At 47.9% G+C, this 137291-nt stretch overlaps 10 protein-coding genes and 2 long non-coding RNA genes across 27 annotated transcripts in view; 4 read left to right on the forward strand and 8 right to left on the reverse strand.

Annotated features, from left to right (window-relative positions):
• Positions 1-1502: 1502 nt before the first annotated feature.
• hivep2b (HIVEP zinc finger 2b) lies at positions 1503-18796 on the reverse strand. 5 transcript variants are annotated; one of them, XR_013653292.1, is made up of 8 exons: positions 14496-15026; positions 8106-11943; positions 7640-7800; positions 5961-6136; positions 5776-5874; positions 4938-5701; positions 2849-3847; positions 1503-2814 (listed from the first exon to the last, which is right to left on the reverse strand). XR_013653292.1 is itself a non-coding variant. In XM_078941234.1 (7 exons), exons 2-7 carry the CDS (start codon positions 11841-11843, stop codon positions 3473-3475), a joined length of 5313 nt encoding a protein of 1770 aa, XP_078797360.1. In that variant the 5' UTR covers positions 11844-11943; positions 18659-18796; the 3' UTR covers positions 1503-3472. The 5 variants fall into 5 exon arrangements, 4 of the variants coding, with proteins under 4 accessions (XP_078797360.1, XP_011488335.1, XP_011488334.1 ...); XM_078941234.1 differs by lacking the exon at positions 14496-15026 and adding an exon at positions 18659-18796 and having other exon boundaries at positions 1503-3847; XM_011490033.4 differs by having other exon boundaries at positions 1503-3847; positions 14891-15026.
• Positions 18672-25393, forward strand: LOC144989145 (uncharacterized). The gene is made up of 3 exons (XR_013653296.1): positions 18672-18774; positions 25081-25218; positions 25310-25393. It is a non-coding gene; the product is annotated as an uncharacterized LOC144989145 (long non-coding RNA).
• fuca2 (alpha-L-fucosidase 2) lies at positions 25277-29969 on the reverse strand. Its single transcript, XM_004082061.4, has 7 exons — positions 29785-29969; positions 28591-28778; positions 28182-28521; positions 27094-27304; positions 26557-26747; positions 25825-25933; positions 25277-25754 (listed from the first exon to the last, which is right to left on the reverse strand). Exons 1-7 carry the CDS (start codon positions 29967-29969, stop codon positions 25617-25619), a joined length of 1362 nt encoding a protein of 453 aa, XP_004082109.1. The 3' UTR covers positions 25277-25616.
• Positions 29970-30301: 332 nt separating this feature from the next.
• LOC101156615 (putative deoxyribonuclease TATDN3) lies at positions 30302-35650 on the forward strand. Of its 2 annotated transcripts, none has more exons than XM_011490031.3 (10): positions 30302-30482; positions 30559-30591; positions 30673-30746; positions 30827-30911; positions 31538-31600; positions 31674-31783; positions 33334-33389; positions 33499-33611; positions 33754-33834; positions 35144-35650. In XM_011490031.3, exons 1-10 carry the CDS (start codon positions 30429-30431, stop codon positions 35285-35287), a joined length of 813 nt encoding a protein of 270 aa, XP_011488333.1. In that variant the 5' UTR covers positions 30302-30428; the 3' UTR covers positions 35288-35650. The 2 variants fall into 2 exon arrangements, with proteins under 2 accessions (XP_011488333.1, XP_004082107.1); XM_004082059.4 differs by having other exon boundaries at positions 33757-33834.
• LOC144989147 (uncharacterized) lies at positions 33276-37457 on the reverse strand. Its single transcript, XR_013653297.1, has 2 exons — positions 37383-37457; positions 33276-34465 (listed from the first exon to the last, which is right to left on the reverse strand). It is a non-coding gene; the product is annotated as an uncharacterized LOC144989147 (long non-coding RNA).
• Positions 37458-37491: 34 nt separating this feature from the next.
• On the forward strand, positions 37492-46067 carry coq8ab (coenzyme Q8A, genome duplicate b). 3 transcript variants are annotated; one of them, XM_078941240.1, is made up of 16 exons: positions 37492-37725; positions 37844-37941; positions 38845-39084; positions 39187-39253; positions 39963-40034; positions 40190-40315; positions 41226-41311; positions 41379-41519; positions 41596-41677; positions 41749-41842; positions 43128-43269; positions 43338-43445; positions 43518-43583; positions 44151-44237; positions 45231-45551; positions 45640-46067. In XM_078941240.1, the coding sequence occupies exons 2-15, from the start codon at positions 37852-37854 to the stop codon at positions 45522-45524; spliced, it is 1695 nt and encodes a 564-aa protein (XP_078797366.1). In that variant the 5' UTR covers positions 37492-37725; positions 37844-37851; the 3' UTR covers positions 45525-45551; positions 45640-46067. The 3 variants fall into 3 exon arrangements, with proteins under 3 accessions (XP_078797366.1, XP_023807430.1, XP_023807429.1); XM_023951662.2 differs by having other exon boundaries at positions 45231-46067; XM_023951661.2 differs by lacking the exons at positions 45231-45551; positions 45640-46067 and adding an exon at positions 44426-45217.
• A 1181-nt stretch (positions 46068-47248) lies between these two features.
• On the reverse strand, positions 47249-51712 carry exd2 (exonuclease 3'-5' domain containing 2). Its single transcript, XM_004085492.5, has 10 exons — positions 51575-51712; positions 50758-50813; positions 50311-50696; positions 49948-50204; positions 49751-49877; positions 49201-49487; positions 49014-49120; positions 48805-48940; positions 48362-48733; positions 47249-48061 (listed from the first exon to the last, which is right to left on the reverse strand). The coding sequence occupies exons 3-10, from the start codon at positions 50677-50679 to the stop codon at positions 47845-47847; spliced, it is 1872 nt and encodes a 623-aa protein (XP_004085540.1). The 5' UTR covers positions 50680-50696; positions 50758-50813; positions 51575-51712; the 3' UTR covers positions 47249-47844.
• Positions 51713-51878: 166 nt separating this feature from the next.
• numb (NUMB endocytic adaptor protein) lies at positions 51879-81963 on the reverse strand. Of its 6 annotated transcripts, XM_023951649.2 has the most exons (12): positions 81689-81827; positions 64378-64418; positions 62347-62483; positions 59690-59764; positions 56702-56734; positions 56247-56321; positions 55869-56009; positions 55544-55748; positions 55167-55463; positions 54724-54867; positions 54039-54182; positions 51879-53520 (listed from the first exon to the last, which is right to left on the reverse strand). In XM_023951649.2, exons 3-12 carry the CDS (start codon positions 62470-62472, stop codon positions 52745-52747), a joined length of 2016 nt encoding a protein of 671 aa, XP_023807417.1. In that variant the 5' UTR covers positions 62473-62483; positions 64378-64418; positions 81689-81827; the 3' UTR covers positions 51879-52744. The 6 variants fall into 6 exon arrangements, with proteins under 6 accessions (XP_023807417.1, XP_023807416.1, XP_023807419.1 ...); XM_023951648.2 differs by lacking the exon at positions 64378-64418 and having other exon boundaries at positions 81689-81913; XM_023951651.2 differs by lacking the exons at positions 64378-64418; positions 81689-81827 and adding an exon at positions 81181-81205.
• Positions 81964-88273: 6310 nt separating this feature from the next.
• galnt16 (UDP-N-acetyl-alpha-D-galactosamine:polypeptide N-acetylgalactosaminyltransferase 16) lies at positions 88274-105175 on the reverse strand. Its single transcript, XM_023951663.2, has 15 exons — positions 104714-105175; positions 101609-101790; positions 100440-100538; positions 100307-100374; positions 99067-99132; positions 97919-98040; positions 96820-96907; positions 96578-96662; positions 96399-96502; positions 94915-95041; positions 93621-93713; positions 92799-92882; positions 91457-91583; positions 91161-91277; positions 88274-88931 (listed from the first exon to the last, which is right to left on the reverse strand). The coding sequence occupies exons 1-15, from the start codon at positions 104915-104917 to the stop codon at positions 88788-88790; spliced, it is 1710 nt and encodes a 569-aa protein (XP_023807431.1). The 5' UTR covers positions 104918-105175; the 3' UTR covers positions 88274-88787.
• Positions 105176-117966: 12791 nt separating this feature from the next.
• On the reverse strand, positions 117967-126268 carry jkamp (jnk1/mapk8 associated membrane protein). Of its 2 annotated transcripts, XM_020713875.1 has the most exons (9): positions 126104-126268; positions 124763-124927; positions 123090-123118; positions 119775-119854; positions 119544-119698; positions 119242-119448; positions 118988-119169; positions 118839-118915; positions 117967-118360 (listed from the first exon to the last, which is right to left on the reverse strand). In XM_020713875.1, exons 1-9 carry the CDS (start codon positions 126214-126216, stop codon positions 118142-118144), a joined length of 1227 nt encoding a protein of 408 aa, XP_020569534.1. In that variant the 5' UTR covers positions 126217-126268; the 3' UTR covers positions 117967-118141. The 2 variants fall into 2 exon arrangements, with proteins under 2 accessions (XP_020569534.1, XP_004082106.1); XM_004082058.5 differs by lacking the exons at positions 123090-123118; positions 124763-124927; positions 126104-126268 and adding an exon at positions 121613-121738.
• LOC101155891 (disheveled-associated activator of morphogenesis 1) overlaps positions 124703-137291 on the forward strand; it is a 12828-nt gene continuing 239 nt past the window's right edge. The window contains exons 1-26 of one of the 3 annotated variants that reach the window (XM_004082057.4): positions 124703-124955; positions 126761-126962; positions 127038-127127; positions 127283-127354; positions 127759-127853; positions 127921-128140; positions 128855-128968; positions 129841-129951; positions 130043-130146; positions 130220-130286; positions 130700-130817; positions 130898-131036; positions 131506-131564; positions 132481-132668; positions 132751-133020; positions 133710-133817; positions 133889-133986; positions 134059-134143; positions 134227-134333; positions 134561-134649; positions 134728-134896; positions 135228-135335; positions 135410-135470; positions 135540-135668; positions 135894-136064; positions 136254-137291. The exon at positions 136254-137291 is cut by the window's right edge and continues 239 nt beyond it. In XM_004082057.4, coding sequence (XP_004082105.1) covers positions 126783-126962; positions 127038-127127; positions 127283-127354; positions 127759-127853; positions 127921-128140; positions 128855-128968; positions 129841-129951; positions 130043-130146; positions 130220-130286; positions 130700-130817; positions 130898-131036; positions 131506-131564; positions 132481-132668; positions 132751-133020; positions 133710-133817; positions 133889-133986; positions 134059-134143; positions 134227-134333; positions 134561-134649; positions 134728-134896; positions 135228-135335; positions 135410-135470; positions 135540-135668; positions 135894-136064; positions 136254-136439 — 3138 coding nt within the window. In that variant the 5' untranslated portion in view covers positions 124703-124955; positions 126761-126782 and the 3' untranslated portion in view covers positions 136440-137291. Of the gene's footprint in view, positions 124956-126574; positions 126643-126728; positions 126963-127037; positions 127128-127282; positions 127355-127758; positions 127854-127920; positions 128141-128854; positions 128969-129840; positions 129952-130042; positions 130147-130219; positions 130287-130699; positions 130818-130897; positions 131037-131505; positions 131565-132480; positions 132669-132750; positions 133021-133709; positions 133818-133888; positions 133987-134058; positions 134144-134226; positions 134334-134560; positions 134650-134727; positions 134897-135227; positions 135336-135409; positions 135471-135539; positions 135669-135893; positions 136065-136253 lie in introns of those variants that run through there. The other 2 variants (XM_078941247.1, XM_078941248.1) reach the window with 2 other exon arrangements.
• Positions 137200-137291, reverse strand: part of LOC105356874 (mitogen-activated protein kinase kinase kinase 7) — a 9937-nt gene continuing 9845 nt past the window's right edge. The window contains exon 13 of the mRNA XM_023951669.2: positions 137200-137291. This exon is cut by the window's right edge and continues 1005 nt beyond it. The gene's annotated coding sequence lies outside the window, so the exon portion shown is untranslated.

Here is a 137291-nt window from a genome sequence, read left to right on the forward strand (position 1 = left end):
TGAACGCACTTTGCATGCATTCACCAATATTAATAGAGTTTACTCGATGATCTTCATTCTTCCTGAACCTGTCCTGAACTGGTGCAAACAAACCACGTGACTTTAAAACTCAATTACGATGACGTTTAGTGATGATGTAATTGTGACGGTAAGCAAGCAAAGCTGCAATCTCTTTGTAGACAAGTCAAAAAGCAAAGGAAAACTCAGTTTGCTCACGTGACGCCATTTCCAGAGTTGCACATCCGTTACCAACTGGTGCGCACCCATTTTTTTAATTCACTGGCCCTTTAGGGGCTCCGTACATTTTGCATATTTAATGTTATAAAAAGGGTTCAGAGAATGTAGGGCCACTGGTTGGCCCTCGCACGTTTTCACAAATCTGTCCCTCTCTGCAAACAATTTGGAGCCCCCCCCCCCCATCTTGGACACTAACTTTTAGGTTTTGAACTCATCAAGACAAATTTAAAAGAAAATGTAAAAACTTTTGGTATTTCATTTTAATGATTCTGTGTTAAACTCAAGATTAACTTTTTAAAATCATGTTTTACAGAATTATTTTTTGGTATGAACCGGTATATTTATTCCTTATTAAAACCTTTGTCCTGTATGAGGCCAGAACAGTCTCATAATTCAGAAATGTGTGCATTTGTGTTCAGCATTAAGGACAGTCTTTGTCCAAATGTTCATGCACTTTAGTTGGAAACACCAATGAAAAATGAAAAATAATCTATTTTTTCATATTTTAGTAAAAAATGTAAGTATTTACTCTTAAAACTAGGTGTTTTGCTGTAGTATTACTTTTTTTTTTTTTTTTTTTTAATAAAACCATTTTCTACTCACCGCAGCAGATCATCTTCCTCCTTCTAACCCTCATCCATGATCCTCCTCTTTCCTGGTGTCTCCAGCGTCAGCATCCCTTCACCATCATCATCATCATCACAAACGTCTCCATCTGCTTCCCTGGATCTCCAGAACATCCATGATCTGATCCTCTGATGGATTCAATCCTGATCCGTCGTGATCCCAAAGAGCTTTCCTTTTCCCTCCCTGCTCATCTTCCTCTCCTTCCACCAACAACCTCCCACCTGACTCCGCTTTGTTCTGTGTCACGTTGGTGATTTGCATATTTGATTAACCCTTGTTCTATCCTAGGCATTTTACCATTGGGAGTGGGGTCATCTAGACCCACTAGACAGTGCTCTGAACCTTTTTTCTTCAATGATTTGTGATCTTCACTGGTGTCCATGGATTACATGACATCTTTCCACCTTTATCCACCTTTGTCATGGTAGGGAGAACACGTCAATGGAAGGGGGGGGTCATCTAAGATAGCACAAGGGTTACATGACAGAACAGAACTCCTATTTATCCATTAACGATAGATTTTGATGCATAAATTCCTGCATCTCTATCACTAAAACCAGGTCATTGTAAGTTCTCCAGAAGACAAAGGAAGAGTGTTAAAGACTCATGAAATAAAACACAAACTGATTTAGGGAGTGTTTTTTTTTCTTAAAACAGTTTAGATTTTAATCTGAAAAAGTAGAGCACCAAACAATAAATTCCTTGTAGCATAAAAGAGGCACTCCGTCCCCCGTCCCCCTCGCCTTTGATGCAGATACCTTAACAACAGTTTGGCTACGCGAGGGTTTGATTCCCTCCAAAGAAATGAACTCTGGGAGGCAAACGGATTCGTCCTCGGTGTGTTTTCACAGCAAACGTCCACAGACACCAGAGGCACAAAGCAGTTTGCTGAACATGGACACGCATGAGGAAGCAAAGAAAACGCCGTCTGTACATTTCAGACGTGTGGGCTAATAAATGCAAGGGCTTCCCTTCACGCCACTGTCTGCAGCGTTTCATGACCACGAGAAGACGCCTTCGTCTGCAGAGGAGAACACCTTTCAACTCTTCAATGTAAACATGAGTGAGGACATTTTTTCTTTTCCATTCCACTCTTAAACCACTTTTTAAACGATCAACACTGTGCTATTCCTTCATTAAACCTTTGCCTTTTACAGCTGCAGACATTTTACCTCTGAGAGATAGAAATAATCCACATAAAAAGTTTTCAGAATTCAAGGCTGCAAAAATAGTTTAAATCATAAAAATACACATATATTTGTAGATATTTACACAGTAATGCATTTGGTGAGTAGTTCCATACTTCTTGAGCCTAAGCACTCTAACAGTTAAATAACTCATGCAGTTACTGTAAGATTACTTGCAGGAAATGTTATGACGAAGCGTGAAGAACCGGCGGATCATCGTAGCCCCTCTGATTTTTGTGCACCGAGTTTCGCGCGATGAAGAACACGTGGAATGTATCACGACCACAGAGAGCGCAGTTTTTCCTCGTCTGACCGAGTCGAACGGATGAAAGTGCATCTTTTACAGTTCATGAAAATGCTTCTGGTCATCTGGCTAAAGCGAGGCAGAAGAAAGCCGTTTCCATCAAAGCCAAAGGAGATCAAAAAGCCGGAGTGGTTGACGGCATAACTGCCTCACTGCTGCATAAGTACAGATATACCATATAAATAGTAGTCAAATGTTTACCAGTATCAATAAGTGCTTACGTTCTAATATATAAATACATCTTACAGTATTCATAATTACATAATTATTCCTCTATGTTTGTGCAAAAGCAAATCCATGCATTTGTAACGGGATAAAAACCACAACATTAAGAAAATGCAACAAAAAATGAGTTTAAGAAAAAGCTGCATTTGTCTCCAGCAGAGCTGACGGAACAATAAAGAAAACGCTTTCCTCTGAGACTCCTCCGAAAGCGCAGCCGTGTCTGCGGAAAGCGGCCTCCGGATGCGCAGCCGTGTTTGCAGAAACCGGCCTCCGGATGCGCAGCCGTGTCTGCTGAAAGCGGGCTGCGGAACCGCAGCCGTGTTTGCGGAAGTGCAGCCGTGTCTGCGTACAGCCAACATTTTCCAGATGAAGGGAAACGAGGCGCAGAAGCAAAGAAACACAAGGCACAGACCCTCGCCGCTTGATCACCAAACAGCACAGAAAGCATCTACTGCAGATTTGGTCGGACTGTTTCATAAACACAGACATGTCTCCTCATAAATAGCCTCGAGTTACCGGACTACTGCATCACACCTTGATATGGTTACACAAACAACAGTCTATTTTCAGAGCACACACAGCAACATACACTGCCTGTATGCATCTAAGAAGAAGTAAATGTTAAAGACATTTTTACAAGTTCCATAAATATCATTTATGTGCAATTGTACGCATACTATGTCAGACAAAGGCAGATTAGCATAATATTGCACCTGCACCCAGAAATGATTCGTCACCTTGCGGTTCTACACCGCTTCACAGTCCTCTGAAGAGCTCGTCGTTCTTCATCCAAACCAGACGGAGTCTTCCTCTGCTGCCTGTGGTGGGACGGAGACGGCCCCCGTAGGGCCGCAGGAGGGCGACACAAACCGAGACCACGCGGCGGCTGGATTTAATGAGGGTCCTCTGTGGTGATCTTCAACGAGGCGATGGCTTTCAAGCAGGTTTGGACGCCCTCCTCCTGCCTGCCGTCCCTGACCCCGAGCTCGGGGGGGCTCTCCCCAACGTCCTCCCCCACTGCCTCGGGCCCGTGGACGGATCCTTCCCGGCTGCTGCAGAGCTGTCCCTCGCTGCTCTGGGGGCTCTGCTCCCGGGAGGGCGTGGCCTCGGTACCGGGGGAGGGCAGCGTCTGGAGCCCCCCCACAGGAACGAGCGGGAGCAAACTGTGGGCCTGTTGCTGGGAGTGGAGAGGGAGGTGGCTGAGGACGTTCTGGTGCTGAGAGGAGGACGCTCCAGAAGGAGTGGAGGCCGCGCTGCTCCTCTGATCCTGGAACAGGAAAAAAAATATAATCAGATATATTTTTCTGTTTTCTAACAAGAACAAGTGATGCATTTCAACTGAATGTGGTTAACCTTTTTTTAAAATTCTTTTTTAGTTTTACGATACAGTGGAATGACTGAAAACGTTAGCACGACCCAAACTGAAACTCTAAAGTACCCAGAAGGTTCTACGGAAGACTTGGTTGGCGGTTCTGTAATTTTGCAGCTCATTTTGCTAGCCAGACGTAAGACGACTCGATCTCTGAGGCTCCGTCTTTCTCTCCTTTTGGGTGCCGTCACCTCATCATAAATCCGGCCTCAGCAGCGTGTCTGCGTCTCGCCCACGAAAACAACATCTGAACTTTAGCAAAGATGGATGTTCATGTTGTTCAGATAAAAGGAAAGCATTAAGCCAATCACCGCTAGCTCCACAGAGAAAGTGGGTGTGTCTGTTAGCCTGGGGGCGGAGCTGGTAGCACAGACTCTTCCTGGGAGGGGCGGTTCTTCACTTTGTGATGTCACAATGTGAGAACCAGCTCTTTTTCATGGAAAGGAGCTCAGAGAGCAGGTTTGTAGAGGAATATTGAAATGCATGAACGGATGAAAAGACCACTGTGGGGTTGTTGTTTTTTGTTTTGGATCATAAAACACTTAAAAGCTGAAAAATGTTGATTTTTAATGGTATAAGCCCTTTAATACAAAACACTGTAGCTACAACTACAAAGCTAGCAAGTGGACCATTCAGAGGTTTTGTGGTCTGTGTAAACCTGGAACAGCATGACAGTTGTAGAACAGTACCTGTACACCTGGGGCGTGGCCTGGTATTAATTGAGTCTAGCTTATCTTTAAGTGTTTCTATTTCAGTGCAAACTTGCACACAAGTGGCTTCTCCACAGTTGCAGCTGCTGAAAATATCTGAGTTCAGTTTGGTTCCAGAGATGCTTCCCACCCACGTCAGAAAATCTGTTGTTCTGGAATTACCCCCCCCCCCCCCCCCCCCCCAAAAAAAAAACAAAAACAAAAACAAACAAACAAACTAACAACTGCTTAGAGATAAAGTTCAACCCGGATAAAGGAATGAATGTTCTGATACGAACCATTTCCACATCCAAGGCTCCTGGTAGTGGACTCATCTCCAGCTTTGTCTGGTGTCTGGTTTTATCCCCGCCCCCTTTGTGCTGGTGAGAGCCTCTGCGTGGGGACACCGCCCTAAGCACCACCCTCTGCCTGCCCCTCACTGAGCATTCCCGCTTTCCGACCAACTCAGTTCCCGGTGAAGTGGAACGTTCCAGTGAGACTGGGGAGGGGTGCTGTATGGATTTGAAACTGGGTGAATTGGGCCTCAGTGGAGATGTATCCCATCTTGGATAGGAACGACCTCGAGCGGGGAGCTCCCGCCTCGGGGATGGAAACCGTAAGCGAGAAGGGGATGGTTCTCTGATTGGAGACTCCCAGCCAGGAGACAGTAGACATGAAGAGTAAGGGTCAAAGAGGGCGTTGGTTTGGTCTGGAGACAGGACTGCTAGGGAGTCTTCATCCATGGATTTGTCTGAGTGGTCAAATGTCGAGACCCGTGGATGGTCAGATGTTCTGCTGGGGGGGGGTTGTGCGGTGTCGGGTCCTGACAGAGAGGCGAGGGAGCAGCCGTGGACGGTAGCTGTAGATGTGACTGACAGAGGAGTAGCTCCACACAGTTGAGGACTCGTGCTTCTTGAGCGCAATTTTGGAGTGGAATCTCCCTCGTAGTCCTCATCCTCATCTTCGTCTTCTTCGATTTCGTCAGCTTCTTCATCCATGATGTCAGAGTCTTCAGCGTCGGAGAACTGGTGTTTGGTGGTAGCTGCCACCTCCGCCTTGGAGTCTGGTTGGATATAATCAACTCTTAAATGACGAACAAGTGTTGAACTACCATTAAATGGAAAGTCGGCCTCTTACCATGTTCCTGGATCTCCGTCTCGTCCATCGTTGCTGACACTCCAAGTTCCAGGCATTTCTTCATGTGAGCCTTTGACTTCATGTGTTTCGTCAGATTTCCTGTGGGGCACAGACAGAAAACTGCGCTCGGACATTTTGGTTTCATCATAAAAGTGCAGGTTTTACTGGGATCCCAGAGAACGCACCTTTGGTCTTGAAAGCAAAGTTACAGACCCTGCAGACGTACGGTCGCACGTCTGTGTGGGTCCGGATATGTTTCTTGAGCATGCTTGGCTTCTTGCAGCGGATGCCGCACTCCTCACAAATGTATTTTCCCCGCCCTCGGCCTCTGACATACACATACTCTTCATTGGACTTGTACCTGAAAGGAAACACGAGATCTAGATGTGACACAGCCTTTGGTGACTGATTACATCTTTAGATTTGCTTTTGTATGGTCACTGAAAAGACATTCAAGTTCCTCCCCTACCTCTACGGCTTCTCCCAACCCTTACATTTAGCCCTCCCAGCAGAGAGATGGAGAAACAGTCACTATGTCAGATTTCCCACCCTAACTACTAAAAACTACTAAAAATTTTAATTGATTTGAGCGTTTTGTGATGATTTTTTATGATCCGCTGTCTTCTGAAGATAAAAACGTTGATGGTTTAGTAAAAAAAAGTACATTTTTTTGGTAAAAATTGTTCCGACGCAATGCATTGTGGTTTATATTTGCCTATCTAGTGAGCATGGATGCACACTGGTTTTTTTGCTGAGACTTCTGGGAAATATAAAGGGCTCTGGATTTTGGAATTGTAGATTTGGACAAACTAGAAAATGGTGAACGCGCTTCGTAGTGAGTAGGGAAAGAATTCAGACACAACCAGTGTCTTCAAATTTGGACGACACAACCACTTGATGACATCATCAATAGTCGCCTGTCATCTATGTTAGTACGAAGCTGAAAATACATCACCGTTCATCTTTCTGGGGGTTTGTTTCAATGCAACTTTGCACTTTTTTTGTGTTCTGCTTCCTGATTGGCTGTTAACCTTGTCAATCAATCTCCTCAATGCTGTGTCTCCTGCACAGAGCTGCACACTCAGTTTGCCAAATCTACATAAATCTTTGATCAGGATCAGATCTTTCTGTTCATTGTATAATCCTGGACTTTGAGTTTAAACAAGAGAGAAAAGTGTGAAAATGTTCGTGTCTGTCTGAGAAAAGTGTAGGAAGTGCGTAGTGGGGAGTTTTGCCGCCCTAAAACATCTCTAATCCTACTGTTCAGATTTCACATTTCGTGGGTTATTTATGGAACGAAGCCTCTGCGATGAACCAGAGAACACCGAACACAGAAAAATGAAATGTGATGGCATCACCTCTTCCTCTGCTTATCTGATTCTAAAGCCAAACAGACTCCTGGTTGTTGAAGTCAGTCGTATCAAAACAGACGTGGAATCTCGTTCGTCCTGGTCTGCAGTTATTTTTTCTCTTCTCATTTTTAGTACTGACCCGACTCTCCAGTGACCTCATTTTTAGAGGAGAGTAATCGTTGTCAAAGACACAGAAAACTCTAGTGCAGGCATACTTTTCATTATTTTCCTCATAGTTATTCTTAGGAGCATTTGGGTTAAAGAGCTATTCTGTTTGTAAAATATTATTGATGAAGAAAGAAAAACTGTCAAAGGATTACAAAGAAGTCTGCTTCTTTGGGAGTAAATAAAGACATGGGCTGGTACTTTAGCATAGACCTGTGTATTTTTAGTTCTAAATGGGGGTGAAAAAGAGCACAGCTGATAAGATCTTAAAATAGCGGCAGCAAAAGCAGTGGCACTTCCAGCGAGCACAAGTGACAAGTGTTCTGATGCCTCCCGTCTTGACTGACCCTCCCTCAAAGATCTTAATCCGTGTTGGCGCTGTCTGGTTTGCGGAGGCCTCCCTGTCTTTCCACTCCTCCTTGGCGGTTTTGGCTCTGCAGCTGATGTCTTTCGCTTTCTTCCCGAAGGTGACGTTGTCCACTTCTTTGGGCTCTGGTTTCCTCTGCAGCTGAATCAGATGAACACAAACAGCGTTAGCACCCTTTCTGAGCGGCCTCCACATCGATGTTGTAACGTGATCCTTCCAGCGTTATGTATCACACATGGAATTACACAGCATGTTTTGTAAACACGCACTATCTCCTGCTGTGCTGAAAAACCCCATTTAGAAGGTTTGCTTTATTCTTCATCTAAACTCTGACAAACGTGGTGGTTGAACGTATCAGATTTGGTAACATTATGCAATGTGATGAGTTCAACAGACAACAAGCACAATGCATGACTCTCCACTGATGGATGGAACCCTTTCCTCACCTGTTCAGCGCTCTGCCTCCATAAGAGGAGGGATGAAACGAGCTTCCCCGTGCCGGGCGGGCACATGGCTGCCATGGTGTAAATGACCTTTTCTCCCTTCTGTCTGGACTGCAGCAGAGCCAGAGCAGCGCTGGTACTTAGCTCCAGAGGATTGGGATTGTGGGAAATCGCGCACCATGTAGCATAAACCGAGGAAAGAGCGGTGTCGGCGTGAGAGCAGCTCGGCTTAGTGAAGTTGAGATAACACCAGCTTACACCTGTCGTGGTGCGAAGACTTGGAAAGTGAGATATGAGCCTAGGATGCTTGGTGTCTGAGGTCAGGATGTCTGGGCTGGAAACCAGCTGTGCTCCCGTCTCCATCTGCACCTTCACTTCGCTGACTGATAGAAAGACATGAGGAGGCGAGGAGGAGGCCTCCGCGCCTTGGTCGACGGCCTCCGTCCCTTTTTGATAAAGGTCGACAAATGCAGTCCTGCATGACTCCCCCTGAGCGGGAGCTGCTGGTGCAGTCTGCATTTTTAAACTCTTCTTCTCACTTAACTGGCATTTTCCCAGCTCCACAGCACTCAGCTCCTCTACAATCTGCCCAAACATTCTCTCTTCCTTGACCCGTTTTTGCTGCTTGACCTCAATGAACATGTCCAGACTGCTGGCAGGTGACAGCATACGTTTGCTTGCGCCTCCACTGGAGGCGTTGGTGGTAGAGATGGTTCTGGAGGTCAGGGACAGAGGGAAGCCCGTTTTGAGCTTAGCTGATGATAAATCAAGGGCTTCAGAATTGAAAGTTTGAACTGCCAGAGGTTTGGGCTGAGACGGTCCATGATGAGGATCAGGACTTCCACAGAACTGTGAACTCCGACTCTGAAGAATTGCAGTAACAGATCTCACGCTGTCATACATATTGTCAACAATCTGAGATACTGAGGTGTACGTGATGCTGCCAAAGGACGGCACATGGGTCTGGATTCGAACGGGAACCAACAAGCTTGGTTGTGGCAGCTGGGGAAACACATTTGTGGTGGAAAACATTGGCAAAGCATGCGGTAGAACAGCTGGGAACAGAGAAGAGGTGGTGCTTAGGTACTGTGGGAGCGCTTGTGGCACCTCTGTGTCCATATTCAAGGACTCTTGTCGGACCAAGTTCACCCTCCTTTTCTCAATGACTTCGCCGACGTCTGTGTGTCTAACTTTGGACGTTGGGGAAAGGCTGCCGTAGTCAAATGAAACACTCCGAACCTCTGGGAAGTCTTTGCGCAAGTTGCATGGCGCTTGCTCAGAGGAAGAGCGTCTCATTTCGTGCTGTTGCCGCTGGCTGAGCACAGACAGGGAGTGCCCACTGCCGGGCACAGCAAGGAGCTCCAGGGGTTTGCCAAATTCATCTTGCCTGGCTGGTGAGGCTGACTTTAAGTTCTCTTCCCTGTCAAAGGAAAAAGTGGAGCTGTAAGACAGATTGCTGTCCTGACTCGGGCTGCGGGAAAGACTGGTGCAGGCAGACTCGAAGCTAGACTCGCCCGAGGAGTGCTCAATTTCTGCTAAGCGAAGCCTTTTCTTCTTTGGAGGGAGCTTTTCTGGAGGGAATTGTGCTAAAGTTTCACTCCTTTGAGGCCACTGAAACTCATCTGTGTGCTTCTCTGGTTCCTTCACCTGCACCTCTGGAGCTTTTTCTGGACTATCAGGCTCGACGGTGACCCGGATTTCTGGTACTTGTATGTTGGACTGTCGAATAAGTTTGGGTCCAAGTTGGACAGACTGCCTTGACCTGCCGTCACCTTCCATCTCGAAAGAGTCGCTTGCCTCCATCAGCTGATACGAAGGGATGCCCTCCGATCTCGGACCGTGATATTTAAAATACTCTGACTGCTCAACGTGAGGCTTGGTTATTGAATTGGTGTGCTGAATCACAGAAATGACGTTCCCTAAGGTTTTTCGCGCTGACATTTCAGGGGTGACAGAAAGGTCCATGTCACACCTCTCCGAATATCCTCTCCCTAGAGCAATAATGCCCATTGCTGCTTGTTTTAAATCATAGTCTTTGGTTGACTCCAACATGTCTTCACACTGCTCTTGATGGCCTTCATATTGGCCCGGCATTTCCTCCTCTTCCCTCTTTTCTTTGCGACGTTTCCGTGTTGCCAGTTCCACCGCATGTCTTTGTTGGGTCATACTGGTCACCACGAGGGAGTAGTTTTCCATTTCCAGCCCCACGGGGGAAACGCTAACCTCCCCCATCTTCCCGTGGTTGTCAGCATCCGTGTGGCCATCGTGTGTCTCAAAAGCAGCCTGCCGCTGAAGTCTCCTCATGCCCCCGGTGCCTGTTCTCTCATCGAACGAGTGGCTGCCTCGGAGCGCTTGTGGCATCGTCAGACCAACCGCTGAAGATGTTGGCATAGAGTTGCTTCTCATGAGCGGTCCCATTTCAGGGTCTAACTGCAGCTCCTTCACCTCGTCTCTTATCAGTGACTTTGTGTTTATTTTGATAGACTCAACAGTCTCCTTTTCTTGGGTGAAAACTCGCGAGACGCCTCTTTCTGAGAGCTTCTCAGTGTACTCGTGACATGACTCGGAACTACAAGCAGCAAAAGTTGAGGTCTGTTTGGGGCTTGGCCGATAACACTTTCCAAACATGATTTCCTGATAGGACTTTGCATTTGCGTTTGGAGGACCTGTCTGGTGTTCAGAGCTCTCAGAGCGAGAGAAGTACCCTGAGTCAGTGCTTCCTTTGCTTGACTGGCTTGGGAGCGACAGGTTGTTCTCAGAGTCGCTGCTTCGTTTTTCAGAAAGTCGAAGTGCAAGCCTTTGTTTGATAGTGCAGGACTGAATTGCACGGCCAGCCTCCGCTGGGATTGGAGGTGCATTGATTTCTTGGGGTTGGGATAAGCCCTCCTGGGGTGACATTGATGTGGCTCCCTTTTTCTGAGCGATGAGATTCAGGACTTTCACTGCTGTGTAATCAGATCCCTCCATTGGCGAGTCCAGAAGCAGCAGTGGGTCACTGAGGGTGTCCTCGTCCGTGTCCGTGCTCTGCTCTGCATCAGAGAATCCCTCTCCTTCCCCTTCGAAAGACCCCTGATCCGTGTTGACACCGTAGGCACCGAGTTCTGAAAGCGACAGTGTTCCAGCTTTGAGGGAGTGAGCGTGGGACTTTCTGTGCTTGTACAGATTACTTTTCGTTTTGAAGGAGAACCCACAGGGGACGCAGGGGTAGGGCCGTTCTCCGGTGTGGGAGCGAATGTGCTTCTTCAGCACGCTGGGTTTGGCACAGGCCCGCCCACAGTAATCGCATACATACTTCCCAGGTTTTTGTGCTTTCTGCTCGGCCCTGGATGTTGCCTCCAAGAGCGAATCCGTTCCCAATGGAGAACTCTGCTGCTGGACTTCGGGGGACTTCCTGTGAGATGCATTTCCTAGAGGCTGTGCTGCAACCTTCTGTCTTCCTGCAGAAAGCAGCTTACTGGACGGTGCTGAATGTACCTCATGATCGTGATGACTGGTGGCCTGGCCTTTGGGGACCTGGTCTTGTAGTTGTACAGATTTCCCTGAGTCAGGCATTTCTTTTGAACCACATGTGACTCCGCTTTGAGCTTCCCCACGCTGGTGGTGCCAGACTTTACCTTCAGAACCGGCCGATGGTCTCCTCTTGGTCTGTTCAGCCTCCGATGTGCATTTGTTCTGAAGAACATTCGTGTCGTGACCCTCTGTGGAGCCTTTCAGCCCTGCAGTAGTTTCAAGTGACTCCATGAATCCAATGTTACTTCCTTTGCGATCGATTTTCAAAGATGAGATCTGTTATATAACTCTGGAGATATTAGCATTGTAGTGAAGTGCAGGGAAGGGTCATCTGAAAGAAATGAGACAGAAAAAAAGAATTAAAACCTGAGAATGAATCCCATAAAACAAAATAGAAGCTCATAAAAATCTGCAATGTGGTTGTAAAAACAAATCAAGAGGCAAAAATGAAACTGCAGCTTAAAAGTTAGAGCTGTTTCCCAAAAGTCCACCTAATAAAACAAGAGAATAAAACTCATAATGAGCCTCAACACAGCAGGAAAGGAAAATACTGAGTCTTATTACTGAGGTACCCCATGCCAGCTCTGGCAGAGACCCCAACGTTCACGAAACCCTTCAGAGGCCCATACCAGTACCAAAAACCGGGTTTAGTCTGTCTGTGTGTGTCTGTAACCGAGACAGAGTTAATGGGAAACAAGAGAAACAGCTTTTACATGAACTTTATGCTGATCTATTCAGTCAGTGCAGAAGATGGAGGGAGAGGTTTGTTTTTGTACTATTTAGTTACAGAGACTTGGTGATTTCATGGTGCAGTCAGGATTGTGTTCAGCTCAGGGAGAACAGATTTCATTCATGACAAAAGAGGCAAAAGTCAACAATTTAAATCATTTTTTTAGGTAGAAACATTGTTTTTTTCTCTCCTGTGAATCAAATCAAAACTATTTTATGTTGAACTCAAAGTCCTTCCATCCCGATTGGGCAGTGATGACTGCGTAAGCTCCTCTCAGGTCTCAGAGTAAACCACTGAAAGGTGCTGCAACGTCTCTCTGGCACAGTTAGAGCTCCAATAAGCCGTTCAGGTTAACATCTGTCTGCAACCAGAATGTATTTTAAAGAGTGACGTATGTTTGCCTAAACATGCGTGCAGCGTGTTAGGCTCTTCATGTAAGTTCAGCTCAGCTTGCTGACACGCCTGCCGTACGATTATCATTGTTTGAGCTCTTTAGCATCCTCTTCTATGGTCTGAGTACATGTGGCTGAGTCCGAATTCCCTCACTCCTCCCTGACAAACCCTTAAGGGGGCGGGACTATCCAATGTCCTGGAATAGAACCCAATTCAGACGCGACCTCATAGAACGAAGACTGTTTATGAATCCACTCTGATGAGGAGAACCTGGAGGATCTGTAAATAACACATTTACAGAACATTTTAAAATAACAAATCGTTCAAACACAACCCATTGGGGTCTGTATTTGCCAATCTAGTGAGCATCAACACAGACTTCGGGGAAATTTGGATTTTTTGGGATAAAAAATTCGGACAGAATGGCGACCGGCCAGACGCAGTGAGGGAATTCTGATAAGCGCCATTAGATCGAGCGTCCTGGCATCCCCAGAACTGAATTCTTTTAGTTTGTCAGAAAGTCTGTTTAACTTGTGGAAATGTGGGTTCTGTTCCCTCGTTGTAGTCCAGACTTTAGCTGTGTAATAAGCAGCCATGTTCTGCCGGGCAGAGTTGTATTTCCTTTGTAGATTTATAACAAACCTGCTCATGGGTTGTTAGCGTGTGAAGTTGTTGCATAGCAGGACACTTTTAGTCGCTTTGCACGTCGACTCTAAACATCTTATTCGACCTTTTAGAACTTTTTAGTTTGGCGCCGCTGTTCCTGCAGGTTTGGGGATTTTAGGAGCGCATTGTTCACTGTTTCATCCCTCCTGGAGAGAGTTGAAGAGTCCGGTTTGTGTTTCACATGTCACCACGTGCACACACATGGACGCTTTTGGTCTGGATCCCGTCCCTCTGGCGTCACGTCGGATGGTGGCGGGCAGGTTTCTGAGGTCGGGTCCCCTCCATCCTCTCAGTGTCAAAGTGGCGTCCTCCGTGAGGTTCTGGAAAAGGATCTGGTTCAGACCCTCCGAGTTTCCTCTAATTGGGTCATCCTCTGCTTCTCTGTTCCTTTGTTAGCACACCTCTCACTGCTCTGGAGGAGGGTGTCCAAGGTGACACCCCCCTTCTTTTCTTTCACAGGCTTCTACATAGATTTTTTTTTTGGGGGGGGGGGGGGCTTCCACGGTGAACTACAGCCAGGGATGATGGATGGCTGCGGGGGGGGGTCCACGCTGAAAACAGGGAGGTTTACAGAGGTAAATGGTTTTCTGAGGGAGGGGGCAGCCACATTCAGGGGCCTGGTAGGGAGCTCCCTCTCAAGGTGACCCTCATTGGTTGGTTTCATCCTCCGCAGAGTGACGGTGGGACGGGTCCCTGAGACACGCGGCACACCTCTGAGGCAGCGGCAGTCCGGTTTGAATCCCGTCGCTCCCGGCAACGCGCGCCAGTATGTGACACAGCGGCAATGACGCGCGCCAACAGGAGGGAGGTGGGTGGCAGTAGGTGGGTTTCGGGATGACTGGGGCATCTGAACCTTCATGGAGCTCATCCCGGAGAAGACAATGAGCCCGCGAGCGCCTGCCGCCGATGCATGACATCATGGGATGCAGTCCGGTTAGCCGTTAACGGGAGCTGGGCAGGAGGTCCATATCACGAGAGGAGGCGGGCGGTGCGCGGAGCTCTGCTGAACAATGAATCAACAGTCCGGCAGCGACACGAAGCCCCACAGCCTCCCCGCAGCTGACATCCACACATCAAATGATCCTCATACAAACCTGACATTGGAGCGGCCCCCCCCGTCCCATTTCCACGGTCACATGGGACATTCCTCATAGCTCCGCTCCTCCGATCTCCTCATGGGCGACAAACCATCCAAAAGCAGAGGAGCAAGTCCATCAGTGTCGCAGCTCCTGTGCGTCTGAAGAGCTATAGATGCCAGCGAGTCACCGGAGAAAATACCCAACCGTGACGCGCGGACCCAGGCACAAAAATAGCAAAGGGGCCCTGGGAGGGATTACACAACAGCCCACGTTTCAGGACGCTTTCTTTCCCCCCTCTGTCTCCCTCTGAAGCAGCGGCTGCCTCGCTCTCCACACAAACCGGGGGGGCCGGCCGCTGTCGTGACCCTCGGAGTCAGACGTCACCGCGCCGCTCAGGCCGTTCCTCTTACCTGGGGACATCTGCGCGCTCCTGCTCTCCATCCAGCCTGACGCGCAGATCAGAACGGAACCGGGAAGGAGCCTAATCACACTCTGCCGCCGCTCTCAATGTACATTTCCTGCAGCATCTCTGCTTAGAAGGGGGGGGGGGGGGGGGGGGTGCTTCTGCTGAGCCAGGTCTGCGCGTCACCGCAGGGTTGGCTTTGTGAATGGAGAGGAGTCGTGATGAGGGTGTCATTAACGGAGAAAAACGGGGGGGAAGCAGAGAAATGATGAGCAGCTGCGCGCGAAAGCGGCGCCCGCCGCTTCCTCTGTCAGACATTCAGAAACCTGTCATTTGTTTCCAGCTGCGGGTTGAGCCGGAAACACCGGGAGACGACAGAAAATCCAGATGTATCTGTCCGGAGCTTTCTGCCCCCAAAACCCCCCAGCGGGTGTTCTGCACGACCACAAACGCATCAGGGCCGCGCAGACAGGGATGCGCGGAGACGACAGCCCTTACATAACATTTACATTATTTACGCGCCAAAGCAGAACCCCAGAAATAAGTCAAACATGCTGATAGATGAGGGAAAACAAAATCTGCTAGCGGGGGGGTCAGAAAAATGGGATAATTCTGATTTAATGACAAGAACTCTACGTTTCCCCAAAGAAGTGTCTTTTTACATTTGTACGATTCAGTTTTTGTGGTTTAAGGTTAAAAACACTGTAGCGGCTGTAAGGCTCATGGGATGTGGGGAGTTTTGGGGTGAAAACCTTGAGTGAGAGGGCTGGAAGCATAAGTGAGGTCCATGCTGTTTGGGCTGTTTGTTTGTGCTTAAACAAACGGGCTTACGTTGAAAAGGAACCTTTGAATATCTGACTGTTTCTTCCATCCTGCGTCGGTCTGGGGTCGTGCTGTGTGTGATGCACGTACAGCTCTTCCATGAAGCCACTATATCAGCAGCTTGGCTTTCACTGAAGCCACTTTAGTGATGACCCAGCGTTACATTACAGATGTTGCTTAATTCAACAATAGACGATAAAGTTCCGCCTCATCATCATCTGATCTGTTATAAAATGTTTCCAGTGTTTTCCTGATGATGAAAAGCTGTTTTAACCAAAACCTTGTGTCATTTTCTAGGACATAGTTTCTGCAGAGCGGCAGGAAATCCTTAGAAATTCACCTCTGAGTTTTGGGCCAGACTGTTGGCACAGAGTAAGCCTTCCCTCTTTTCCCATGATCCCTTTATTAATACTCTCTCCTGCTAGCTTACAGCCCCTCAAAATGGCAGCAACATCAGATCCGTCCAGTTCTGATCCAGATTCCAGCTCAGACCAGGAAAACAAAAACGTCCATGGATCTGTTTGTCTGCAGGTGGATGATCAGAAAGGGGCGGAGCAGGAAGACGTTGGCCCCGCCCAGAATTTTGTCAAACAGCATTTTTTTCCGTCTGCTAATAAAGTGCTCAGAAATGCAGTTTTAGTCTTCATTTTTTTATGTCCTGCATCTTTAGCCACAAGAACAAACAAAAACAACATTTTCATAGGAGTGGGTCTTTAAATATTGAATATCAGGGATAAAAAGCATCAACAGATTTCAGCTAAAATCCATCCAAACGTTGCTGATTTTAAATCAAGTTGGAGGATTGGGATCAGGCCGCAGACAGAGCTGGGGTTGACCCAGCTGCAGTCATGTGTGTCTGACATTTCTCTGCAGAGATCCTTCTCCTGATGCAGCACAACAAAGGCCGGAGGGTTACGTAACCCCCCCCCCCCCCCCCCCCCCAGCTGAACGTCCCCCCAACATCTGACTCTGCTGCAACTTTCCACGTCCAGAGGACCCGCAGCCGGATCCTCCTCTGCGTTCCCCTCACATGTCCCAGAAGGGCGCAGAGTCTCCGCATCCTCGGCCCGCGCTGCTATTTTTAGTCTGAGAAGCCGAAGCTGAAGCTGAAACCGAGCGCGCGCGCGCATGAGCGCGCGCCTGCTCTGCAGCTGAGATCCATTCTGCTGCTGAGCGTCTGAAAGGCGCTAAAATGGCTGATGGTCGATGTGTGCTGAAGGTCAAGCTGCTCTATAAATACAGGCGTCTGCCTCCCAGGATGCTCTCCTCTGCGGCGCGTTTGCATGGGATTGAACATGTGCCCCCCCCCAATGTTGCTTTTGGGGGGGGGGGGGGGGGTAATGAGTGGAAGGAATGAGGCTCTCCTCCCCACTGGCCGGACTACAGGTCACGTCTCTTACAGACATGCAGGCCGGGCGGCCTTGAACGCACCACAAGCTTCCCCGTTTAGCCTGACCCCCCCCCCCCCCCCCCCAATCTGGCTCCCCTGGAAACGGATCATCAGCCCCCCCACCCCCCACCTCTCAGGCTGCCGTGCATGTGTCATTATCAAAGCAGCACCTGAACATAATCTGACGTGATGTGGGTTTCCATGGCGACCCACTTCCTGTCGACAGGAATAATTACGGCTCAAAAAGGCGCAGAAATCAAAGGAGAAGATTGGTTCTGATCCAACAGACAGGAAGTATGGAATCATTTCTGTAGCATCATTCAAAATAGAAGTCAATACCAGAAATGCTTTTTCATTCTCAAAATGAAGCTGCGTTTGTTGACTCAAAATTAGAATAAAATAATCAATCCTCCAAACGCCTTTTTCTTTTTCAACACCGCTTATTCAATCACTTTTAATGATGTCACAGAATGAGCGGGTTGAAGAAGAAGAAGAAAAAGTGTTTGGAGGATTGATTATTTTATTCTAATTTTGAGTCAACAAACGCAGCTTCATTTTGAGAATGAAAAAGCATTTCTGGCATTGACTTCTATTTTGAATGATGCTAAATGCTTCCATAAGGAAGATGGGATCACGCAAACGCACAGGAGGTCAGAGGTCAGAGACAGATTTACAGAAAGTTTCATAATCGGGTCTGATTTTAACTTCATAAATGAGCATTATTCTGCTTTTTTTTAAACCACAATGTATTTCTGAACCTAAGAACATTTGTCTTCTGCAACTTTAACAATAATTTCATTGTTCAATTTCTGTTTGTCTGATTTGGGTTCACAACGGCAAAAAAATGTTTTTAAAATGGAACAAAATAAATAATTTTCTTTTCTAAAATAGCCAAATTTGACGTTTCTCCACTCTACCTCCAAATGCCTTATAAAGACTTTTATTCAATAAATAAAGTCTTTTTTTTGTTTCTATTTTCCAAATCTCCACATATTGAGTGTAAACGTGACTCATTTGAACGTCTGTCGGGTCAAATTTGTGAAGGTTTGATTTTTATTCCTTTGTATTTTGGTTTTCAGCGGGTCACTGGTCATCAGACTGATTCACTATAAACAAAAGCTTTTCAGTTATCAGGGAAATCAAACCTGCAACCCAACAACAGACAGACAGGCTGCCAGCCACTGAATCAGTTTGATGATTTTCTGGAGATCCGTCTATGTTTAGATTTCTCTCATTACTTTTATGTTTATTTATAAAAACGTTATTGGTACAATCGTGTGAACAAAGAGTTTTTTTTCTTACTTTTAATCTATAACATTATTCAGACATTTGTGTTTTAAATTTGGACCAGCTGATCTCTGTTAAGTAATCTCGTTACATTTGAATCTCCGCCCCGGTAACGGCACCGTGAAGCTCGGCAGCTGGTTGCGGTTCGGGTGGATCCGCGGTCATGTGCGTGTCGCTGGCTGGGGAAGCCTGCGGGGGAGACCGGGGCGCAGAACTGCACGGACGTGAGAACCCCCTGTGAACCCCCCTCCCCCCTCCACGTCATGGAACACTTACAGAACGGGAACCTCCCAGCTCGGAGGCGCGCGCGCGCGACCAGAGGAGACCCGGCAGAGAGGATCCGAGCGCGCGCGCAGCGGGCCGTGCGGTTCCGGGTCCAGATCCCCGCACAGGTTCGAAGCCGGTTTCCGTGTGTGGAACCGAACAGCTGCATGACTCAGACGCAGTGACCGATGCAGCCGACAGAGGGCGCCAGACGAGATGGTTCGATTCCATCCGAGAAGCAGATTAATATGGTATCAATTCAGCGCCTAAAGAATTGCGCATCAAAACGGTAAAACCGCGCATCAAAACCCCAAATCTGAGAATCAAAATGCATAAATTGAGAACCAAAACCTATAATTTGCAACCAAAGGCTATAACCCAAAGCACAGTCATATTTCTCAGTTGCCCATTTGTTTTCTCGCCATTCTGAAATCCTGTTTTTGAGTTGCAGTTTTATTTTGAAATTGTCTTTTTGAGTCGTGCTTTTATTTTTTGCGGTTTTGATTCTACAACCTGTCGACACGTAAAAACAGCGACGCGTCAGTCAAGGGGAGGGGAGGCGGGACATCCCCACATCCAGAAGCTCATTGGCTACTGAATAACACAGAGTCTTACGTCAACATACCAGTTTCAAAGGATGAGTCCTTCATGTTTTTCAAATATTTTACTATATTAAATGATCAAACGTGAACTTTATGTAACCGGAGGACGCCAGCTCAGTCAGATGAGGAGCTCCACCAGTAGCTGCTAGTAAAAAAAGAAAGACGATGTATGAAAAACTATCACCATGTGACTGTTAAGATGGCGCTGGGGTGGCTGGTTCGCCGTTTAGCTATGCTCAGTTTATTGTATAATATTTTGTTTTTTACTATTTTCACGAGGACCATCGACTCTCTTCTGGTGTATAATTGCGAGGAGTTGTTAAACATTAGAATAAACTATGACTCATGCATACTTTACAACAGTGTTTTTCAACCTTTTTTGACCCGCGGCACACTTTAACCTTGACAAAAATCCCGCAGCACACCAGCATCCCAAAAAAAAAAAAAAAGCAGAAATTCATGCTCTGTATTGATCGACAGCCACCCCCCCACCCCCCACCGCAATCTCACGTGGATTTTTGTGATAATTGTGGCAGAAAAAGCAGGAAGTTGCGGCTGTTTTTTCTAAGAGATGAAATAAAAGTTAAATTAGAAAATTTAGAAACTGTTTGTTTGTTGTGGTTTCAAGACGTTTCACAAGGTCGACTCATTATGCGCTGTCCCTTTAAGCCAATGCATCATGGGAGATGTAGTGTGAAAACGGCCGAAAAAGGGCAGAAAGACTCGCGTCTCTGAGCTTCATTGTTTTGTTAACTTGTTCCACGGTCTGACACCAGACTCTGTGGAAAGCTACACCGCTAAAGACGAGCTTTAGCTGGTATTTACATTAGAACTGAGCGACTTCTCATTTTAGATTCTGCTGAGCTCATCAGCAGAATTAAGAACAAGGAAGTGAAGACTTTGACCACTTCTGATTGGTCAGACTGATGACATGTGATCAAGCCTTCAAGAATGATTGGCGGAGACAGTTAAAGGGGCGGGACTTTTCCGCAAACTGCTATAGCTGCAGGTAAATCGCGGTACCGTCATTCTTATCAAAATGTCTTTAATACAATCAAATAAACACAAAGAAAAAGTAATTTTAAGATCTTTTATATTCCAAATTACTCAGTGTTTTATCAGGGCCTGTTTGGATGAACAAAGAGCTGATCTTCTGGAGATGGAAAATGTTGTTAGATCAGTTAATGAGGGCAATTTTCCACGGCACACTTGACCATCTCCCACGGCACACTAGTGTGCCGCGCCACACTGGTTGAAAAACACTGCTTTACAACACCAAGCCAACGTCAGACTCATTCTACCTGTCGGCAGATGTGCCAGACTGTTTCCTCCGCGTCAAGGCGCTGATCCCCAAAAAGCGCAAATGCCGTGGAGTACGATCTGGTCAACCTGTGAAACTGAAAGCCTGACTGTCACGTTCAGTGGGCATGTTGTGTCCCTCCTCAATTCCTCTGGATTATCTGGACTGCTATAAGCGGTATCTCTCTCGGCGCACGTCTTTTCCTGTCGGCGTTTGGCTGCAACTCATAGTCGGACAGTTGGAGGTGGTTTGCGTGTTGCACCTAAGCCGCTCCTCCCGGGCCTCAGGTCGAGTCCTCCCTGGTAACCTCCGTTCCCTCAGCGGAGCAGCCTCAGCGACGGGGGTGATTTCAATTAACTGTGCTCTTCTGAATGCAAGGTCTATTGGAAATAAGACTTTTGCTTTGCAAAATTTCTTCAAGTCCGAGGGACTTGATTTGTTGTTTTTGATGGAAACGTGGATCAACGCTGGTGACTCAGCCGTCTTTTTGGAGCTTTTACCCCCTGTACTTTTATCAATGCTCCACGGACCACAGGTCGTGGCGGAGGCCTGGCCACGGTCCTGAAGAACGGTTTTGATCTCAAGATTTTATCACCTGTGTCTTTCTCGTCATTTGAACTGAGCTGCTTTGAGCTACGGCAGGCAGACCCAATATTTTGGGCTGTCGTGTACAGGCCACCTAAGCCCAACATGAACTTTATTGAGGAATTTTCAAACTTCTTGGCCGATATGCTGACTCAATATGACAAACTGTTGGTTGTCTGGGACCTGAATGTGCATGTTTGTTGCCCTTTGGAGCCAATGGTGAAAGACTGCTAGCTAACTCAATGCTAGCGGGGTTTCCAGCTCTTTTCATGACTTTTATGGATTAAACAAAGTCAATTTTTTACGACAGTGTCAGGATCGGTCATGTCAAACCTGGGAATAATTGCCCGTGAATTGTCACTAGGATTTATCAAATATTTTTTTCAAGAAATACATTAATGTATCACCTAAGGTTTCTCAATATTTCCTTAGGGATTACAGAACAACAAAGCAACATATTGCTGTAAGAAGGTGACACCTTTCCTAGTTTGGGATCAAGTTCATCCCTATTTAAAAAAAAAAAAGAAATAATTCAGAAACACATTTTTTATTTATTTTTATGTTTAATCCATAAAAGTCATGAAAAGGGCTGGAAACCCCACTAGCATTGAGCTAGCTAGCATGCTAACACAGGAGAACAATCCAATCCAATCCACTTTAATTATGTAGCACATTTCTCAAACAGGCAGTTTCCAAAGTGCTGTACAGTGAACAAAAACCAGACAAAAGATTGCCAGACAAATTAAAAACAAAGTACACCAGTAAAATGGATAAAAATAAAATAAAAACGAGATATAAATACAGATAAAAACACACAGGACCACGCAACTCAAGATAAAAGCCGCAAATGATAAAAACTTGATTTTAAAACGCCATTTATCCGTTTATCAAATTTAAAATCACTGTCCACGATGACGCCAAGGTTGGTGACTGTGGGCCTCACGGGATGCTGTACGGGCTCCAAGTCAAGATTGGCTTTGGGTCCAAATATCATGACCTCTGTTTTCTCCTCATTAAGTTTTAAAAAGTTCTGGGCCAACCAATCTTTGATGTCCCCCAGACAGTTAAGTAAGGGCGTCAGGGGGCTGCTTCCATTATTTTTAACAATGGGCATGTACAGTTGACAGTCATCTGCATAAAAATGATATGACAAGCCATGTTTCTTAAAAATTTCAGCTAAAGGAAGCAGGTATAAAGAAAAGAGTACAGGGCCTAAAATTGAACCCTGGGGAACTCCAGAAAGTAGTGGAGTAGAGGAAGAAGTGGAGTCCCCCCAGCCTAACTGTAAGGGACCACCCTGACAGGTAAGATTTAAACCAGTTTAGGGCAGTTCGAACAGGGCAGACGAACGGGACCAGAGACTTTCACATTATGATGCATATTAAAAGCAAACATAACAGGACAATGGTCCGATAATACATTGGCACCCACCGAGACATTGTCCACCGGAAAACCATATGATAGCACAAGGTCCAAAGTATGTCCACGTATGTGAGTGGGAGCAGAGACATGCTGTGTTAAATTAAAAGCCTCGACTAAGATTTGAAAGTCTTTCACCATTGGCTCCAAAGGGCAACAAACATGCACATTCAGGTCCCAGACAACCAACAGTTTGTCATATTGAGTCAGCATATCGGCCAAGAAGTTTGAAAATTCCTCAATAAAGTTCATGTTGGGCTTAGGTGGCCTGTACACGACAGCCCAAAATATTGGGTCTGCCTGCCGTAGCTCAAAGCAGCTCAGTTCAAATGACGAGAAAGACACAGGTGATAAAATCTTGAGATCAAAACCGTTCTTCAGGACCGTGGCCAGGCCTCCGCCACGACCTGTGGTCCGTGGAGCATTGATAAAAGTACAGGGGGTAAAAGCTCCAAAAAGACGGCTGAGTCACCAGCGTTGATCCACGTTTCCATCAAAAACAACAAATCAAGTCCCTCGGACTTGAAGAAATTTTGCAAAGCAAAAGTCTTATTTCCAATAGACCTTGCATTCAGAAGAGCACAGTTAATTGAAATCACCCCCGTCGCTGAAGCTGCTCCGCTGAGGGAACGGAGGTTACCAGGGAGGACTCGACCTGAGGCCCGGGAGGAGCGGCTTAGGTGCAACACGCAAACCACCTCCAACTGTCCGACTATGAGTTGCAGCCAAACGCCGACAGGAAAAGACGTGCGCCGAGAGAGATACCGCTTATAGCAGTCCAGATAATCCAGAGGAATTGAGGAGGGACACAACATGCCCACTGAACGTGACAGTCAGGCTTTCAGTTTCACAGGTTGACCAGATCGTACTCCACGGCATTTGCGCTTTTTGGGGATCAGCGCCTTGACGCGGAGGAAACAGTCTGGCACATCTGCCGACAGGTAGAATGAGTCTGACGTTGGCTTGGTGTTGTAAAGCAGTGTTTTTCAACCAGTGTGGCGCGGCACACTAGTGTGCCGTGGGAGATGGTCAAGTGTGCCGTGGAAAATTGCCCTCATTAACTGATCTAACAACATTTTCCATCTCCAGAAGATCAGCTCTTTGTTTATCCAAACAGGCCCTGATAAAACACTGAGTAATTTGGAATATAAAAGATCTTAAAATTACTTTTTCTTTGTGTTTATTTGATTGTATTAAAGACATTTTGATAAGAATGACGGTACCGCGATTTACCTGCAGCTATAGCAGTTTGCGGAAAAGTCCCGCCCCTTTAACTGTCTCCGCCAATCATTCTTGAAGGCTTGATCACATGTCATCAGTCTGACCAATCAGAAGTGGTCAAAGTCTTCACTTCCTTGTTCTTAATTCTGCTGATGAGCTCAGCAGAATCTAAAATGAGAAGTCGCTCAGTTCTAATGTAAATACCAGCTAAAGCTCGTCTTTAGCGGTGTAGCTTTCCACAGAGTCTGGTGTCAGACCGTGGAACAAGTTAACAAAACAATGAAGCTCAGAGACGCGAGTCTTTCTGCCCTTTTTCGGCCGTTTTCACACTACATCTCCCATGATGCATTGGCTTAAAGGGACAGCGCATAATGAGTCGACCTTGTGAAACGTCTTGAAACCACAACAAACAAACAGTTTCTAAATTTTCTAATTTAACTTTTATTTCATCTCTTAGAAAAAACAGCCGCAACTTCCTGCTTTTTCTGCCACAATTATCACAAAAATCCACGTGAGATTGCGGTGGGGGGTGGGGGGGTGGCTGTCGATCAATACAGAGCATGAATTTCTGCTTTTTTTTTTTTTTTGGGATGCTGGTGTGCTGCGGGATTTTTGTCAAGGTTAAAGTGTGCCGCGGGTCAAAAAAGGTTGAAAAACACTGTTGTAAAGTATGCATGAGTCATAGTTTATTCTAATGTTTAACAACTCCTCGCAATTATACACCAGAAGAGAGTCGATGGTCCTCGTGAAAATAGTAAAAAACAAAATATTATACAATAAACTGAGCAGAGCTAAACGGCGAACCAGCCACCCCAGCGCCATCTTAACAGTCACATGGTGATAGTTTTTCATACATCGTCTTTCTTTTTTTACTAGCAGCTACTGGTGGAGCTCCTCATCTGACTGAGCTGGCGTCCTCCGGTTACATAAAGTTCACGTTTGATCATTTAATATAGTAAAATATTTGAAAAACATGAAGGACTCATCCTTTGAAACTGGTATGTTGACGTAAGACTCTGTGTTATTCAGTAGCCAATGAGCTTCTGGATGTGGGGATGTCCCGCCTCCCCTCCCCTTGACTGACGCGTCGCTGTTTTTACGTGTCGACAGGTTGTAGAATCAAAACCGCAAAAAATAAAAGCACGACTCAAAAAGACAATTTCAAAATAAAACTGCAACTCAAAAACAGGATTTCAGAATGGCGAGAAAACAAATGGGCAACTGAGAAATATGACTGTGCTTTGGGTTATAGCCTTTGGTTGCAAATTATAGGTTTTGGTTCTCAATTTATGCATTTTGATTCTCAGATTTGGGGTTTTGATGCGCGGTTTTACCGTTTTGATGCGCAATTCTTTAGGCGCTGAATTGACACCATAGATTAAGACCAAGACACGTGATGTGATTCCATCGTTACAACACGAGAAACAACCCAAACGGATAAACATGTAAGTAACATGTAACCTGGAAGAAGAAGATGATGATAATGACGACAGGATTCATGACTGAGTTTTGAATTTGTCTATTTTCCTTCGACAGACAAGGAAAAAAACGACATAAAGCCAAAGCACATATTATAAAATCATATTTGAATCATTAAAACATAATCATTTTATTCAAAACATACATGTTTCATTTCCTCAAATGTGATGCATTACACTGAAAAATTCCAAAATAAAAAAGGTAATTTATAACTATTATGGACGAGAAAACTAGATTTCTTCAGAGTTTGAAGCAAATTTTTTTTTATTTCGGTAAAAAAATAAAACCGAGCCCCTTTTAGTGTTGGTATTTTAAGCCCTTTGAAAGCCAACTTTCCGATCTGGCGTGATGGCGCGGCCGTCCTTTAGGTGGCGCCGGTCAGCTTGAGGGTCCAGGCCCACTGACAGGGCATCTGGCTGACGGACAGCGAGGGCAGAGCGACCAGCAGGCCGCTGGGCTTCATGGCCTGCCACTGCAGAACCCCGAAACCCAGGAGCTCCACCTGTTCCAGGAGACAAGAACCACACTGACGTGAACCCGAGGAGGAGGAGCTCAGGTGTGCTCCGCCTTACCTTCGTCACGCCCGCCACCGCCACAGGCTCCGTCAGAACCACGGAGCCTTTATCGGGCCACTGCAGTAAAACGGCGAAGACCGTCTTCTCCTGAGGCCGGTAGGTGTACCTGCAAAACAGAACCAGCGCTCGTCAGGATTTATGGCCTAATCTGGGATTACACTGTTTTTCAAAATAAGAGCAGAAAACAACAAACTGGGTTCATTGCTTTGGAAGCAGAAACAAATCAACAAAGAAGGAGAGATACATGAGTATGTTAATTAGGTGGGCGGAGTCATCTACAGTACAAGTGAATACACAATAATTTAATCAATCTAGGATCCAAAATCAATGCATAATTCCTCTTTATTTATTTTAATACTTATTTAATACTTTGTTAATGACAAACGCAGCTGGCTGGCTCAGTAGGAAATCAGCGTTCGATTCCCACCCAGGGGGCGCGATGAGCTTCATTCAGTGAGGGTCTTTGGGTAAGACCCTTCATGCTAATGCTTATGGGCCCGAGTCCGGGTCTCCCTGAACCGGTCCCCAGCCCGGATAAAGCAGGGTCGTGTCAGGAAGGGCATCCGGCGTGAAAATCTCTGCCAAACCGCCTGTGAGAATCAGTGAAAGCTGATTGGCTGTGGCGACCCCCGAAGGGAAATGCTGACAGGACGCTTTCATTAAAAGCATAGAAATGCATAACAACGCCTCATATTTGACTGAAGCAGACTCCACCCACACCGGACTCACCACAAGTGAGGCGTGACGCTGTCGTTCTGTGCTCGCCACGCCGTTGTGTTGTAGATGCCCTCGCCGTTCACCTTCAGCCACTGACCCATCTGCCTCAGGCGCTCCTCGAAGATCGGAGCGATCCTGCCATCGTGCGTGGGCCCGATGTTCATGAGCAGGTTCCCGCCACAGGACACGGTCTCCACCAGAGTCTGCCGCGGGCCACAAACAAATGCCGCTTACAGCCTGAAGCTGCAGAACGCCACTTTTGTTCACGTCTACTTTTCAGCAGTTTTCTTTAGATAAATAGTTTTTTAGTGTGTTTAACAAAAAAAGCAACTGTTGAGACAAAACAGATCTTGTTTTTACAAAGGAAACATTCCAGAAACTGGGATCCGATTGGCCGGTTGTGCTGGTGGTGGTTCCTGCCAGCAGATGGCGCTGAAGGCAGGTGACCGTCTTTCAAGGTGACTGACTTCAAAAGCATGAAAACCACCGCCTGGCGTCCAAATCAAACCTTAAAAACAACCAAAGCAGACAGAAAGGCGGGACCCTCACCCCCACCAGCTGCTCTGTGCTCAGGTAGTCCTTCAGAGCAGCGTTGCGCCGGTAGCCCCAGGACTTTGTGTCGATGGTCATGCAGTTCTCCCACTTGTGCTTCAGCAGGTGTCCGGGCTGGTAGCGGTCGGAGCAGGTGTAGTAGCCGCCGTGGGTGCAGATGGAGCCTTGGCCCCAGCGGTCGTTTGTCACCACCGTGTCTCGTACAGGACTGTCGGGAGTCAGTAGAGAGAGTGAGTGAGTGAGTGAGTGAGTGAGTGAGTGAGTGAGTGAGTGAGTGAGTGAGTGAGTGAGTGAGTGAGTGAGTGAGTGAGTGAGTGAGTGAGTGAGAGAGAGAGAGAGAACTTTATTTGTCCATTTGGGAGGTTCCCGCATGGAAATTGACATCTCCATCACATACAGCACTATTAGAAATAATCAGAAAAGTAAAAACAGTAAAGACAGTTTACATTTCTGCAAAACAGCATTTAAGAAAGTCAATCAAGGCCCTTTCCTTTCTGTCCCACTCCCCCCTCCTAAGTGGTGGTTAAAGAGTTTGATGGCCCGGGGGACAAAGGAGTTCCTCAGTCTATTAGTGCTGCACCTTGGGAGGAGCAGCCTCTTGCTGAAGGTGCTTCTCTGGCTACTGATGGTCGTGTGCAGAGGGTGGGTGGCATTGTCCAGGATACCCGATAGTTTTTTGAGTGTCCTTCTCTCTGCCACAGTAGCCAGAGGGTCCAGCCTTGTGCCAACCACAGAACCAGCCCGCCTGCAACAGTCTGATACACAGAATATCTGTACCCGGTCCCGTCTGACCCTCAAGTCCAGTCGGTTTGTCTGCTGTGATCGGTCCGGTCTGAACTCAGACACGGTTAAGTGAACCGTACCGAGGCCGGCTTACAGAGGTGCTCCAGATCATGCCACTAAAAGCTCAGGGACGTAGCCCCGCCCACCGTGTTAAAAACCAAACAGCTAACATCTCTAAAGACAGACACTGGTGGAAGATCTAAATGGCAGAGTACTGTGGTCTCTGGAGGATGCAGAACATCGTGCTCTGGTTCTGATTGTCTGGTGTGAGTAGACTCTCAGCTGCATCACCTGGACCTCACCTGTCGTTGTAGAGCCACGCCAAGAAGCCCGTGCTGTTCCAGTACTTGGCGGGAGCATCCCCGTCGCCGTCGGACCACAGCACCTCCGGTTTGTACTTCACCACCAGCTCGTAAAGCTCTGGCAGGGATTTGCTGGTGGGGAAGAAGTTGGTGGTGAAGAGGTTGGCGGCGTCCAGCTCAAAGAGCGGGTTGAACCACTCAAACAGAGAGTGGTACAGCCCCAAACGCATGTCGCCCTGAGCACGAACGGCGCTCGCAATCTCATCCACCAGGTCTCGTTTTGGCCCCACGTCCACGGCGTTCCAGTTCCAGGAGACTTTGGAGCCCCAGAGCGTGAAACCTGGGAAAGACAAACAAACCCTGCATGACAGGAACCGTCAGGACGGTCGGCGGCGCCTCCTTGACCTACCTTCATGGTGTTTGGTGGTCAGAACGATGTACTTTGCTCCTGAAGATGCTAAGATGTCCGTCCACTCTTTAGCATTGAAGAACTCGGCGGTAAAGGACGATGCAAAGTCTTGATACTTGAAGTCTGGAGGATAGTTCTTCTGCATGAAGTCCACATACGCCGGCTGCTTCTGTTTCTGCCAGTAGTACCTGCAGAACAAAAGCACCTTAGTTCCTGTGACTGAAGGAGTCACAACGATGCACGAACAAAAATGGTACGGTCCATTTTCGTGATGTCCCTGTGGCCATATGAGCCAGAACTGGAAGACGCACCTGCGCCCCTTTTAAGATGTAGCCCCTCCATGAACCCAGACAGCCCAAGAACTAACAGAACCCGAGTCGACGAGTCAAACCCCCCCCCCGTAGGGGTGACTCAGACTTAAAACAACCAATAATTATGCTTCAGAATAAAGAAGGAAAGTCTGGATACAAAATTCCCTCACCATTGCAGTTACGTCACAAATGAATTCTGACACCAAAGGAAAGTTTTAACCACTGCAAACCTGAATGTTCACCTGATCATAAGACTGAACTGGAAACACAACAATGTGGGCGGAGTCTACCGTCCTCCTGCAGGAAGTTCAGATCTTCCAGAGCTGCAGCATAACTGCCAGTGTGTGAAGGATCATATTCAGATTTAAAGTGGTTATAACCTCCTTTTAGCTAAAGAAGGCTAAATGATGCTGTTTTTATTTAGATTTCAATGGCAAAACTGTTGACTCACAGATAAAAATCATTGAGTCTTTTGGTTTCAAATGTTAGTTATAACAAAAATGTAGATAAAAACTTTAAATTGCCTTCCCTTTGGCTGAACAATATGATGTTTTACAACTATGATGCAATAAGATAGTTTTGCACTTTTTGCTATTTATTTTCAGTCATTCAATTCATCAGCATTATTTAGTTTCACTTCAGCTTTCTGATTTTTAAAAGCTCAATTTCAGTTTTTTTCAGCATATTTCACTGTATTTCCGACATCGTTTTTTGAGTATTTAATTTTGAAAATCTCCATCGTCTGTCCCGAAGCTTTTTAAGGCTCTGACCTGGTTTCTCTATCATGGTTTTCCTCCGGTGGGTCACCAGGTGGATCTTAGTTGGGGCCGAAGCCTCCCCGAACTACGCGAGAGCGGCTCTGCTCAGAACCGGAACCACTCACCAGAACCACTCGCTGCCGAAGCTGGGCACAGAGAAAACCCCCCAGTGGATGAAGATGCCGAACTTCGCCTGGTCGTACCAGCCCGGCAGCGGGCGGGAATCAATGGACTCCCAGGTGGGCTGGTACCTGCTGTAGGTCAACAGCGGCAGCAGCAGCAGCGCGAGGACAGCGGGAAAAGCGCCCATTCCGATGCGAACAGTGCAGAAAGTTCCGGCTTCCCCGTCATATGATGTGGAAGACAAACACCTGCTTCTGTCACATGACAAATAAAGGGGTGTTAAAAAAGTCAAAACAAAAAACTTCCTGAAACGAGACTGCTGAGATTCAACCAATCAAATCGAAGAAAAATTCGACCATTTACTAAACGTCACTAGTTACTATGCCACTGGAAAGTGATTTTGTTGCGCATGCGCAGTTTTCTTCTTCAGACAACGAACATTTGAAAAACGTAAAAAATACCAAAAACAACTTAAATGCATGTAAACTAAACTGATAAATACAAATATTATATTTTCTGTTTGTTTAAGCAACTGTTGACTCAATTTAGACAGTTATGAAACGAAAAGTTGCAGCCAGTAGAGGGCAGCAGAGAGCAGCGAAGCCGCTTGAACGCAGACGGGTCAAAGAAGAAGACAAACGTAAACATGCCGGGCTACGTCGACTGTCACTGTCACATTTCTGCAAGAGATTTCGATGAGGTAGGAGAGAAAATGCGTGATTTAAGTTAATAGTTTGCATTTTGAGAGGCATAAATGTTGTCCGTGTTCGGTTTAGGACATAGAAGAGGTCATCGAGAACGCGAAGAAGGTGAGAAAAGCGCTCAGACAGAGATTTGTTGTCTTGTGTTTGTTTGTGTGAATCTAACACAGCTCGTTCATTTCCGTGCAGGCGGGACTGTTGGCGGTGTTGGCCGTTGCTGAACACGTGGGAGAGTTTGATAAGATTATTGAGCTGTGTCAGAGGTGCAGAGACGTTGACAGGGTTGGGAATAAACGGTGCGCTCCGATAGTCCGCATTAATCCAGGTGTTTCCATCCCTGCAGGTTCCCAGGCTTTATCTTCCCGGCTTTAGGGGTCCATCCTGTTCAGGCAGTTTCTGCACAGCAGCAGAGAGGAGCTTCTATGCAGGTGAGTTCTGCTTTGACAGAGGAGTTCACCCCCAAAACCATCCGCTTCTTTACGGACACAAACCAGCCAAATAATGAAAACGACCACATCTGCTTCAGTTTTAAGCATCTCAGTTATGCGGCACAATATACCGCAGCTTTATGGTTATCGAGCTGTGCAATATGCATATCGCAAAAGTCGGTGAAATTGAGGTAAATGGTTACCTTAGATGTGGTGAAACAAAATTATGGCAGCTTGAAGTATTTAATGAATCAAATAAATGCATTTGATGAATGGGATGGACTTTTATGTTAGATTTTAACATCTTATGTAGACGAGGGTCATATTGTATATAATTTAGGTTATATTGACTCTTATTTAAATTTAACTGTCGCAGTGAAATGGAAATGCTGTTTTTGGTTATTTTGCTATTTTTTCATTCATCGCTAACATTGATCACAGATATTGCAAATGGCAGGTGTCCCTCATATCGTGCAGCCCTAGTGTCAGTCATGAAGCGGTTCTGAAGGGCTGAGGACGTCCATACATGACTGTGTGTTAAATCCACGTACATTTGAACAGAGGAGACCCTGAAACCCTCACAGCAGGCGTGAGTGTTGCTGCAGAAGGACGTCTTTGTTTTGCAGGATCTTGCTGCTGCGCTGCCCGTCATTGAGAACTACAAAGACCAGCTTGTTGCTATAGGAGAGGTGAAGTTTACATCAGAAACCACTGGTTTAAGATCCCAGCTTCTGTTCTGACACTTTAACGTCTCTGATGCAGGTGGGCTTGGATTTCACTCCCAGATTTGTCAGCGGTGAGAGCGATAAGGACGTTCAGAGGAAGGTCCTCGTTCAACAAGCTCAGCTGGCCAAGCGGCTGGATCTCCCTCTGTGAGTCCCAACGGAAAGCAGAAGACGTGTCCTGATGTTTGAGCTGAGGAACGTCTGTGTACCTGCTGAACTCACGGCAGCAGTGTGACAGCAGCACACCTGAGTTCTGCTGCAGCATCACTCTTCAACACGCTCTCACTCTGCCCTCTAGTGGTGGAAACGCACTCCTGAAATCCAGCTGGTTGAACTGCTGCTGTCAATCATTCTTGTAACTTTGCTTCTTCAGAGATTTTTGCTTTTTAAATCATCCCTCCATCTTCTTCCACTTTGCAGTTCACATCTTTTTCAGCCTCATTACACTTTATTTTCTGCTGTCTCAGCGGCTCTCATTTTACATGATGCAGAACAGATTTTCTGATGGTCTATGATGTAGAACGTGGTCATAAATGAGGAATTTCTTGCTCTCCATTTTTTTGGGAATCCTTTTTTTTACTTTACGTTTTTTTTTTTACTGTTTTACACGTTTTCAGCTGCTTTGGATGTAATTTAGCTTTCATCTGTTGCATCATCATATTTAGTTTATCAGGATTCAGCTTCTCTTTTTGACTTTCATGTTTAGCATTTTTTTCTCATTCCTTTTTTTTTTTTTTTACAAATATTTATGTGTTTGTTGGAAAACTTAACTTAAAATTTTTAAGAGTTGGGATCTTTTTTACACCGATAATTTGATTTCAGCTGTTTTACACCTATGCTTAAGGTGGCATAGGAAGATGTTTTCCATTTGAGATCCACCCGTCTGAACCACATGGATGTTAAAGTAATTCAAACGTGTCTGTAGCCAACTCCTCTTATCCTGAATCTCAGATAACGACGTCATCACATCACTTGTCACGTGATTTTTGGTGTGCTCTGTAGCACCCCTGCTGGCCACTGAAGGAATGTTCTGATTCCCATCCAAACATTTAAATAGGAACTTTTTAGAAATTCCCTTTTCATAAAGAGATTTGTTTCCTCTCGATGTTTTACGGTTTAACCAAATATAGTCTGCCTCCCTCCAGATTAGGGTGAAAGGTCAGAGTCTGCTCTGGGATTAGTGAAGGATTCAGGTCCAGTCCTGACTTTTCAGCGGAAAGGAGCTGTGTCTCCTTGAAACACTAGATTCTGGATTTCTGCTCCCTTTCTGAAAAAAACGCTGAAAGGAAAAGAAAGAAAAAGATCTCCTCCAGAATAAAAGCACCTTTTTGACACAGATACTTTGCAGAAATATTTGTGAAAACCAACATTACTATAAACAAATGATTCAGTTTCATTTTTATCTCATTTGTCTTCACTTTTTAAAGTCTTACTGTTGGTTTGAACTGAGTTCAAATTAGTGTGTTTCTAGAAACTCTTATTTTGTGGATGCTTTAGCTCTTCCTGTTGTCCCGGTTCCAGAGTAAAAGTTTCAGTTCATTTAAAGATTCCTGGTTTGTCACCAAAGTTCTTCTCAAACCAAGGAAGCTTCCGGTTCTGCAGAAACCGAGTTGTTTTGGAGAACCGACGTCTCTAAATGTTCATACTTTAACGTTGTTTTTATTGATGCACGTTTTTTCTCTTCTTTTTGTTAAAAGAAATGTTCACTCAAGATCTGCAGGAAGACCCACCATCCAGCTGCTGAAGGAGGAAGGTGTGCGGCCCTGTGGTAGAGTGTCCGCCCTGTGACCGGAGGGTCAGCAGGTCGTTCGCCTTTCATGACATCTGACGTTTAAAACTGCAGTTTCCTGTTCTGCCACTAGGGGTGGAAAAAGCGCTTCTTCACGCTTTCGATGGCAGACCTTCTGTGGCTATGGAGGGCGTGAAGGCCGGATTTTTCTTCTCCATCCCTCCGTCCATCGTACGGAGTGAGCAGGTAGATGTGAGCAGAGGTTCCTCCGGATTCAGTTCTTCAGGAACGTCTTCTGTGAAGTCCCGCTGCTCTGATGTTCGTGAACATTCATGGGATCACGGCACCAAACTTTAATGATTAAGGTTTGTTTTGTTTTTCTACCAAGAAGCAGAAACTGGTGAAACAGCTGCCGCTTGAAAACATCTGCCTGGAAACGGATTCTCCGGCTCTCGGTCCAGAAAAGCAGGTGAGGAAGATTTTTCAATGAAATTCAGTTGGAAAAAAGAAATTCTGCTGATTGGTGTTAAGACAGCTGAAAGAAGACGGGAGGAAGTCTGACCAAAATGATCTCTGGGTTGTTTGTCTTTTTAACTATTGATCAACAAACAAGTAATCGTGTTTATAATCAATCATTTAAAAGAAATCTCATGTGACCCTTGTTCTATCCTAGGCACTTTAATGTTGGGTCATCTAGACCCACTAGACAGAGCTCTGAACCTTTTTTCTTCAATGATTTGTGATCTTCACTGGTGTCCATGGATTACATGAAATCTTTCCACCTTTATCCACCTTTGTCATGGTAGGGAGAACACCTCAATGGAGGGGGGTGGGGGGGTGTCATCTAAGATAGCACAAGGGTTAAATGACTTTAAACTGACTGAAACAAAATTACTGCGGATCTGGATAATAAACCGATTCAGCAACAAAAAAAAAGATTACATTCAAACACGATTTCTGACAACAGGTCAGTGAGGGAAGATCCAGTCTGGCAGGTCCTGATCCAGGTTGGATCCACATCATCCACATGGATCCTAATCTGACTTTAATCCAATTTCAGGTCTGGTCAGGTGTCCTTTCCTCTGATGGTCCTCCTGGTTCTGCAGGTGTGAAAGCTCATCTGAGCACGGTTCTGGATTTGTCCCAAAGAAAAATAAATATAGAAAAATAAAAAATAAATCCAGTAAGATCTACAAATAAATCTAGAATAAATAAATCTGGAAAGAACAAATAAATCTAGTAAGATCTAAAATAAATCTAGAAAGATTATAAAAAAAAAAAGTCCAGAAAAATCAAAAGATAAATCTAGAAAAATAAAAAAACGGATAAATCAAGAAAGATCTAAAATAAATATTAAAGATAAAAAATAAATAAATCTAGAAAGATAAAAAAAAAATTAAATCTAGAAAGATAAAATAAATCTAGAAAAATCAAAAATAAATACAGAAAGATAAAAAAAAAGATATCTAAAAAAACCTACAAATAAATCTAGAAAGATCTAAAATAAATTTAGAAATATCTACAAATAAATCTAGAAAAATCAATCTGTGTTTTCGTGTCAGCTGGTTTGGTAAACGTTTTTCTGTTCGGTTATTTTGTTCTGTGACCTTTTGAAGTCCAGAAGGCGGTTGAAGCTTGGCTTCACAAACGTCGATCGTGTTTGTGTGAATGAAGTTTTTTGCTTGTTTCCAGTGGAGTGAAGGTCAGAGTCTCTGTCGTTTCTCAGCTCGATTCTGTTCCTCTTCTTGGTTTTCATTCCTCGTCTTTTCTCGTTTCAGGTCAGAAACGAGCCCAGAAACATCAGAATCTCTGCCGAGTATGTCAGTCAAGTCAAAGGCGTGTCGCTGCAGAAGGTCATGGAGGTCACTACTCAAAACGCGCTGCGGCTCTTCCCCAAGATGAAGCCCGCCCTCGCACGCTGACCTCCCGTGTTTTTGATCTGTTCTCATTAAAAACACCAGATTGGTGCTGATTGAACTCAAACAGGAAGTGAGTGTTTTCATGTGACGGCTTCTGTAAAGATCAGATGTGAGTCCTGAAGACGATCGTTAGAACACAGGAATCCACATACATGACTGGAGCTGCTCTCACACCGGACACGACTTTGTACGTCTGGCGCCGCTCTTTTGACGTCCCTCAAACGCCTGTCCAAATATGTACTTGACACCCCAGACGCCTGTGGGAGGAGCTACCACCAGATGCTTTGGTGTTATGTTGTTATTTAAAAGTTGTTAGGACCCTGTAAGAATGCTGTAAAAGAATCAATAAACTATTTTTTAATTCTGGCAGAGGAAACATCATTAAGTTCAGATGTCTTCGTTTGGTCTAACGTTCAGATTTTGGAGGTTAAAATGTTTATCAGGGTTGTCAGACCATTTCTTGGGGGTATTCCAGAAGGCCCGTTTAAACTAGCCTGACTTTAAGCCTGAACTCTGGCTGAAATCCGCCTGAACTTGATTACTCTGAGTATTTTGGATCCAACAGACCGGATATGAGTTGGCATAATTACGCTGGACTTGCTAACCCTGGGTTAATGCTCGTGCACAGCAGGTACATAAAGACATTCTCAATGGATCGCCGATTTAAGGAGTCGCCATGGAAACCCGTGGAGAACAAAAGAGAGCGCTATACTTCAGTGAGACGGAGTCTGAGATTTTAATGATGGCGTATGAAGATTATACGTCCATCAAAAAAGTAACACGGCTGCATCATCAAAAGAAAGAGTTTCTGCTTGGAGAAAAATAACGGACAAAGTAAAACGCACGAGTTTCTATCTCATTTCTATTTTCATTGTGATGCATATATATATATATATATATATATATATATATATATATATATATATAAACTTATAACTTATCCAATTTTGCTAACTTAAATGAAATACTTCTATTACATATAAATTTTTTCAACGTAATTTCTTACGTCTAAAAAACTCAATAATTGTTTATACAACTCAAATTTACATATTTATCTAACTAAATGTCATATTACTCCAATTCAATTAATATTTTTTCCATTGTAACCCTTGTGCTATCCTAGGCACTTTACCATTGGGAGGTGGGTCATCTAGACCCACTAGACAGTGCTCTGAACCTTTTTTCTTCAATGATTTGTGATCTTCACTGGTGTCCATGGATTACAGGAAATCTTTCCACCTTTATCCACCTTTGTCATGGTAGGGAGAACACATCAATGGAAGGGGGGGGGGGGGGTCATCTAAGATAGCACAAGGGTTAATTAATTATAATTCTTGAACTCTCATATGTCTAAGTTTGAGCCGGCGGATATGCTCATTTGTATAACAATAAAAAAAAACGAAACAATATGCGCTCAGTGCATTCATTCACTTAGGAATTTTCCAACATTGTCATTACAGTAAAGTGTGGTAGAAGTGCTAACTAAACTCATCTTCCTCTCCCTCCCTCTCACTCATGGTGCAGAAACAATTAAACATAGGACAAAATAACTCAACAAAACACAGTAAAACAGCTAAACAACTAAACACATTTGGTCAAAAAGCCACACTTAAACCCAAATCCGTCCAGACAGGCAAAGGGAATGGTATCCCAGAATCCCTTGCGGTGCCGATCTAACAGCAGCACCAAAGTTACACCTACTTATTTGAATTAATTTGAATAAAAGTAAAATAAATGTCTTAAACTACGTGTTATTTTTAAGATGACTTAACAAAAAAAAAGATTTATCTTAACTGAAGCAAATAATTAAGTTAGATCAAAGTATAAAGTTTCTCTTTCCAACATCCATATGTGGTCTTATCACCCTCTCATGGTGGAAAAAGTATTATCTGAGCTTCTTCATCCACTAAATCATCTTCAAATGGACACGCCATGCTGCTTCACCTCTCTGAAAACAAACTAACCTTCAACTAAACCAGCTCCAGACCAGGTTATGTTCAGAGCATGAGTTGCTATGGCAACTTGACATACCCTGAAACATACCTCCATTTCTGGAACCGAAAGCTGAGGTTATCAACTTCCTTAGCCTCAAACTTACCGTGGGAGCTAGCAGAACCTGCTTCCTGGAACACCCCCCAGCTGCAGCTCCTGCTGTTTACAAACCACATGAACCACCACGTGACTGAGGAAAATGGGCGGGAAGTTCGTGAACGCATCATGCGCCGTTCACGGACCGCCCTGACCGGACACGTCAGCGGTCACGCGCAGACTGCGTGCTGGACTGCTTGACAGACTGGGCTCGTGTCGAACCGAGTTAACGGAGGTCAACCCCGGGAGGACTGGCGGCTGCCCACCCGCCCCCACCAGGTTCTGTTCCGGGTGCGCGCGCATAATGCTCGCTCCCCCGCGCGCTCCGTGAGGACTAGTTGGGTGTAGTTTTGGTGAGTTGGAGTCCCCCGGGGAGGGGGGGGGGGGTAGTTAGTCGGTGATAACAAGGCTTGTGCCGCGCGCGCCATCAAAAGCATGGGAACATTAACGGCTGCCGCTCTCCCCCCGCAGACGCCGCCATGTCCCGCACAGGTCTGGAGCTGCTCAGGCGGACGGCCAGCGGAGTCCGGAGCGCCGGGAGCCCGCATGCAGGCTGCGGGTCCGCGCGGGTGAGCACGTGGCGGAGGTTCTGGAGCTCTTTGTTCCTCCTAAGGGAATCAGTACGCGCGCGCGCCCCGGCTCTCTCTCAGAACCGGCAGGGAATCTGGTTTCTGGAGGTGTTATTGGGTTTGACCCGCTTTACATACCACTGCTAATGATGAAGATCTTCAGACTCTTTACGGTCCTTTGAGCCCCCCCCCCCTATGGGGGCCCACGCTTTTTTGTTTGGGTGCCCTGACCCCAGTGACCCGGCAGGCTCATGATTACCGCTCTTTGACCTTGAAGCCCTCAGTGTTTGCAGCAAGCAGGGAGGTGGGATTAACAGCAGAAGCTTCTGTGCCGCAGATTAAACCCAGATTATTCCGGAACCCTAAACGCGTCTTCTGACTGCTGTCCCTTCAGGCTGTGAGGCGTTCAGGAACGTCTGGGTTTATGTCCTTTTACTTGTTTGGTTGTTTCCTCTCCTTGCATCGTCCTGAGGTGCTACACAGTAGCTGCTGCATCGTTTACAGGGTTTAGTTCTTTTCTCTCCGTTGGCCTTCAGGCCCGCAGCATGATAGCACCACCGCCGTGTTGGATTCAATTTAAGAGTTTGGAATCAGTCAAACTGCATTTCTAGTAAATACTTAACTTGTGTGAAGCAGCTCTTTGTTGGCGGCGTTTAGCCCGAAGCGTCTTTAGCTTCTTTCCTCGTGGTCTCGCCGCCATCCGGGTTTATCCAGAACCGCCTCCAGACACGCCGGCGCCGGCTAAACTGGGTTTGACCTCTCATGTCAGATCACTTCACTTAAAGTCTAGTTTGTTGTGTTTCGTCCCAGACGACCCTTTGGTTGATGTTTTCAATATTTCTGGTGCCGATCCGTCTCTCCTGTCCGGTTCTGAAGCAGTTCTGTTGAATTTTCTCCCCGCAGGAACAGACGGAACCTCGAGTCCATTGCTTTCACAGATACTCCACAATGTCTTCCAGTCCCTGCTTCCCTGCGGGTTCTGGACGGTCCGGTACCGGGCCGTTTCTCAGGACTTGGACCGGTGAGCTCCTCCACGGACCCGGCCGGCGTCTGAACCAAGGCGGCTCCACGGTGGGCCGGCTGACGCCAGAGGACCTCGAGAAAGCCCGGAAGAAAGCCGAAGTCAAGAAATATAAACAAGTGGTACCTCCCTCCTTTTCATAGAGCGCCGGCGTCCGGGCGCGGGCCCCTACCTGGCCCCCCCTCAGCAGGAAGTGAGCGTGCTTCATCCTGTTTCTGTTGCAGCTCAGTGAGAGCGCCCGGGAGAGGAGGGTCCCCGTCACTCGGATCGGACGGCTGGTCAACTTCGGGGGTAACGTGGATTTTCCTCGCAGTGTTCCTCATGTTGCAGCTGTGGGGGTGGGGGGCCCCCGCCTGCACGTCACGGTTCAAACATGCATGTGGGATTGTGGGATTTTTTTCTCTGCACGTCTGATTCCGTTCCCTGAGGTCCCCAGGTTTCAGGTGCAGCCGCGTCACCACAGGAACACCTTGACTGTATCGATGTATCGATGTTTTGCAGATGTTATTGTCTCGCCTTACATGCGGTTACCATGGAAACTGCTCAAGAGCAAGCCGATAGCAAAAAAAAAAAGCGTTCACTGAAGGGCAGAAAAGCTCACGACCTTTGACCTTATCTTAAACAATCCGGTTTCTTTCGTCGTCGCCGACATTCATATTTGACTCACTAAGAACTTTAGTCACTCAGAGTCGGACTGAGAAGAATTTCTCTGTGGAGATTCCTCCGTTTCCAGGCTCAGAGCAGCAAAGGCTCATGGGAAAACCTGCTCTGAGGCGCTGCAGCCGCTGAAATGCAGAACTGAAACCTCCGTTTCCCCGAGCTGTGAGCGCCACTCCTCCATGACGGAGGAGGCGGAGTCTGGCCTCGTCTGCTGAGTCAGCAGCTTTTCAGACGCGTTCCTCTGAGCGTCTCCGGGGAAAAACCGCTCTGCCGCCGTCCGAACTCACCGTGATCCACGTTTGCTTCATAACCAGCAGAACTTGAGCTCTGCTCCTTGCAGGTCTGGCGTTCGGACTCGGCATCGGAGCGATCGCAGAGGCCGCCAAAAAGAGCTTCAAGATCAAACAAGAAGGTGAGGAACGCCAGCCGTGGCTTTGTGACGATCAATAAAGTTTTGTTGAACAACTTCTGACATGAATATTCAGAAAGTCTGGTTTGAGCATCTCAGCGTGAAGCAAACATCCAGATTTTTCGGAGGCGCCTCTGAACGCCTCTCTGTGCTTTCAGGTCCCAGACAGGCCGTCCTGGATTCGAACCCGTTCCTCTCTGAAGCCAACGCTCAGAGGATCGTTCGCACGCTCTGCAAAGTTCGAGGAGCGGCTCTCAAACTTGGACAGATGCTCAGCATTCAGGGTGAGGAAGGCGGCGCCGTCAGAGGGCGGGTCGACCTGTGACAGCTGCTGGGGGGGTGGGGGGTGTCTGGATGATCAAAGCACTGCAGCTACAGATGGCTTTGAACACGTCTGGTTTGTTCCTTGTGTGGCCACGCCCCCTCTGTGAGGTCACAGAGTCTGAAGGCTGCTTTTCAGTCTTTTCTGTTTTCATTCATTGAAGGAACTCTGATCAGAAAAGATCCCAAACAGATCCTGTAGTGGATCTGAATCTGAACCAGAGTCCGTTTGGTTCTGTTCTCATGGCTCAGTGAGCGGTCCGCTTAGGTCAGAACACCAATCAAAGGACTCTGGATTTGGGCCAGAGAGGGGGGGTGGGGGGGTGGCTGCTCTCAGGCCCGGATCCTGATCCAGCCCGGATGGTACAGACTGGCAGCTGTGGTTCTGTCAGAACCATCAACTGGATCAGAGAACAAGTAACCCCATTGAAAATGGTTTATTCCAGCTCCAACCAAATGAAGTCAGTTCAGTCTCCATATTGGAGCCAGACGCCATCAGTGAGCAGTGATTGGTCCCAGTCGGTCTGAGTCATCGTTTCCATGGCAACAACTGTCACCAATCCAGACCGAGCTTGTTGGAAGGCCATCCACCCCACCACCACTTGAAACCGGCTCCACAAAATCTGTCAATCAAATGTTTTGTTGAACCATGGGGGCCAGCAGGCTCCTCCTACTTTACTGAGGCGTCTGATTGGTCAGTTTATTATCAGGAAGATGTTAAATAAAGGAATCAGATCCAGAACGGTTCGTCTGACGCTGTTTATTCTCTGTAGACGTCTGTGGGAGTTTCGCTTCTTGGAGTCACTTCCTGTTTTGGACGCCAGGGGGCGGGGCTACTAAACGTTGATTATTTTGTTTTCCCTCTCTCCTCAGATGAGGCCTTCATCAACCCTCAGCTGGCTAAGATCTTCGACCGCGTCCGGCAGAGCGCCGACTTCATGCCAACCAAGCAGATGATGGTGAGGAAGGGGGCGGGGACATGACCGGCGCCTCAGACGCCTCACCGTCTCCTGGCTCCTCCTGCAGAAAGTCATCAGCGGCGATCTGGGCCCAAACTGGAGGGAGGAGCTGGAGTTCTTTGAGGAGAGGCCGTTTGCGGCGGCGTCCATCGGTCAGGTGCACCTGGGCCGGCTGAAGGACGGCAGAGAGGTGGCCATGAAGATTCAGGTGAGTCGAGGAGGAAGCGTGGAGGTCAAATGTGACGCAGGTCGGGCGTCTGATGAGAAGCTCCTCCCCCTTTCAGTATCCCGGCATCGCGAAGAGCATCGAAAGTGACGTGCGGAACATCATGACGGCTCTGAGCTTAAGCCACGCCCTCCCTGAAGGTGACCTTCTCCCAGCGGGATAACACGGCGCTCCGCCTTTGCTCCCCTCACCCCCTCCGTCCTTCCTGCAGGTCTGTTCCCGGAGCATCTGGTCGGGGTCATGAGTCGGGAGCTCGCTCTGGAGTGCGATTACCTTCGGGAGGCGCAGTGCGCCCGCAACTTCAAGTAGGTCTCTACTCACGTAAAATGACCTCCTGACCTCCTCCAGAGTCCAACCTCCAGGTTTTTAGAGCCGCTCCTGATGGGAAACTGGATCGTCACCGTTCCAAAGATCAGCCTCCAAAGCCGTCCTGCTGTTCGGCTTCTCAACCTTTGCTGTGGACGTTTTTTCACTCAAAGTGATGCAATTACAACTTAATGACAAGTTTCCAAATAAAAGTTTAAATAAAAACTACTGCTTTTTAAATTGTCAGGACTTTTCAGTTCCACAATTTCAATGAAAAGGCATCTTACTAGTTAATATTGAAAGATGACATTTCAGCTCCATGACAATCCGTCGCCTCAACATTTCTGTGTCATAATTCTAAGGAATGCGTTTTCATGTGCATGGGGGGGGGGGTCCAAATTCAATCTAAAAGCAACCCGTCAGACTCATCAGGGCAGGGCCTGACAGTGACAGCCCGGTTTGTCCTCGGAGCCGGAGGACGGCGTAAAAACGTGCATAGCGGCGTGCAGATGCGAGAGAACGGAAGGGTTTACGAGTTTTAGGGCCAGAAAAAATTCTGAAAGATCATTTATTTTTTGTTCCACATTTACAGGAATAAAAGTCAAGAGTAACCCTTGTACTATTTAATGGGGTCCAGATGACCCCCCCCTCACATTGACGTGTTCTCCTACCATGACAAAGGTGGATAAAGCTGGAAAGATGTCATGTAATCCATGGACACCAGTGAAGATCACAAATCATTGAAGAAAAAAGGTTCAGAGCACTGTCTAGTGGGTCTAGATGACCCAACTCCAATGGTAAAGTGTCTAGGGTTACGCGGCTACACCAAAAATGTCTGTATGTCGGATCTTAGCTTGAAGATGAAAGATGTGGAGCATTTTGTGAAGCTTTATTTCCAGATAAATTCTGAACCTTCTGGTGACTCTAAATCAGATTCCTAGTAGTCGTCTTTCTGGGGTTCGTGTCGGTACAGCGGGGTGTCATCTGCAAAATAAGGAGCTCAGAGACTCGTTTGGGTGTAGAGGACCAATGCAAAACCCATAAGTCCATTTGTCTCATGACGTCATGAACCTGTCACGTTCCATACGCCCCCCCCCCCCCCCCCCCCTCCAGATGAAACGTCTAATTTCAACCACAGAGATGAAAATAGTCTGTTACAGTCTCTTTAAAACGCTAAACATTTGTTTAATCATTACTTTCTTCAGTCCTGGGGGAGGCGGGGTCAGCGGTCGCTGGCTCCGCCCTCAGAGCAGCAGGATTCTGATTGGACGGTATGTGTTTCAGGCAGCTGCTGAAGGACCACCCCTTCTTCTGCGTGCCCGACGTGATCGAGGAGCTGAGCGGCAGACACGTCCTCACCACCACGCTGGTGCCCGGCTTCCCGCTGGACAAAGCCACGGACCTGTCCCAGGGTCTCAGGAACGAGGTGCGGCGCCGGACGGCCCGCCGCCACCACCGCGGACCGCAGGAGCTCACGGCTGCCGTGTCTTTCAGATCTGTGAGCAGATCCTGGTCCTGTGCCTGAGGGAGCTGTTTGAGTTCAGATACATGCAGACCGACCCAAACTGGTCCAACTTCTTCTTCGACCCCCAAACCCACCGGGTCGGTGAGACTCAGAACCGGCGACTGTCCTGGGAGTTCTGCGCCTGACCTTTCCCGCCCTTCTGCCTCCAGGTCGCTCTGCTGGACTTCGGAGCCACGCGGGGATTTGACCAGAGCTTCACCGACGCCTACATCGAGGTGGGAGTTAGTGCCTTAGTGCCTTTGAGCTCTGATAGAAGAAACAGACACGTGTCAAACCAATAAAGTAACTCCGTAGAGATCCCATGGAAGGAGATCCACTGGGATCCGTTTTTAGAGGATCTTCGTCGTTTCTTCACTCAGCCGTCTCCATCCATCCAGCTCTCTGACACGTTAACACTTTTAGGATTTTTACGTCTTCTCAGGATTCGGTTGTTCAGTTTCTGCTCTGGCTCCTCTTGTAACCCTTGTTCTATCATAGGCACTTTAACATTGGGTCATCTAGACCCACTAGACAGAGCTCTGAACCTTTTTTCTTCAATGATTTGTGATCTTCACTGGTGTCCATGGATTACATGAAATCTTTCCACCTTTATCCACTTTTGTCATGGTAGGGAGAACACCTCAATGGAAGGGGGGGGGTATAGCACAAGGGTTAAAGGTTTTTTATTCAACAATAGAAGCGTTTTAATCGTCAGTAAAGGTTGGTCCTCCTCGTCTTTGTTGTTTCTTGGAACATGAAGACATTTTTCCCAGAGTGCAGTTCAGCATCGTTTCCCTCCTCAGGTCATCAAAGCAGCAGCCGACCAGGACAGAGAAGGAGTTCTGCTGCGGTCCAGAGCCATGAAGTTCCTCACTGGATACGAGTCGAAGGTGAGCAGGACCTTTCACCGCTCATCAGTATCTGCGTTTACGCGGACAAAAGTCATCAGAATGAAAAAACACGCCGCTCAGAATGCTCCGCCCCCATCAGACTCATCAGATCAGCGTTTATCTCTGATGGAGACAGACGGTTCTGCTGACGGTTGATCCCATTGTGGCTCACTGCTGCTCTGGTTTAGGTCGTGCGTAGACGGTGTGGCGCTCCAGGACCGGTCGCCCGCTCCACACTAGGGACCGGCTTTGGGACGGTGTGCGAGCTAACGGAGGCGCCTTTTCAAAGCAAATGCCGCTTTGCTCAGTCTGAGAAACCGTGGAAACAGAATAAAGGCGGATGTGATTCCCACATATTTATCACGGCATTGACCCCATGGATAAAAAAAAAGAGCAGACAAGAACACAATAACAATAAAATCAGGTTTCTGTGCTGCAGCTCGTTTGTTTACCACAGAAGTCAATATTTCTTCTTCTGTGGTCGTTTCCGGTGTTTAAGACAGTCAATGATTTATTCTGACTAGCGTGTGGAAACGTTGGTTTAAGCGGATCAAGTTTTTCTGGATCTATGTACGCAGTTCCATTGTAATCCGATCACAGATATTTTGCACATAGAACCGCAGCTACTTAGAGGACGGCGTCCTGAATCTGAGGCGGCGTCCTCAGTCACTGCTTCTCTGTTTTCCGGGAGCAGAAGATCCTCTTCTCTCCACAGGAGATCTCAGGTTTTTGTCTTAAACTCTGAGATAACCAATCAGAAAAGGAGAAAGACGGGAGGAGTTTAGTTCACCCTAACCCGTGTCTCTGTATGAGGACTTACCGGGTGTTGAAGCCACGCCCACATCCTGGTGTAGATGGCGTTTTGAAAGCCGTTTGCTGGATTTCTGGACGTCTTTGCTGGTCGTTCATGGTGAAGGTTTTCCTGGGGGGGTGTGGTTGTGTGGGAGGGGTGATGTGACGTGTCCGCCTGCTCCTGTCGTCCCCGCGGTGAAGTCCATGGAGGACGCGCACGTGGACGCCGTGATGATCCTGGGCGAGGCCTTCTCCTCCGAGGAACCCTTCGACTTCGGGGAGCAGAGCACCACGGAGCGCATCCACAGGCTGATCCCGGTGATGCTGAAGGAGCGCCTCACCCCCCCTCCGGAAGAGACCTACTCCCTGCACCGGAAGATGGGGGGCTCCTTCCTCATCTGCTCCAAGCTGAAGGCCAGAATCTCCTGCAAGAAGATGTTCCAGGACGCGTACGGCCGCTACTGGGGGGACAGGCGGCCGGGACGGCGGCCGTGAGGACGCCACCCTTCTGGACGGTTTATTGTACTGGGACTGTTCCAATGAATTAATAATGGGGGGGGGGGGAAATAATTGATTGTGTTCGTTCTAACTTTTTGTTCTGTGACAACAGAAGAACCTCAGAACCAGCAGGCGCCTTCAGGGTCGCCAGCCGTCCAACCATGACAGTAAACTGGACTCGCAGGAGTCTGTCGCCATCCCATAATAATCAGGGATCTTTAAGATGGGGAAACCTGCACAGGAAGCTCTTCCTGCTCCGCAGAAGCTGGTTCCTCCTGCAGACTTTGGTTTGAGGATCAGGAAGACATGATGGAGACGCGGAACTTTAAACGCCTCCTCATTGTGGGCGGAGCTAACGTTAACCGTAACCGAAGGGGGGGGGGCGGAGCATACCTACTTCTTAAAGGTTCTTTCAGAAGAAATATGGAAATGTTACTTTGAACAAAATATTTAAACCAAATCCAGACGTTTCATGTCATGGTTGCTTCTATTTACATCTTTATAAACTGTTATTTGAAATAAAATTGTTCTTTTTTCAAACCGTTTGTGGGGAAATTCTTGTGAAACTGAATCTATTTCATTGAGATTTGAGGCCTTCAGGAGGACCCGGCGCCCCCGTCAATCATCTGGGAGTCTGTCGCCATGGCAACAAGAAGCTGGTCCTCCGTGTGGTCCTACCCACAGGCAGTGGCGGTTTTTGATATGGGCGATGTGGGCGGTCGCCCAGGGCGGCACTTCATAGGGGGCGGCATTTGCCGTGGCTGAGGCGTTACACATAATGTGCTACACACTATATTCAAAGAGGAAGTTTAGAGCTTTTAATTTGAAGTTGCTTCAGCAGCCGACACTTAATGTTTTTATATTAACACATCAGACTGTTAAAAATGTCTTCTTCCTATTTGCTCTTCACACTTATGGTGCAAAAAAAAAAAAAAAGAATACCTCAGAGTGAAACAACGTAAAACAGGCACATGAAAAGGAATTAGGCAGAACATCCGTGCTCAACCCAATTTCGAAAAAATCAGGCAATGGAGATTATTTCCCACAATTCTTTGCTCCAACACAGCAGACCCGATGCGCACGTGACCGCCGCCCTCTGCTGCAAGACGCTTGCGGCCACACCTCTTTGCGGTAGTCTTTGGAACATTAGTAAAAAAACTCGAGAGGGGAGCGCAACTCGCCGGTGGCTAGGTGAATCACACTAACGGGTGATTGGGAGTCTTTTTCTATCTGACAATCAACTCTGAGCCGCAGCTGCGCAGCATGTTCATATTTGTATAATTTTGACAGAATATTGGGGGGGGGGGGGGGCGCGTTGGTGGGGTTACTCGCCCAGGGAGTAAGTTAGTGTAGAACCGCCACTGCCCACAGGACATCTCAGTCTTCCAGCTCTCATCCATGTCCTGAACACGAACCGCATAAGAGAACTGGACTGGGTGGCTCCGCCCCCATGGCGTCCCAAACCGGAAGTGGCTCCAAGAAGCCAAAATCCCACCGACGTCTCTAGAGACACAAAACAGCTGTTATTCTGTTGGTCAGAGGAAGCGTTCTGGACCCGATACCTTTATTTAACAAAGGATTTTTGTTTTTTTCTTTATATTTCTGCAGTTTAAATCAAACTCTTCAGATGACTTCAGTAAAAGTAGGCGGAGCCTGTTTGCCCCCACTCAAAACGTTGAATCACTTGAGCTTTGAAAAAGGAAACATTTTCCGACACAAGCTTCGATGTTTCAACGTAAAATTCATTTACGGTTGAAGGAAACTTTATTTTTATTTAAACTTTTTCATAATCGACACTTTTGTTGGTTTTTTTCAGTCTGAAGCGGAAACAAACGGCGTCTTCGGGTCGGCGTCCAGCGGCTGCTGTCTGACGGTTCGCTTTGAATTCTGGGAAATGACGTCGTGTTGGGGCAGTTTGGGTCTCGATGCGCGTCTCCGCTCAGGTGTGGGGGTTAAGAGGCGCATTAAAACATGAGCCATGGGGGGGTCCCCACCCGTCAGGAGAGACGGCAGCGAAACAGATGAGAAGAAGAAAAAGACGCCGACCGGCCGCCGCCTGCGTCCGGCTCTGCGCTGAAGGTGGATGGAGAGTAGCCCCGCCCCTTTTCAAGCATGGAGAACCATGTAGGGGTGGGGGGCACATCCTCACACCCGTCGACCTAAAACAGAGCGGACTCGCTCAGACGCTGCAGGAGCAGCCGCCGCCTGCAGGGGGCAGCACTCCATCCCTAAAGGAGCCTCAGGTTAAAACCAAAGCAGTTCTTTCAACTCAGAACTTCTTATAAATAATCTTCTGTTGGGGGGGGCGGGGATCCGCTCAGTTCAGATTTATGGGGAGCTCCGCCCCGTATCTGCGGAGGAACTTGCTATGGTTGTGGTCCACGGACCACAGGGGGGGCAGGTGGCGGGGCTGCATGCTGCTCAGGAAGTGCTGCCTCCAGCGGCGCTCCAGCTCCATCAGGCCCCGGAGGCCCCGCTGGGCGTGGGCGCGCACCACCTTCAGGCCGTGAGGAACGTAGGCCTCGTTCAGGATCCTGTAGGAAGAGAACACAACCCACTTCCTGTTTTTACACAAATAAAAGCTTTTAACAAATCAAAGATTCTATGAATCAAGGTTTGACTCTTGGTTTAATTTCCCCATCGTGGATAAATAAAGTCTCATCTACTAAATGCTTCCTAATCCCATAATAACCCAGAAATCCTTCAGGGCTTTTATTCTGAAAGTTCTTGGGAGAATCAACCGTTAACAGAGGAGATCTTCATGAAAACCTGAACCTGAAGGAAACGTTCCGTCAGACCTCGGCTGCTGTGAAAGTGAAGGTTCTGGTCCAAACCTGGTTTCCAGACCGGCGGCCTCCTGCAGCGCCTCCTCCGTCAGCTCCTCCCCCTCCTCCTCCATGTTCAGGAACTTCCTGATCAGCAGCTGTAGCTCCTCCTTCCGCTGCTCCGGCAGTCCGTCTCCGCTGCTTAGCAGAGCGCGAGCCGCCGAGCGCACGCGCCGCCGGTCCGAGTCCTCAAACACGCGGACGCCCTCCTCGCAGCCCTGGGGGGCAGAGAACTCCTCGGCCAGCATCTGCTTCAGGACGCCGTCGTGCACGTTGGAGGCGGCGTGGCAGCTGGTGCAGAGCAGCAGGATGTCGTGGGAGTTGTGGTCCTTCAGCTCGGTGGGGAAGTGCCGCCGGTACTCGTGCGGAACGATGTTCTTCCTGCGGGATCGGGTTCTGGTTAGAGCAGGCAGGAGGCGCGGCGGAGGAGGCGCGGCGGAGGAGGCACCGACCTGATGTAGGAGTCGGCCTTTCCGCAGACGACGCAGAGGTTCTCCTTTTCGGTCAGGTAGTAGTCGTGCTGCGACTCCGGACGGCCCGACGGCTCGAACAGCAGCCTCACGATGAAGGGATCCTCACTCTGAAGGACTGAAGGTTCGGACATCAGAGGGCGGTGGCGGGGAAACGTTGGGAAAGGCGTTCTGGCAGGTGTGCAGTTTACCCCCGATTCCTTTGTTCAGGTACCACCGGGCCTTCTTCTTGTCGCAGGTGCACAGCGGCTGCCCGTCAGGGGCGTACAGGAAGCAGTTGTCGTACAGAGGAGACTTCCTGTTGGGAGGAGGGAGCAGAGAGTTAGCCCCTCCCACAAACTGACCTGCATTTCATGCTGCATTCCCCGCCTCCCTCACCTGGCCGAGTAGTCGGCGCCCAGCGGTTTCCTCCGGTTCCTCCGAGGGTCTGGGACTCGCTGATCTCCAGACTCTGGACTCTCGTAAACCGTCGGCTTCTTGGTCCTCCTTCTCTTCTCCCCCCCCCCAGCGCCGTCCTCCCCGTCTCCTCTGGCTCGGAACGGGACGTCCAGCAGACCCTGGCAGCGGGACGCCAGCTCTGAGAAGGGGGCGGGACCAGGCCGGAGGCCGAGGAGGTGGAGGAAGAGCGCCACGGCGACCTGAGCGTCTCTGGCAGCGTAGGTCACCTGCACAGGAGTCGGGGGGAGCGGTGAGCTAAAAGGTCAGGAGGGCATTCATGAAGCTTTGAGGGGCGGGGCAAGCTGAGACCTGCAGCTGCACAGGTGAGGGCTGCCCAGGTACCTTTGAGCAAACCTTCCTGGATCCCTCTGCTAAACCTAAACGGCGTCTCTGCAGCTCTTTTCAGAATTCACTGAGAACTTTAAGGGCAGAGGGCTCCAGGTTGGTAGACACACCTGTGCAGGTAGGTGTGTGTGTGTGAGATCATAACCTGATTGAGCGTCAGCTGATCCGCCTCCCAGTCGCTGCAGCGCAGCTCCGGAGATTTATCCAGAGAGAAGTTCAGCAGATCTGCAGCCAGCGACTTCAGGCTCAGGCCGTTGTCCGCAGCCGTTCTCCTGGAGACACGAGGACGCCGTTAGAAAAGCGCCATCTCCCGGGACAAACCGAGGAAGACGAGCGCAGCACCTCTGCCTCATTGCCAGGTAGCGCAGGTCGACCGTGCAGGACAGCACCAGGCCGTGGTCGCGCGTCAGCCGCTTCCCGTCCTCGTAGCACCCCACGCCGACCTTCAGGACCTTCGGGTCTTTCAGGAGCTCCACGAAGCTGAGCGGGAACGCCCGCTGTCCGTTCCGGAACACCAGCAGCCGCACCAGAGCGCAAAGACCGGAGTACGTGGACATCTGCAGCAGCGACACCTCCGAGGCCCGCCCCTTTACCGACACCTGCGGCACAAACCAGCAGCCGGGTCAGAGCCCTGGAAGGAAACCGACACCGAGGCTTTTACCGCTGCAAACGCCAGGCCGTTTCGGTCACGCCGCGGTTCTTTACCCATTCACAGTCCAGCCCCAGCACGGGGAGGACGGACAGCTCCTCCTGCACCCGGGGCCACAGCTGCCGCCATTCCTCCTCACTGCTCACCAGCACCGGCTTCAGCTGCTCGCACGGCGGCATCTGGGCAGCAGGGGGCGCTTCAGAGGGCTGAGCATCCACGGCCCTCCCATCCTTCTCTGTGGAGGGCAGATGGACATCTAAGAGCCCCTCCTCATCGGGGTGGGGGCCCTCAGCAGGATCGGCCACCTCCTGGTCGGGAGGCAGCTTCTTCCTCTTGGTGCCGTATGCTCGCCACATGAGCAGCCCCCCAATGGCCGCCCCGAGAATGGTGGTTATGACGGCGGTCAGAGGCCCTCGGTACGACATGTTGACCTGCAGGGAAGCTGAAACAGGAAGAAGGTTCAGGACCGAAGCGGGAACTCGGTGAGAGCTGCGCATCCTCACCGTCAGCGGCGTCTGGATGGGCTCCGCCTCTGCAGCCTCCAGCTCTGCATCTCTGCCTGGAGAAAACCTGCGTTAGATCCCAGATCCACCAAACCCCAACAGTCACACTTCCACCCAACAAGAGATCCTGTCTCTCCTGAACGCAGCAGTTTGATCCTTCCAGATTCCTGACCGGATCCAACAGGTCCTTCCTCAGATCCTTAGATCTTGTGCTCCAGATTTTATTGCAGAAACGCTAAAAGCCACTTTTCCTGTTTTCTGTGAAACAGACGTATTTCGGGTTCTGAAGTGGGTCGCAGTTTTAGGAAAACAGAGGCTGGTGATTCATTTTTACAGACTGTTCCTGAACACAACAAACCTTGAATGAAAACCCGTTAATCCCAGATGTTTGTCATCGAAAGAATAATCTGGTTTTATGGAATAATCTCGACAACAACAAACTAACGATCATAAACTACGTTTTTCTTGGCTTGTGCAGATGACAGAACGCAGGCGCTTTGTTTTCCATTCAGACATTGATGTAAAACTGTTACTTTAAGGATTATTGTGTGTTTTTTTAGGTTGTTCAAAAATTGGTTTTATATTTAAATATATATATTTAAAAAGTCGAGGGTTAAATTCCGAGTTAACTCCTTCACCCAACCCCCCCAAACAACTGATCATCCACGCCGCAGGTGGGAAAGAAAAGTGTCCAGGTGAGCTCATGCTAGCCCGGAAGTTAGCCGGTGAACCCGCGAACCCAGAGTCGGTTTCTGCGGCGTGAGTCCCGCGCGGGGGCAACACACCCGAGGCCGCGTGACCTGACGCACGGTCCTACCTTCACGTTTCAGGTCGACACTCCGGTGCTTTGACGCACAGGTGCGCGCCTCCGCGGCAGAGCTGCATTTATATGGAGCGAGCGGCAGCGGCTCCTGCGCAGCGCCGCCTGCTGGTCGGAGGGGCGCATTACAGTCTGCGCACAGCACTCGCTGTTAAAACACAAATATACCTAAACATGACCTGATTATGTTTGCGCTGCAGCTAAAATGTTTATTTCTTTAAGAATTTATCTAAAAAAAGCACTAAGACAGAAATGTGCTAAATCACAAAAACAAAGAATAAAACAATTTCTGTAGCAGAACTTGAAAATAATAAAGATTTATTTTATATCTCTATAAACAGTCAAATGAACTGAATACAAATGTAATAGTTGTATGATTTAAGTGATTAGATTTGATAAGTTTGAATCAAGAAATCAGACTCTCTACCGCTGAGTTTTATTCAACCTGTGGGCTTCAGGTTTTCTCTCCAAAAAGAAAAGAAAATGAAAGAAAAATGGAAAAATAGATCAGAATCATTTTCACAGATTTGATTAAAAATGGTAAAAACATGACAGAAAAATCAGGCTGAGAGATGACACTGTCTGAGGTCAGGGGGGTCACCCAGAACCCCCCCACCAGCAGCTGCTGTAGTGCTTGTGCAAAATAAAAATAAAAACAACGCAACTACTTCAAAAATACCCCAGGAGGCTAAACAAGACCGTTGCATCTTACAGAGTTAAATAACAATAATTTAAAACCAGAGAGGATTGTTTCCACACCAGGACAGCACAGAAGGCAGAGCGGCGGCGGCGGCCTGATTGTTGCTGCGTGGACACCCCGCTTTCATCACATCCTTCACAGCCAATCACTGAACACAACCAAGAAAAGGCATTTCCTTCCACCGTGAGCAGAGCAGGGCAGCCGTCCCTTCACAAACGCTTCATGGGGGGCATGAGACCTGCTGCGTTTACAGTCGCTCCTGCAGATAAAATAGTTCTTTCTGTTCTTTATATATCATCATCTCTCATAATCCAGCTTCTGCTCGATTCAAAGCTATTTAAAATATACTCAATGCATAAAAATAAAGATTTGGCATCGTCGTCTCTCTGCTTTCAGGTTCAGGAAGTGAGTTCTGTCTCTGGGGGCGGGGCCTGTTCGCGCCCCGCCCCCTGCATGTTCCTCAGTCTTCAGAGCTGGATCTCAAAGGTCTTTTGTAGCTCAGTGGAGAAGGGGTTTGTGGGGGAGGGCGTGGTCCGCTGGCGCCCCCGGCCCTCCAGAGCAGCCCACTGGGCCTCAAAAGCGTCCTCCTGTGGCGCCGCGGTCAGCTGGGAGGAGGGGGCGGCCCAGCTGCCGGCGCCGTTAAAAGGAACTTTGCTGTTGGACGGCTGCAGGGAGGCGGGGTTTGTTGGGGGGTGGGGTTTGATGAAAGGACTGAGGGTCTGGGAATCCTGCTGGGGGGCAGAAGAAGATGGCGGTGGGAATGGGAGGGGCTGAGTGGCTGGCAGCGGGAAAGGGGGGGGCTGCACGCTCGTTGTGGGATGCGGAAATGGGGGGGGCTGCGTGGTGGAGCCGAACACGTTCGCCACCATCTGCGAGGGGGTGATGCCGAACACGGCAACGGAGGGCTGGGGGGGCGGCAGCCCGTTGGACAACGGGAAGGAGACGGGGGGGGAGCCGTGGAAAGTGGGCTGGCGGGGGGGCAGCAGGGGCACAGCGGGGGCCACGGGGGGCATAAAAGCCAGCGGGACGGTGGGTGGAGCTGAAGGCATGGGGGCCTGGGTGGAGAACAGCTGGGAGGGGGGCGTGGCAGCCGCCAGCACCGGGCTAGGCTGCGCGGCGCGAACAGATTTGGAAACTTCCTCCAACCAGCGGTCCGCCTCCGACGACGAGCGCTTGTGGGAGGTCACGGCCGGAGAGGAGGTGGGCGGGGCTACGATTCCAGCAGCTGACGACCAGTCACTTCCTGTTGGGAGAAAGTTCGTTTCATCAAATCCTCAGACTCAATCCCAGAGGGGGGGCCTGGTCGCAGACAAGGGGGGAACGGGAATCCTACAAGTCTTCAGAACCGTGAATAATGGTGAACGGTGGATAAACGGCTCCGAGTGAAACAGCCTAAAACATTTTGTTCCTTTCAAACGGTAAGACCGGCACTTTAGCTCCAGGGTTTACGCTCCTTCACCGCCACTCTTCAACGTGAAGCGGCGTTTTGAGTGGCGGAGAAAAGCGTCTCTGCGCCGCGTGTAACACGGCATATCGGGAAACGGCGCCTTCCTCTGCCGTTCAGCTGATTGACGTTGATGGCAGCAGGAGTTCCGGTCTGACAGACGCCTCCGCTGGTAACGTTACGTCTAAAGCTAGTTTGGACCAAAAAGAACTACGGGGAGGGGGGGACGAGGCGTGAACGTCTGGTTCTGGCTAATGACGTAGGGGGGCCGTGTTGTCTGCGACCAGGCCCTCCTGCAGTCCCAGGACGCTCCTTACCTGGCTGCACTGAGGGCGGGGCCTGCGTGGGCGCCCCCACCGGGTTCTTGGCCCAGGGGTTAGTTTCTCGAACAGGCAGAGCGGGAGGCAGGACGGGGGGGTTAGCAGCAGCAGGAACAGGGAAGGCGGGCGTGGAACCATTCACTGTAAGAAACAGCAGTGGCGTGCGCGCAGAGACGTGAGTCGCTGACAGACGTGCACGCCAACACCCCCTGCTGGAGGTTAGTCCTGACAGCAGATTATATTCGGGGGGGCAGTGAGGAGGAAGGAGCTGCAGGTAAATCAGGAAACGATCTGAGTTAAGAATTCAGAACAGAGTTCTGTTCTAAACGGAGGGGGCGGAGCCTCTACTTCCATGATGGCTCCATGACCAGTTTGTGAATCAGAAAACCTTTCATCCGACCTCCTCGCTGTGAGCTGAGAGGACTGATCACTACTTTAGAAACCCTCATCTCTCAGAACCAAATCGATTACAAGAGCCAGATCATGTCCTTCAGAATGTTCTGCAGCAGATCACCTGATCACATGGATCCAGGTGATCTGGGAATCCATAATGGGCTAGGTGAATCTAAAGCCCTCCCCCTTATGCTCCTGGTTTTCCTAATGGTGGTGGGCGGGGCTTCATGCAGCGGAGCAGCAGGAAGCAGCGCAGGCCTTACAGGCGAGTGGCGGGAGGAGCTCGTACCTGGAGCCACAGGAGACTGTGGAGAGGAGGCCGCTTTGGGCATGGGGGCGGAGGAGAAGGGGTCCTCCGGTGCTCCGCTGAAGGTGGTGGTGATCTGGGAGCACAGCGAGCTGATGCTGTCGCCCTCCCCCTCCACCTCAGGAACTGCAGGAGGAGAAAACAAGGCCGTTTAGATCCCTGATGGTGAAAATCAGGGATCTATTATTGATTATTGACCCACATCAGGGATTTGGATCAATAATCTCCTCAGATGATTACTGCCTCCTCCGCTATAGAGACGGGTCTCAGAATATCTAGACCCTGCAGCCTAATCCCTGAAAGGATCTTCTGGATTATTGATCATTGTATGGATGAGTGAAGCATTCTGGGTAAACGATGCAACAAATTTAAACTTCAAGAAGGCTTTGGGGGCGGAGGGGGCGAGGACCCGGTGGGCTCGTTACCTGCGTTCTTGATGGGGAAGTCGGACCGGCGCTGCATGGTGGAGGGCAGCTCGTTCATGCGCAGCGACATGTGGCGTTTGAACGGCGACGTCTTCTGGCTGAGCGCCGGGAAGCCTCTGAAGGAGCCCTGCCGGGCCAGAGCCTCCGCCGGGGCGTGTCTGCGCGGGATGGCCTGAGCTCCCAGCGCAGACACGGAGAGGGGTGGCGAGGACGACGGGGAGGCGGGGCTTCCTGACTGCTGCGCCAAGGGGTTCGTCACACAGTTTGCAGAGTCTCCGGCTGCAGTGGCGTCCGGCTCTGCAGCAGAGAAACCAGCCGCCGGGGTCACGGACCACATCGCTCACCTCTGCGGCGCGAAGGAGGTCACACGCACTGACCTTTCTTGACGTCCTGCAGCTGCCTCATCACTTCCTCTCGTTCTGCCGCCTCAGTCGCCGTGGTAACACGAAACGAGCCCTCGCGGGTGAAAGTGGTTCTGTTGGCATCGAAGGTCGCCGTGACGCCGCACTCTTTCTCCCGCTTCTGCTTCCTCTCCAGACAAGCAGCAAACGCGCAGCCCACGGCGTGACTGAGACGTTCCCCCTGAAACAAACCACCCACACCTTCAGGCCCCGTCAGAACCAGGGCTGCAGGCCCGCTCTGAGGCCTTCCGGGTTCCTTCACGGCCAGAGACACCAGAACCTAGGGAAGGCGGGCTCTCACTGAGTCTTTGATGGCCATGAAACAGTGGCAGATCCAGCGCCGCGTGGTGCCGTCCCTGCAGATGTAGGAGAACGCCCTCTCAAAGTTCCTGTCCGGAGCGCAGAAGGACACCTTTTCTATCGTCTGGTCTAAGATCAGATCCTGCAGAAACAGAGAGAACGTCTCAGTACTTCAGACCTGAACCGGACTGTCGGAGACAGAGACCATCAGTCAAGATCACCTAAACTTGGCCGGTAAATTCAGAAACTAGCTGAAACCGCTCACTCCCCCCACAGAAACTTTCTGACGCAGTACCCACAGTCTCCAGCAGGGGTCGTACAGCCCACTCTTGAGCTGCCCCCCACCAGGTCATCAGACTTACAGGGAGGGTGGGGTTACCTTCGTTTTGTCATCTACGACTCGGAGCCCGTCCGCAGAGACCCACAGCACGGCACGCACCGCCTTCTTCCCCGCCTGCACACAAGAGAGCAGCAGGTTCAGGTACAGGCCGTCCCAGACCCCCCACCCCACCCGGACCGCTCCTCTGCACCTGTGACCAACCAGAATGTTAAACACACGCACGCACGCACACACACACGGCACGCCTGTGAAGGTGGTGCGCGGATGACCCCGTGGTTAAAGAAAGGAAACGCTCATTCACGCCTCCGTTCTGGAGCAGACCTGTTAAACACAACTGTGCCCCACCCCAGCATGAAGCACACACATGCATTACTGCGCCTCCGCACACCTCCCCATCTGAAAGTGCACTTCTTCTGCCGTCAAAGGTGATCCAAGAGTGAAGAGGAGGAAACAAAGAGGAGGAAGAGGAGGAGGAGCACAAAGCTATAACTTACTTTAGCAAAGAATCCTTTGAAGAATTTCCTGTCCTGGAAGTGGTCAGGGGGGGGAGGGGGGGGGGGACGACAAGGCATGAACATGTTACCTACAGACGTACAGGAGAACTGCTCCCATGGGGGCGGGTTAGGAGTTAGCTCCAGGGGACTTGTTCTACGTTAGTACCACCACAATGGGGGGGGGGGGGGCACCACAAGGACGGGACACCCCCTCTGATTGATAGGAGCAACAACAGAAGAGCCCCCGCCGTCTGGAAGGAGGAGAGGTGTTCATCTGAGCCCCCCTCCCTCTCCAGCCTGACCTCCGTACAGTCAGAGGCACGAACCCCCCCCCCCCACCCCCACCCCCCACCACTTCCTTCCTCTCCTCCCCACAGCCATGATGGAGACAGCCCCCCAGCCCTGAGTTAATGCAGGTCTCACAGGTTAGCCGGGACCACATGCAGGTGATGGGAAGTCTGGGTTAGTAATCTCGAGTTAGGAGGTCTACATCTCTATGGGAGGGGGGGTTCACACACAACACAGACAAGGGAATGTGGGGGGGCCACATGAAGGCATTTCTCTGTAATAAAAACCTGCTTAAAAAGACAAAACATTACAAAAACAGAAGCAACGTTTAAAACAAGAAAAATTCTGTTTTTAGGATCTGGGGGCTAGAGCCCCCCCCCCCCATGGTGGACTGCAGTTGTTTGTTTACACTCAAAGATAAAAGAAAGACTGCAGATGGATTTGAGTCGCCTTCCAGCTGCTGGACATCAGAAGCACAAAAACGTCTGAACCCTGAAAAGAGTCCAGTTGATTCAGAAACCTGTTCAAGCACTAATCATGGACCCTCCGTCGCCGTGCTTCATGCTTGGTGTCAGGCCTTTCTGCTGACACATTGTCTGACTAAATCAATTGTAATTGTGACAGAAAATATGCTGGGCGTGGCCATAAGCTTCCTGCTCCGCCCCATTCCGATGCATCCACTTGCAGGCAAATAGTTCCATTCATTCGTTCACTTAACCCCGCATTCTGGGGTCACGGGGTCGCCGAGGAGGGGCGCCCCCCGGACAGGCCGCCAGTCTATCCCAGGACACAATTAGATTCAGGTATGGCAGTGGGGTCACATGACCTCTTGAAAGGTTTACGCTGCTCTCCGTCTGAGCTAGAATCTGGATCAGAACTGTACGGCTGGATGGCCCCCCTGCTGCTCGCCATCTTTGTTGGAGCGCTAATGACAGGTTGGGGGTGTGGCGGGCTGTAAGCTAGTGGGAGAGAGTGTAAACAGACAGCTATGCGTGTGTGGGGGGGGTTCCTCCTCGCCGGCAGTCCCGCCCAAAACCCAGAGGTGAATTTTTGATGAACTCCTGCCGCTCTGCAGACACTATGTCCCAGAAAACCACATTTTGACTAAACGGCTTCATAACTAAAGACCACTGGGAAAAATTTGAACATAGATTCATGAACTGTGAATCCAGGCCCTCCCCTCCCTAAAAAATGTCAGTCTAACAACCTCCTTGTTCACGCTCACCTGGATTCCACCTTTAACCAAAGCAGGAAGTGTTTTGAGCAACGCGGCTCAGATTCTAACAGGTGGGTCATGTTTGGTTGTTTTAGGGGGGGGTTTCTGAGGCCACAGCCTTTTACAACAGACTTACATATTTCTGCCTTCAAAACCAGAATAACGTCTGCAGGATGAGCAGCAACTCGCTCTGTTGTGTAACAGCAGTTGAGTTTCTTAAGACTCTTGATTGGGAGACGTGAGGCGGAACGCATCAGAGAAACCTGATCCTCCACCTCCCAGCCAGAGGAAGTGACGCCGTGATGACATCACCAAAGGGCAGCATGGAGGTTGATGCTGCCGCACTGCAGCCACACCCCCCGTCTGAGTCACGGGTCACCGAGCTGCGCAGAAAACCGTTACCGTCCCGAAGGCTGTTGGGAGCCCAGGGTCGTCTTAGGCTAACGAACAGTGTGATCACATGACCTCTCCAACCGCTGCTCTTCATCTCCTCAGGGCTGACTTCTGGAAACCTACCAGCCCCCCAGTGAGGAGGAGCCAGACCCACTTCCTGATCCAAAGACCAACATGACCTCAGGAGGTGTTTGTTGCCCGGCAACAGGCGTCTTATCAAAGGCGAGGTGAGGATGGGGGGGCGTCTGTGTTGCTCTGGTGTCCTCTGACAGACTCCCCAGACATTATGGGGGGGCTCATTGCAGCACGAACACATTACTGAACCCAACGTGACCTTTAGGATGTAAACTAACAGCTGCTGCTTTCCAGTCCTTCCTGAAGACTTGGATGAAACGTTGAAGCTCAGCAGGAAAATAAAAACTCTTTCATTCATCCTTTAAGTCAGCGTGGAGAAGCACGCCATCCTGAAAACGACCTTGAAGTGAGGCCGACCCCGGAGAAGATATGAAAACACGGCTGCTACAGGAGGTCAGCATCCAGACGTCTGAAGGGACACGGCAGCAGAAGACCTACGAGCAGCGGTGCCTTCAGGAGGACAACGGGAGCTCTGGGCACAGATGCATGATGGTCCTGAAACCTCCACTTTGGGCTGTTCTTCCTGGACAGACGCTGGTCTCTGTCATGAAGCTGTGCAGGTCTGCAGAATCAGGTTTGGCTCTGACTGCAGAAGCCCCCCCCCCCAAACACACACAGGAAGAGTTTATGACCTGGGTGGAGCTCAGCAAACAGCTGACCCCCCCGAACTGGAATTTGTTCCTTGTTACGTAACTCCAGTGGATTCTGCAGGAGCAGGAAGTCCATGCTGACCTTTCTGCTCAAGCTAACATGGGGGGGGGGGGGGGGGGGGGGGGGGGGGGGGTGTGTCTGGGAACTATCTGTGGTGGTGATGGTGGGGTGGGGGGGGGGGGGGGCGTCCTCTGTCTAGAGACAACAAACAGCCACACTCAGGCCCCCGACACATAGAGGCCCAAAGAGACACAGTGATTGGGGAAGGGGGCAGACAGAGAGGGAGGGGGGACGGAGGAACCTACCGTCTTCAGCCGTTTGACGGCATCCTCACAGATGTGCATCCCTCTGGACTCCTCCACCTCCACATGGCCCAGGTACTGCGGAGCACAGGGGGGGGTGTGAGCAGACAGACAGCAGAGGTTTGCTAAGGATGAATATTTCTAACATCATTTATGGAAGATCAAACATCAAGTTCTTCCTTTGATCATAAAAACAGACCTGTAGAAATAACTGATCTTTTTATAAACGTGTTTCTTTCTTTTCTAAGCATTTCTGTAATATTAACATGTTAAAATGTGGTTTCTACATTTTTTTAAATCTGTTTTAAGAGAATTAAAAGAAACTAAATAAAGACGTTTTTTGAATAAAGTCAACCTTTATTTAAAATGAAACATGAATTTATTCCTCGTTTTTTTCCTTGTCCTGCATATTTTTCCATTTGCTGTTAATTTGATAATTTCATGAATGAAGGTTTTTTTCCCCAGTTTGTATCATTAGTGATGTGACCACAGTTTTTAGTAAACCAATGAAGGTAAAAAATCGTAGCAATCAAATGTTATTTTATTTTATGGAACGTGTTCAGTGTCTTTGAAGTCATCCTTTGAACTTCATCCTCCTCATTTCTGAGCCTCCTCCTCATCCAGGTGAGCACATGATCCAGAAGGTTCTTTCATTTACTCTGCATCCAGTTTTAGACAGAGCAGTAAAAATACATCTCTAAATTTAGGGTCCTTGAGGCGACCCCCCCCCAAGGTAGCGATTGTCCCTGACAGGAAGTCCTCACCCTTTCCTTACAGACAGAACGCGGCGAGCTTCCATGGCCCGCCCACATCTACCCCGCCTTCAGGCCTGACTATATTTAGAGCGTGACGTTGGAGCCATGAGTCACGTCATCATGTGCATCAGAGCACGCACACGTTAACACGCCCAGAAACACCAGCAGAGAGGATGCTGAGGAGGAGGAGGGGACCGGACGAGAGTCGGGGAGACTGGAGGAAACATCCGGATGAAGCAGAACACAAAGTAACTGGACCAAGGATCCAGCTCAGTGGCCTAGTGGGAGAGTGTCCCGCCTGACATTGGCCATGGTTTGTTTCCATGGCCAATACTGATACTCAGCATAAGACTGGGAGGGGTTGAAACACCAGCAGATCACAGATCACTGTCCCCCAGGGGGGAGGAAATGTCACCCCCAGGTGTGTGACGGCTAGTAGGACTTTACCTTAATCCCACAATGAGCTCAGATTACTAAATCCCCCCGAAAAAGCCTCATCATTTCAGGCTGAACGTTGGACGAGGAAACCAGTGAAGGACGTTCAGAAATAAAGTCATTGTAGCGCACGTGACTCCGCCCACTCTGACCTGTTCTTTGATTTCATCTATAAAACCAGTGAAACTGTGTTTAACCCGTAGGAACGCATGGTGACATCAGTGTAACAGAGAAGTATCTGTGCTGGAATCCAATTTATTTGTGAGGGGGTGGGGGGGTTTCCAGGTATTTTCTGTGATGATTCAACAGTACAGCTTTGATTTGACTTTAAACCACATAAAAGACTATTTTTTAAAAAGAATGACTATTAGGGGGCCCAGCAAACTTTACAACCTACAAAAAGGAATTAAAAGTTAAAAGACATCTGGGGGGCCACAAGGGTTAAACCTTAGGTTTTGGGGGTGTGGACCCCCTTTTTGGAGCCTGCAGCCTCACAGCGGATTTTCATGGATGCCCTGCCACAGATCCAGCTGAGTGTAAATGAACAAACAGCTCTGTTTAAATGGATAAACAGCTGCCCTGCCATCAGCTGTTTTCTGTTTCACAGTGAGCCCCCCACCCCCCACCCCCACCACCGTCACATGGAAGTAACGGCGCTCCGAGGGGCGGAGCTCCTGATCCTGCTGAACCCAACTGAGCAGACGAGCAGGTGTGTGCAGCACCTGTCGGCGCATCAGGATGAGACTTTCTGTGTGGTCAGAATCTACTGATGGTGGTGGTGGTGGTGGTGGGGGGGGGTGGGGGGGGGGCAGCATGGTAGGTGGCACCGTCACAGTGAAGGCTTGTTTAAAGAGACGGCGGGCTGTGGGCGTGCGTGGACTCGCAGGTAGGGCCGTGGCCGTCCTTCACGTTTCTGCCGAGGCATAGACGACGTTCCAGTGAGGACAAAGACGCTGCTTTATGTGGGAGCAGTCTAAATGTAGCTCTGAAGACAGCAGGGTGGGTGTAGAAGGGGGGTGGATGAAACCATGGCGACGTCCGACAGCTTAAAGCAGATCCTGAATCTGTGGCATTGTAACGACCACGGGTGCAGCAGAGACTCTGGCTTCACCTACAGCGCTGATGGGGAAACCTCCAACCGACAGCAGTCAGTCTGTCACCATGTGGAGCGCCACTGCAGTTCCTCATCGTGACAACAGTCATGACGGTTTCACAACACCTTGGCCTGCAGACTTCCCTCTTCCTTGAGGGAGGTGGAGACGAAGCTCACTTGTGTTTGAAAAGTTAAAGATCTTCTTGTCATAATTAGGTCAACCATCAACTGCATAGGACGTCTGCGTCATGTTATTCAAAGGTTCAGGAACCGAGGCGTCTTCAGGCTCGTTTAGCTCGTCCTCTGAAGGAACCACCGCCTCAGCGACGCTTTCTGTGTTTGAATCTCTGTGTGCAAACAGTGTGGGGGGGGGTCACCTTGACTGCGAAGCTGCACTTCCCGCCGCGGACCGCCTCCTCGTCGGTCTGCCACTGATGTGGCCGGCTGGACTCCGGCACATAGACGTCCTTCTTTCGGCGGAAGCTCTGCCGTAGTTTATTCATCACTGAGCTCCCTGCAACACAGCAGAGCTCATGTCAGGAAGACGGTAGACCCAGAAGTTCATTCATAAAGGAAGGAAAACCTCTGACAGACACTCGATTAAGAGCCATCCAGTTTTCCAGGAGGCTGGAAGAAGCGTCCCTCGTTATCGTGGGAGTTACGTTCCAACAATAATAACCCGGGTTAGAATTCTTAACTCTAATTCTAGATGTTTTCAGGCGGTAAAACGCCTAATTAAACACTTAATGCTCTTTCCTCAGACAGACATGAGGACTAATGTACTGTAATGCTAATATAATGTTGGCTACAGAGGCTTCATGGGCAGAAATTAACTTAAATTCCTATAAATTCTGGTTAAGTTACCGTACTTATTTTCTGTCCAACAAATAAGTTTAAAAAACCATCGATATCCTCTTAATCTAGTCCAACCTTAACAAAACCTTTTTTTTGTAGAGACGTTGTCGAGTTCTGACACTAAAGCTGCCTGATTTGATTTTGGTGACTGGATAAAGCTTCCCCAGCACGCTGAGATTTGTCCTGTGAGGAGGTTTGGTTGAGCTGGCTCAGGATAAAACTGTAAGAATCCAGGACTCGAACAGCCTTCCACTCCACGCCTTCCTCCTTGGCTTTAAGGGAGGATTAAAAGGCACAAAAAAGCAAAGACCCAATTAAAAGTTCCTGATCCAAACTGGAAGTGAAGGTTCATCCATCATGGAAAAACCTGGCCTCCGCCTCCCAGGGAAATTTGTACCCGGGGACCAAAAGTCAGCGAGCCCCCCCTGCCGTGTTGACGTTTAACACGTGAGCAGACTCTTTGACCGGCCAGTCGCACCCGCAAACTTCAAAGCAGATGAGGATCTGCTGAGATTAAAAGCCTGTAATCCAGGAGAGTCGACCGTCAACGAACAAGCAGGCGGACTGCAAACACTGGCAGCACACACGTCCCACTGAACCGCAACGGACGGTCAAGCCGGACTGCAGCGCAGCGTCCTGCACGCTGAAGAAGATGAGGTGAGGCTTCTTATCAGGCTGCACCAGGCTACAGCTCTGCAGGCCGAACAATAAAGCTTTACGCCTGACCGGGCCTCCGCACACAAACGTATCCAACCTGTCACCTGGGGGGTCGGCCGTGCGTCTCCCCGCCTGGGGTGCGGCGTACGTTACAAGTCAACCTGCTCTGACCAGAAATAAAAATGGCCTAAAACACAAAGTCCATGCAGTTCTGACAGCTCTCAGAAGGTTGAGCTGTGCTGAACGGGGCGCCGTTTTACTAGTTTAAGGGTTCACACATGACACGTTTGATTCCGCCGGCAATGAGCCTGGATACCTGGGCTTCTAACTAGAGAAGCAACTGAAGACACCATGACTTGTTCTGGAATATAGTCAGTCCAGTTCATTTGTTATAAAGGAAAAAAACTCATTTTCAGCGAATGAATCAAGATAAATGTGCCGTTTTCTTTAGGATGCTTCTTCTGTGGCACTAAAACATGAACTATTCAGTCATTAAGTGTTCATTTCAATGTATGCCATAAAATGCTGAGTTTAAAAACTGGAGTTATATTTCATTTGATACTCAGATGGTCTAGGACTGAGTCTGGAGCAGCAACATTTATTCATTTAAACATTTACTAAGCAATGGGAGGATCAGCCCCTTTACCTAAAGAAACTGTTGTTATAACGCAGTCAGCTGACCTCTGCAGTGCATGCCCATCAACTGCGCATGCGCATCAACTGTGCACATGTTGATGATGCTCCTTATCTCTGAACAAACTCCATAATGTAGGTCAGTCCATGTGTGGTCCACTGCAGAGCGGCAGCTGCAGCGCAGAGACCAGCAGGAGGAGGGAAACTCCTGCACCTCACTTTGCTGCAGGTTCAGAACATGGACACACGACTCACACCTTTACCTGAGGTGCTAGTGAAGTCCAACTATTTCCACTGTTTGCTGCTGTTGAAACATGGACAAATAAAATCATGAAGACGTCATCTCTGTTTTTACAGCATTAACATTACTATCCCACATAGTATGGTGGAGCCCGGTTCCGAGGACTCAGATCTACTGTAAACGGACGGCGTTCTCCAAAGCTGTTGTCGTTTGGAAAACGTTGAACCACAGCGTTAACCAAATTACAAACAACACTGTGCTAAAAAAAAAACGGTTTTAGTTCCAAACGACCTGGAAGGACTTTTCCAGTCCCGGATCGTTGAGGTCAATAGATAGAGAGAAGAAATTGGACTTGGAGAGAAATCCTGATGGAGCACAGATCAGTGCAGATAATGCAAGGAGGCTGAAGGTCTGCTGACCCAGACAGAAGGAGGGGGTCGGAGGTCAAAGACAGGATTTAGGTGAGTGGTTCATTGAAAGGGAGAAAACACACTCCCCTCTGGAAACTAAAGGAACAGCCAAACCAACGCCTCATGTTGGCGGTCTGACAGCGAAACCCTCTGAAGGACTGGGACGCCAGCAGCCTTCATCACACGAGCAGAGAGGATTTTAGAGCGGGTCACTGTGCTTTTGAGCCACAAAGGACGCCACGACCCAGGGGCCGGTCATTTCAGACCCTGTATGAAGCAGTGGGAGTTCATGCTGATGGTCAGAGTCTTCTCTGAGATGCTTTTGCTCATCTCTGTGAGTGTGACCTGAACTGCAGCCACAGATATCTGCTTTTCCAGCCTTATTATGTAGGTTCGCTTCCTTACACTCCCTTTCAAGTAATCTTTGATCAAATGTCCAATTATCCTAAGTTTGATACGTCTTTGTGCGAATGTATAACTGGAGATTCTATTGTTTGTGCCTTATTCTTGCTTTGATTGCTTCAAATAAACCATTTCAAATCAAAAAATCAAATCAAAATCAAAATCCCTCCTGAAATAAAGATGCCCGGAATGTTCTGTTCAAACAGTATTGATCCTCATGAAGGTGGGCGACGGTTCATCATTTGAAAATCAAACATGAGAGAAGATTCGTCTAAAAGTACAGGAGGGGGGCGACGACAAAGCCACGACTGCTGCAGAAAAGGGACTAAAGCCAGAATGCTCGGATCCATTTAAAGCAGAATGGGGGGGCTACCAGATGACCCTGGGGGGTAAACACCTTTGTGACACTAGTAGTGTTAGAACGAGTGAGGTATGTAACGAAGGAGTGGCATGTTTCAGTCACTTCCTGGTGCAGCAGCAGAGGGAGGGGTCAAGGCTTTAATCCACGGCGATAGAAAACCGGCTCGTTTCTGATGCCTTGCTTTGGTTGGTAAAGGGTTGGGGGGGTGAATGTGACCTGATGAGGGAGGACCGAGGCGGACTGTGAGAAGGTCTGGTGTTAGGAGGCGGGCTGAACCTGCTGGAGCTGTCAGAGCCCCTGTTCTGGTACGTTCTCTGGCTCCTCTCCTGCTGCACTAATGAGGACAATTACGCAAGAAGCCTTCATGCTCCACTGTTCAGAGAACTACACGTATGCACGCCACGACCACGCAGGCGAAAACACGGAAGACCAAACAGAGAGGCAGATGAACGGAGTTCCCACCGCTGGTGCTGCAGCCCTGAGAGGAGGGAGGGGGGGCTGCAGATGTAACAGCATTTGAATAATCTCTCCAGGAATGAGAAAGTGATTAATCCGTGCAGAAGGATCCTGAGGATGAATGCAGCAAGACGGAAGAAAGAAAAACAGAAAAGGAGAGTTTATGAAAAATCATCTCCTTCATCATAAACGCAGCTAATTTTTAAATCAAATTTGGCATTTAATTAGCATTTTTTCTGAAGACTTACAGTCTAGAAAGGCTATCAAAAGAGAGAGAAGGGGTCCTCAATCAGTCACACGGTTTGTCAAGCGGATCCGGAAGCGTCCGGCTCTGGTCTGCAGACCCACACAAAGAGAAGATGCTGCGATGATCCAACTTTATTCTGCAGGTTTGAGCGTTCACAGATTGGAGAAAATCTGCATGAGAGTAAAAGCCGAGGCGTCCAGGACAGCGTAACCCCGATGACACCAGAGCCGAGCGGGTCCCGAGCGTCTGACCGTCCGTTTCAGCTGAAGACAAACAACCACTTCTTCTGAAAAGCTCAAAGCTGGAGCTGCAGCGATCAATGTGCCTCATGACCGCTGACCGGTCAAGCAGCAAGGCCATATTTCAGTTCTCCTCCTGTTTGTGCTCTCAGCCTTTTGTAAACGGTTTGTTGGCAGTTTAAATAAAGTTTTGGTCTGGTTTAGTTGCCCCCCCCACAGCATGCTCACAGCAGAGGGCATTTAGTTTGAAGAACAACCGAACTGCTCGTCTACAGCAGAATCTCCAGCTGCTGAGACCCGGTCCGATTCAGAGGAGGTTGACACGAGCTGCAAGTGCACGGCCCACGTGCACACGGATCCTGGTTATGGCAGAGCACACATAGAAGGAGGCACGTTTGACAAAAACACAATAAAGATCTGGAGCAGCAGGTGGATGATGGATGCTTTAAGTTTGTTCGATAGACAAAGTTTAAAAAGGGAAGAAAAACTGACAGAAAATAGTTTATCTATTGCATTTTTACTGCTTTTGGGTTGAATTGTTTTCCTGTTTTTCTTTTTTGGTTATATTTTCAAATCCTTCAACCCTTTGGAGATATTACAGGAATTCCAGGATCCTCCAGGCCTCCATTGAAATACATGGGGAATTCTTGAAAACCTTTGCTTCTTTCAACCATTTCAACCACATACTTTACACTAGAGACACTATTCAAACTACAAATTATTCACAAGACTGTATTCAGTCATTCATCTTCTTCCGTTTGTCCCTTTCACGGGGCTGCTGGAGCCTATCCCAGCCACTTGTGGGCGAAGGCAGGGGACACCCTGGACATGTCGCCAGTCTGTCGCAGGGTCACACATGTCACACTCACACCTATGGAGTGACCAATTAACCTATGAAGCATGTTTTTTGGACGGTTCTCCGGAGTCCCTGGAGAAAACCCACGCATGCACGGGGAGAACATGCAAACTCCAAACAGAAACGTCCCCCATTGATGTTCTGTTCCAGGTCCCCCAGCCGGGACTTGAACCGGGGGCATTCTTGCTGTGAGGCAAGAGCGCTAACCACTGCGCCACCGTGCAGCCTCACAAGACTTTAAACTGATTTAAATTCTTTCAGATTCCTAACATATGTTTTAGCTTTTGAAATATAAAGCTTTAAACTTTGGGGTAATTTCATCGTTATGATGGGTTTCAATGGGAGAGGCTTCTGACATTTTCACCAAAGTTCCTTCTGTCTGGCAGCTTCTTATTTCGGCGTTCTTTCAGCTACAGACACCATTAAAACACTAAAATGCTCACAAGGCTTTGGACTACAACATATTTTAGTCCAGTGATTATGCAATGTACAGTTTTTTCACAAATGGACTTCAAACTTTGGTAACTTTTCAACAATGTCCCCGCTGTGGCGTGACGTCACACGCTGGACGGAGGAAAACAGCCTTCAACTTTTACAAACAAAGCTCCCTCACATCTAGAAAGTCAACTCCATCCCAATCAAACATCTAGAAAAACGTAGACACGTTTGTGGGCTTTTCAAAAATGGACTTTGTGTCGGGATGTTAGTTTTCCTTTTCTTTGAAATCCTCCCAGCTGCCGTAGAGTCGCTGCAGCACTAAATGATCCCGTCCACTGAACCTGGTTGGTGGCAGGAGAGTCTAGCTGTGGTGCAGACGTCACTGGTTCGATACCCGGCGCTCGCATTTTTCATTGTTGTTGTGCTGTTCTCACTTTATTTATGCTCAACTCTGATCATTGCTTAATTTATTTTCCAATTATTACCCTTTAGGTTTCATTTTCATTTAGCAGTTTCTTCTGGAAACGCAGCTCCTTCTAGTTGCCATTAAGTTTTTACAAAATGTAAACTTTACAGTAAAAACTCCTTATGTCCACAACTTTCATTGATCTTTGATTTGAAAGTATTTCAGTGAGCGGAAGAATTTAAACCATTTTTTTAAAACCAAAACAAAACATTTTCATGAATAAAGGAAATGACATGTTTGCATGATGTCCTACAAAGTTCTTGGAGAAAATATTAGACTGAGTGACAGAAGATCTAGAAGATCAGACTTTGGTCCAGAAACTCGGTCGGCCTCCGCTTCCTTCATTCATGCAACATGAAATAAACGCTCAACTAGATTCCATCAAACTCACAACTCTCAAGATCCAAGCAGCAGATGATCTAGCGTTACTCAGACACTGGTATGCAGGGTGGAGCGGGCGACCGGCTGCTCCTGGAATCATGCTAACTCTAAATGTGATATTCTGGGTCAGATGCAGCCACAGAGAATTAATTACAGTTTGACACATTGGCACTCGGGGGAAAGCTGACCTAAATGAAGTCGGTATCACGATCAGAGGTGACATGCCGTCTCTCCAATAAATGTCTTTCTCATGTTGCAGCTGCAGCTCTGTTTTCATGACCAGAGAACACATAAATGTCTTTTTTTTTGCTTAACTTTGGGCCCAGCAGCCATGGTGGAGCGTTACAGCCGAGCTGGAAGCTGCTGCATCAACAACCAGCAATGGGCTGAAGCGCCGCAGGTGCAGCGAATGATGCAGCCTGCGGAAACACGGATGCAGACGTCTGGAAAACAACCTGCTGTCTCTGCCGCTCCAGCTGCTGTGTGGACATGTGCTACCCACTCAGCCGTGTTTGGGATTCTAACCAACGGAAACACCAGACTGAAAGAAGGTCGCGGGTGCAACGACGCAGAAGAAGGAACAGAGAGCCGTTCTCGCCGTTTCTACAATAGAAGCCCTGACGACATAAACGCAATAAGTAGGCAAATAAAACACAGGAACGTCAATCTGAAAGCTTCCCTCCAAATGTTTCTGGGGCCTGAATCACACCTTGTGTTACAGTAGGATTACTGAGGGACAGGTAACTAAGAATTTAGAATTTAAATAGGGATGCAGCACGCTCTTTGGATTGTTCGTGTTAAATCGATGCAATGGAGAGCACAGAATGAAGGAATGAAACAAATGCAACAGACTGCAGGTCTGCTTTTTAAGGTGAGACGCTCAGACCATTGCAGTTCCCGCTCTGCACCAGGTCAGCCTGCTCATCCACTGATGGTGGACATCAGTGCTAAAAGGAAGAACAAGAGCCAACCGTCCAAACTGTTTTAGCCAAAGGAGAACAAAGAAAAACAGAATTATGTCAGCTTTTGTTTTAATGGCCGGTTTCATATCAACCTTTGACAGATGCAGCAGCACAACATGGCATCACTGGATGCAGACTCTGTGTCTCAAACATTGGCTTTGCATGAGCATAAAAGACCGCTCTTTTTGTCGTCTTTTTCTGGACCAGCATCTTCTTAGTGAGCTTTAAATACATCTGATTTATTAAATTATCTGATTCTTTGAGACATGTGGACTTTTGTACCTAATAACAGCAGTTTCCAGTTTTATATCAGAGTTACGTCAGATCAACACATGGAGATTCCTCCCCTAAAGGCAATACTTCCTGGCATGCACACGTTTTTAAGCGAGCACACCTTTAGTAAATCAGCAGACTGAGAGCGAGCGGTCCCCCCTCAGGTGTGTCCAAGAATCTGGGTCAGGCTGGTTTTAAGCTGAAGATGCCATCAAGTAGCATCTGTTTTGAAGATTTAAACTGTTTGCTTTTGGGCAAAAATGCATTTTGTGACAGTTTGAGAGGAAAGCCTGGCAGAAGAGATGGAATTGCTCTTCGGTTAAGTGAATAGTGCCGTAAACAGAACAGCCAGGCAGCACAGAAAGGCTGGACAGCGTCTTTGGAGAGGTTTGATGTAGTGGTTGGAGCACCAGCTCCATCCATCCTGCTTTCTTCAGACAGCAGGCAGCTTCGCCGCACACAGTAGGTCGTAAATCACGTGGCAGCCGCAGAGAGGCATCTTTACAGAGAGGCTGAGATTGTACAGAAGATAATAAAGAGAGGGTTTCCTCTTTTCTTTTTTTTACATTTGCTGAATCAAAAGAACCATCGCAGTCTAGGTTTTTAGAGAATCCTTTGTCACTACTGCCCTTAAGGGTGGATGTTGGCCGTGTAAAAACAAAAGCGCAAACCTGTACAAGTCACGCAGAACGAAATATTGAAGTCATTGACCCCTCGATGAGCCCAAAGACTGAAAATATTCATGTAAGGAGCTAGCACTATCACCTTACGAACAACAAACGTGTGGCGTAAGGGTGTGTTCAACTTCTATAATCTTTATAATTACTTCGCAATATGCCTACTACCACACGCACAACAATAGTACGTTCCATTTTCATGACGTCTCTTGTGCAACCCAAAAACCTGCAGAACCCGTACGGGTCAACCCCCCCAATAGGTTCATGTGACTACGGCCTCAGGTTGAAAGAACAAACTCCTCCATGACTTCAGGGTGAATCGCATGTGACCCTACCCTCACTGCCCCAGAGAACATGGCAGAGGCCCCCCAGACTAATCTCAGAGCCAAACATCTTTCAGCAGAAACTCTTTAGAATGTTTTGGGGAACATCACAGTCTATTCATATAAAGTGCAGCAGCAGCAGGAGCAGCAGGAGCAGCAGCAGGAGCAGCAGGAGCAGCAGCAGCAGCAGCAGCAGCAGGAGCAGCAGCAGCAGCAGGAGCAGCAGCAGCAGCAGCAGGAGCAGCAGGAGCAGCAGCAGCAGCAGCAGGAGCAGCAGCAGCAGCAGCAGCAGCAGCAGCAGCAGGAGCAGCAGGAGCAGCAGCAGGAGCAGCAGGAGCAGCAGCAGCAGCAGCAGCAGCAGGAGCAGCAGGAGCAGCAGCAGCAGCAGCAGCGAACACATTGTTCCTAAAAACATGGCCATTAACGCACAAATGCAGACAGATGATTGCAGCTTGTGGTGGCTCCACAGCAGAAACGGCTTTGTTACTGAGCTCTGCTGTTCTTGGGTAATAAGGTGCCTTCAGGGGAGATCAGGCAAGGTGGAGAAATCAGGCCAAACTGCAGAGACGGAGATTTCTCTGAGCTGAATGTTACACATTCACCGGGCCTCAGCAAAGCGCTGTTAATACATGATCTATTAGCTCTGCAGATGAACAGCTCCATGCTGGAGTAATGGTATATTTACAGATGTACAGCAGTACTACATTCATCCAAATCTGCTGTTTTTCCTCCTAAAGACTATGGACTCAAGTCCATCCAAACTTCCCCCCACAGGTGAAGTTTTATGAAGGCTTCCCCCCACAGACCAAAGGCAGACAGAATCCTCCCAATAAACTTGAAGCAAAGGTGAGTATGGATTCAGTATAGATTGTCTGGGGAGACCATCGCTGAGCTTGAACTGGACCAGACATCCCTCTCAGACGGAGCGGATGAACCCGTTCAGCTGCTTCATCCAACCCAATGAAAGCATGTCACCTCTATCAGTCTGTTACCTCCCCAATAGAAACAGAGAACAACCATAAACCTTTAAAGTTCAGGAGACTAAAATAACCCCCCCACAAACACCCAAAAGTCTCATCACTATGCCAACCCAATCCCATCTGTCTAATCACACAATTATCCCAGGATAACCACATTTCCGTAGGACTCTGCGGCAGCGTTCAAACCGGGAGACTCTGTTGGACTCCAGCCTTTTTCAGAGATTCATATGATTCGGTTTCGGTCTCCGAGGAGAAAACCAAAGAGTGGAGGAAACTAAAAAAATGCTCCCACAGCTGCTCGTTTGGTGACAAAAAGCACCAGAAACAAAAACTGCAAGTCGCTCCAACCCTCTGATTATTGTACAATCATAGGTGCACCGACTTCCTCCCTGCATCACGTTTACCATCTCAAACACAATCCAGCTTTTTGACAGTCCTTCCTCTTCATGTTTGAGCTGTGGACTGCCTTATAAACTCCCAGGAGAGCCAGAGTCCAGGTGAGCTGTCACACCTGCCCAGCAAATTGCACTGAGGAAACAGACCCTGATAGATGCACTGAATGATTTTAATTATATTTATACTTTATCACACTTCAATAGATAACAAAAAATGCTTTAAAATGTGTACGCCTTTTGTTAAGAATTATTATTGAAAAAAATAACAGGTTTTTAGCAAAAACTCTCACAACTTCAAGCTTTTTGTGTTCCAATAATAAAAAAATACCAGCAGGATCCTGAAAAATCAGAGAGAAAGCAAACACCTTCTAGATGGACCTTTAAAGTCCAGCTGCCCTGAAGACTAGAAACCTGGGACAAAACCTGAACCTGGGACAATCCTCACTACCCAGAACCCTCTTTTACTGGACCTTACCTTGTTTCTAACACCTGAAGGCAGATTTATTCTTTTTAAAAGTTAGTCAGTCTCAAAAAACCCAACTAAAGTGAACCTCTTGTTTGTTAAAGCAACAAAGGGTTTTCATTGCACCAAAATATTTTATTTTTTACCAGGAAATTCCATTGAGACTGCATCTCTTTTTCAAGGAAGACCTGGCTGTATATAATGAATGTACACACTTCTGATGTAGTAGATGATTTAAGATTTGGGTTCTGCTTTATTAAAATAAACAGTTCAAACAAAAAGATCAAAATGTATCAAAGAACTGAGGCAAAGAAAAACAAATCTTCTTTAAATCAATGCAGATAAATCGTTTTTTGGGACAATCAGAATATTATAAATGAAACTTGTTTAAAGTAAAAAGGAACAAATGTTGAATTAAAACAAATGATTATTGTCTCCAAAGACAACGAATGCTGCACAGATGCAGGAATCGCAGCAACACTGCATAACAGCAGACACACAAAGAGGACCAGGAGAGAGCGGGAAAATGACAGAAACCCTCGTCAGGCAGCCAGACGCCTGTCTGAGTCCGTGTTTGTCCAGCAGCACGAGCAGAGAGGATCGAGTGGAACAGGAACTTCCTGCTGAGCCAAAGGACACGCAATTCCTGCACAACCTGTCTCCCCGGGCAGAGACATGCCTCAGCTGTTCTTCCTCCCTCCACCAGCCCCGCCTGCAGGTGGAGGGGCTGAACCTACAACATGTTTACATGTAACCAACTGGGCGTAGGATTAAAGGCTGCGCTGGTTTGTCTGGCGTGATGAAAGTGGGGTTGGACTGAGGTCAGAAGGATCTCCACACACAGCAGTCGTGTTCTCGCTCAGCAGCTTCAGACGCTCACAAGTTGACAAAATGTTGAATAGATAATTATGTAATAGATTAAGGTACATTGTGTGGCAGACTATGAACTCCAGCAATGTCAAAAAGAATCAGATTAGATTATGACAAGGTTCACTGGAAAATGCTGCGCTGGTGTGAAGTCTGGGGGTGGACGTAAACGTGAGCAGCAGTTTTTTCTGGGCTTTGATCAAACATTAAACCAATATTCAGTACATATTGTTTCTGAGGGAAAACAGACCACAGATTTTACAATCAAAGATAGGATTTGGACAAATGTACTGATGTACTTAAGTAAAGAGGGATTATGAGGGCGGTGAGATAGTTTTGGTAATGTTGATTGCTGACTGCAGAGCAGCACTTATAATTCTGATTCAGTTCTGCTAATCGCAGGTTTTCACGTGAAAACGTGCGAGGAAACATCTTCCAGAAGTTGACGAGCAATCCAGAGTTGCCATGCCAACCTCATTAATCAGAGTGCGTTTACTGACATGTAATTGACACTAAAACAAGCTGTGCCGAGGTCACATGGCTGCAGGGCGGGATGCAGCTCAAAGAGGAGTTTTCCTACAACAAATGATTTCACGAGACACAAGCTGAACCCAAATTTCAGCCGTCATGATCTCAGAGTCAGAGGAGGAGCATCTTAGGCCTGAGGTCTGTTATGAGGAAATCTGAAGAACTAAAGACGACAGACATACAGGAAAACAGATGAACATGTGGGAATGGACTGCAGAACATCAGAGGATGACAAGGGACCAGAGCTCCACCACCAGCTGATCACCTCTGATCATCTGCAGCCCAGGCACTAATTACTGCCAGATAATCCGCAGTCCTCCCATGACGAGCTGCAGGCCTGCAGCCACAACAGGTCAACGACCAGCAGGCGGAGACCTGGTCTGCACGGCTCACGCGCCCAGAAGCCGATGGAGGCTCATTTCTAATACTGTATTAAGGCGGACCGCTCCTCCGTGGACCACACTGTGCTGCAGCATCCATTTCTCACACACTCCGTCTGTTCGCTCTGACTCATACGTCACATTTGCACCAACATGCTGCTCTGACACCTGTAAGTCTGTAGTAAACAAAGCGCTGCTGTCAGTGATGCACGACAAACGCGTCCTGCACAGCCTCTCCTTACCTGCATCCCCTGTGAGGGGCTCAAGCTGACATCTGACCGGAACAACAGCCACCTTCTCCCCACAAACATTTGGGAATGCATGAAGTGATTCATAAACCCTCTTTTCTTGAGGCAGAACATGATCTTCAGCTCATTAATAATTGACCATCTTCCACTGGGGGAACGTTCAATTATCGATTGGGTAAAGCCTCAGAGTAAGCCGCTGTGCAGCTTCTCCTCCACCGTAAACAACATAAAGGCCAAAAGAAGGACTCCTCTGATCACAATCAGCAGTTCTGCTCTGCAACATTACAAATGGATCATTACAATTACAGTTGAATGAGGTTCAAGCAGTTATTATATGGAGGATTCTCTCAGTACTGTTATATAATGAGCATAGCGCTGAAAGAAGATCCAAATGGACCCAGAAACCAGAGAAACCAATCACAGTCACAACAACTTCACTGACAAACAGAAAACAATCGCTCAATTAAAAACTCTGTATAGCATCTCAGCTGAACAGAAAAGATGAAATGACCGTAAATAAAAACGAAGCAGAGGAACTGCTCCCAGAAGCCGATTGATGATCTCAAACAGCAGCAAAAACTTCAACCTGAAGCTCTACTAAGTAAAAACTAGGGCTGGTTATTAATGCAGAAACACATCATTTAAATTCAAATGTATTTGATTTAAATGAATTTAAACTACGTATATTTGATTAAACCAACCAGGTGCAGATTTCTCTTTTCATGTTCTTCATTCATGGAAGGAAAACAAGTTTGAAAAAACTTCAAAAGATAAGTTAACTGTTAAAAAATAATATATGACATGCAGTAGTTTTACCCAAAATCCTCACCAGGGTCAACAAATCATTATGTACATATTCCAGAAGAACGCAGACGGACATTTTCATTTGCAGAATCTGAAGAGTTAAATTTTTTAAAATGCTTTTTAATCCACACAAAGATGCTCACTGAAAAATATATACCATAATGTGTTTTTAACGAGCCTGTATTTAATCTTAGATAACAATGTTCATTTAGAGCACGCCAGCTTTATCCAGTGGAGCGGTGAAACCACATAAAACCACAGAGGTGGTTACCATGAAACCGGCGCCATGGCTACAAAGATCCAGATCCAGCGACTGTGGGCGGAGCCTGAAAAACTGAAGGAGAAGTGAGGGCCGGATTCACTGACACTACTGACACACGTGTGCATGTCAGCATGTGGTGAACATAATAACTACTTTCAGGTCTGCAAACACAGGAATCCATGTCAAAGTGCTTCTAAGAGTAAATTCTACAAAAGCAGATTAAAGCTTTGCATTAATGCAAAGAAGCACATGAATGCACAAAAGCTGTGCACTGAGTGGCCGTGTCGCTGAGCTCGGCCCCATCGTCTGCATGTTGTGTAGGAAGACTTTTCCCTGTGAGGTGAAAAGCTCTTCAGCGGGAAGGCTGGACGTGTCACACTGTGAGTAACGTAGAAGAACGGTTATGAAACTCTGACACTTCTGCTTCTGTCTAAAGAAATTACTCTTTTGGATTTTTTTTAAGGTCGAAATAAATTTGATTAAGTCCCAACTTGTAAAAAGAAAAAACAACAATCTTTTTGAAATAAAGATCAGCAAGTTAAAGGTATCAAGTCTCTGCAGACAGATGATGATTACGTCTGCCAGGCAGAAATTTAAAAATGTCCCTCAACAAACGTCCTGAAATCCTAAAAACATTCAGGAACAAAACCTGAGAAGCAGCAAGCCCCCCCCCCCCCCCCCCCCCCCCCCCCCCCAGCCCCATCCCACTGCAACACTGAAGCTTGGAGAATTACAGGCCCTTTGGACTTCATGACAAACACATGTATGGTATAAAACTGGATTTCCTCAAACATGCAGAAACTTTTAACTTTTAAACAGAAAGTCATAAACAGACTAATTTATTTTCTTTCTGCTCACAAATGCTAACTTTAGGACTGTATTTTTCTGAGTGATGTGTGTAAATTAAAGACACTAAAACAAACTCCTTCCTGCAGCATCTTCACTAAATAAATCCTACTTTACCTAAATAAAGTTTAAGCAGAATGGCCCAAGGTCACTCCCAATTAAAGCAGAGATCAGAAGGCTGAATAAAGCATGAGCTGTTCAGGTATCATGTTATACGGGGGGCCCGAGAGACACAAAAGGAGCCCCTGAGCCTCACGTCGAATCCAGGGAGGAGCAACACCAGCACAGACCTGAAAAGCGGCTCCCACGTTCAGAGAGGCTCCCTGGTCCGCCCAGCCCTGATCCCCAGAAGACTCCACCAGGAAAAGATGAGGAGATAAATGTCTCTGGGACCAGTTGAAAGCTAAAGACGTGAAACACGGCTCTGCTTTGCTCTGTGTCTATAAACTGCCATGAACTTGTCAGATTTAGGATTAATTCTCTGCACAAACCGAAAGGATGAGCGACAAAACATGTAAGAACCTGCAGGAAGGAGGTGACGGAGCACTTCCTTTAATGCACACCAATGGAGTCAATAACATGACTGCATCAAAACCTTCATATGACCTGAACAGTCACACCAACACTGTCTCAGAAAAAAGAGGGCATCACCACGGCGCCTAGTTAGCGTAGTAAAAACATGCGACCCGGTTTGGGTCCATGTAATTTCCTCAAAGTGATCCGGAGGTTCTGAATGACTCAACTTGTTCTAATGTAAGGTTTGCTGCCATGTGCAGAACTCTGCTGGTTTGGTCGGTAAAAGCCGGGACGTGTCTGTCACTGAAGACACGAGCTCGGCCCAAGTCTTCCACAGAAACTATTTTAGGTATCTTGTGTGGAAACGGGGTCAGCTGCACATCTGAGAACTTGGCTTTTAAACTCATCCTCTGACTGAATCCTCTCACAGTGGCTCTGCTGGATCTGCTCCCAGGCAGAGAAGAATGTGGAGCAGAGTCAAGACCCAACATGCACGGCGTCAGTAAACAGGGCATCGGTGGGAATCAGATCAATTCACACTCACAAGGCCTCCATTTGTTTCAACTACTCTTTTTTAATACTTTCAGTAAAAATCCAGTTTGGCCTGAAGACAGTTCTAATATTAAATGAGCAACCTTTATTTATTCATCTTCTACCGTTTTGTCCCTTTCGGGGTCACGGGGCTGCTGGAGCCTGTCCCGCCCACTTGTGGACATCCTGGACAGGTCACCAGTCAGGTTAATGTCTGGGATGACATCAGTTCTTGGAGACCCGTTCACCTTTTTTCTCTACCCTTCTGTGGATAAACCGGGAATCACTTCAATTCATTCAGAATAACAAGAGCTGGTTACAGTACAATCCAATAAAATTAATTATCAATTAATTTTTGTAACAAAAACCAAAATAATCTGGGTGCTAAAAGTAGCGAACAATAAATTGCAAATTTATCTCATCTTGCAAAAGACGGCAAAAATTGTATCAAATGGTGACCTTAAATGTGCTAAAAAAAATCTAATGGCAGCTTGGAATATTTAACCAATTTAACCGGGGTGGCCGTGGTGCAGCGGTAGGGCGGTTGACCCATGATCGTAGGATTGCAGGTTCAATTCCCGCCTTGCACGCCAAGTGTCCTTGGGCAAGACACTGAACCCCACCTTGCCTCTGGTGGGAGGTTGGCGCCAGTGTTCGGCAGCGGAGCCGCCATCAGTGTGTGAATGTGTGTGTGATTGTGTGTGTGCATGGGTGAATGGGACTGTGACTGTAAAGCGCTTTGGGCCTTCGTAAGAAGGTAGAAAGCGCTTTACAAGTATTCGCCATTTAACCAATCAAATAAATCCCTTTATGCATTTGACCAATCAGATGGACGCTTTTTCGTTAGATGTTCACCTCATATGTAGACGAGGGTCATTTAAGGTATAATTTTTGAACTGTTGCAGTGAAATGGAAGTGATGTTTTTGGTTGTTTGGCTATTTTTTCATGTATCGCAAGTTATATCGTCATCACAATATTGATCCCTTACATCGCATATCGCGAGGGGAAAAAAAAGTAATCGCGGAAAAGTTCAACACCACGTTCGGCCATTTCAATGGAAATGTTTACAAAAACCGCCCGGTTGTGATAAGAGCCCTGGAGTCTGGCCTGCATAGAGCTGTCACCCCAAATATGAATCAATCGGTGACCTCACTTCCTTCCACTGACTGGTCTCAGCAGCATCGTCCGCCATGGTTGATGTTTATGTTCCCGTTCCCGCCTACTTCAATGCAGAATGATGACGTTTGTAGCGTATCGATGACGTACGGGTCGGATTCATGTGGCCTGGCCGGTCAGACAGAGGTCGCATTTCAAAAGATCGGATACGTATCAGATTCAGAACCACATACCCAAGTGGCCTGGGTCACATTTGAATAGATCGGATCTGTGTCGTTCAGACTGTCATGAAAAGATCAGATACAGGTCGCATAGGGGCAAAAAAATCAGAATTGGGTCGTTTCAGCCTGCGGTGTGAACGTAGCCAAAGAGGTTCATGGATGTATTTGTCTGCAGGTGGATGAATCAGAAGGGGGCGGAGCTGGGAGACTTTGGCCCCGCCTACCACAGCTGCTGCTGTGGTAGGCTGCAAACAGCAGATAAAAACCTGCTGTTTGAAAAAAAACAGCAGGTTTTTATCTGCTCCTGATCCATGACGATTTGAATAAAGAAATATTCAGAAATCCAATCTTGTAATCTTAACTTCTTCTATACATGTCCTCCATCACAAGAAAAATTGGACAAAAATGACCCCCCCATGCAAAGGTGATAAGGGGTTTTGGAACCCATGAACCGCAACTTGAAGCATGTGTAGAGAAAAGGTTGTGGAGAAGAGATCAAAGAGCTTCACCTCCACCTCTGGCGCTAACTCAGAGGATGCTGGAGAAACGGGGACAGTCCATCCCTCTGGCCCCACCATCCCTCATCCCATTTGTCTCTGTGCCTACATGAGAACATCATGTCTCCCACTAAACCGCACCCCACAGAGGAGGACTGGGCCTTCTGGGCTTCTCCTCCTGCTGCTGACATATTCACAGGGGGGGCGCTTCAGTGAGAAACTGCCAATGCCCCTCCCCTAATTCTTGGGGATGACCATGGGTTACTTTAACAACCTTGTGGAAAGAGAAGCCCCGCCCCCATTTTTCAGCCTATTAGAAACACTGGAGCTGAATTGATTCCGAATGTGAACCTGCCTCTTCAGAGGACCTCCTCACTGTGACCTTGTGTTTTTAAATAAAGCTTTGACATTTTGAAATGCAGCAGATTTCACTCTGATGAGATTCACTCAGGCCAGCGACTCGGCATTAATGCTTGTAAATGTTTAGTAATGATGTGCCTCCTGTTGTTGTAGGGTCATTTTATCAGACAAAGAAAACAACAACTCATTCAATTTCCTTCATGCTCATTATGAGCAGCAGGATGTGAGCTTAGAAAATGTGGATCATTTTGGTCTCTCAGTTATCATCATCATCTGCAATAAAATGTCTTCTGTTTTACAACACACAGCAGCACTTTCTGTCTGCATCTGTCATTTCTTCTAAAGACCAGTTCAAACCCAAACATACACCTAAAATAGGGCAGCTCCAAGCACCCGAAGAAACAAACCCTTTACAAACGAAGCCTTTTACATTTGGAAATCCAAATAACTACAGTACTTTTGAATTTCTAAGGAGATCCTGTCCTGCAAAAATCAATTTACCGTCCAAAGTATTCCATTAGAGGAAATTCGGATTTGTTACAATTCTATTTGATATTTTTCATCAATTTATTTAATCTAAAGTCAGACAACAAATAAAAAGTTTAAGAAAAAAGAGTTGAGTCATCCGAACCAAACGTCCCAGCTGAACTTTAAGACATCAGCTGGATGAATGAGATCCTTCATGGCATTTTACAAAATCCTATTTATGGAGAAACATATAAAACTGACATTTTCTTACTAATCAAGAAGCAATAAAAAAATAAGTAGGCAAATTTCTGAATTTTGCTAAACAAATAAGGGAACTTTATGGCTGTTCTAGCAGTTTAAAAGTGTGAAAATGAAGTGTATTAAAATTATTATTTCGTGAAAAGCAAGATTTAAACACCAGATGCTAAGTAAATTAATAAATGATCATATAATAAAAGCATGAACTTCGGCACGTGACAGACTGTGCCATAAATAAGCAGCATGATGCGGTCAAATATTAGAACTGTAAACTCTAGACTTTACCTTCTTCCCGGTAACGTTAACAATTCTCCTTAACTTTCCCCTTAAATCCCAAACAAAGCAGCAGTGTTTCCGCATACCCCCCCCCCCCCCCCCGATCACTGTTTACCGTGACCCCCCCGTCACATAAACAAAGTTGTGACCTCGCGGGACGACGACAGACTCCCGCTTCCCAATGTCCGTCATGAGGCTCGCGCCGTCAATCACGCGCCTCTTTTCCTGTGGAAAGTAATCTGAGTACCGATGTGGATGCAGTGGGGGGGGGGGGGGGTACTCCCGGCAGCCGGACGGTCTCACGGAGATACCATTACCTCATCTCGGGCCCCATTATCACACCTGGAAAAAAAAGCTGCGCGTTCGGACGATGAGTCACGGCTCGTTCTCGGAGAGCGCGAGCTCGGAGCTCGCGGAGGCTTCGACGTGAGCCGTGACACAGCCAACATCCGAACTTCTTCGCACTTCCACACCCGCGTGCGCACTTGTGACAGTGATATTACACGAGTGGGCCGTGTGTAACAACGTGTCGTGACAGTTCGCGTGCGCTCTGACCTCACCCGTTTACCTCTGAAAGTTAAACCAGGTACCTGGAAGTTAACCAGGTGATCAGAGGACGAGGAAAAACGTCGAAAGGGCTCCGTTTTCTTCGGTTCTTCCCGGTAACAGATTAGACCGGAGACGGTTTGAACACTCCTGCTCGCTCACCGCGTCATTAGAGAGATTACAGACCGAGCTAAGAGCCACAGAACCGGGCTAACACCACTGCATCAGCCGGGCTAGTGCTACTTTAGCCCCTTTTGCTAACCCTTCTTTCCCGCTCACCTGTGATCACCTCCGTGATCCAGACGTGGCCCCGTTAAAGCCCCGACTGTGACCGTCGAGCCGTCCCGTTCCGGATAATTCAAATTCCACAATAACCGTCACCGAGACCCTCCGGGCCAACCGCCGCCGCTGAATGGCTGCAGCGCGAGGATTCAACCAAACCTCGCCCTTGGCAACGGACCGCCTCCGCGCGCGCTCATAGGCCGGCGCGTGCGGGTCCACGGTGATCGATGGCCACTGGGCCAAATTCTGAGGGGTTGCCGACAAATAAGAAATTTAGCACAAAGACAAAAAAAAGATAAGGATGATTTTAGAGTAAATAAATTATTTTTAAAACATTTTAACTTTTAATTTAAAAAAGGAAGGAACAATTTTAATCTGTGCAATAAATTAATACTTTTTAGTAAGCTGTTTAGCAAAATCAAAATAAAAAATGTAAAAAGTACAAAAGAACGTTAAAACATTTAAATTCATTTATTTTATCTAATTAAATTAAAGAAAACATAAAAAGCTAAAGACGATTTAATGTTTTTCTCATTTTAATTAGCAAATTTTTTGTTTCTTTTGTATTTATTTTCTTCTATAAATTAATTACTTTTCTCGTTTGTCTCTGATTGATTATCATGTCTATTTTTTGTGAAAACAATGCAAAATATAACCATTAAAAATAAACATTTATGGGTTTTCAGGTTTAACAAAACACTATAAAGGCACCACTCTTGATTCTGCCAGTTTGATCAATGAACGGGAAAATGCACAATGTGTCATCCTGTTTCACCCTCTCTGACCAAATAAAGGTAATCATTTGCTTTGCATAAACTATGAAAGCACAGCTATTTGACACATGTTCCACTCTGCCGTTATTTCAGCGTCTGACTGATTCGATGATTTATTTCTTTGAGCAGAACTTCCCACAGTTCCTGCACAGCTCGTGTCTGAACCATCATCATGTTGATCATTTGACCATCTTCAGCCGCCCCACGCAGGCCTACGCCCCTCTACCCCCATAGCGACACACTGGCCTCTTTAGCTGGCCAGAAGTTTATCAGCATTCCTGACATAGCTCCAATGGGTACAAAGCTGCAGAGCAGCATATTTTCTCCTATCAGAAGGCAAACACACAGAGCTTCAGCCGGCAAAGCCGGTTATGATGATGGTTTCTCTTCTGTCTTGTGTCTCTGACTGCTGACCTCTAACACTGTCTCTACGCCTTTGAAAGCCAACCCTCTTAATCATCTCTTCTATCTTTTTATGCACATAACAGGCCTGGCAGGTCCTGGGGCTGCATTCCTGGTGAAATGTTGAAGTATTTTGCCCCCCTGTGGTCAACATGAGCAACATCAGCAACAAGCTCCTGAGCATTCGCAGGGAGAGGAGCTTCATTTTTCAAATATAAGTTTTGCTCAAATAAATACTGTCTGGCTTAAAATATGACCCCCCACAGGAAGTATTTGTGGCTGTTGTTGGATTAAAACCCATATTTTTGTTCAGTAATAAAGCTTTAATGTCCACATTTTCACTGAGAAAAGGGATCCTTTCCCTGAATGGAAGTAAAAATGCTGTTCACCTTTCAGCAGATCCCTTCAGGGTCGCCACAGAGAATCAGCTTTTACTGATTCATTATCAGTAATAGCAAACAGCAATTATAATGTTGTTGTTTACTGGGAAAAAAGCTGCCAGCAGCTTCGGCCGCGTGACCTCACCATGAGGTCACCTGAGCCGCAGCTCAGGATTCACCTTTAGTGAAGCAGCGTTTGAGTTTAACAGTTTCATATTTCGCTTCTTGCTCCAGAAACAACCCCAACAAAAATGTACAGTGAAAGAGTCTGGAGCTCAAGGCTGGTACCTCCCACCTCCTGCTCTGGAGTATTAACCCCCAGGATGCCCCCCCCCCCCCCCAAGACAGAGGAGACATGGGACCAAAGGGAGGAACTGACCGCCTTAAAGCTGAGGTTTAAAACTGTAGATGGAACTTTACTTCCTTCTTGGAAGGCACTTTACAGTCCCCTTCACTCGGTGCACACACACATTCACACACTGATGGAGACTCCGCTGCCTCATGTGGGCTTCAGTGCCTTGCCCAAGGACACAACAAGCAAGCGGACAGTTCATGGCTGACAGTAGTTAGAAAAATGTAAAAAATAGCATCGGCCTGTTTTGTGTGTCATTTTTAGTCACTCAGAGGATAAAGAGGAAGAAGAAGCACCTGAGGAGTTTGAGCTTTTCTGCACCGTAAGGCTTAAACACAGAAGATGCAACGAGGCTGAAGGCACGTCTGCCTGATCTTCTGCTGGTCCCACGAAGAAACGTCCAGGGAAAAGTGGAGAAAAAGAAATACATAAAATCTCTAACCCCTCAATATAAATGTGTCTTCAAAGTCCAACTCCGATCATCTTTTGGTTTCTGGTCTTTTAATGCTGATGATGTTTTTAGACTAAATCTAAAAACCTGTGTTGTTTTTTTAGGACATAGTTTCTGCAGAGCGCCAGGAGTTCATCAGAAATTCAGCTCTGAGTTGTGTGGAGCAACCACGCTCCCTCCTCCCCCTCTCTGTTGTAGAGAACTCTGTTTACTTGCTCTCCCTCTAGCTTACAGCCCCCCATCCATCCAAGTTAGCATTGGCGGTGCAATAGAAATGGCAGCAATATCAGTTTTATCCATCCGTCCGGTTCTGATCCAGATTCCAGCTCAGACCAGGAAAACAAAGTTGTTCATGATCTATTTGTCTGCAGGCGGATGATCAGAAAGGGGCGGAGCAAAGAGACTGCGGCCCCGCCCGGCGTCTTTCACAAATACAATCCTTTTCTTCATCTGCTCCTGATTCACAACTATTTGAATAAAGAAATACTCAGAAATGCCACATTTAAGCTTCATTTCTTTATAAATGTGCTACAAGAAAACCATTTTCATGGGAGCGGGTCTTTAACCCTTCTTCTATCTTAAATGACCCCCCCCCCCCCTTCCATTGAGGTGTTCTTCCTACCATGACAAAGGTGGATAAAGGTGGAAAGATTTCATGCAATCCATGGACACCAGTGAAGATCACAAATCATTGAAGAAAAAAGGTTCAGAGCTCTGTCTAGTGGGTCTAGATGACCCAACTCCCAGTGTTAAAGTGCCTAGGATAGAACAAGGGTTACGTGTATATTAATGTTTATTACTCGTGAAAACAAACCCCAAAGTGGTATTTTGATCTGTTCAAATATCTCTGAATCTTCCTCGAAAAACCTGCTCTCTGAGCACAGGCCCCTCCCAACCCATGAAAACAAGAGGGTCCTCACATTGTGATGTCACAAAGTGAGGACCAGCCCCTTCCAGGAAGAGTCCGTGCTGCCAGCCCCGCCCCCAGACTAACACACACACACTGTCTCCGCGGAGCTAGCGGTGATCGGCTAAACGCTTTAATTTAATGCACAAAATCCATCTTTGCCAAAGTTCGGATGTTGTTTGTTTTTGTGGGAGAAACGCAGACTATTTAAAAAAATGTTTTTATTTTATTTTAATTTTTTGATAAGGAATTTACAATCTGGAATTTACAATCTGCAGAAGGGTTTACAATCTATAAACAACAAACGTATGAAATATATGCAAGTTATGCAGACACGCTGCCGAGGCCCGCTATTGGATGATGTCTTGAAATGGGCGGCACCCACGCAGAGTGAAAGGCGGAGCCTCAGACATGGAGTCGTCCTACTTCTGTGTTGAAAGGAACTCAGTAAAATAACTAACATTTAATAAACAATTTGTTTATTGTGTGTGCCAAAGGTAATATTATCATAAGCAGTGATGTTGTTGACTATAAAAGGCTGAAGACCAACAGGGTGGGGGCCCTGTAAGGGGGTGTACCAGCAAAGGTTGCACTGATCCTTCAGATGGAGTCAAAGGATCAGTGGAACTGAGCAGGAATGTTCTCACCTCTGCCTTCTGGATCTGTGGGATCACAGATGAGTTTGATGAAGATGTTGGAGAGGAGTTTCCAGCGTTCTGCCAGGATCAATATTTCCACATCAGACTCCAGGGATCCATCGTGTGGAATCAGTTTCAATCAGCCTCAACCTGGAATATTTGAATTCAGGAGAAAAAACACAAACGTGTTAAAAAAATGACAGAGTCTGCTTTATCTTTTTCTTCTATTTTCTTTTTAGACATTTCAATACAGGAGGACGTTGAACTATTTGTTTGCATTCATGTTATGTTTTGAATTCTTTTATTCAAATTTTCCCCACATAAATAAATGAACAGAAAGTAAATCTTCTGTTTGGTTGATACTTTTTTGGCTTTTTTTCCAGAGGTTTTGGGTCTTCAATGACCCACTTTGGGACCTGGAAAAACAAGCCGACGGTTCTCTCAGGAGCTCATAATTCAGACTTCACCTGACTTTTTTTTCCCCCCTTCGGTCTGACTTTGTAGTTTGGATGCCAGTTTTCCCCATAGGAAAGGGTGTCTCGCGGTACAGACATGACGTAGGGATTTTAACAAGTGTGCCAGCTCTGGTGTCTCAACTAAAGCCTACTGTCACCAGGAAAAAGCATATTTTATGTTCAAGAGACTGCCTGCAAACTCAACAGATCACTTCGAACATCCGCCTGATGGATTGTTCCTGGCAGGTCGGAGAGGCTCACATAACCCCATTAGTTATCTCTGGGGCTGCAGGATCTTAGCCCACGAAGAGAAACGTGGACTAAATCCAAACGGTGATACAGAGGAGAGGAGAAAGCCTCATTAATCCCGGGTGAAAGCCTTTTTGGCGTCAGCAGAGAGAGCAGACACTTTCTGCAGCACATCCACATGAACTTCTGTGAACCCGGAGGTTCGCAGTGAGGCGAACACGCAGAAGAGCATCAGAGAAACCAGCAGCTTTGGTGTTTGAAAAGAGTGAAGCGGGAAAACAGTAGATAGTAAATAAAAACACATTCAATAATTAACATGTATATTATAGGTTGAAGACCAGTAAATGTTTTTTGTGCTACAGAAAAAGATCCATCCTCTTTGGCGGTGCGGCTCTGGGTCGATGATGTCTTGGGGATTTGCGAAGAACTTGGGCGGTTTAATAAAACCCCCCTGAAGGCTGATGGCGGTTAGACCTTTCCAAAGCACCGCTCCAGGTGGAGAGCAGGGTGGAGGAGGACCGACGGCCCCTCCTGAACGCAGAGAGAAACAAGCATTCATGACTGTGATGGTAATTTGCTGAGAAGAAAGGTGGGCTATAGTCATTTCAAAGGGAAGGCCTGATGGACGATGGCGTGCAGAGGGACGTGACAACTCAGCGTACCTGTACGTGATGTAAATCTTCCTTATTGAGGCACCAAGATGAAGACATCTGGGGTGACGGTACAGACTCAGCTCCACTAGAGTGGACAGACCACAGCCACCTTTGTCCTGAGTGACCCTTGTGCTATCTTAGATGACCCCCCCCCCCTTCCATTGACGTGTTCTCCCTACCATGACAAAGGTGGATAAAGGTGGAAAGATTTCATGTAATCCATGGACACCAGTGAAGATCACAAATCATTGAAGAAAAAAGGTTCAGAGCACTGTCTAGTGGGTCTAGATGACCCCACTCCCAATGTTACAGTGCCTAGGATAGAACAAGGGTTAAAAGCAACATTTAAGACACAAACAAAATATGTGGAGAAAGAACACACAGGATAAGGCAGAAAAATGATTGTAAATGTAAATTTCCACACAGCTGAAGAACGCAAACCTACAGTTAATTCCATCAAACACACACAGCTGACACCTCCGCCCTTCGGTTCTCCTCCTCTTTTTGGACTCCATACCATCTGCAGGAGAACAGAGACCCTCGTTCTCCAGAGAAGCAGAGTTTCCTAGTTTGGTCCAAACCAGGAGAGCCATCAGAGGAACACAGACCAGGACCAGAGCCTCCAGTCTGGAAGTTCCTTTAGGGTCCCTCTCACAGTCCACCTGAGCTCTGCTCCATTCCGATTGCTCTCTGACCTCAGTGTCCAGAGCAATCCAGGTTTGAGGCCAGATGCCCCGCCCCCATACAGCAGGTGGCAGTACGCCCTGTTTTCATTGGTTTACATCCAGCAGTAAATGAGAGAAGGAGGCCTTTGAGCTCACAGAAAAAAGGAAAAAAGAACTCATCCTGTGAGTTTTCCTGTTTGTCTTTAGCGCTCAGAGTCGCAGACGGCAGACTGTCAGAGCAGCTGATGAGACTGAAAATCAGCAAACCAAACACGTGGTTGCCTAGGCAACCACATCTGCTGGACTTTACCGCTCTGAACAAGGTTTTGACTGAACTATTACTTTTTCGCTGAAAAAATAAAAGAAGCAACATCCTTTCAAATGAAAGGGATGTTTATTTTATTATCATTCTTGCACACCAGTCCTGGGGGGCCGGTACCTGAGTTAGGAGAGTCCCACCAACGAGAAACAGCCGAGGGAAATGGGAAAGTAGATGATTAGCTGATTAAAAAAAAACAACAGCAAAAATCAAACTTTTTTCTGCTAACCGCCAAGCACAGTGGTGGAGGATTCATGATGTGGGATTGTTTCTCTGGTGACTGTTCTGTCATAAATGTGCTCGTTTTCAGTTAATTTCATTGACACAGAAACAGCAGCTTTTCATTTCACCACTTTTTATTCTTTAAACAGCATCTGGATGATTCCACACAAAAATACAAGCTGTGACCTGCTTCAAATATTTACATGAACTTCATAGAGAGAGAAAAAAAACATGCAAACGAACAAAACCGGGTTGTGACAGTACAGCGTCCTGGAAAAGCGGGTAAAAAGCTGAAACCTCGGTCCTGCGCTGTGAGAAGAGCCTCACGCTCAGACCGGTCTGTGCGGGCCGCCCTCAGCCCGACACATCTGCTACGGAGCGCGCTCAATCTGGAGGAAATCTGCCAGGACTGAAGCACAAACAGAGAGGAAAAGAGATGTGCAACATGTGCAGAGGAACTGCAGTATCCTTGGGGGGGGCTGAAGCACTGTACATGGGGGCCTTGGAGGCGGAGCAACGCTAATGTCACCAAGATGCGACAAGCAGCAGCTACAATTTCACGAAGGTTGGTGTGCAGATGTGGACTCCAGAGTCCCTCCAGTCTGCTCGTCCTCCTTTCTCCTGTTCGGCTCAGGTGACAACCTGGGGCTCCCAGACTTGGCTGGCCAGCAGGGGGCGGCACTGAGCGACGGCCAGGGGTCCCGCAGGCGTCTGGCTGTCCAGGCAGAGGCCGCTGACCATGTGCAGCAGAGCTGTGCCTTTTGGCTTCCACTTCTGCAAAGAAAAAGATATTTACAACTGAAAAGGGTTCATCTGTGAGGAGAATCTGAAGGTTCTGCTCACAGCAGGTTCCTGTCAGAGATGAGGAACAATCTGAGTCAGACTTGGATTAGTGTGATCACATGGACGTCTGGCTCGCTAAGCTCACAGGGGAAAAAGCACAGCTTGGCCAGCAGCAATCAGCGCCCCCCCCCCCCCCCCCCCATCCAGAAAAAGGAAGACAAATGTGAACGTAGCACCTCGATCTTCATATGACGCTTATTGTACCATAAATGTAGAAGTTGACTCTGTTCCTTTAATAAACCAAAGTTCACATAAATGAAAGGTCTTCAGGAAGAGTCAGTGAGGAACAGAAACACTCATCAGCCCAGGAATCACCACGTTCAGAGTCCTGATGCCCCGCCTCCTTTAGTCATCCAGTCAAGAAATCCCTTCAACCAAAGCAAAATGTCTCAAACCGAAACTCTTCATCTGCATCTGAAGAAGACCAGAAAGTTTCTGCCATGCTTGAGTCTGAAAGATCCACCATCCACTCATGGAGGAAACTATGATGAGAGGAGAACCAGAGACCAAAGAGGGTCCAAGAACAGGAGGAAGGCTCGTCCAGGAGGTCACGACAGACGGTCAGACCTCACTGGACTCAGGTCAGGTCAAAGGTCACGATCCAGCAGTCAGAAAGAGACTTTAGGACAAACTCGGATCCATGAGAGACGCTGCTGAGGAACAGGAACATCTGGAGGATCCACTGGACCTCTGGACTGATGTTCTGATCAGACACAAGAACATCTGCAAACATCTGGACTCAGACTTTCAGAGTCAGGCATGGAGGTGGGAGTGTGATGGTGTGGGGCTGCTTCAGTACCTGGAGAACCAACATCGTGTTCAGCCTGATTACTAGAAAACGTAATCATCAGTAAACTAAAATTATTCAAACATCTTTCATTAAAAATGAAAACATTTAAAAAAAACTGAAATACTTTTCACATCTAATCAAAAATAATGTAAAATTGAGTTAAAAATACTTTAATGGTTCTCAAGTAGAAATGTGCAAACTATCACAGACTTATGAGAATGTTTCCTTCTGTGCTAAAATACTATTTAGAAAAATGAGAACCTTTGATTGAAACCCTTTTAAACTTGTTTTTAAAAGGTTTAAGGAGACGTTTCCACAGTGAGTTAAGCTTTTCTGCATTAAACCACGAGGCTCTCTGGCTTCGTCCCGGGTGGACCGGATGATTCCAGCCTCCAGATGTTTCTGCAGCCGGTCTGACGAGAGGAGAGCGCGGTGTCTGTCGGCAGACCAGCAGCTCCGCTCGGAGCGTTCCCGTTTTTAGCCGACGGTCTGAGGGGATAAGAGGTGAACTAAAGACAAGGGCTGAGCGCTAAGCTTGGAGGTGAGGGAGGGGTTAATCTGAAAATCCCAGGGAAAGTGCCCCCGGCTGCCCACTGAGGCAGACGTGTTTGTGCCGCCGGCTGCGCAGACGGACGTCAGCACTGCGTCTGCTCAGACGGTTCCAGTGAAGCTGCTATAAAATGTCCTCAGATGTTTTGGGATGAAAAGGTTCGGATGGAGGCATCTCACAGGGTGTTTAAGGAAAGGGGCAGATCTTAAGGGGGGGTTGCATCCATGACCCCCCGTGCTGCTCTAAGGCCGGATGGGCAGAGAGGCTCACCTGTTTAAAAAACTCTGCTGAGTCTTTATATACTTGTCTGTATGAACGACATCTGGAATATTTACTGATCTGAGCTTGTGAGATACAGAAGAGTTTGTTCTTTAAAGCCTTTTTCCAAAGTATACAGAAATTAGCCTCTTTTCGTCTTCCTCCCTCCTGAGAAGAAGCACTTTGACGGCAGGATCCGGTTCTGCGTCAGTCTGGTCCGTGTTCTGCAGAACAGCACCAGAGCAGGAAGCTGCCGGTTTGCGTGACTGAGGTTGAAAAGTGTCCAGCTCGCTGTGACTGACACATGGAGGACCACTGAAACGGCATGAAGACGCCTTTCAAGGCGTTCTGGATCAAGGAGGAACATCCAGACAGACTCTGGAAACTCTGGAGGAAAGAAAGGGGGGCAACATCTGCACCTTCTGAGCTGAAGATGGAGGAGAAAGAGGAGAGAAACCTCCAGCTTACAGAAAAAACAGCGACTCCTGTTTGTCTGCTGTGGATTGGAGGTGGAATGACCTTCCAGAGGCAGACGAAGGTCAGGGGGCTTCACTGCTCTCACCTGTCGGGGCTCCTTGGCATTGCAGAGCTCCATCTTGACCTTTGACCCGGCAGAGAAGGTGGAGATGGCGAGGCAGAGATCCTGCTGCCGGATCAGCGGCTCCACCAGCTCCCATTTCTGCAAAAACAAAGGGGGGAAACTTCCAGAGCAGATGTTTAGTTTCTTTTGCCGCTGTGATCGAAAGGTTTTATGCCCCTGTGGGCGGGACTGAGTAACCCCGCCCCCCACAGCCAACATTAGCGGTGTAACAAAATAGCAATAATGGAGGTATGCAGGTGATTCCGGGGGGGGCTGACCTGCGATGACGGCCTGCTGACTCCGATGCTTCGGCACTCCGTCAGGATGAGTCCATCGGTTCTGCGGTTCTCCAAACACAGACCGCCTTGTTTCAGGACGCTGGCCACAGCCGCCTGCTCCGGAACCCTGGGGGGGGGCAAAACAAACAACAACAGAAAAAAACCCAGCCTTACAATAAAAACTAGAAACATACTAATGAGACCCCCCCACACGGATAAACACGTAAAAATAACAAAACCAAAGAAATCAACCTTTTCAAATGTCCCCACACTTTCACTCTCGTTTGTTAAGCATCTCTATTTCTATTCCTGTGGTCCGAGTGAAAACTGGATTCTGATTCCCCCTCTGGTCACCAGCAGGAACCATCTCCAGAGTTCTAGCCACACGGCCTGATGCTGCACACCTGACTCTCTCACTCATCAACCATGGCAAACTTAAGTTCTGCACTGAGCTCAGCTCAGTGTGAAGTCTTGTTTGTGCCACTCTGCCTGCAGTACCGAGTGTTAGACCCTGACCCTGACCCACCTGCCTCTCCTCTGATGATCTCATGCCTGTTATCAACTCCTGCCTGCCTGACCCTGATTTAGCTCTGTGGACTTTCAGCTGAGCTAATAAACCTGCTGCATTTGGATCCAGCTGTCTGCCTGTTCCTGTGACACCGGGTGTCCATAAGAAGTGATATTACCGATAAGAAGTTTGTTCCTAGAGCCTGGATGTTCATAATTATTGCACTGGCCAAACCAAAGCAAGAGAAACTTAATGAAATCAAGAGAGTAAAATCGTTTGTTCATGGTGGAGATTTCCTCAATCAAAGCGTCTAGGAATCTACTTGTGGATTTTGTTTCTTTGAAACAAACTTTAGCTTCATCATCTGGACAAAAACAAGCGCTAGGAGGTGAACTTCCCTCTGAAACGAAGCTTTAATCACTTAGCAGGACGTTTTGGCATATAAATCACTTTCCTCCGCTGGTTAGTCCTCATACACCAGCTGCAGCAGAGCCAGACTGTAGCCGTTACCATGACAACGTATCACACCACTTATCGTCCGCTTTTTGTGGAAAAACAATGTAGACACGACAGATAACAAGATTAAAGTATTAATAATTGATTGAATATTTATTTCTTTTGTAGGTGACCATGGTTTAAGCGGTTTGATGCCCTTCGAGGCGTCCATGATCAGAAAGAGTTCATGCTTTATAGCTCACACATTTCTCCTGGTGGGATAAAGAAAGTCTTTCCCCAAACTTTTAAGGATGACCTCCTGACAGGAGAACCTGATGGACGAGCTTCACCTCTGACACAAACGACCCGGTGCTCAGAAGAACACGCCCTTCTGCTCACCTGAGCTCAGGATAAACGTTCTCCATGTACCAACGGAAAGGCTTGCAGTTCAGTTTCCGCCGCAGGGACAGACGCTCAGTGATGCTGCAGGAATCAGAAAAACCAAACAGTCATGACAAACTTCTCAGAGACCCTCCTCTGCTGCTCCTCATCAAGCCTCCATTCAGGTCAGTTGCTGAAGAGCGCTGAGTGACACCATCCAGCCGTCTGCTCTGCAAAGCCTGGTTTCTGCAGGACTGCTGGGTTTCGCTTCTGTTTGGGGTCAAAGGTCATAAAAACGTCCCCAGGTGATTTAAACCGCCAAACTTGTGCTTTTCTCAGACTGGTTACCTTGGCAACCATGCAAAGATGATGTTCTAACAGATGCAAAGCTTTAACACACATTTCATCCAATTGATTTATATTAACGTTGCCATGGAAAGCCAAAAAAGTAGTTGCTATGGAAACGGGAACACTGTAAAAATGTGTGATCCACGGATGCAAAAGTAAAGAAAAATGGATAAAAATCCTCATCACTGTGGTACAACTGTTCACACTTATGCTCAGTAAAACAGGTTTAACATATAAAATGTGCAAATTTCATTGATATTTTCTGTTTGCACATGAGTGTAAAATGAAGACCACACCTTTAATTTAAAGGACTGACACCCCCACAGCAAAGCATCACGTGCTCTTTGGGCACAAATCTTGGGTGTGTACTTAAATAACTTCTGTTTGGCAAATATCTCAGCCTGTTTCTCAGCGGTAAACCCAGCTGGGGTGAAGCGTCTCCACCCGTCTTTGTGGGACACCTCACAGAGGAGCACCGGGAAGAGGACCAACCTGCCAAAGGCCTTTCCCTGAGCCGACGGCCGAGCTGAGTAGTAGAACTGCTTGTACTCATCCATCCACACCTCTGCGGCCCGCCGGGTGTTCCTGCGGGGACACGACATGCACTCAGACCCTGAGATGGTGGGGCTGCCGGCCCCCCCGCAGCACCGCCTCTATTTTTAACACAGATCCCACTGAACAGCAGAATGAGGTTTGGTTACACAGTTTCAGTGGAAACGGGTGGGAAAGAGAGCCGTCCACACGCTTGGTCAGACTAAGCTTGGACCAGCGTCCACGGTCCACGGACCAGCATCCACGGTCCAGCATCCACGGTCCAGCGTCCACGGTCCAGCATCCACTGTCCAGCGTCCAGGGACCAGCGTCCAGGGACCAGCGTCCACGGTCCAGCGTCCACGGTCCAGCGTCCACTGTCCAGCGTCCACGGACCAGCGTCCAGGGACCAGCGTCCACGGTCCAGCATCCACTGTCCAGCGTCCAGGGACCAGCGTCCAGGGACCAGCGTCCATGGTCCAGCGTCCACTGTCCAGCGTCCACGGACCAGCGTCCAGGGACCAGCGTCCACGGTCCAGCGTCCACGGTCCAGCGTCCACTGTCCAGCGTCCACGGACCAGCGTCCAGGGACCAGCGTCCACGGACCAGCGTCCACGGTCCAGCGTCCACTGTCCAGCGTCCACGGACCAGCGTCCAGGGACCAGCGTCCACGGACCAGCGTCCACGGTCCAGCGTCCACTGTCCAGCGTCCACGGACCAGCGTCCAGGGACCAGCGTCCACGGTCCAGCGTCCACGGACCAGCGTCCACTGTCCAGCGTCCACGGACCAGCGTCCAGGGACCAGCGTCCACGGTCCAGCGTCCACGGTCCAGCGTCCACTGTCCAGCGTCCACGGACCAGCGTCCAGGGACCAGCGTCCACGGACCAGCGTCCACGGTCCAGCGTCCACTGTCCAGCGTCCACGGACCAGCGTCCAGGGACCAGCGTCCACGGTCCAGCGTCCACGGACCAGCGTCCACGGACCAGCGTCCACTGTCCAGCGTCCACTGTCCAGCGTCCACTGTCCAGCGTCCACTGTCCAGCGTCCACGGACCAGCGTCCACGGACCAGCGTCCACGGTCCAGCGTCCACGGTCCAGCGTCCACAATTTAGCTCCAGCGATTTAACGTCTGCGATTCTGCATCCGCGTTTCAACGTTCATGATTTAGCAACCTCTCCTTCAGTGAAGGTGATCATGCTTTGGCGGTTTGGTGGGGGCTTTGAGGGTCACGGGGGATCAAGCAGACAGACTTACTTAATGTAGGTGAGAGCGTTGCCCTCAGGGAAGTCGTACGGGTGTCGCTTCCTGAACACGTGACCCACACGGCTGCAGGGGAGAATCTCCAGACTTCCTCCACACATCCAGACTCGGAATGAGAGCTCTACATGGGGGGGCAGAGAAGACACCGGCCGTCAGACCAGTCCTGGTCTCTAAACTCAGCCTGAAATGTTTGTGGACATCAGAGCTGCTTTTGTAAAGAGAAGGAATGAATGCTGATGCAAGAGGAAACAGGAAAGAGTTTAGAAAAACTGATTTTGTTCTATTTGGTCACAGGACCGTAGTGGAGCAGCAGAATTATTCTTCTCAAAGCAAACAGGAAGTGGCTCCAAGAAACCAAAATCCCACATATTGTGGTTTCCCCACGTCCAACGCTCAAAACCTTTGATTGACAGATTTTTTGTAGGGGTCTGGCCTTCCAACAAGCTCACACCTAATTGGTCAGAGTGGCTGAAACATTGACTCAGACAGACTCGGCCCAATCACTGCTCTCTAGCGACGCCTGGTTCCAACGTGAGAGCATCCGTATCATGAAAAGATGGCAACTGGATTGACCTTATTTGGTTGGAGCCAGGAGTGAAACATTTTCTGTAGATGACATCACTCGGTCCAGATCCATGACTGGGACAGACAGAAGTTAACTCCGCCCACTTCATCAACAGAAAGCAGTCAACTTTGAAGATCTATTGCGGTCCAACCACATGCCAGTCAACCCCCCCCCCCCCCCATGATACGCAAACTTGAGTAACAAAAAAAATTAAAATCCCCGCCCCCCTCAGAGTTGTCATCAGTCAGTAACAAAAAGCAACAAAAAAAAGTTTTGGGAAACCACAACTTCTGACTCCCTTCTGGAACCAGCCTCCAGTGGTCGATGGAGGAACTGCAACCCAGGGGGGGTTATAGTATTATCCCCTGAAGTGAGAAGCTCGGTTGATGGAGACATCATCAGCTGATCAGCGTGAATGTGGGCGTCGCCAGAAACTCAAACTTGCATCAACTGATGAAGGTTTGTGTTTTCTACCAACGCCAGCGTCTGCAGAGCCGTTCTAATGGGGGTTTGAGGCTCAGGCTTGTTTGGATTACAGAAGGGACACTAAAATAATCTGGATTGGAGTGTTTTGTCACAGATGTGCTGCCGTTGGGTCACTGAAAGCAGCTGTTCCTCCTGCTGTGAATGTTGGCCACAGTCGTTATCTGTCATCGATTTCTCCTGTTTTCACCAAAGGGTCACATTATTCAGGCTAAACTGATGTGTTTGGATCATAGCTGCTTTAACAATACACAGACATTAAACAAAACTAAAGTCCTTTAATTATTTTTGTATACTTTTTTATTTCAAATTCATTTTTAAATATTTCTTTTGTTAAGTCTTCATTGTTTTACGTCAATAAAGTTTCAAATGTCTCTTCATAAACTTTTCCATGTGCAGAATCAGAAGTTTTTTTTTCCAAGTCTCTCACCAAAGTTCTCGCCCCCCCAGATGTCCATGTGGGTGTCATACTGGCCCAGGTGGTTGAACCAGCTCTTGTCCATGACGAAGATGCCGCCGGCGATGACGGGAGTCCTGCAGATGCAGACGGACGTCCTGACTCCCCGAAAAAAGCTACCTTCATCTCATACAGAGGGGGCGGAGACTGACCTTATGGGGAGGGTGGGGTCGCTCCTCGCCATTTTCTGCTCTATAGGAATCTGCTCCCATTTAAAGTGGAGACTCCAGTCGAAGCCTGCCGTCAAAAAGACACTTTGACCCACAAAGACCTGCAGAGGATCTCACCATGACCTACAAACGGTCAGTAGAAGCCACTTTTTCTGGGATTTGGACCCTTTTCCCTCATTTCCCTCAAATCCTGAGGATGTGCATTCTCAGCCTGTCAGCCTGACCTCCTCTTAGGTCCGCTGAAGCAGCCAGGTAGGCGAAGTTATCCAGACTGATGACATCGATGATGGGGCTGACCACACGGGTGTGATCCTGCAGGAAAAGCAGAAGATTAACCCACCAAAACCCGAAACAGAAAATATTCTTTCTTTTGGTATCGAACCTGAATTTCAGGTTTGTTTTCAAATAAAAAGGAGCCTCAAACTCAAAGTGTGTCATCTGTAAAAACAGCATCTTTATGGATCTTTACACAAACACCACTGGAGACGTTTGCTCCACCTTTCAGAGATGGGAGTCTCTGGATCAGCCAGAACCCGTTTGGCCGAGAACTGATCCGGATTCTGAAGGTTGTGTTCATGTTTGAAGTGTCAATAAAGTTGTCTTCATTGACACAGAATGGCAGCAGAATTGGTGTTAACTGAGGTATGAGATGAGGCACTTGCTTTTCTTTTGCTCCTAAAAAGGCTGGTAACTGTAATCTATTACTTTCCTCAGGCAAAGCAACTAAGAGACTTTACAGGAGGCCGAAAATGCTCCTTTAAGATTAAAAGTTTCACAAAAACAGACACAGTGAAGCGTTGATTCAAAAAAGTGACGATTTTTTTCATGGATGAAGCTGATGAAGTTTGTGTGTGTGTGGGGGGGGGGGACTCCAACCATCTCCTGTTGCTCAGGAGTCTGCTCAGTGTGAGACATGTGGGCGGAGCCTAGGAAACGATGCTGCTTCGAAATGCTGCATCAACACAAACTGCAAAGAGCTGAGAGACGTTTTTCCACAGGAGGAGCTGGAAACCGACGTCCCAAACATTTAAGGAGGACGAATCGTCCACGAGTCTTTAAGGTGGACTCAATAGTTAGAATGTTATGCTGGAAATAGAGATGAATATGTGGAATAACATCAAGTACTACATGTAAATAAAAAAAACCTGCTGATATAGGATCCAAAAAGAAGGAGAAGAAGAATCTAAGTAAAAGAAACATCTTTACATTCTTTAGTCAGAGAAAACGGAGTAAAAATCAGATCTCTCTGCTGTTGCACAAACATTGAGTGGAAGTGCTGAGTGGATGACTTCATGCTTTCAGACAGCAGCTGGAGCCTCTCACCTCTTTGACGCGCTGGATCATGGGCTGCAGCCAGTCCGTGTTCACCTCACAGTGGCTGTCCAGGAAGGTCAGGATGGGGGCGGAGGCCGAATTCGCTCCTTTCACTCGCGATCGGATCAAACCTGAGAGAAGGCAGGAAGCTGTGGTTTAAACTCCTGCTGCAGCAACAGTTACGGTTCTTCAGCAGAGTGGAAATCTGCTGACGTTGAGGCTTCTTTCCGGCCGTCAGGCGAGAACTTTCTTCAGGGACGGACGGATGCAGAGGAGCAGAGACTCCGCTGACGCTAATCATTGGAGGGACTGAAGAGCCCATTTCAAAGACGTTTCAGGGCTTTATCCTAAAAACAGGTATTTACCTTCATGCTACATTGTTAAATAAGCTAATTATGCCAATATAATCTGACATAATTCCACGGATTAGTGTTTGAGCAGTTGATTTTGTCTGTAAATCTAATGCAGATCATAAAAATCGTTCAGGTGCAGATGTGAGTCAAATCTACATTAGAAAAAATAGTAAAGGCATAGATTAGTTCCTTCTATTAAATTAAAAATGGTATTTGAAGGATTATTTTTCTATTTTTTTCAGAAATGGTCATTTGTTAAAGTTTTACTGTAGATTTGAGATCTTTGGTGTTACAGAAACATGAATAACGTAACACAAAAAGAGGCGGTCTGGAAAAACGACAAGCCTCTAATTTAGCCGACGAGCTCCTGAAGGGATTTACGGCCTCAGTGGAACAAACTGAAATGGAAAACTGTACTTCTGTGAGCGGAAAACGACATAAATCCTCCGTCAGCCTCGACTTTGGTTGAAAGCAGCAACTGAAGGAGTTTCTAAAGGTTTAAAAGTCTCGGCGGCTGAAAATGAGGAATTTCTTACAAAATTTACAGGAAAACAAAGTGAATGAATGGGTGGGGGGGTCTGGAGAAGGAAGGTCACCCCGCCTGCAGAAAAGGACTTCATCCAGTCGGGCATAATCCAGAGGTGATCTCGGTCTGATTCAAAGGGGATCTTGGCGTGATCTGATCTCATTTCTGGTTGGGGGGGGGGGGGGGGGTAGTCTGGTTTGTGAATGACAGCTCGTTCTGTTCAGTAACACATCAGGGCCTTCCCCCTTCCACCCTGAGGCCCCGCCCCTTCCACTCACCTTCTCTGCGGCTGTTCCTCAGGCAGCGCACCTTTGGGATCTGGGCCAGCAGCTGGCAGTCCTCCACTGGGGGGGGAAAACAACACATCATGACTCCCAAACGCATGCTTCTGCGTGCTCATGAGCATGTACAGGTGTGTCTGACAGTCATCACTGCATTTTCCGCACGATACGGCTTTGCAGAAACTATGGCAGACTTTAGGATCTGTAAACAGTTTCTTGTTTGTTTTTGTCTAAAAGAACATTTTTATCTGAGTTTTGGTGAACTTTGTTCAGAACGGGAGGCCAGACGGTTAGAACTCTGGATGGGAATCAACAGCAGAACTACCGGTAATCTGCTAGACACAAACTAAAGCAGTGTTTTTCAACCACTGTTGAAACTCCTTTCAACCACGGCACACTACTGTGCTGTGGTTGTGGGAGATGATCAGGTGTGCTGAGAGAAATTGCCCTCAATAACTGATCTAAAACATTTCCATCTCCAGGATTTCAGCTCTTTGTTCATCCAAACAGGCCCTGATAAAACACTGAGTAGTTAGGAATATGAAAGATCATAAAATACTTTTTTCTTTGTGTTTATTTGATTCTATTAACCCTTGTGCTATCTTAGATGACCCCCCCCCTTCCATTGAGGTGTTCTCCCTACCATGACAAAGGTGGATAAAGGTGGAAAGATTTCATGTAATCCATGGACACCAGTGAAGATCACAAATCATTGAAGAAAAAAGGTTCAGAGCACTGTCTAGTGGGTCTAGATGAGTCTCACCTGGACTTCCTGTTAGCACCTCGCCCTTCAGTGAGGACAACGTCCGTGTGATTAAGGCGAACCTTAACAGGATTACACTCAGCCGAGACAATCTGCCCCCCCCCACAGGATCACCTCAGCTGAGCAAAGCAGGTCGGCTCACACAGGTGAAGCAGTCACCTGTTTCTGTAAACCTCCTGTGGTCACGTCTGCTAAGTGTAAGGTGAGACAAAAGGGGTTTCCCATGGCTCAGTGCAGGGGCTCTGTTGGTTTGCTCACCTTTCCCAGAATGCTGCAGTCTTTCTCTCAACATTTCTGTATCCATGAGGGACCGCCCACATCCACTAAACCTGGTTCTGACCCCCCACCCCCCGGGTCACGACCCTCACAGTCTTCATCATAAACATGGAGCTGCTGCTCTGGACTCTGGACCAGAATTCTCTCTGAGCTGAACCCGGATCAGCAAACGAGGAGCAGAACCACAGAAGAACTTACGGTCCGAGCTGAAGTCGTCGATCAGGAGGACTTCTTGGATGAGGGACGGAGGACTTCTCATCAGGACGCTGAAAGGAGGGATCAGGTGAAAACCGGTCCGTCTGAGGGGGCGGGGGGGGGTCACAGCCGTTACCTTTTGACGGTGCGAAGGAGGGTGGAGCGGGCTTCGTTGTGGAAGGTGATGATGACGGTGGTGGAGGGAAGGTCTGCATCGTAGCTCAGTGCGGCACACCTGTGTGGGAACAGGAGGCAGGAACAGGTGAAGACGCCGACGGCAGCAGGAGCGGACGGCAGCGCGGCGGCGTTGCCGTGGTGACCACATGGAACCCTGCGGTTGCTCGGCAACAATCACACAGATTCCTGACCCTCTTCATCCTCTGGATTCTGCAGCCGCCGCTCGGGTCAGAGAACGTGAAGCTCTGGTTCCTGCTGCAGAACCGAGGAACACCTAGAAAATAACACGCCATCGGCCGGAACCAGACGATGTTTGCATCGTCCTCATGCAGTCAAACCATGAGAAAGAAAATGATTGATTGATTGATTATATGATTGATTGATTGAAAGCAATTCCTGAAACGTTCATTCATTATATTTCTGACCTTTTAACTCCCTACACTCCTGTACGTTCTTTGAGGTCCACTGACAAAAATCTTTTATGTTCCAAAAACTCATTTTAAAACAAGAGGAGACCTCGCCTTTCAGGCAGTCGCTCCCCGACTTTGGAACGACCCCCCCTGTCTCTGCGCCAGAGATTGACTCAGTCGTGTGTTTTAAAGCTCAAGTTAAGACTTTTTTATTTAGGAAAGCTTTTAGCTGACTTTTACTTGTGTTCACGTTTGCCTGTTTGTTTATTTCTATGCCTGTGTGCGTTTTATTGGGTATCGCTACTGATTTTATATTGTTTTAACTTTGTGAAGCACTTTGTGAGTCGCTCTCTGTGAAAACTGCAATAGAAATAAAGATTACTTACTTACTTACTTCATAAATTGTTTAGAAAGAAAATGCTGCGTTCTTCACGTTTGCCCCTAATCCTATATGTATACATTTGCAGACATTAGTCAACTGATTAAATAACTAAATAGTCATGAATGATAAAAAATGGTAGCAGCTAATTTGCTGAGAGAAGAAAAACACAGAAAAGCTGAAACTGAATCATTTTCTTTCAGAGGAAAATCTTTAAAAACCTAAAACCTTTTAAATGTGTTTCAGTCTGTTTTTTAAATAAATAAAAAACATGAATTTCATCATGAAGTTAAAATAAAAGTCATGTAGAATCAGCAGGTGATGCCCCGCCCCCTTCACCTGTAGTGTCGGGTGTCCCGGATGGCGCGCTCCCCGCCCAGCCGGTCGCTCTCCTGCAGGTTGAAGGCGTGCTCCCTGTACGGGTCGTCCCCCGCCTTCAGCTGCTTGGCGGACAGGTAGGCCTTCTCGTCGAAGCCCCCCAGCAGCTGGCCCTGCGGCTCGGGTGGGGGGGGCTGACTCACCTGTGGGTCAGAACAGCAATGGGCGAGTCTGTTTGACTTTACAGGAAGTGTTTAACCCTCCTGGTGCATCTGCATGCTCCTCATGAGACCAGCCGCTATAATCAATGGTTCTGATGTTTGAACTCCCCCCCCCCCCCCCAAAAGGACCAGTCAGCCAATATTCTGTCATCAGGTCAGCTGATCGCTGCTAACGAGGCAGAACTGAGGCGACCGCATCCATTCAGAGTCAATACCTGCGGGGAGATCAACGGATTTTACCTGCAAGCTGCGGGAAAAGGCCCCCCCCCCAGACATGCACCTGTTTGAAGGTCAGAGGCCTAGGTTTCCCTCCTTACAGGTCACAGGATTATCAGGAAGAACCTGAAGCGGATGATCTCACCTCCAGACTCGAGTTAAATCCGTTTACAGCCGTTTCTGTTCGGCCACAGGATCCACCGGGGTGGGGGGTGGGGTCGGGGGGGTATCCGGTCTTCATCCGTCTGACTGCAGGTCAGAGCCTTAACCTGAGAGCATCACCTGCTGCTCCACCCCCTGACTATTCCTCTTGAGGTTTGCTGCTGGGCTTCAGAAAGCAGAACCTCTTTCTCTGGGCCTGTGGCTACAAAACAAGCCCCAACCATGATCCTTCCACCACCCTGCCTCACTGCAGAATTCTTTGTCCAAAATCTTCAGAAACCGAGGAAGACTCAAAGAAAGCTCTCCAGACATGAAGGAAACGCCGTAACGCTTGCAGCAATCCAAAAGCTCCAAAAAAATGACAGGAAAACCACTAAACGTCAGGAAAGATTTTGTTCATGCTATATGCAAAAGTCTTTGTCCCTTAAGGCAACAGATAACATGACAGCAGCCTGTGGGGGGGGGACTGTAATCTTCCATCAACCCTTGATACAAGTTTTCCTGATTTTGGCTTCATTTGCGTCATGGCTGCCCTCTGAAGGAGGTGCAAGTGAGAGCCAAAGAGAAGGTGGAGCTGAGGAGAACAAAGACAGCCATGTCCACCCGGCCCTCCTCTGCTCGCCGCTCCGCTGGCCGCCATCGGCTGGCAGGTCAGGTGAACAAACAGCAGCCAGGAGCTGGGAGCGTCAACAACCGCTGATGAAATCTGGGATTACGGTTCAAAGGACAACAGGGTCAAAGGTGAGACCAGGCAGGAACCAACTCCTCTTTTCCCGTCCTCTGATCTCCACTCGCACCTCGCTCCCCCGGCTCAGGTTCCTCCTTTCAGGAGGGGGGGGGGGGTGATGCCATGGTTTGAACTGAAGCGAATAATGTTTTAATGAGCTGCTGCTCCTGGGGAGAAACATCCTGACATGTCGGAGCACAACCTCAGCTGCAGATGAAGCAGCTGGATCTCCTCTGCAGCAGATCCAAGGAGGAGGAGGAGGAGGAGGAAGAGGAGGAGGAGGAAGAGGATGAGGAGGAAGAGGAGACCCCCTCTGACGCATTTACAACCAAACCTGTTCATCTTCAACCTCTTTTCCAGACCTGCGGCTGAGCAGCAAACAGGAGCTGGAGACCCAAACAACCACGTAAAGATCGATCTGGACTCAGAACCGACCGCTGCCTTTGAGAAAGAGAACATGATGACGGATCGCTGAAACACGTCTACTGACAGATGTTCAGTCGGGCAGATTTGGGCCGTTCAGAGCAAACTAACATTTTCAGAAGGAAAATAAAGAAGCTGAAACAGCTGATTTATGTTCAAGACCTTTATCTGCCAAACAGGGAAAGAAAATGAATCCAGATCAGGATCCAGATCAGGATCCAGATCCAGATCCAGACCCAGACCAGGACCAGATCCGGATCCAGATCCAGACCAGATCCAGATCCAGATCCAGACCAGGACCAGATCCAGATCCAGATCCAGATCCAGTCTGCTCAAACTGTGAGAAAATGAGGCACAAAAGCAAATGAACACGACTCAGCAAAAACCTGAAAGTGATGAAGATGAGCAGACTATCCAGCAAAACCTCAAACCTTCCAGCTGTTGGGAGTAACTCATCACTGTAGTTGTGTATTACAGTTACAAAATTACTAAGTAATCCTTTACAGCTTGACACCATCAAACTCTGAATTACAACCGTTTTCCTTCCAAAGTCGTGTTCAGCTTTTCTGTCTTGTCGAACCCATTTTTCCCCATAAGGCTGCTTATCCGGCGTCTCGTCTTCGTCTTTGTCTGTTTTTGTTTTTCCTCAGAGACACAAACGTGATTTTCTGGATTTTCCCTCAATGTTCTAGAAATCCCGTCTAAAGCAGAGCGGCCTCTCTGGAGTCCTCCTTCCTTTTGGTTTGATCCACTCGTCATCCTGTGTGTCTCTGCTCTGTGTGGCTCCATCACACCTGCAGACGGACCACCTGACCCCCCCCCCCCCCCCCCCCCCTCCAGGTGGGGCTCTGGAACATCATGGAGGCTGTTTTTCTTTGGAAATGATGGACTGGTTTGTGCGCAGCTCCGGAGTTCCTCCATAGAACCGGATGTTGATCAGATGAAGCAGCTGGAGGGCATCTTCCCGCGTGGTGTGTGTGTGTGTGGGGGGGGGGGGGGGGGGCAGTGTTTTTCTTCTCTCCCAAAAACGTTTGTTTCCTTCGGACGCTAAAGGTCTGCGCACATTTACACGTCTGCGCGTGACGCACGCGATTTAGGTTCTTAAAGCCTCTTAGGGTACTTGAGGACCGGCCGGGGGGGGGGGGGGGGGGGTGTAGAAAACAAAGCGCAGGCTGCAGACGGAGCTGCGTGCGCCACGGACAGTGATCCGCGGGGCTCAAGCGGCGCGCGCGTCAAACATCCTCCAGCCTTGACAGCAGCTCATTACACCCCAACTTTCGCGCACGCGCACGTACATCAACATGCATCACACACTCTCCTGCAGCGCCTTTGCCCCCCCCCCCCCCCCCCCCCCCTCCCGTCCCCCGGTGCACTCACTATTAAAGGGAGGGTCCCGTCGTTCGGGTGGATCTCCAGGCGCCCCGGTGCGGCCCCCACCTTCTGCCCGTGGCCCCTTCCGCGGGACTGCCACGCCGCCGCCGGCGTCGACGGGGGCTTGTTGTCCTGCCACAGGTAATAAAACGTCCCCAGGATCCACGCGACCGTCAGGATCGCGATGGCGTTGGCGCGTATCCTACGCATGCTGAGCCCATACGGAGGACGGCGCCGTCCGCACCGCGGCAGAACGTGCAGCCTCCGCCGCCGGTGATGCGCTCGAGCGCCGAGCAGCGGCTTCTGTGAGCGCGTGAACGAGACGCGCTCCGCTAGGATTTACGCGCCGCTCGAACGGCGGTCCTAGCGCCTGGTCATTCTGCCTCCCCCCCGCCCCGCCGCTCTCACGCGCGCTGATGTCCATCCGCTGGAGGGGGCGTCTCTGCATCCAGGGAGGAGCTTGGAGCTCTCATCTCCTCCTCTGTCTCCGTGCGCGCTCGTGCGTCAGTCCAACATGTTGCAGGTCAACAAACAAGAAGCTTTCCCTTTAACCACCCCCCTCCCCCCATGCAGGAGGAGAGGAGCTCTCCATTTTCTGAGGAAAATACAGCAGGTTAAAGGCGGTAATCTCAGACTTCTGATCTCCGGTAACTTTAATGTCAGACGAACCGGAGCGGACGGATTCAGATGGATGGATGGATGTGTGGATGGATGATGGATTTCAATTTCAATTCAATTCAATTTTATTTGTATAGCCCAAAATCACAACAACAGTCGTCTCGATGGGCTTGGAAGTGAAACATGAACTCAAAAGGATCACGAATACAAAGAGTTCAATAGAAAAATACTAAACTGAACTAACAAACTGACTAAGCTATACTGGCATCCCTGCCCTTAGACCCCCCTTCGCGGTAAGGAAAAACTCCCAAAAAAAACGGATTCCGGAAAAAACGAAGAAACCTCAGGGTGGTTGGATGGATGATGGATGGATGGATGTTAGATCTTCCAACCTCTTTTACAAATACACACGCTCCGATTCACAAATTCTCAGGTTTCCTGTGAACATCCAGGAAGGTTCATCTTCAGCAGAGAAACTTCTGTTTGTTCGATTCCCTCAGCAAATGAGATCAGGAGACGTGAAGAACGTCTGCATCTGAGAGAAGAGCTCAGGAAAAGCCGTCGTCCAGAAACTCACCTCCAGCTAAAAGTCCTCCTCAGGAGGCGCATCAGAACTTACGTCCAGAGTCTGAGGAGGTCGGTTTGGATCATCAGAACCATCTGCAGTCTGTGTCTGTGGGAAGAAACTTTGCTGTTCAAACCTTGTTTTTTTGATAGTTTTATAAAACATAACAAATGTACTGGTCAGAAAAAAACGTTTCAACATTTTTCTAATAAAAAACTTTAACGTTCTAATGTTGTGTTTAGCTTTAAATTGTCACTTTGGTCTCAGCTTCATATAGAAATCTGTTTTTGACAACCTCAGGTTTCTCCTTCATGACAGAATCAGAACCGTTTTACTGAGACAGTTTTCACTCGAGATCATCAACGTGAGCATTTTTTCAATGCAGCGTTTGCTTTTTCTGAAGAACCATCCAGGATAGGCTCCAGCAACCCGGGACCCCAAAGGGATTGTAGTTTGCTGACAGGTTTAATGAAAAAGACAAAAAAAGACTTCAAAGGAAACCTATTTAGTTTAATGCAACTGTGATGATAATTTACTGTCAAATATTTGTCACTCATTTGATGTCAAATCAGGAAAAAGAAACAAAAATCCTCTGATGACCAAAAAGCAGGAAGTGGATCAGCGCCGTGATCCTCATCCAGGAAGACAAGCAACAACATATCCCACAATCCTCAGAGTTTGGGGCCTTCTGCTCATGGAGTGATTGACAGATCAGAGTTCTGCGGCTCCAACAAAATGGGTTCAAACTGGAAGTGAGAGAAAACTCCTGATGATTTAAGGACGCGTGGCTCGTTTTTCGTTTTCTTGTCCTGTCATGCAGCTGCCGTCAGCCAATCAACTCTGCGGCGCTCAAACAGAGGGAGGGGTCACGGGGGTCAAAGTCACATGTGGCTCAGCGCTGGGGGGGCGATGGTAGGGCGGCTTGGTGTAACACCTACCTTTGGGACAGACAGTGACGCCCCGCAGAAGCAGCAGCAGCAGCACCAGCAGCAGAACAGCAGCATCAGCAGCAGAACAGCAGCAGCAGAACAGCAGCAGCAGCAGAACAGCAGCATCAGCAGCAGAACAGCAGCAGCAGAACAGCAGCAGCAGCAGAACAGCAGCAGCAGCAGCAGCAGCAGAACAGCAGCAGCAACAGAACAGCAGCAGCAGAACAGCAACAGCAGCAGCAGCAGCAGCAGCAGAACAGCAGCAGCAGCAGCAGAACAGCAGCAGCAGCAGCAGAACAGCAGCAGCAGCAGAACAGCAGCAGCAGCAGCAGAACAGCAGCAGCAGAACAGCAGCAGCAGCAGAACAGCAGCAGCAGCAGCAGCAGAACAGCAGCAGCAGCAGAACAGCAGCAGCAGAACAGCAGCAGCAGAACAGCAACAGCAGCAGCAGAACAGCAACAGCAACAGCAGCAGCAGAACAGCAGAACAGCAGCAGCAGCAGCAGCAGAACAGCAGCAGAACAGCAGCAGCAGCAGAACAGCAGCAGCAGCAGCAGCAGAACAGCAGCAGCAACAGAACAGCAGCAGCAGAACAGCAGCAGAACAGCAGCAGCAGCAGAACAGCAGCAGCAGCAGCAGCAGAACAGCAGCAGCAACAGAACAGCAGCAGCAGAACAGCAGCAGAACAGCAGCAGAACAGCAGCAGCAGCAGAACAGCAGCAGCAGAACAGCAGCAGAACAGCAGCAGCAGCAGAACAGCAGCAGCAGCAGCAGCAGAACAGCAGCAGCAGCAGAACAGCAGCAGCAGCAGCAGCAGAACAGCAGCAGCAGCAGCAGCAGAACAGCAGCAGCAACAGAACAGCAGCAGCAGAACAGCAGCAGCAGCAGCAGCAGCAGCAGAACAGCAGCAGCAGCAGCAGAACAGCAGCAGCAGCAGCAGAACAGCAGCAGCAGCAGCAGCAGAACAGCAGCAGCAACAGAACAGCAGCAGCAGAACAGCAACAGCAGCAGCAGCAGCAGCAGCAGAACAGCAGCAGCAGCAGCAGAACAGCAGCAGCAGCAGCAGAACAGCAGCAGCAGCAGAACAGCAGCAGCAGCAGAACAGCAGCAGCAGCAGCAGCAGCAGAACAGCAGCAGCAGCAGCAGAACAGCAGCAGCAGCAGCAGAACAGCAGCAGCAGCAGCAGAACAGCAACAGCAGCAGAACAGCAGCAGCAGCAGAACAGCAGCAGCAGCAGCAGAACAGCAGCAGCAGCAGCAGAACAGCAGCAGCAGAACAGCAGCAGAACAGCAGCAGCAGAACAGCAGCAGAACAGCAGCAGCAGAACAGCAGCAGCAGCAGCAGCAGCAGCAGAACAGCAGCAGCAGCAGCAGCAGCAGCAGCAGAACAGCAACAGCAGCAGAACAGCAGCAGCAGCAGCAGCAGCAGAACAGCAGCAGCAGCAGCAGCAGCAGCAGCAGCAGAACAGCAGCAGCAGCAGCAGAACAGCAGCAGCAGAACAGCAGCAGCAGCAGCAGAACAGCAGCAGCAGCAGCAGAACAGCAGCAGCAGCAGAACAGCAACAGCAGAACAGCAGCAGCAGCAGCAGAACAGCAACAGCAGCAGCAGAACAGCAACAGCAGAACAGCAGCAGCAGCAGAACAGGTGCTGCTGCTGCTGCTGCTTTCTCTGATGGGGAGACTACAAACTGTCTGGTTGCGTTTGCCTCCTCTGTGGGCGTCGCGGCCTGCAGAGGCTGGGAAACGTCGGGAGTTTTCAGCTCACGCCAACAATCCCTCAGCTCGCCACCGATACATGGCGGCGGTGGGGGGGTGGGGGACTCCACAAAGTCAGACTGCCTCTCAGAAGTTATCTCTATTTAAGGATCAGCTCATGAGACACAAAGGAGGACGCAGCAGATCCCAGACTCATCTGAATCCTGACATGCAGACAGGAGCGTCTGCATGTCAGGATTCAGATGAGTCTGGGCTGGAAACGGACCAACAGAACCATCAGGACGGTTTCAGGGAGTCACATGATAGGAAGGATGTAAACGAAGATTCTTCCTTCAGATGAAACGTCTGAGGCTGATCTGTGATCAGTTCACATAGTTCCAGTTCAGGACAGACGTCAGAACCAAACTCCTGGCTTTCTAACATTTTCATTTCCAGCTTAGATTTCAGCAGAGAGGAAGTCTCTCCGGCCTCCGACCGTCTCCAGAGAGGAGGATTTAAGTCGGCCCCACCCGAAGTCCCATCATGACTATTTCAGCTCATGTTCAGAGATGATGAAGGACGTTTTAGTCCCATGGAGGTCTGTGCTGCAGCTCTTAACTCTTCATGACCCTTCCTGCAGAGAATCAGCGATTTGGCATTTTATTGCATCAAATTTGCATTTTTCTGTCCAAACAAACCAGGTTGGATTGTTGTGCAGATGATTCACCGCTGGAGCTCCTGGACTCAGAGGACGAAGAGGAGGGAAGAAATCCCGGGAGGGTTTAAGACGAAAATCTTCACAAAATCTTTTTTATAGTCAGATTTGAAAACGTTGATTAGGGGAAAGTCTGAAGTTACAGAGTGAAGGAACATTTTCCAAAAGATCTGCAGGAAATCTAACCGGCGCAGATCGTCTTTCTGAGACGGAACCAGAATCCAGAGAAAAGTTTCCTTTTCAGGACTGAAGCATGTTTTCCATTAACGTGGTGAAGTCAGAAGAGCAAACAGACCAAAGTTTGTTTGCAGCCACAGCCTGAAAACAGGCTCAGCAGCAGATCCAGCAGCTGGAACAGGTTTGGTCTGGTTTGTTTGGGGGGGTTAACACTGAGATCATCGTGACGACGGAGGAAGATGAGGTCATGCAGTAAAGTCTTTGTGGTTCATGGAACTCAAATCAGTTCCATCGTTTCAAAATAATGAAATCAGTTCAGTTTGGAAAAAAAACCTGCAGAGTCACAGCAAAACCTGCAGAGTCACAGAAAAACCTGCAGAGTCACAGAAAAACCTGCAGAGTCACAGAAAAACCTGCAGAGTCACAGAAAAACCTGCAGAGTCACAGCAAAACCTGCAGAGTCACAGCAAAACCTGCAGAGTCACAGAAAAACCTGCAGAGTCACAGGAAAACCTGCAGAGTCACAGAAAAACCTGCAGAGTCACAGAAAAACCTGCAGAGTCACAGAAAAACCTGCAGAGTCACAGGAAAACCTGCAGAGTCACAGGAAAACCTGCAGAGTCACAGGAAAACCTGCAGAGTCACAGGAAAACCTGCAGAGTCACAGCAAAACCTGTGGAGTCACAGAAAAACCTGCAGAGTCACAGGAAAACCTGCAGAGTCACAGGAAAACCTGCAGAGTCACAGAAAAACCTGCAGAGTCACAGCAAAACCTGCAGAGTCACAGAAAAACCAGCAGTGTCACAGGAAAACCTGCAGAGTCACAGAAAAACCTGCAGAGTCACAGGAAAACCTGCAGAGTCACAGGAAAACCTGCAGAGTCACAGGAAAACCTGCAGAGTCACAGGAAAACCTGCAGAGTCACAGCAAAACCTGTGGAGTCACAGAAAAACCTGCAGAGTCACAGGAAAACCTGCAGAGTCACAGGAAAACCTGCAGAGTCACAGGAAAACCTGCAGAGTCACAGAAAAACCTGCAGAGTCACAGAAAAACCTGCAGTGTCACAGAAAAACCTGCAGAGTCACAGAAAAACCTGCAGAGTCACAGAAAAACCTGCAGAATCACAGAAAAACCTGCAGAGTCACAGAAAAACCTGCAGAGTCACAGACAAACCTGCAGAATCACAGAAAAACCTGCAGAGTCACAGAAAAACCTGCAGTGTCACAGAAAAACCTGCAGAGTCACAGAAAAACCTGCAGAGTCACAGAAAAACCTGCAGAGTCACAGAAAAACCTGCAGAGTCACAGACAAACCTGCAGAGTCACAGAAAAACCTGCAGAGTCACAGGAAAACCTGAAGAGTCACAGCAAAACCTGCAGAGTCACAGAAAAACCTGCAGAGTCACAGGAAAACCTGCAGAGTCACAGCAAAACCTGCAGAGTCACAGAAAAACCTGCAGAGTCACAGAAAAACCTGCAGAGTCACAGGAAAACCTGCAGAGTCACAGAAAAACCTGCAGAGTCACAGAAAAACCTGCAGAGTCACAGGAAAACCTGCAGAGTCACAGGAAAACCTGCAGAGTCACAGGAAAACCTGCAGAGTCACAGGAAAACCTGCAGAGTCACAGCAAAACCTGTGGAGTCACAGAAAAACCTGCAGAGTCACAGGAAAACCTGCAGAGTCACAGGAAAACCTGCAGAGTCACAGAAAAACCTGCAGAGTCACAGCAAAACCTGCAGAGTCACAGAAAAACCTGCAGTGTCACAGGAAAACCTGCAGAGTCACAGAAAAACCTGCAGAGTCACAGGAAAACCTGCAGAGTCACAGGAAAACCTGCAGAGTCACAGGAAAACCTGCAGAGTCACAGGAAAACCTGCAGAGTCACAGCAAAACCTGCAGAGTCACAGAAAAACCTGCAGAGTCACAGGAAAACCTGCAGAGTCACAGGAAAACCTGCAGAGTCACAGGAAAACCTGCAGAGTCACAGCAAAACCTGCAGAGTCACAGCAAAACCTGCAGTGTCACAGGAAAACCTGCAGAGTCACAGCAAAACCTGCAGAGTCACAGGAAAACCTGCAGAGTCACAGGAAAACCTGCAGAGTCACAGGAAAACCTGCAGAGTCACAGAAAAACCTGCAGAGTCACAGAAAAACCTGCAGAGTCACAGGAAAACCTGCAGAGTCACAGGAAAACCTGCAGAGTCACAGGAAAACCTGCAGAGTCACAGGAAAACCTGCAGAGTCACAGCAAAACCTGTGGAGTCACAGAAAAACCTGCAGAGTCACAGGAAAACCTGCAGAGTCACAGGAAAACCTGCAGTGTCACAGGAAAACCTGCAGAGTCACAGAAAAACCTGCAGAGTCACAGGAAAACCTGCAGAGTCACAGGAAAACCTGCAGAGTCACAGGAAAACCTGCAGAGTCACAGGAAAACCTGCAGAGTCACAGGAAAACCTGCAGAGTCACAGCAAAACCTGCAGAGTCACAGAAAAACCTGCAGTGTCACAGGAAAACCTGCAGAGTCACAGCAAAACCTGTGGAGTCACAGAAAAACCTGCAGAGTCACAGGAAAACCTGCAGAGTCACAGGAAAACCTGCAGAGTCACAGAAAAACCTGCAAAGTCACAGAAAAACCTGCAGAGTCACAGAAACACCTGCAGAGTCACAGACAAACCTGCAGAGTCACAGAAAAACCTGCAGAGTCACAGCAAAACCTGCAGAGTCACAGAAAAACCTGCAGAGTCACAGCAAAACCTGCAGAGTCACAGCAAAACCTGCAGAGTCACAGAAAAACCTGCAGAATCACAGAAAAACCTGCAGAGTCACAGACAAACCTGCAGAGTCACAGAAAAACCTGCAGAGTCACAGAAAAACCTGCAGAGTCACAGAAAAACCTGCAGAGTCACAGACAAACCTGCAGAGTCACAGAAAAACCTGCAAAGTCACAGAAAAACCTGCAGAGTCACAGAAAAACCTGCAAAATCACAGAAAAACCTGCAGAGTCACAGACAAACCTGCAGAGTCACAGCAAAACCTGCAGAGTCACAGAAAAACCTGCAGAGTCACAGAAAAACTTGCAGAGTCACAGAAAAACCTGCAGAGTCACAGACAAACCTGCAGAGTCACAGAAAAACCTGCAGAGTCACAGAAAAACCTGCAGAGTCACAGAAAAACCTGCAGAGTCACAGACAAACCTGCAGAGTCACAGAAAAACCTGCAGAGTCACAGAAAAACCTGCAGAGTCACAGAAAAACCTGCAGAGTCACAGACAAACCTGCAGAGTCACAGCAAAACCTGCAGAGTCACAGAAAAACCTGCAGAGTCACAGACAAACCTGCAGAGTCACAGACAAACCTGCAGAGTCACAGAAAAACCTGCAGAGTCACAGACAAACCTGCAGAGTCACAGAAAAACCTGCAGAATCACAGAAAAACCTGCAGAGTCACAGAAAAACCTGCAGAGTCACAGACAAACCTGCAGAGTCACAGAAAAACCTGCAGAGTCACAGCAAAACCTGCAGAGTCACAGAAAAACCTGCAGAGTCACAGAAAAACCTGCAGAATCACAGAAAAACCTGCAGAGTCACAGACAAACCTGCAGAGTCACAGCAAAACCTGCAGAGTCACAGAAAAACCTGCAGAGTCACAGAAAAACCTGCAGAGTCACAGAAAAACCTGCAGAGTCACAGACAAACCTGCAGAGTCACAGAAAAACCTGCAGAGTCACAGGAAAACCTGCAGAGTCACAGCAAAACCTGTGGAGTCACAGAAAAACCTGCAGAGTCACAGGAAAACCTGCAGAGTCACAGGAAAACCTGCAGAGTCACAGAAAAACCTGCAGAGTCACAGCAAAACCTGCAGAGTCACAGAAAAACCTGCAGTGTCACAGGAAAACCTGCAGAGTCACAGAAAAACCTGCAGAGTCACAGGAAAACCTGCAGAGTCACAGGAAAACCTGCAGAGTCACAGGAAAACCTGCAGAGTCACAGGAAAACCTGCAGAGTCACAGCAAAACCTGCAGAGTCACAGAAAAACCTGCAGAGTCACAGGAAAACCTGCAGAGTCACAGGAAAACCTGCAGAGTCACAGGAAAACCTGCAGAGTCACAGGAAAACCTGCAGAGTCACAGGAAAACCTGCAGAGTCACAGAAAAACCTGCAGTGTCACAGGAAAACCTGCAGAGTCACAGCAAAACCTGCAGAGTCACAGGAAAACCTGCAGAGTCACAGGAAAACCTGCAGAGTCACAGGAAAACCTGCAGAGTCACAGAAAAACCTGCAGAGTCACAGAAAAACCTGCAGAGTCACAGGAAAACCTGCAGAGTCACAGGAAAACCTGCAGAGTCACAGGAAAACCTGCAGAGTCACAGGAAAACCTGCAGAGTCACAGCAAAACCTGTGGAGTCACAGAAAAACCTGCAGAGTCACAGGAAAACCTGCAGAGTCACAGGAAAACCTGCAGTGTCACAGGAAAACCTGCAGAGTCACAGAAAAACCTGCAGAGTCACAGGAAAACCTGCAGAGTCACAGGAAAACCTGCAGAGTCACAGGAAAACCTGCAGAGTCACAGGAAAACCTGCAGAGTCACAGCAAAACCTGCAGAGTCACAGACAAACCTGCAGAGTCACAGAAAAACCTGCAGAGTCACAGAAAAACCTGCAGAGTCACAGAAAAACCTGCAGAGTCACAGAAAAACCTGCAGAGTCACAGAAAAACCTGCAGAGTCACAGAAAAACCTGCAGAGTCACAGGAAAACCTGCAGAGTCACAGAAAAACCTGCAGAGTCACAGAAAAACCTGCAGAGTCACAGGAAAACCTGCAGAGTCACAGCAAAACCTGCAGAGTCACAGCAAAACCTGTGGAGTCACAGAAAAACCTGCAGAGTCACAGGAAAACCTGCAGAGTCACAGGAAAACCTGCAGAGTCACAGGAAAACCTGCAGAGTCACAGGAAAACCTGCAGAGTCACAGCAAAACCTGCAGAGTCACAGAAAAACCTGCAGAGTCACAGGAAAACCTGCAGAGTCACAGGAAAACCTGCAGAGTCACAGGAAAACCTGCAGAGTCACAGCAAAACCTGTGGAGTCACAGAAAAACCTGCAGAGTCACAGGAAAACCTGCAGAGTCACAGGAAAACCTGCAGAGTCACAGAAAAACCTGCAGAGTCACAGGAAAACCTGAAGAGTCACAGCAAAACCTGCAGAGCCCCGAAGGTGAAAACTCCCAGCAGCTCCAGCTTCAGAGCAGCTCCTTCTCTGCAAAAGTCGGGACCCTTTGGAAAACATAAAATAAAACCTTTACATTGAAGTAAAAAGGCTTTTATTCTGCTTGTATTTGTTTCATAATCTGATTTGCGTTAGAATGAGAACAATCAGGAAGTCAAACGTTTAAACCTTCAGTCTGCAGGGCTTCACTCAGCATCAAACCTCAAACTCAAAGTTTCCGTACTCAAAGGAGCCGTTTAGAAGATTTTCTGCCAGAATCTGCATCAGAATAATCATTTCAGGAGCTCCGTCCTTCTAAATGAACCTATTTGGACTTTTATTTTAGAGACTGTCAAACTGAGAAGAGTAAATCCATGTTTTCATCTTCACTTTTTCATTAAGCCTTTGTTCTTTTTTAGTTTATGCAGCTGTTCTTTAACAAAACCATCAGATTTAAGATCAAAATGTAAAGCTAAAAAAACCTAAACTAGAGTTTCAGTGAAGTTCGTGTCTCACAAACAGAGTCTGTGGATCCACAAACAAGGAAGAGAAATGTAAATAATGGGAGCTTCTCCGTTTGACTTCATTCACGGTTGAACAAAGTCAAACAGGACTAGGAGGCAACATGTCTTCACCTGAAACCATCAGTCCTTCAGGGACGCGAAGCCCATGAGATGTTGAGACCTCAGCAGTCACATGACCGGCCTCCATGAACCAATGAAACGGCAGCGTTTCCCTTCAGGGACCCTCATTTCAGCACGGAGCGTTCCATCTCCACCTAACGCAGGGGTTCTCAAACCTTTTCGGTTGTTCCCCCTTTGGAGGAAAAATGCCCCCCCCCCACACACACACACACAAAACGGTGACAAAACAATCCAACTACATGTTAAACTTCATTACTATATCACTCCTGCTGCTACAGACTTTAAAACATGAAATAAAGGATCGTTCATTTTGTCAGAACAACATTGAACCTTTTTGCAAACAGAAACACAAAGTTGTGTTCATGGCTGCAATATTCCTGCTCCGTGTTACACATCTGTTCAAAGGTTGCAGGTTTGTTTCTGCAACTCCCAAGTCCTGCTCAGTATTGAGTCTGGCTGTTCTTTGATTTCAAAGTGGCGACAGCAGAAAAGAGAGGATGGAGAATGGAAGCAGAAAGCCCCCAGCATTCTGCCCCATGAGGGGATGCCCCCTCTGTCTCTGTCAACCTCATCCTGACGGGATTTCAATGGACTGATCCTCCTCAGCGGAGCTCCAACCAGCAGCTGCTGCTGCGTTCATGGATCTGTCAGCCAGTCGGATCGATTGTTGTCAGGAAGCATTTCAGAAAGAATCCTGCAGTGAAGATGTGAACAAAGAGAAAGACCTTTTATAGAAGTATAAATAAATTAGATAAAGGATCATTCACTTTGTACATGTCCTCCCTCCGCACCCCCCCAGGGAGGGGCCCCACAGTTTGAGAACCACTGGCCTAACGGAACCAACCCTCAGACTTTGTCATGCTTTAAATGTTCCACATGAATCGGATTTTTGTGCAGAAACCACAAAGAATATTCTCTTCTGTTCTGTTCAAACACAAAGGTCTTGAATTTCTCCCTGAACCTGAACGCATCACCTGCCCTCAGGTGCATCTGCAGCTCGTGCCTGACAGGAACAGCAGCCGTTTGTCTGTTTGTTTGTGGAGGAGACGCGAGGAGCTCCAGGATCTGGACTGGCTGAGCCGGAGACACAGATCTGCTGTTTGCTCCGTCACAGAAAGAGGAAGCCTGTGGATTTCCAGAGGAAAGGCAGAGCCTCGGCCGCGGCTCCGCCCGGCGGCTGGTCGCAGGCTGATCTGTGGGTCAGAGGAAGGAAGCAATAACTTTCCTCCAAAGTCTCCAGACTTTGGTATTCAGGGGAGAACCCGAGGAGCTTCAGGAGCCACAGAGCAGCGTGCAGATGTTTGTGGAATAGGAAGATCCTGGTTCTGTGCTGGCCACACCTCCCACTTCACTGCCTTCATTTGGAGAAACCTTTTCACCAAAACTCACTGTGGCTCAGCAATAGAGAGCGACTGAAGCTGAGAGGTCATGTGACCTTCTGGGGTCAAAGCTTCTGTCACCTTGACAGGAATTCCTTACATCTAATAGGTTCACAAAAGCTTTTCTCCCCAAAAACAAAGAGGAATTGTGATTTTCTTTAAGCTCAAACCAAGAAAAGGTTTCATGGCAGAACAGTAAAGCAGCCTTGAAGGTTTCCTGAAACACACAGAGGATCCTGAGAAACGGAGACTGCAGCAGCTCAGAGCCACGCTGCACGTTGCTCCTGCAGCTCCTCCATGCTCCTCAGGAGGAGCAGGACAACCAGATCCAACCAGATCCTGCTCCCGCCGCCGCCGTGGAGCAGGATCTGATGGTTGCCCTGCTCCACGGCGCGGCTGAACCACCTGTGGAGGAAGTGTCATGGAATGGGCTGTGAGTCGTCTGCAGGTTGACGTCCCTGAGGCACATTTTACATGAAAATAAAATACAAACAAATGAACTAATGACCAACAATAACATGAATAAGTAACTAAACTTTAATAGCAATGAAAAAAAAAAGAAAACTTGTCAAATGAAAAAATATATCAGGGATTTTTTTTCTGGTTTCCAGTAAATTCTTTGTTTTAGATTCAGGTTTCAGCGCTAGACGGAACAACTCTGCCACCTGCTGACCCAAACCTGAAACTACAAGAACATTTCAAAACTCAACTGAAGGAGTTTGAGTCCAGATTAAAAAACTATAAAAATAATACAAATAAAATAAAAATTAGAATAAATCAAAAAAGTCTGAGTCCAGATGTTTGCAGATGTTCTTGTGTCTGATCAGAACATCAGTCCAGAGGTTCAGTGGATCCTCATTCCAGCCCCTGGAGTCTCTTTCCGACTGTTGGCTCGTGACCTTTGACCTGAACTGAGTCCAGTGAGGTCTGACCGTCTGTCATGACCTTCTGGACGAGTCCTCCTCCGGTTCTTGGACCCTCTTTGGTTCCGGTGAAGGTTCTCCTCTGTCCAGTGTTCTCCATGAGGATGGTGGATCTCTGAGGTTCTCTGGAGTCTAGAAAACTGGAGAAACTGGAGACTTAACTTCTTTAGGACACTGGAATAATCTTAATATCATATAGAGGTGGTTTTAAAATCTTTATTCCATTTGAAGATCTTCTTTCCACCCGACCCACTGAAGGACTTCAAGCTTTTTACGCAAAATCCCAGGAATTATTAAGAAAAAACTAAAATCAGGTTTGAGTCTGATGTCAAACCCTAAAAGTCTCAGATCCACCTTCAAGGTCGTGGTCTGTGAGGGGGAGGAGCTTCAGAGAGAGACATGAGAAGAAGCAGCAGTGGATGAGAAACCTTCTTTATTCCTCCCAGCATAGATAAGGTGAGCGTAAATATGGTATTTACAGGCAGGCGTGTATTTACAGCATTGACAGACAGAAGCCGACCCAAAGGTTCGGCTGGGAGCGGCGGGAGAACCTCTGCAGACGCGAGCGCGGCTCCGCCCATCGGGCGGCGCTCAGGGCCCGCTGCTGCCCTCAGACAGGATCCGGCTGGGCTCGGTGAACTTGGCGGTGGCGATGTAGAAGAGGGTGGGACCCGGAACCAGAGCCAGCAGCGGCAGCGCCACCTCCAGCTTGTCCAGCAGGGAGATGGAGATGATGGCGTAGGCGTGCAGCAGCCAGTGGCTGAACAGAACCACCAGACGCTTCTTCTTGGCCACCAGAGTTTTGAAGGACTGAGAGGAAGAAGCAGAAGAAACAGATGAACTCCTCTTCCTCCTGAGGAAGCTCTGCTGGTCCGTCAGGTGACTTCTGCAGCCTGAACACCGCCAGGTTCTGAGATGACCTGTGGTTTTCAGATCTGTGATTGGTGCCGTTTTCACCCCCAACCCCCCCTTCTGGAAAAGGGAACATGTGCTTAATTGGGACACGCCCACTGTCTAGCCAACAGCCACGCCCCCATTTCAGCAGTTTGGATCTAAAGATAGAAGATTCCACCCAGATTGATCATCTTTCAGTCTGACGGGGGTGGAGTCCACATGCAGAGGATTTTACAACACGCCCCCTAGTGGTTACACAAGGACGTTGCTCCACCCACTTTGGGTTTCAGAGCAGCAGGAATCAGGAAGTAAAAAGTTCTGCCGGTTTAGAAGTGATGTTCAAAGTGAAAGCCTGAAGCTTGAACCCCGCAGACGCCGCAGGACGCCGTTTTACCTGGATTTTAGAGACCGACATGTAGACAGCCAGCGTGACGAGCGACAGCACCAGGATGATGTAGGGAAAGGCGTAGTCTGAAACACACAGAACCACCATGAAGGCCAGGAGACCGCAAGGAAACGCTCAAGAGAGACCTGCAGACTCACACAGCAGCCCGCCGCCGACGGCCTGCAGCACCGCCAGGATCGGGAAGAAGTACAACGCCGCGTAGATGCTCCGGAAGCGGTCCGACTTCCCCAGGCCGCACGCGATCTTCTTGACCAGCAGAGGGCGCAGCAGCATCATCATCACCAGGCAGAAGGCGTAGTAGATCAACACGATTGTGTAGCTGTCAAGGAGACACAAACGGCGGTTACGCCTGATCGCGGCGCCTGAACGCGGCGGTGGGGGCTGCACTCACAGCGGGTACACGGCCTCCTGCGTGCAGTGCAGCGTGTGCACGTAGTCTGGGCTGGGGTTGTACAGCATGGTGTACCAGTCCGACAGCATTTGGACCCGACAGGACCGGATGCTCAGAAGTCCCAGCGGCTCCGTGAGCAGCAAAGTGACCAGGGCGGAGACGCTGCACTCCAGCGCCGCCGTCACGTGCTGCAGCAGAGCACTGGAACTGCACGTGCGTGCACACACACACATTTCAGTAAGACAGAATCCTCAAAGACCCGCCCCCAGACTGAAGGGAAAGGCGCCGGAGCGCGTTTGGACCTCTTCTTCCCGGAGTATCGCTCGATGAAGAACCAGTGCAGAACCAGCGGCAGCATGGCCATGAAGCCCAGGTACAGCCAGTCGTAGAGCTCGGGGGATTCGTCGCAGCGCTCGCACACCTTCTCCTGATTGGCCCGTTCCCCTCGAGGACAGACCTGCCCACAGGAAGACTCTGTCAGGAGGCCCCGCCTGCAGCCGGACCCCCGCGTGAAAGCGAAGCGGAGGACTCACCCCACACTCGCCCTCCACAGACCCGTTCACCAGGAGCCGACCGCAGTACAGACCCGGACACCGGGAAGTCACGGAAACGTCTGGAACAAACACAGACTGTTGACTGTTGCAGAAGAACATCTGGACTTTGTTCAAGTCAGCCAAACACACAGGAAACACCTCCAGCTTCAGCTCACGTGGAAAAAGTCCATTATAGAAAAATCAAAGGAGGAAAACATCATGTCAGCTGGTTTGTGTTTACGGTTTGATGGTGTTTTTGTTTTGTGGGGTTAATGTAGCAGAACTGGCGGTTTTTGGCCGTCACGTGACATATGACGCGGCACACATGCACCACTACATGGCAGTGAGTCTTGCCCATCCTGCAGAGTGAAGACAATCAGACAATCTCAAAGGAAACTCAACTTTAAAAGTTATGACAAGAAAAGAATCGGATGGACAGGAATCCCATTTTAAGCAGGCTGCTAGCATGCTAGTTTGGGTCATGGATGAACATTTTTATGAATGTTTGATGCTTTCATTTAATGATTATTGCCTCCAAATTGTTTTCAAGGCATGTTGGAGTTGTAGGAATAAAATTCATGACTTTTAATTCAATTCAATTCAATTCAATTTTATTTGTATAGCCCAAAATCACAACAACAGTCGTCTCGATGGGCTTCGAAGTTACTAAAGACACGTTCCAGTTTCCATCTACACACACATGCATGACTATTTTAATGTTATTGGGATTTATTTGAGTCCTGATCTGAATAGGAAAAATAAAAGATAATACAAATTAGGGCTGCACGATATGAGGAAAACTCGCGATATGCGATATTGGTGATTAATATCGCAATAACGATATAATTTGCGGTATATAAACAAATAGCCAAACAACCAAAAACATAATTTCCATTTCACTGCAACAGTATAAAAATTATACTCCAAATGACCCTTGTCGACATAGGAGGCAAACATCAAACATAAAAAGGCTCATTTGATTGATCAAAAACGTAAACGGGTCCTTCCGATTGGTTAAATGCATAAAGGGATTAATTTCATTTGTTCACCATTTCAGGCTGCCATGAGTTTGTTTTTGCACTTTTGAGGTAACCATTTATTGCGATTTTTGCCGTCTTTTGCGGTGTGCATATTGCACAGCTTGATGTCGCGATAACGATAAATTTGCGGTATATTGTTCAGGCCTAATACAAGTTGTACTTTACTATTATTTTTTTATGGTAGATTTATTTCAAGGTGTTGCTTACCTCATGTTATTTATGTGTGGTAAAGGAAGTTTGTTTTTGTATTTATTTATTTTTTTACCCCGGCTAAAGAAAAACAAGACGGACGAACAACCGGAAACTTATCCTGGGATTTTCGTATCTTGAGGTAAAAAAAAAATATTCCTGTAGTTCCCTTGCATCCATTTGAATATACCAAGAGATGAATAATTTCCCAAGCTTTAATTCAAGGTATTTTTTTGTGAAAATCGGTCAAGAAATGAGGAGCCTAGCCTGATCTTTATGGCTGATGTTGTTCGGTTCTGTTGACGAGACTCAATGCAGAGTGGCGCATGCGCACGCGCGTCACTGTAGCATCAAATACACAAAGGCCAATCCTGTCATGTATAACTCTTCAACCTGATCACAACATCAAGATTTTAGACACTTATTTAAAAAAAAGCGGTGAATTATATCGCAGATTTTGCTGCAGTTTGACGAAAATCTGACAGCCAGGAAGCTAACAGGTAGGAAGCTAACGCGTTACCGTAAAAAACACGAAGCGACGCCGCAGTTTCATCTCCGCACATTTATCTACAGGTAAATAGTCACAGGTAAAATCTATTGGGGACTCACCCATTAGGAGAACGACATCTAATAAATATATAATATGTAAAAAAACCGATAGATTTTTCTCCTCAGTGCAATGTGTTGTGCCCTTTCTTCTTCTATGGTAACTAGATCAGACAAACAACAGCGCCACCTGCTGCTCCGGCGGAAAGTTGCAAAGTTTTTAAAAATAATATAAATGAAGAGTTAAATTTAAAACAAATGTTTGTTGATAAAACATCATATTGACTACCAGAGAAAAAACTTTGTACCACCAAAAAACTACAATTCCCAGAGTCCCAATCCTTCCCATCTGGTGTCATTGGAAAACCTTAATTGTCCTCAAAAGAGTTTCAACAGATTCATCAGTGGATTGTAATACTTTTTTAAGCATGAAAACCTTTGACTAACATCTGCATTGGAGTAATTAATGGACCGGCTTTAAGAAACTGCTGAAATTTGGGCTATTTGCCTAAATGTCAGCCATCATTTTTTCCAGCAGTGAGCCAAGTTAACGTCTGAACTTAATGAATCACAGAAAGTCTCACACCACCTGCAGCTTTATGAGTCACTGAAGGCACATTTGGCGTGTTGTTCAGGATTATTTGACCTCTTTTTCTGGGGCTGTTTGGAATGTACAGAAAGTGGTTTCAGTCACTGATAACTGGCAGCTGCTCTGTTTGTTCGGCCCGGAAAGTTGGGAGTAAATCAATAGAGTTTCTGTCTCTGTGGTGCTGAAGTCTCGTCAAACCAAAGCTCCAGAGTTCATGTCAAAGAGTCAACCTGAAGTCAAACTCCACATGCAGCACAGCCTCAGAACGGACGAACTTCTGCTGCGGTTTCCTTCAGCTCCAGCTGCATGGCCCACTTCTGCAGCATGTGATAACATCACGTCTGTCACTGACCGTGACTCTAGAAGATGATTATCTGCACCCGGAGGGTTTAACCTGGAGCTGCTCTCAGCTGCTAACATCTCAGAGGAGTTCTGTTCTCCTTTTCTGACGTTTGCATGAAAACACAGATTCTTCTCTTTTCCTCTCATCGATCTGTATTAAAAGAAATATTTGACAGTTTTACTGAACCTCTCTGGTTCTTTTTTGGAAGGTTTTCATGTTTGCCATTTAGCTGATGCGGCATATTTGTTTAGTTTAATTTAGAACTAAAGTTTTCATGGATGTGTTTCTCTATTATTTTGGTCATTTTTAACCTCTTTAGTATTTTTCAGTTCAGCAGCAATTTCTGTTTTTTTGATAAACTTTATTCTAATAACTTTTAGATTTTTTTCTCATGTTTTTCAGATTGATTTAAGCTGCATAATCAGAAGAAGTTTGATTTGATTTATAAAGCAGAATAAAATCCTCCTTTTTCCATGTTTTTGTGTTGTTTTCCTCTGTCTGCTTTCACGTCTGCTCTTTTCTCTGTGGCATTCAAACTGAATTGAAGTGCACCAGAGTTCACTTGCAGATGAACAAACTTTCTTATGTTTGGGAAGATAAGAGTTTACCTGTTTGGTCCACAGGTGAGCTTTCACACCTGCCAAAGAAGAAGACAGAGAGAGATCAGGTCAGGACAAACAACAAACCCACAAATCATCGTTCATACGTCTTTGTTATGAATAAAACGATTCTTTATCTGCGTCTTTATTGAATCAAACTGCATCAGTGTGCTGGAATGTCACCTGGCTTCATAACACACCTGAGCTCACAAGTATGTGTAAAAACCAAAAGATAACCATGTTTGACCCACAAACACATGAAATGAAACAAGCATCAAAGACAAATTTATAGTCAGCTCAGCCTTAAAACATCAGATTCCTGCTATTTCTACGTTAAAGAAGCTAAAACTGAGTCACAAAAGCAAAGTATTTGATAAATCACAGAAGAGGACGGCGTTCGTCCTTCAGAGACGCAGAAGGTCAAACTGTGTTCAGCTTCACTGCAGATCATTCTTCAGAAAAGGATTTCTGTGCAGCAAATATTCCAAATATAAACTTTCTGAGCTCTCTTTCTGATCAACAATAGTAGACTTTATTAAATGTCACTAAAGGTTTAAGGAGCAGATGCATGTTTCCAAACGCATGCAGGAAATGACCCAGACACACCATGCATTCACTTTCCCTCCACTGCATCAGAGCTGCAGTCTGACTGAGGCCTTCGCTTCCTGCTTCGTTTCAAACCAATCATCTTCACTTTCATTTATCGTTTGGCCTTTAAAATAACTCATCTGCTAACTCGTTGCACATTTTTAATGCCTCGCTCCATTTTTACTGTAAATGTGAGACATCTGGACTTTAATCTTTATCCTCTTCTCATCGGCGGTCCAGAGGTCAGAGTTGCTTCGTGGCTCTTCTGTTCTCTCGGTTTGTCTCAAAGCTGGCAGAGGAGAAGGAAGGAAGGCCGGAACCTGAAGAGAGACTGGATCACGTCATCAGGTCTGTCACAGACTGAGGAGGAAGGAGGGAGTGCTGCATTTCAGCTCAAGAGGAGCGGCTCCTCGCTGATGCAATGGGCACTCCACCCTCCTCCACCCTCCTCCACCCTCCTCCAGCCGGCACGCCCACATTTGTTCCCACTCACAACAGAATCAGGGGTGGGGTGGAGTAAAGATGGAGAGGACTTTATGTCATCAAATGGACGTCCTTCATGCAACACACACATGTTTATGAAAACGTCCCTTTCCTCCACGCCGTAAACGCCTTTCTGCGCCGTAATGGTTAAAAATGTTTGTCTGAAAGTTGTTCTTGGGTGTGACGTGAAAAGGATTTCAGGATTTAGTTTCATTTTGATTCCAGTTTTTCTGTTAATGAAAAATGATAAGAAAAACTCGTCTCACAATCTGCCTCACAAACACACACCAACACACCCACACACACACACACACACACACACACACACACACACACACACACACACACACACAAACACACACACACACCCACACAAACACACACAAACACAGATTGCAGTAGGCGCGGTCTGTGTGTGACTGCAGGAATGCTGTTGTGTGTGTTTTCAGCTCCAAACTGGGTGCTGCTACCTGACTCACAGGTGACAGGTGGGCGGGGCTGTGGGCGGGGCCTGTGGGGCTGGCTGCAGAAGGACTGGATGTGTCAGCCTCAGAGTCTTGCAGGTTTCTGTGGAACTGGCCGGACTGCGTGAATCTGGAGGTCTGACTCACCTGAGCAGTTCTACCTTTTCTGGTTCCTCTCTGAAGACTCCGGGCTTCAGGACTTTCCTCTTTTCGACTCCTCGGTGACCCCCCACCTGTGTTGGACCGCAGGCGGGCGTGCAGCCCCCCTGGAATAAACAATCCCACTTCTGACAGCTGGAGAATGGTGTCTCACTGTGTGACATAGGAGCAGATCAGAGAGGTAAGAGACGACGGATCCACCGGTTTTCTCCAACAACATCCTGATCTACTTTCAGAATCCATCAGTGGACCTGAAACCTGCGGTTCAGGACCTGAAACCTGCGGTTCAGGTCCACGGCTGGAAAATCCTCAGAAAAACACAGCAGACGTAAACGTTTCGTGTCATTCCGGTTTAGTTTTCTTAGAAAGGTTTCATCAGGTCTGATTTCCTCAAACTCTCCTCTTTCAGACGAAAAAACCCCAGTTTGGTTAAATTCATCATCAAATCAGGAAAAAAGAGCTGTGAGAGTTTAGAGCGAAAGATTCTGCAGAGACTAAGATTAGCTGCTCTGCAGAAATGGTTTTCCACATTTCACTATCTGTCTTTGAATGACCAAACCAATGTTTATCCAGAACCAAAAGCAGCTCAAAGTTCATCAGATTTCCACTGGATTGTGAAACAAAGATTCTGTGTTGAGTGGACAACCCTGGAAAGTGAACTGGAGAACCTTGGGCGGATTTTTTTTAGGAGAATAAAATAAAAATCTTTGCAAAAAAAACAAGAAAAACCCTCAAAAATCACAGATATAATCCAGAAAAGTATTTTCTGAGTCTGATTGTTGCTGAAATCCTTTATATTTGTTGTTTCTCAAACTTATCAATGGATTGACGACCTCTCAAAACGTCATCATAGCCCCGCCCACTTTTTCTCGTCACCCCACTGGTCAAATCAAAAATCAAAAAAAGGAAGTGGCTCCGAGAAGCCAAAATCCCGTAGACTTCTCTAGAGAACTAAACAGCTGTTCCTCTATTGGTCATTTTTCAGGATATTTTTTCTGGAGTTCAAGTTATTCAAGTTATAAACAGACCAATCAAATGCCTCAATAAAAGAAGGAGGAGCCTGCTGGCCCCCATGTCCAACATTCAAAAGGTTTAACATATTTCATGTAGCCCGATTTTGAGTAGTAGGGGTGTGGCCTTGGTCTAAACAATAGAAATGTGATTTAGCCTCCCTGGCCCCAAAAAGGATTAAGTGGGTTTGGAAAATGGATGGATGGCTTTCATCAACATTCTTTAGGGACTAACTATCGTTCTCTCCTCTTCTTGGTCGTCCATGTACATGATATAATTGTTGGATGCCGGTTGGAATCTCACGGAACACCAACAAACCGTTTTGAGCTGAAGCCAGCAGCAGGAACGCCAGGTTTGGAGTGAACGGTGATGCGGCTGTCTTCAGAGAATTGTCGGTTTGTGACCGATGGTTGTTCACTGCAGCGTTTCATCGCTCAGTCCAAACCGCGCTGGTGCTCAGGGAGCCGGTCGGTACTTCTGATCGGCTTCTGTTGTGATGATGGACCTGGACACTGAAAGGAGGTTCAGTCACACAAACAGAAGCAGAGATGAGTCCCAGGATGTTCCCAGTCGCTGACTGAACTCTACGGTTTAGATGAAGGTCTCTGAGGAGGAAGCTGTTCAGCTTCCAGCTTGTTCCATGAGCAGACTTCGGCCTCGGGCCTCGACCTTTGAGGAGGACTTTGATCTAAAGTGATCTGAGCTCATCCCAGAAATCCTGTTTAAATCTTCTCTTCCACGGTTTGCAGTCAGACTTGGACTGGTCTTTCTGGCCGCAGACGCTGGTAAAGATGCTGAAGCTTTAGGATTAACCGGAGTCTGTGAGGCTAACACCAGTTTACTAAATGGTTTCCATGGTAACGTTTGATGCTCTGATCCAGCTTCCAGTAATTGTTGGAGCCGTCGTACCGGGGCTTTCTGGGTAAGTTCCAAACCTATTTTCACCAGTTTCTACCTGTCTTTCTTTTGGCTCAGTCAACTTCCAGACGTCAACACCATGGCGTCCTCTGAAAAGCAGCCTTGGGGGCGGAGCTTGGCAGCATTCTTCCCATGCTGCTACAAAGAAACCCACCAACCAGAAATCCGCTTCGTCCAAGAAAACCCAACACTGCAGGAACCCAAGCTGCCGCCGCCTCCGCCGCTCCAAGAACTGGACTCCATGTTTGCAGGGCTGGTGGTGCGTTCAGGAGCTCGGGTTAATGTTAGCCGTCTCACTCTGACTTTGTCTCATTGTCTCGTTTTCTCCTTCCAGGACGAGCTGGAGCTGTCGGAGGAGCACAGGGAGGCCATGTTCAGCCTGCCAGCAGAGAAGAAATGGCAGATTTACTGCAGTAAGAAAGCGGTGAGGAGTCTGTTGGTTCACCTGTTGGTCGGGTCAAGACCCTTTGTGATGTTGCACCAGCCACTGTCTACAGGGGGCGCTGTGTGGACACTGTTGTGCTGTGGTGATGTCAATGCAGTTTTGACTGATGTCTGTGAAATTCTGGGATTTTTCAGGAGGCAGAGGAGCAGAAAGGAGCGATGAGCTGGCCCGACTTTTACATCGATCAGATCCGAGTCATGGCTGCAGTAAGTCGTGTTTCTATTATCATACATCATGATAGCTGTGGCTGTCACAGGTGATGCAAATGTGAAGGTAAGAGGCTTTGGTGTGCATCCTGCACCCAAAGATCCTAAACATTCACAGCAGACGTGGAGTTAGTGGCGATTTTCTGGATGCTTTGGTGACAAACAGAATTAAAAAAGGAGTTTCTAAAATGTCACAAAAGTTCTTCTCTTCTAACTTAAATTCTTTTCAGCTCAATGCTTCCCTTTTTATCATTTCACCGTCCAAACTGCAGGTTCAACTACTTTCCTGCAGTTTTTTTGTGAGCAGCTGCTGCAGGAAAGACGAACCTCCGATCAAAACCCTCTCTGGAGGAAAGTCCAACAACAGAGAAGTGGAGTTTTGAGTTTCTCTGCTTCCTCCTCAGAGGAGGACGCTGGTGTCGCTGGAGGAGGGACAAAACGACGGCAGACAGGCGGTTGTAGACGGTCTGAAGACGGCTCTGCGGACTCAGCCCATACGGTCAGTCTTTGCTCTCCGCTGTCTGTGACACGGAGGAGCTGCAGCATCATCTACAACCCACCTGCAGGTTTGTGACCCGCTTCCTGGACTTGGACGGCCTGTCGTGCATCCTGAACTTCCTCAAGTCCATGGACTACGAGACGGCCGAGTCCCAGGTCCACACGTCCGTGATCGGCTGCTTCAAAGCTCTGATGAACAGCTCTCAGGGCAGAACTCACGTCCTGGGACACGCAGAGAGCATCAACATCATCACACAGAGTTTGTCTGCAGAAAACATCAAAACCAAGGTGAGAACCGGCGTCAGCAGGGCGGCTTTGGGGCGGGGGAGGAGCTCTGCAGGATCAGGCTGCTGGAGGGCTGGTGCCCATGTGGGGGGAGGCCTCCGGGGGGTAAAACCCTTAGAGGGATGTTCAAAGCAGTGTCACTGAGGCAGCCATCCCAACAGCTGAAGGCATCCAGCACAGGTGTCCTGGATCAGCCAATGAGCTTCCTCCTCCACAAGCCACACCCACCCATGGAGCCTGGAGCCGTCTCAACCGCAGAAATGTAGACAGATGAACTTTATCTTTGCTGCAATCGGGGCAGAAAGGCGCAATACTTTTAGTGTTATTCTGAGAAGAGCGAAGTGAAAGAATGGCTAAGTGGGCGGGGCTTATACAGTCCTCCCCGTGAATATTCTGTTTACAAGCCAAAATCAGCCCCATAAGGCCAAGAAGCTTAAAAAAGGAGCAGAACATCATTTCTTTATAATGAGGAAAGCTCAAACTACAAACTCGTACATTTCTGGGTTTTCTCTGAATGTCTTCAGATGTTTGCAGACTTTACGCTCTGGATCAAACATTTCTACTCTGACCGCTCAGATTTGTCTCAAACTAAACTTTCTCCGTGATGGTTTTCCACTGTTCCAGTGCAAAGCTGATCCTCGCCGTCACGGGTGTCAACGGTGTGAACTGGGTTCTGTCTAATGTCACACGGAACCGCTGTTCCCTCCCTGTCCACAGGTGGCGGTCCTGGAGATCCTGGGTGCGGTTTGTTTGGTTCCAGGAGGCCACAAGAAGGTTCTGGAGGCCATGGTCCACTACCAGAAGTTTGCTGCAGAGAGAACTCGCTTCCAGGTTCTGGTTCTGTTTGTTCTCTTATGGGTTCTGTACATCTGGACTTTGACTACCGTCACTATAAAACGATGACATCACAGCGGGAGAAACCATAAAAAAAACATTACTGGGGCCAAAATTTCTAATGAAACCAAAACACACGTGCCGGATACATCCAAAGGGAGCTTTGAAACTATTATGGGATGGCCACAGAACCTACGGCTGGTGCCAGTTTGTGGCAAAGTGCTGAATTCGGCAGTTTTCACATTTGTCCCCAATATGGGTAAAGAAACTCTTGTTTGAGAGATTTCAACAAGACGTCACACACACACCAATAGGTCAAGTCTACAACCACTAGGAAGTTTTGTTGACCTTTGACCTTGGGAAGAGACTGCAATCTTGAATTTAAAAAAAAAATCTCCTCCTAGAGATTTGGATCTATCGCCTCCTAACTCCTCGAGCATCTTTTGGAAGCTATGTGGAAAAAAATGTTGGAATTAGATGTTTGTAGATTCTGCTCAGCGTTGGTGTGGCGAGCCCACAAAAGTGGCGTTCCGCTGTTGCTCGCACATTTTTTTTACCAGAATATTGTGAACATGCATTACATGAATTGTTGGCTCAAGCTGAAGAAAACTAAATGACATTTGAGAGGCATCACGATGCAGCACAGCTCACATCTGTGTGGACCAAGAACAGAACCTTGAGGTGTGCCTTTCAGATCTTTGAGCCTCTTGGAAATAACGTCGTTATTTGTTGATGTGTCCACAGTTAACACTGACGTCTGCATTCAAACAATCATATTTTATGCTGTTTGCAGATTATGGATACATAACAGCACAATTGTCTTGTGCATTTCTGCGTGTGTCTCCTCTGAATGTCGTCTCTGTGTTCAGAACCTGCTGTCAGACTTGGACCGGTCCACGGGTCGGTACAGGGAAGAAGTGGGTCTGAAGACGGCCATCATGTCCTTCATCAATGCAGTGCTCAGCCAGGGAGCTGAAGAGGTGACAGAACACGAAGAACGGCCTTTGCCGTGTCAAATGTTCACCGTTTCTGAAGGATTTTTCTGACTTGTTGCTGGGATTCGACTTTCAGAAGAGTTTGGAATTCCGGATCCATTTACGCTACGAGTTCCTGATGCTGGGCATCCAGCCGGTCATCGACAAACTCCGCTCCCATGAAAATGCCACGCTTGACACGTATGTGAAGCTGTGGAAAACATCCGCGGTGTCGCTAGACTGAAGCCTGACTGAAGCCTTTGCTTCTCCTCAGACATTTGGACTATTTTGAGATGTTGAGGAACGACGACGAGCTCAGGTTGTCCAAACGCTTAAACGTTGTGAGTGCTTTTATTTGATAACATTTTCATTTCTCCTGTTTGAATATAAACACTGACAGTTGGAGAAAACTGTTCAGATAGCAGACGGAGGATCTTATTCAGCTGAAACTATTCTGAAGTTGAACTTTCAGTTGTAATTGAACCAAAAGTTGAATTTGTAAAATATAAAGACACAGCAGATTCCTCTGGACAGAGAACATTCATAACAAAGGACAGAAATGATCAACAACTTGAGCTTTTTCTGCTCATACTGACTTCTGTAAATGAAGGGAAACCTTCTGCTCCAAAGGCAGATCCACCAGTGTGAGTAGGTGGCGGGAGTGTAATGATGTGGGAAGCAGCTTGAAGGTTGCAGGACAGTTGAAGTGTTTCTGTACCTCTTCAGATTCTGACTCTGGGATGTTTCGTCTCAGGGCCACATCGACACTAAAAGCGGAAGCCAGATGTTTGAGCTGATCAAGAAGCGCCTGAGCCACACCGAAGCTTACCCCCACCTGCTGTCCGCCCTGCAGCACTGCCTCCTGATGCCCTGTGAGGCCCCCCCCCCCGCCGCCTCGCCAGCGATCTCTGAAGCCCCCCTTTTCACCACGTTGTCTCCTTTCTGGCTGCAGACCAGCAGAGCCGGACGATGCTTCAGCACTGGGTGTTGTTGGACAGGATGGTCCAGCAGCTGGTTCTGCAGACCAACAAAGGTGCAGATCCAGACGTGGCTCCGCTCCAGGACTTTAATGTTAGAACTATTGTGCAAAAGTAAGTCCCAGAGAAGCTCAGACGGGCACTTTATCCAATCACACAACTCCACCGGGGGGGCACATCAACACAGAACATCCTGATGAACCACTGACTGTATCAGAGAACTGGACTGAGTGTGGACCAGGTCTCAGATCCAGAATGGTTCTTCTGACCAATACAACACAGAGTAACAGCTGTTTGTTTCTCTATACGGGATTCTGGCTCAATGGAACCACTTCCTGTCTGTAACGCCAGGGGGGCGGAGTCACTCAGTCTAGTTCTCAGATACAGTCGATGAGATAAACCCAACACTGCAACCACAGAGGAGCTCCTTCAGTCCAAAAGCCTCCAGTTTGATGAGCAGTCTGATGTAAAGATACACAAACTGAGGATCTCCGTCCACGACTCCCGCTTTCGGTTTAACCCAAAGAGACTTGACCTTCCCCGCCCCCCCCTGACAGGGTTCTATCTTCCTGTCTGTTTGCAGCCTGGTCCAGGAAAACGACGTCCAACAATGGCAAGAAGAAGCTGCGGAAATGAGAAAATGTAAAAACACACACACACACACAAACATGGAGACAAATTAAACAACTTTCCTTGTCAAAGTCCAAAATGGAGATGAGGATGCCGGTGACACAAGGCCGTGTCACACAGCCACTATGTACATTTAGCACATTTTTCACAATGAAATGTTGATCATTCTGGATACATGTTTGATTTACGTAACACATGATGTATGATATACGTAAGTGTTTTTTGCGTTTGAACTGTTCAAAACTCTGGTGCGGTTTAGAAATATGCAGTTTGTGCTTATTTTACGTAGTTTATACGCAATTATTGTGTAAATCTTACGCAATTGTGTGTGACTTTTGTGAGATGTTTGTCTAACGGACTTTTCACGCATGAGCCACCGATGTAGAACTTTTCGATCACGAATACGGCGCACAGATCTCGTTAAAGTTACGTATTTGACGCATGAATAACTGATGACTTGCACATATCGCTGTAATCACGCACGGTTATGCACGGTTATGCATATTGAATGACGGGTCTTTAAATCGGTCGGTTTCCCACCCCTCCAGCAGGGAGGGTCTCCCGCTCGTCCAGGGGAATCGACTGTTTCACAAAAACAAAGTATGCGAGGGCCGCGGCGGGAGCTGACCATGGTGCTGAAGCGATGTGATTCCTGCTCAGTGAACGTCAAAGTGAAGAAATTCAAAGCGCAGTTTCACGTGTTCTTTGTGGGTTTGTTTGTGTTTCTTCCCTGGCTTTAACATGTTATTTGTGATTTGTGATACATCTGTGAAAATTTCAGGTGAAGACCACAACTTCTCTCACTTTCTCCACGTATATCCGTGTATGACCAGTTCTCCTCCCTGCAATATGTGCAAACTGTACATAGCGGCCTTCAGAGAAGAAGCCTCATGCAGTCCTCAGCTGTCCGACTTGTTTTTCCCTTCAGGCAATCAGAACCTCCAGCAGAGCTTGGAAAAGAAGAAGAGAGAGTGTGAAGCCAAGACGAAGGAGAAGGAAGAACTGATGGAGCTGCTGAACAAGATGAAAGAGAAACTGGAGCGAGAGACCAAGGAGCACAAGCAGGCCAAACAGCAAGTGGAGGAGCTGTTGGCTCGGCTGAAGCAGCTCAGTTCTGTGGGTTCTAAAGATCTGACTCGGGTTGGTCTTTCCTCAACCGGATCTTCATGTCAGCGGCTCTTCTCTGCTTTCTCGGTAGGCCTCCTCGGTTCCAGGAGGACCTCCGCTGAACTCTGGTGCTTCAGCTCTTCCTGGTCCCGTGTCATCCTCTTCATCGTCCTCCGATCCTCATCCTGCTCCTCCTCCTCCACCACCACCACCACCTCCAGGAGGCCCACCAGCATTTGGCATGGCTCCATTTGCACCTCCTCCTCCTCCTCCTGGAGGTCCTCCAGGATTGGAGCAAAGGAAAAACATTCCTCGACCGTCAAACCCGCTGAAAAGTTTCAACTGGAGCAAACTTCCTGAGGTACATCCGCCTTCTGTCTGCAGCTTTCCTGGGAACGTTCTTCTGGACTTCCAGCTGTTTCTTCTCGTTTCCACAAAGGACTTCAGTCCACAGACACGTTTCTTCTAAAATCACTCGATCGTCCTTCTTGATAATAACTAATAATAATAATTGATACTTTGTTTATCCCGCAATGGGGAAATTCTTCTCCACATTTTGACCCATCCCCCGCGCTCCGGGGGTGACAGCTGGCTGGGATCTAACCACCAACCCTTCGGTTGTTGGACGACCGCTCTACCGCCTGAGCTAAACTGCCGCCAAATGTCCAGATTTGTGTCCTCTTCCACGGCAAATGAAGGTCTCCTGTTGGACATGTGTGGTCAGCAGGCTTAAAGGAGTTTAGGTCAGGAGTGTCCCATTCCAGGCCTCGGGGGCCGGTGTCCTACATGTTTTGCAACCAACCTGTCATTGAAGCTCCTTATTGGCCAAACACACCTGATCCAGGTAATCGGCAGCAGGATTTCTGGAGGCCGGCCCTCGAGGCCTGGAGTCTGACCCGTCTGGCCTAGAAGGTCTTCACAGACAAACTCGTGTTGTTCATTTGCTTGAAGAGCTCAACACTCCTGTCCACATAAAAGATCAGCTGTTAGAACAGGTTAAAGGTCATCCGAAGCTGCAGGACCTTTCTAAACGCTGCTCGATCTTTCCAGAACAAGATCGAGGGAACCATCTGGAAAAAGATTGATGACCGGAACGTCTTCAAAGTCCTGGATCTGGAAGAATTAGAGAAGACCTTCTCAGCTTACCAGAGACCAGCGGTAACGCCCACATGACACCCAAGGTTTTTCCTGACAAAGTGTTTGATGCACAAAGACATTTTTACCCACAGAAGGAAATCGAAGAGGACCACACGTCAGTGAGGAAGGTCAAGGAGCTGTCTGTGATCGATGGCCGGCGAGCGCAGAACTGTAACATCCTGCTGTCCCGGTCAGTGCTCCTATGAAGCTCTGCCGCTGCTCTTGTTTGCCTCTTAAAAAAACTGTGCCATCTTCATCCCAGACTGAAGCTGAGCAATGATGAGATCTGCCAGGCCCTCGTCACCATGGACGAGCAGGAGGACCTACCCACAGACACGTTGGAGCAGGTGACCACTCACCAAACGTCTCTTCAGCGTGACAAAGGTCTTTGTGAAGAGCTGGTAAACATCGCGCTGTTGTGTTTGTGCAGCTTCTAAAGTTCGTTCCTGAGAAGAGCGACATCGAGCTGCTGGAGGAGCACAAGCACGAGGTGGACCGCATGGCCAGAGCCGACCGCTTCATGCTGGACATGAGTAGGTAAGCAGCCCGACAAACACAAGCCAGCGCTGTCTGTACGGAAGGGAGGGAGCAGCTGATCAGCCAGCAGATGGAGCAAAGTCAGGTCTTGATGGTTCCATGGTCAGCTGCTGCGAAGGTTACCAGAAAACAGATTCACAGAAAGAAGCACGGCATCTGTCTGTTGCCATGGATACCAGAGAAGCTGCAGTATCTGGACTGACAGAACATCTTTTTCTCTCCGTCAGTTTTGACCACTACCAGCAGAGGCTGCAGACTCTCCTCTTTAAGAAGAAGTTTCCGGACAGACTGGCAGACGTCAAACCCAGGATCAAAGGTCCGCCTCGTTCCCACAGAAGGACGTTTCCCTCCAGAGCTAAAGCTTCACCTGGCACTGTTTTCTGTGTGACCTCAGCTCTCGGCCTGGCGTCGCAGGAGGTGGTCCAGAGCGGGAAGCTCTGCCAGCTCCTGGAGGTGGTTCTGGCCTTTGGGAACTACATGAATAAAGGTCAACGCGGGAACGCGCTGGGCTTCAAAGTTTCCAGCCTCAACAAGATCGCAGACACCAAGTCCAGCATTGACAAGTAGGCCGAGCTCCAGGAACTCCACGAGGAGCAAACGCTTCATCGTGCTGGTGGTCTGCTGTTTTCTGGGATGTCATGGAAATGAGCAGGAAAAGCCCTTTACTGCCCCCAGTGGAAGGAAAAGGCCTTCCAGTAGGGGACTGGATCATGACAGGGGTCTCAGACCTGAAACGGATGTTATAAAGAGTTAAACGCTAGTTATTCATGTCTTGCAGATTCTTCTAGAGTATTGTTTAAGAAGTGTCTGCAGAGTCAGACCAAGTTCTTCCAAACCCAAAGCGTAGCAGGAACATTTCTAAACTGCTGAGGAAAGCTGGCTTTGTTTTTGCAGAAATGTCTCTCTGCTGCACTACATGGTCTCTGTCCTGGAGAAGAAGTTTCCTGCTGTGGCAGCTTTCAGCGAGGAGCTGAGGAACGTGCCTGAAGCCTCCAGAGTCAAGTAACGTCCCAGATTTCATCAAGTCCCGGCTGAATGTGAGCATGTGACGTAGACGAGTCCTTCTGTGTCTGCAGCATGGTGGAGCTGGAGAAGGACATCAGCGCTCTGAGGTCTGGTCTGAAGAGCATCGAGGCGGTGAGTGAATGAACCGGACCTCCAGTCCAGGCGTGGTACCGTCACGTCTGACAGTCTGCTCGTCTGCAGGAGCTGAAGTACCAGGAATCCTGTCAGCGTGCAGCAGATGCGTTTGTCCCCGTGGTCAGCCAGTTCCTCGCCGTGGCGTCCTTCAGTTTCTCTGACGTGGAGGAGTCTCTGCAGGAAGCCAAAGACCTGGTGAGGGTCTGTGTGTGACACGGAGAATCACATCTTCTCCTTCTGTGTCGTTAAAGTTTTTTTTTCCTGATTCAGTTTTGTTTTAACTGTCCTTTTTCTAAACTGTGAGAAAAGTCGACATTTGATTTGCACCTAAACTTGTTTGCTCCAGAGGCGCCTTCAGGTTTTTTGTTGGATGAAAGCTTTGAGAAGATCTTCTAACATCCCGGTTCTCCGCTGCCGCAGTTCCTAAAGGCGCTGCAGCACTTCGGAGAAGACTCCTCCGCCCTGAAAGCAGACGAGTTCTTCGGCACCTTCAGCGCTTTCCTCGCGGCGTTCACCGAGGCCCGGCAGGACAACCAGGACCGGGCCCGGCGCCAAGAAGAGGAGGAGAGACGGGCGCTCATGGAGGCTCAGGTCAGGCTTTGTCTGCAGAAGATCCTGCAGGAGAAGATGAACTGAAGCTTTTTCACGGTTTCTTCCTCATCTGTACTGCAAATGATTTGAATGAGGAGGATTGACATGTTCAGTTATTGATTATTGTTCACGACTGAAGGTAAGTTCAGAGGTCGACTTCAGACCTGACCCGACTGTGTCTCCCTGCAGAAAAAGGAGGAGCGAGCACAGAGGATGAAGAAGGCCAGAGCAAACGATGAAGAGGAGGGCGAGTTTGACGACCTGGTGTCGGCTCTGCGATCCGGAGAAGTCTTCAACATGTCCAAACTGAACCGCCGGAAACAACAGAAACCCAACTCCAAAAAGAGCCCATTGACCAGATTGGACCTAAACTAGGCCAGAATCTGATCAAACCGGACCAAAATCTGGAGGAACTGGATCTTAACCGGGCCAAAGTGTGACAGAACAGCACTAAAAACCGAGCTAAAGTGTGACAGAAGCAGACTGGATCTCAGACAGAGGGCATGGACACACAGAACTTGTTCCGTCACTAAAGGAAGAACCCAAATCCGTCCGTCTTCTAAAGCGGTTCCCGTGCTGGGGTCATGGCGATGCTGGAGCCTATCCCACAGACCGTCCATCAAAGAACCACAGAGAAAACACAAATGTCAAATTTAAAAATCAGAGAGCAGCAGTCTTCTCTGATTTTACCCAGAATGCACAAGGCCAAACAGCCAGAGCAGACAGGACAGACGTCCTCATCGGGTTTCTGACCCGATTTGGCTTCAGGCTTCATCTGAAAGACAAACCTCAGCGGAAACGGAGGAAACGTTTGGCCTCCCCACAAACCTGTGTGTTTGAAAACGTTGTATCAAGTCTTTTTGCTGCTGCAACTTTATTTAAAGATATTTATATATTTTTAGTGTGAATTGTGAACCGGACCCACCTGATTCACTTTAGAAATAAAATATAGTTTTAAAAGAAAAGGTTTATAAAGAAATAATGTGGAATTTAGTCTTGAAGGGGATTTTTAAGACCATCTTTCAGCAGCTGGAGACTGAGAAAAAAACTTGTTTTCGCAGCTTTAAACAGGAAACAGACAATCAGGAGTGTCAATGAACACCATTTGGTTGATCAATTAGTAACAAAAAAGACATTTCTGCACAAAGTTTTATTTTGAAAAACAGCAGGTTTCATTGCAAACGCCTGTTCAGTTAAAAGAAAGAAGTTTGGAGCAGAAAGAGTCTG

Source organism: Oryzias latipes, chromosome 22 (genome assembly GCF_053564925.1).
Source record: "Oryzias latipes strain Hd-rR chromosome 22, Olatipes_Hd-rR_3.1".
NCBI lineage: Eukaryota > Metazoa > Chordata > Actinopteri > Beloniformes > Adrianichthyidae > Oryzias > Oryzias latipes.

Excerpts from the sequence above, each read along its gene's own strand:
- numb (XM_023951648.2), bottom strand. The coding sequence starts at position 62,472 with ATGAATAAACTACGGCAGAGCTTCCGCCGAAAGAAGGACGTCTATGTG. Across the intron at positions 56,322-56,701 it reads TCAAAGGATTCTTTGCTAAA|GCGGGGAAGAAGGCGGTGCG; the intron begins GTAAGTTATAGC and ends TCTTGTGTGCAG. Across the intron at positions 54,868-55,166 it reads CTTCCCCATCAAGAACGCAG|TTCCTGAGGTGGAGGGGGAG; the intron begins GTAACGAGCCCA and ends CTCCTCCTGCAG.
- exd2 (XM_004085492.5), bottom strand. The coding sequence starts at position 50,679 with ATGTCGTACCGAGGGCCTCTGACCGCCGTCATAACCACCATTCTCGGG. Across the intron at positions 49,878-49,947 it reads TACCTGGCAATGAGGCAGAG|GAGAACGGCTGCGGACAACG; the intron begins GTGCTGCGCTCG and ends TCGTGTCTCCAG. Across the intron at positions 49,488-49,750 it reads ATCAGCTGACGCTCAATCAG|GTGACCTACGCTGCCAGAGA; the intron begins GTTATGATCTCA and ends ACTCCTGTGCAG.
- fuca2 (XM_004082061.4), bottom strand. The coding sequence starts at position 29,969 with ATGGGCGCTTTTCCCGCTGTCCTCGCGCTGCTGCTGCTGCCGCTGTTG. Across the intron at positions 27,305-28,181 it reads GCGTGGCTCTACAACGACAG|TCCTGTACGAGACACGGTGG; the intron begins GTGAGGTCCAGG and ends GACTCCCGACAG. Across the intron at positions 25,934-26,556 it reads AGCGTCACGCCTCACTTGTG|GTACACCTACCGGCCTCAGG; the intron begins GTGAGTCCGGTG and ends TCTGTTTTGCAG.
- galnt16 (XM_023951663.2), bottom strand. The coding sequence starts at position 104,917 with ATGCGTAGGATACGCGCCAACGCCATCGCGATCCTGACGGTCGCGTGG. Across the intron at positions 98,041-99,066 it reads GAGGAACAGCCGCAGAGAAG|GTTTGATCCGATCGCGAGTG; the intron begins GTGAGTGGAAGG and ends GCCTTCTCTCAG. Across the intron at positions 96,503-96,577 it reads GACCCCACCCTCCCCATAAG|GACTCCCGTCATCGCCGGCG; the intron begins GTCAGTCTCCGC and ends CTGCATCTGCAG.
- coq8ab (XM_023951661.2), top strand. The coding sequence starts at position 37,852 with ATGTCCCGCACAGGTCTGGAGCTGCTCAGGCGGACGGCCAGCGGAGTC. Across the intron at positions 39,254-39,962 it reads ACGGCTGGTCAACTTCGGGG|GTCTGGCGTTCGGACTCGGC; the intron begins GTAACGTGGATT and ends TGCTCCTTGCAG. Across the intron at positions 44,238-44,425 it reads TCACTGGATACGAGTCGAAG|GTCGTGCGTAGACGGTGTGG; the intron begins GTGAGCAGGACC and ends GCTCTGGTTTAG.
- LOC101156615 (XM_011490031.3), top strand. The coding sequence starts at position 30,429 with ATGCCGGGCTACGTCGACTGTCACTGTCACATTTCTGCAAGAGATTTC. Across the intron at positions 30,592-30,672 it reads TCATCGAGAACGCGAAGAAG|GCGGGACTGTTGGCGGTGTT; the intron begins GTGAGAAAAGCG and ends ATTTCCGTGCAG. Across the intron at positions 33,835-35,143 it reads CTCTCGGTCCAGAAAAGCAG|GTCAGAAACGAGCCCAGAAA; the intron begins GTGAGGAAGATT and ends TTCTCGTTTCAG.
- jkamp (XM_020713875.1), bottom strand. The coding sequence starts at position 126,216 with ATGAAACGCTGCAGTGAACAACCATCGGTCACAAACCGACAATTCTCT. Across the intron at positions 119,855-123,089 it reads CTCACCTGTGGACCAAACAG|ACGTTTCCGTGACTTCCCGG; the intron begins GTAAACTCTTAT and ends TGTTTGTTCCAG. Across the intron at positions 119,449-119,543 it reads CGATACTCCGGGAAGAAGAG|TTCCAGTGCTCTGCTGCAGC; the intron begins GTCCAAACGCGC and ends ACGCACGTGCAG.
- hivep2b (XM_078941234.1), bottom strand. The coding sequence starts at position 11,843 with ATGGAGTCACTTGAAACTACTGCAGGGCTGAAAGGCTCCACAGAGGGT. Across the intron at positions 6,137-7,639 it reads ATTAAGATCTTTGAGGGAGG|GTACAAGTCCAATGAAGAGT; the intron begins GTCAGTCAAGAC and ends GTTTCCTTTCAG. Across the intron at positions 5,875-5,960 it reads CTTTGCTTTCAAGACCAAAG|GAAATCTGACGAAACACATG; the intron begins GTGCGTTCTCTG and ends TGTGCCCCACAG.